This window comes from Eulemur rufifrons, chromosome 14 (genome assembly GCF_041146395.1).
Source record: "Eulemur rufifrons isolate Redbay chromosome 14, OSU_ERuf_1, whole genome shotgun sequence".
NCBI classification, from domain to species: Eukaryota; Metazoa; Chordata; class Mammalia; order Primates; family Lemuridae; genus Eulemur; species Eulemur rufifrons.
The window spans coordinates 15676750-15811767 of NC_090996.1; the positions used below are offsets into that span (position 1 = coordinate 15676750).

At 52.1% G+C, this 135018-nt stretch overlaps 3 protein-coding genes across 5 annotated transcripts; all 3 read right to left on the minus strand.

Moving 5' to 3' along the window:
- Positions 1-19694: 19694 nt before the first annotated feature.
- CHST12 (carbohydrate sulfotransferase 12) lies at positions 19695-40342 on the minus strand. 3 transcript variants are annotated; one of them, XM_069485841.1, is made up of 2 exons: positions 40314-40342; positions 19695-21150 (listed from the first exon to the last, which is right to left on the minus strand). In XM_069485841.1, the coding sequence occupies exon 2, from the start codon at positions 21076-21078 to the stop codon at positions 19852-19854; it is 1227 nt and encodes a 408-aa protein (XP_069341942.1). In that variant the 5' UTR covers positions 21079-21150; positions 40314-40342; the 3' UTR covers positions 19695-19851. The 3 variants fall into 3 exon arrangements, with proteins under 3 accessions (XP_069341942.1, XP_069341941.1, XP_069341943.1); XM_069485840.1 differs by lacking the exon at positions 40314-40342 and adding an exon at positions 35452-35674; XM_069485842.1 differs by lacking the exon at positions 40314-40342 and adding an exon at positions 28327-28372.
- Positions 40343-46476: 6134 nt separating this feature from the next.
- Positions 46477-96253, minus strand: KIF19 (kinesin family member 19). The gene is made up of 22 exons (XM_069485678.1): positions 96125-96253; positions 95137-95208; positions 94584-94664; positions 91174-91284; positions 89710-89797; positions 88732-88868; positions 88369-88494; positions 87078-87272; positions 85105-85257; positions 84396-84518; positions 81975-82131; positions 77725-77902; positions 76311-76491; positions 73699-73969; positions 70300-70421; positions 64922-65046; positions 63192-63300; positions 61233-61622; positions 59710-59860; positions 54097-54204; positions 50978-51074; positions 46477-46498 (listed from the first exon to the last, which is right to left on the minus strand). Exons 1-22 carry the CDS (start codon positions 96251-96253, stop codon positions 46477-46479), a joined length of 3126 nt encoding a protein of 1041 aa, XP_069341779.1.
- A 1590-nt stretch (positions 96254-97843) lies between these two features.
- On the minus strand, positions 97844-121428 carry EIF3B (eukaryotic translation initiation factor 3 subunit B). Its single transcript, XM_069486643.1, has 19 exons — positions 120839-121428; positions 115301-115493; positions 113476-113595; positions 113087-113144; positions 112488-112616; positions 112053-112210; positions 109310-109441; positions 109162-109228; positions 108691-108737; positions 106744-106954; positions 106052-106124; positions 104867-104989; positions 102962-103040; positions 101944-102082; positions 100378-100503; positions 99765-99842; positions 99205-99313; positions 98934-99051; positions 97844-98351 (listed from the first exon to the last, which is right to left on the minus strand). Exons 1-18 carry the CDS (start codon positions 121341-121343, stop codon positions 98948-98950), a joined length of 2451 nt encoding a protein of 816 aa, XP_069342744.1. The 5' UTR covers positions 121344-121428; the 3' UTR covers positions 97844-98351; positions 98934-98947.
- Positions 121429-135018: the final 13590 nt, after the last annotated feature.

The following is a 135018-nucleotide window of genomic DNA, read 5'->3' on the forward strand; positions in this document are numbered from 1 at the left end:
TAGTTTGGTGGTTCCGGCTCAGGACTTCTCATGAGGTTGCGGCCACGTGTCGGGCACAGCTGCCTCATCTGAAGGCTCGACTGGAGCCGGAGGGTCCCCTTCCAGGGTGGCCCCCTCATGAGCCTGGCAAGCTGGTGCTGGCTACTGGGGGTGTCTCAGGTTCTTGCCAAGCAGACCTCTCCTTAGGGCCACCTGAGTATCCTCACAACGCGGCTGCCGGCCTCCTGGGGGGAGAATGGTCCCAGAGACAGCAGGGAGGAGGTTTAATGTCTTTCACGAGGTGGTCTCAGAAAGATACTCCATCACTTCCAGCATATTCTATTCATTGGAAGTGAGTCGCTAAGAAGGGCCTACACTTAAGGAGAGGGAAATCAAACTCACCCGTTGGAGGGAAGAGGTATTAAATAGTTTGAGGACATATTTAAAAACCATCAGATGGGGCGGGGGGACAGGGGACAAAAAAAATTAATTAATTAAAAATAAAACCCACCAGAAGCCCCAGCCCATCTCCAGCCCCCGTGTCAGCAGGGGCCCCAGGGGTTAAACAGGGCGGAAACCTACTGAGCACAGCGCTAAGTCCCCGGGCTCAGGTCCCCGAGCAAAGAGGGAGACAGTCGGCGTGTGGAGCGCACCGCTGGGCGCAGGAGAGGCGCCCTGGCCACGTGTCTGGGGTCAAGTTGCTGAGGGTGACTGTGGGGAGAGGGGGTGATGCCTGAGCTGGGGGCCGCTGGAAAGGTGGGGGTCTGTAGGTGGAAGGACAGCTGGGGTCAGGATACTGGACAGAATGACCTGGAAGGCGGAGGTCAAGGTTCACAGGGTGGGGTGCTTCTGATAGGGACCGCAGAGGGGCTGCCATCGTTGGCAGTGACAAGGCGTAGGGTTGACCCGGGAGCAGGCAGCCACGGGCGCTGTGGCCAGGGCCGCCCTGCCCAGGTCCATGTCACATCCCGCAGCTTCTCTTCCAGACAGGAACCCACCCAGAAAGGAGCCTGGAGGGCCAGTTCCGAGTGTCCCCGGGTGCAGTGAGCCCCAGCCCCTCTGTCCTCCTCTGAGGGCCCCAGCCCTGCGTTACACAGCTGTAGCGGGTCTTTGATGCTCTGTGGGTATTGATGACAGGTGTCGAGGTCTCATCTGCTCCGAGCAGCCTCCGTCCCTGGCTGGCTGTGGGTTTTTCCTCTTCATCGTCCCTGTTGGAGGCTGTCCTGGGGTCTGGGCTAGGAGGCTGCCGGCAGCTCCGAGCACAAGGTGAGGTTTGAGGACTGAGCCGGTCCAGGGCCCCTGCCCTCCTGGGGCCTGGAGCCAGGGAGGGGTCGGGCCTGACCAGCTCTCAGACGCCTCCTGCTTCCAGCCGCACTTGGCCCTGTACCTTCTCCGGCCCCGGACAGACCCCGGAGCACGAGTCAGGCTGATCTTCCTCCCCCCGGCTGCTGCCACGTTCCCCCCAACTCTCCCGGCTCTGCGGACGGACACCCACAAGACACTCCTTGACTGGAACTCGTGGCCCCCCAGGGCGCTGGGAAGGGGCCTTTGTTCCCAACAAACGACTCTCTGCTCCACCAAAGGGCTCTCCCTTGGGGGCTTCCAGCTGCCTGCTCCATGGGGCGTGAAAATGGGATTGGGGGGTCAGAGGCACAGGCAGAGCTGGTGACACGTGGGAAGAGGCGCCAGTGTCCTTCCCTTGGGGCCACCACGGCCACAAGGGGGCCTGTGTGTGCTGGGGGTTGTGCAGGACCATGTGTCCTGCGTTTGCATCCACCTGCCTCGGGGATGACCCCCACCCTGGGGGACAGGTCGAAGGGATGGACCTTTGGAGCCTGGGGGAGCCCAAGCCACTCATGTCCTGGAGTCCCCCGAAAGGGGCCCAGAGCAGTGGCCCCACCAGCAAGTAAGTGATGGAGCCGGGTGAACTCTGGCCTGGGTGAGGGAGCCCAGGCCTGCGGGGCTGCGGAGACGGGACGCCTCCTCCAGGATGGCGCTTGGCTGGAGGACTGCTCCGGTGGCATCGTGCTCTGGAGCTGTGGGGCGCAGGGGGGCGTTGCCATGACGATGGAGAAGTGAGGGCAGCAGAGGCCTGCGTGACTGGGTCCCAGCCCCACCGTGGGGCCCCCAGACCACCGAGTGCCCTCCTGCTCCAGCCATCCAGGGGCCTGAGCAGCCACTTCCTGTGCCCGGGGATGGCCCGTCGGGAGCCTGGCTTGTAGGACGGGGCACCCCCACACCGACAGAGGTGGCCGCTCAGAGGACCGGGCAGGTGGCTTCAGGACTGCGTGCTGGCCCCGAGTGGTCTCAGGGCTCTCGGACCCATCAGGGCCATCAAATTGCCCAGCCCACATGCCTTGACCAGCCACCCCCTGCCCCGCGTGCAGCCACACTTAGAAGTGGCCGCGGCAGGCGCGCTCCTGAGCCGAGGCTGCCCCCTGGTGGAGCTGATCAGCACCGCTGGTCCCTCCGAGACCGAGATTCGCCCAATGGCCCTGCTCACACCCTCTGTGTGCAGGCCGGTCCCAGAAGGCCCCGAAAGCCCCCTGCCCGGACAGAGAACTGAGACCCGGGAGCAGACACTGGGCAATGGAGTCACAAGTTGAAATGACAATGTTTTGGAGGTATTGGGTCAAATATATTAAAATTAATTTCACTTTTTGCTTTTTATTTTTTATTTTTTTTGAGGCAGTGTCTTGTTCTGTTGCCCAGACTGGAGTGCAGTGGTGTCATCATAACTCACTGCAGCCTTGAACTCCTGGCCTCAAGCGATCCGCCTGCCTCAGCCTCCTAAGTGGCTGGGACCACAGGTGCACACCACCATGCCCGGCTAAGTTTTTAAAACTTTTTTTTTTGCAGAGGCGGGAGTCTCACTATGTTGTTCAGGCTGGTCTCGAACTCCCGGCCTCAAGTGATCTCCCGTCGTGGGCTCCCAAGGTGCTGGGTTTACAGTCGTGAGCCACCAGCCCAGCCTAGGAAATTTTAAATAAACCAGCAGCTGAGGGCTGTTGGGAAAATTCAGCAAGTGGCACCTGGAGATCTGTGACCCCTGATCTGTGGCAGCCCTTTCTGTCATTATTAACACAAAGTGCCTGCTAAAAGGAGAAATGTCCTTGAAACTTTGTGTTTTATCTGAGAAATTCATAGTAATTTTGCAATCTATTCTGTGACCTGTCTGTGCTTATTTTCATGATTTTTTTTTTCTTTTTCACAAAGCTTGGAGCAAAGTCACCAGGTGAGGACGGTGGGCCACCTTTAACCCGCGGGCCAGCGTGCCTCTGCGCACCCGGGCGCAGGGCTGGACTCGTTCCTGGGGGAGCAGGAGGGCCTGGTGTCGGCCTCCTGCCTGGGCTTCCACAGCTAGTGTGGGGGCCCACCTGTGTCCAGCTGGCCCTGCTGGCCTGCTCCAGCCCCATGTGACAACTCTCTATGGCTGCATCATTCCCCGGGGGGCCCAGAGCATGGCGTGACTTTCCTCAGGCAACGGCAATTAACTGATGGAGCATGAACTCGGGCCAGGTGAGTTCTGGAACTACCCAGCGGCAGGCGAGGGTTAGACAAGCCACAGGTGGTCCTTCTATAACGCAGAGGAGGTTGCAGTAGGCAGGGATTGGGGGAATTGGGAGAGAAGCCAGGGGAGGCTTCTCGGAGGAGGTGGAGCCAAGGATCACGAGATCCTCTTTCTGCCCCCAGTAGCTTGGCAGGTTTAGCAGTGGCCAAACCACGCCCAGTTCTGTTGCTCAGACTCAAGAGCGGATGCCAGTCGGGAGGGGAGTTTGGCCACGTTGGAGGTCAAGCCATTCCCAGCCGACAAGACCTGTCCCCCTGTCTTCTGGAGGAGTTTGAGCCACAGTCCCTCCAAGCAACGGGCCTGCCCTCTGCCATCCTGCTGGGTATTTGGGTGACACCATCATTGGGCTTGGGGGTCTGCTCCCATGAGACCACAGAGCCGCTGGGGGATGAGCCAGGGCTACAGGACCCCTGGACTCCAGGTCAGTGCTCGTTGCCCAAACTCACTGAGTGGACGCTCTGTGTCGCCACACAGGGGAAGCGCAGAAGCCAGGCCTGGCGACGACAGCCCTGAGACGTGCCAGACCCCAGCAGCGGGGACACAGGCCTGCTCAGATGAAGCTCTCCCATGGCACCCGAGCTGCCTCCTGCCCGCTGAGCTCGTGCCACAGTGCAGAGGTGGCCCCTGAGAGGGGAGCCCGAGAGCCGACTGCAGGAACCCAGAGGGTGAGCCTCCTGTCCCAGCCCCGAGTGATTGTGCTGCTGGCCCTGCCGGGGCCTGGGGTGCAGGCCCAGGCTGGGGGAAGTTGGGGGGATGCTCCTTCCCCAGCCCTGGAGGCCTGGCCACTGGGCTTAGTGCCTAGGACCTGGTGGGAGTTTCCTATGTCGATGGGCAGCTGGGCCAGGGCGGGAGGGTGGATGGCACAGCCTGCTCTGGACGAGGGCTGGGGCCCTGGGCGGGCACCCGTGACCTGCTGCCAGGATGGGCTGTGGGACAGGAGCAGCCAAAGGCTGGGACCCTGGGTGTGTGTGAGTGCGCAGGGGCAGGGCGCTGGACACCGCAGGAGCGGTCTCAGCCTGTGCCTCATCTGCGGAGGAGTTAGACTGGACAATCTCAGCCCATCCTGCACCTGGAGATTGTTGCTGAGGGGCTGAGGGGATTAGAGGGCTCCAGAAGGAGCCGCGTGAGAGAGCAAAGCGAGGTGTGGGGCAGAACAGAGCAGCAGCGCGGCTGCACCAGCACCAGGGCCTCAAGCCGTCCTGGGAGCCCCTGCGGCGCCTCCACACCTGTGGAGTCAGGTTTTGGGTTTGAGGGGAGGCAGGTAGGGTGACAGACAGGCTGTGTGAGGGGCCAGAGCCATGTGGAGAGTGGCCCTGCTGACCCAGTCGCTGCACCCAGCCCTGAAGAATCTTCTGGCTCCTTCCAGGAGGAGCTGGGAACCTGGATTGTTATAGGAAACATCCTGACTTTTGCAACGTAATGAAAACCAAGCAAAACCCATCTGTGGCCCAAGCCTGACCTGGGTCGTCTGCACTGGGCCGGCCTCACGGAGCACCGCAGGGCGGGGCAGCCCATGCTCAGCACTGATGCCCCGAGTGCAGGGAGGGGACAGAGACCAAAACCCCGCTCTCTCCAGCGGCTTCCACGGGGAGCCTGGCCCCAGGACCCGCACAGGACACCCAGCCCACCCTGTGGCTGAGCCTCGAGGGCTGGTCTCCGGGAGGGAGGCCCCTCCCAGGGTTGGGGAGACAGGTAGGATCTCTGGCTCTTCTCGGGACGGGGCTCCCTGTTTGGTGCTGTTTCGAGCAGTTGCTCCACCTGGGAGGAAGGATAAGGCGGGCGCTCCATGTTGCTGTTGCCCCAGGTTTAACCCTATCCCGGGTGACTGCTCCACCTGGGGAAGGAGGGGCTGCTTCATCCATCCGGGAACTCCCCAGCCCAGGCCTGATAGATTTGGAAAATGACCTAGCCGTGTAACCTGCATTGCGGTTCACCTCCCCAGGTGGCCTTCCTTAGAGGGAGCTCGTGTATGCAGTTGCCATTTTGAGGACACCTGTTGATCATTTGATAACAAGAGCCCGCCTCCAGGCTGGGCTAATAAAAGGAAAGAATCTGAGAGGAAAGGAAGTGAGCGAGTTGGTTTGTCTCTCCTCACTCTTGGCAACGGACCATCTTATCCTACGGTAAAGAGCTGCTTGTGGGGAGCTGTTCCTGCCTGGATGACCCCGTCGTCTTGGCCTTGCTGGTGATTTTTCCAAGAAAGGAGTCAGAGGACGGGATTATAGTCGACACTGTACTCGACACTCTGGTGTGTCTGGTCATTCTGTGGCCAAGAGCACACGAGAGCCGCGGGCAGACTCCCGCCCTCACACCTGTGGTGCCGAAACCAGGGGTTCTGACTCCAGGAAGAAGAGGAGGCAAGTCTGGCCGGCCTTGCAGACCTGAGGACACGGAAGGAGGAGGAGAGAGCGGAGGGTCCGAGGTCCACGTCCTGCTTCCCCTGCCTGGGCTGGGAGCGCTCAGCCTTCCAGATCCCACGGGGCAGCTCCAGCAACTCAGCGGAGGGCCGGGGACCACTGCGGGTCTCCTGCCCCATCTTGCCCAGCACAGGCTCTAGCAGTGGTCGGCGGCTGCCAGCACGTGGTGGCCAAGGCCACACTGGACACCACCGACCCACACAGAGCACCACAGCAGGGCCAGCTGGGGCCAGAGGCCACCACTTGCACCCAAGGGCCCTTGCCCAGTCACTGTGCAGTCACCAGCCCCCACCTCTGGGGACAGCATCTTGGAGAGGCCCACGGAGGAGGTACTGGGCACGCACTGGGGGAAACAGAGGCAGCCTGCAGGGACATGGCAGGCCCGGAGCGGCCGCAGCCCCCGAGGGTGAGTGTGAGCTTGGTGTTTTCCTGTCCCCAGAGGGCTGGGGTGGGAGGAAATTCAAGTCAGTTACTGGAAACGAAGAAGCCATGTGTTCACTGTGTGTCTGGGTGGTCTCGTGTCCATCCATGACCACACAACAGAGCATCTCCCGTGTCAGCGGGGCCTGGAGGTGCCTGTTCAGAGACCCCCCCCAACCCCAGCCCTCCCAAGCGTCCCTCCGAAGCAGCTGTGTGAGCCGCCAAATCACGGGAAAGCCAGGGAGAGGCTTCTCCAGGCTTCTGTAGGGCAGCGACCCAGGGTCCCCTCTGCACACTGAGGGGCCTGCATGGAGGGGGCTGGAGGTGGGATTGGGAAGCTGCCCCTCTCCCCACCTTGGCCCCTCACTCCCTGAACGCAGGGACAGCCTGGGCACCAGCATTCTGCCTGGCAGTCCTAGCCTGTCTGCACTTTGGTTTGGTCCTGGGCTATGGCGTTGGCCGACCTGCCTGCCTTCAGGCCCAGGTGGGCACCATGAATGAGTGAAGCCGGCCAGGTGGCTCCAATGACCGCAGAAAGATCGTGAACTGGAGGATGCCTACTCAGCCCCCGGCGCCCACACCCCATTCCCTGGGAAAGCACCGCGCCAGCCCCAGCGTTTGCCGCTGCATTGGGCCTCCCTGGGGCCCAGTCGGCTGCTCTGGTGACATCAGAGGTCCTTGCAGCTCAGCGGGACAGCACCCCAGGGCCCGGCGGGGAGCAAGGGTAAAGGGCTTGGCAGTGCCCCTGGGAGCCCGGGAGGCAGCTCCCCTGCCCTGTGCCAGGCTCTGCACCCGCAGCACCCAGACTGCCCGGAACCTCCCCGGGGACCATCTGGAGCCCACTGGCCGGAAGCCTCAGAGGACTCAGAAGAAGTCGGCGTTTCTGGGCTCTCCCTGCAGGGTAACCCAAGGCTTCTGTCCTACCGAGACCTGGCACCTACACCACGTTGCCAGGCCGGGCCGTCCCAACGCCACCTAGGACGGATCTGCCGAGCAGACTTGCTGGAGCATCGGCAGTGAGTACCTGGGACTGTTCAAGCCCCCACGGGGACACGGGACATGAGGGCCTGCAGCCATGGACCCACTGCCTCCCTGGGTTGATCTTACACTGGGACTTCTGACTATGTCCTTGAGCTCTGTCCCTGGGGGGATTACTGTGTCACCGTGTTAGAAAGGACATCTCTCAGGCGCCCGGGACAGCAGAGCTCAGGGGCTGCAGTCACTGTCACTGTCGTGGCAGATGAGGAACTGGAAGCCGGAGCCAGGTATGCCCAGGCCCCTGTGTGCTGCCCAGGCGTGTGGGCCCCGGGGGACAGGCCGTGGCTCACGGGCCCACTTTAGGCAAGGCCTTCTTGGCTGTCCAGGTGGGGCCTCTTACTCGGCTGTGAGGGACTGATGCCTGGGCCATGCCCCGGCCGGTGAGGGTTTCCTGAGAGCCCGGGTTTTTCCTTTCCTCCCTTCGCTCTGCCTCTCTGCTAATCTGGCCAGCACTCTGTGACATGCTCGCGCCCCCAGGACACGCGGCTGGCTGTCAGCTATTTGTCCTTTCTGCTGCCTGAGGCTGGGCTGCACCCTCCCTCCCAGCCTGGTCCATCCTGCTGCTGATTCGCCCGCTGGCCGGGCCAGGACGCCAGACACCCAGGACCCTTTGCTCACAGCGTCGTGCCCTTGGACCTGAGGCCAGCGAGCATCTATCAGCGAGCAGGACGCCTGTGAAAGTAGTGACCTTGGTTGCTCCGAGATGCTGGAAGACCTGCACTTCCAGCCGCCCAACCCCACCCCACCCCCCAGGAGGCCCCGGAGCTCCTGAAAGGAGAGACCATCACGCCCAAAGCCCACGTCTACTCTCCCGCCATCACTGTCTGGCAAGTGGCTGCCAGGGCGGTGCCTCGCTCGGGAGGCATCGTGTGCTCTGGCCTTGGGGGCCTGCGATCCTCCCGTCTCTTCATACCGTCCCCATCCGCGATGTGAGGACGGCCTTCAGTGCTGCCGCAGGCTGGGGCTTCTCGGGCCACGTGCAGAGCTGCTCCTGGTGGATCTCAACTACTTAAAAACTAAACTTGATTGGCTGCAAACCTGTATCAAGATAAGCTTTTGTCTTTGTTCCTATTTCTTTCTTTCTTTTTTTTTTTTTTTTTTTTGAGACAGAGTCTCACTCTGTTGCCCAGGCTACAGTGAGTGCTGTGGCGTCAGCCTAGCTCACAGCAACCTCAAACTCCTGGGCTTAAGCGATCCTCCTGCCTCAGCCTCCCGAGTAGCTAGCGATCCTCCTGCCTCAGCCTCCCGAGTAGCTGGGACTACAGGCATGCGCCACCATGCCAGGCTAATTTTTCTACATATTTTTAGTTGTCCAGCTATTCTTTCTATTTTTTCAGTAAAGACGGGATCTCGCTCTTGCTCAGGCTGGTCTTGAACTCCTGAGCTCAAATGATCTGCCCACCTCGGCCTCCCGGAGTGCTAGGATTACAGGCATAAGCCACCGTGCCTCGCTTGTTCCTATTTCTTTGTAAAGAATTAGAGATGTAGAAGAAAACATATTCTCAGGATGGATTTTTATTAATAGAAAATAGTTACTAACAACCCCACAAAAACAAAAACAGACCCACGCAGGGCCTGTGCAGGGACGGCAGGGCAAGGGCACGGGTCCCCAGGGTCGGAGGCCTCACAGCCAGCAGTGCCCTGACGAGTGCCCTCGAAGGTCTGGGCCAGCAGCCTAGGATCCGAACACCTGGGTTCTCAGCAGCAGTGGGGCCTTTGCAGATCACTGAAGCCTGGGCCTCAGTTTCCCCTTCTGGAAAATGGGGCCAGTAATCCGTTCAGTTCCTTCTGTCTCAGCCCATGACTTTAAAAGGACCTTCCGCAAGACCCCCAAGTTCCCACTGATGTGAGTCTTCCTCCCCCGTGAAGTCCTGTCTCGTCCCCTGTCGGCTTTCTCCCTGGAGCTGATGCCCATGGGCAGGGTCCCCGGCACCCAGGTGTGCAGCTGAGGGGCCCACAGGAAAGGAATAGTAGCTGCCTCACAAGCAGACGGGCACCCTTCTCCGGCACAGCTCTGGGGGGCCGCTAGAGGAGAGTCCCACAGGAACTGGGCTCTGGAGTCGCAAACACGTTTGCTTGGAGCCAGACCTGAGCCAGGGCGAGCCCTGCCCAGCCTCCCAGGGCAGATGGCCCTGCTTCCTGGGTCCCCTCACCGGGACACCCTACCCTGCCGCCTTCCCGATGCACCGCCGGGACTCTGGACTCTGGGAGATATTTCTGGAACGTTTTAGAACCAAAACATTTTCCAACCAAACTTTTTAGAAGCCCAGACCACTTTCAAAGCCAGCCTATTTTGAAACCCGACACTTCCAATCCCGCTCTGCGAATCTGTGCCTTGAAGTTTTGAAACCAAAATATTCTGGAAACCTAGAAGCAAGATGCTTTGGGAGAAAACCAATTGGAATGGCAAAACTGCTTCATCCAGATTGTGTTTTTAAGCCTCTGATTTTTTTGTAAACCGCTTTGAAGTAAAAGGCGGTTTCATCAAAGCCGAGTTTCCACTAGAATTTTCCTGGGAAGAAAATCAGCTGATGGAAACACGTTCACAGAAGCAGCGGCCTGGCCCGTGAGGACACGTATCAGACTGGGGGCGTGTGGGCTCTCTGCTTCACGGCTCCCCTCACACTCTGCGCCCCGAGATCTCCCCCCACACAGGTCCTGGAGTGTCTGCGCAGGAGACCCCCGTCCTGGACCCGTTTCCCGCTGGATTCCAGGAGGGCTCGTCTGGCCTCGGTGCTGGCTGAGGGGCCGTAGGGCGAAGGTGGGGGCCCAGGAACAAGGTGGGGACAGCGCAGAGGTTCCTACTTTGAAATCCTTCCCCCACCGCCCGGGTTTGTTTTGATCTCTCCTTTCTCACTGTCGCCCCCGCCAAGGCCCCTCGCACACGGCTGTGTCCTGGGTCTGGGTGGGCGTGTTGTCAACTCCCTCCGCTGTCGCCTTGCTCCTGGGGCAGACACAGCGGAACCGTGGGGCAGGCGGACGCTCCGGGCCAGGCAGGCCGGTGGGTGCGGTTTGCAGTTCACCACGCCGGGTGCTGAAGGACACGGCTTTTCTGGTCGGTTTTCATCTGCTTTGCGTTTTCATAGCAAGGACAGAAACACTTGCTCCTCTCCGACCGGTGCCTCGTCTCCTCTGAGAGCACAGTGACCCCTGTGCTGCCAGAGACCTCGAGGTGCCGGGAGCTCCCCGTCCAGTGTCACCCAGGATGGGTGCCCGGAGTGGCTCTTCCCCGGCCAGGACATGGAGGTGCCACTTTCTCTGGAGGAGACACACAGTCCATGGCTCATGGGGTGAGAGATGAGGCCACGTGTGGACCCTGTAGACGCTGCCCTGGCGTGGGATCTAAGAATGGCATCTTGCTCACCACACCACACGCCTGTCCACTGGGGCCGGGATGATGTGGCGGCGTCTGACCTCAGCCCAGGGGTGGGAGTGAAGCACTGCACAGGTGTGAAGGTTTAAGGACTCAAGCTCAGTTGTGGAGCCCCCACTGCCTGCTACGTTGACGTGTCACTCGAGGTGAGTATTTGGGCAATAAAAAGAAATTTCACGGCCGGGTGCGGTGGCTCACGCCTGTCATCCTAGCACTCTGGGAGGCTGAGGCGGGTGGATCATATGAGCTTAGGAGTTCGAGACCAGCCTGAGCAAGAGCAAGACCCTGTCTCTACTAAAAAATAGAGAGAAATTAGCTGGATAACTAAAAAAAATATATATACCAAAAAAAAAAATTAGCTGGGCATGGTGGCACATGCCTGTAGTCCCAGCTGCTCGGGAGGCTGAGGCAGGAGGATCGTTTGAGCCCAGGAGTGTGAGGTTGCTGTGAGCTGACACACATCACTCTAGCCTGGGCAACAGAGTGAGACTCTGTCTCAAAAAAAAAAAAAAAAGAACTTTCACAAAATTAAAGATAAATTAGCATCCGAGCCAGCAATTGCGCGCCTAGGTCTATACCCAAAAGAATCGGAAGCAGGGACTCGGGTATTTGCACGCCTGTGTTCACAGCAGCTTTATTCACGACAGCAGCCCAGGTGCCCATCGATGGGTGAACGGCTAAGCGAGATGTGATCCATGTGTGCAACGGAATGTCACTCAGCCTTACTGGGGAGGGAAATTCTGACACCTGCTACAACACGGATGAGCCTTGAGGATGTTATGCTGAGTGAAATCAGCCAGTCACCAAAGGTCAAATCCTGTATGAGGCTACTTACGCAAGGTCCCCAGGGCAGTCAGACCCATAGAGACAGTAGAATGGCGGGTGCCAGGGGCTGGCAGGGGCAGAGTGGAGATTCAGGGTTAGTGTTTAATGGGGACAGAGTTTCAGTCTGGGAGGACGAATGATTTCTGGAGATGGACGGTGGTGAGGGTGGTTGTACAACAACGTAAATGTGCTTAATGCTGAACTGTGTACCTAAAAGTGGTTAAGATGGGAAATTTTATGTGTATTTTATCATAATTTTTAAAAGAATTAACACCAATTGAAACCACCACCACCTCCCTGATACATCCAAGGAAATGTATTAATGCTTACAAGGCCAACGTTTTCCTCATGAGAAACTCATTTTCCTAAGCAGGATGTCCAGCCATCCAGTGACAAAACACGTGGCCGGGTGTCGTGGTTCACACCTGTGACCCCAGCACTCTAGGAGGCTGAGGTGGGAGGATCACTTAGGACTCTGAGACCAGCCTGAGCAAGAGCGAGATCCTGTTTCTACCAAAAACAAAGGAAACTTAACCAGGTATGGTGGCACAAGTCTATAGTCCCAGCTACTTGGGAGGCTGAGGTTGCAGTAGATCGAGCCGTGATGACCACTGCACTCCAGCCTGAGCAAAAGAGCAAGACCCTGTCTCAAAACAAACCAACCACGATGGTTTTATTCTTATTATTTTACTGGGTAAAAAAAGCATTTTCAAGGTTCCTGATCCAATTAGCCTAAAAGGTGGATGCCAGCCCAGGGACAGAGGACTGGAGGACAGAAGTCACTGCTGGCTGGTCCTGCTCCCTGGACATGGCTCCCTGGGTCTTGTGGCAGGAAGGTGGCAGCTGTCCTGCCCTGTGTCTGGGTGGCCCAGATGCTGGCCCCACGTCCTGTGCCAAATAAGGCTCCACACGCTCTGTCCCTCTCATCTGGCCTCCCTCGAGCCCTGTGGGAATTCTCCGGATGATCCCGGCTGGCCTCTGCCACCTGCGGTCGAGGCACTCAAGGAGCAGTGGCCGCCACCCTCTGAACCTCTCGAAACATCACAGGCAGAACATTGCCCGGAGCCCGGAGAGGCTCGTTGCGTCTCTGCTAAGCAAAGGCCGATATTTGGATGGTGCTTGGAGAAGGAAAAGGGATAATGCCTGACTTTTTGTTCCCAAGGATTTCCAAGTGCATTTAGATGCACATGAGGTGGCCATTTCACACGGCTGTCGAGATGACGGCACAAGAAATGTTGTCACCTCCACAACCCCAAGACAAACTCGGAGTAAGACGCAAAAGTGTGTCACAATCTCCGGGCCTCTGTTCAAATAGCTCATTCTATCAGGTGCATGTGAGCGGGACGTTCTTCTGGGCTCTGAGTGTGGGAACCTTTCTGTTAGTGTGAAGACGTGCTCCCGTCACAGAGAGGAGGTAAGTGTGGGTATAAAACGTCAGTTCACAAACCAGCTCGTGGGCGACTCCGGGAGTGGTTGGCTTGACCGCCCCGGCCTGGGCTGCCTCCTTCCCCGCCTGAGAACACCTCCTTCTCCCCAAAGTCCTGCACGGTGCAACTCGCACCTGAGCCCCATCCCCAAAGTACCAAGACACTCATGGATTCTCTAGCTCTGAGTTCGGGTCCAACACTGAGCTAGAACTTTCAAACCCTCCCTCCAGACACACACTCGCAGGCAGCTTCCTGCTGGCTTCAAACCCCAGGACTGCGAATGAGCGTGGAAGGAAACGAGACGGGCTGTGTCCACTTGTCACTGTGAAAGTCAACAGATCCCGGTCAGATGAGTGTGACGGAGCCGTCACGGTGAACAAATGCTCTCCAGATGGCACCGGGACAGCCAGGGGGGGTCGCTCCAGGCAGGCCTGAGATGGGACGTTTGGCACGGATCGGGGGCACCCAGGACAAATGTGGGGGTGAGTTCACACCAGGCGTTGCTTCCCCATTAGCTTCCCTCCCGAGGGTGCTGGAAGAAATTCCTACACAGAAACAATCCCATGTTCTCCAGTTCGTTTCTCTGCTGGTTTGAACTGCTTCCCAGTAGAGGGTCTCTGCCCGTATCTGGGTCTTGGCAGAGTAAGAAAACATGTTAACACCTTACAATGCTGATAAGTCACTGGTGCCCACGTGAATGATAACCGACACCCTCCAAGGTCGAGAGCTTCTCTCTTCACCAGTGGAGCATCTTTGACCTCGATTATCAAACGCCAGTGTGTTAATAAGTTCAGATCCTGTGTGTGAAATGCTAGAAATCCAAGTATTCGCTGAAGCAAGAGGGAATTCACTGGTCTCCACACCTGGAAAGCGCAGGTGGACCTGGCGTCACCCGGCCCCACCTCCTCCAGCAGCTGGGCTTTTGCAGGAGGGGCAGAGCTAGTCACAGCAGCTAGACCTCCGTCCTCCAGCCTGGCAAACCCTGCCCAGAGATTCCCCGCAAAGAGCCCTGGGTCCCAGAGGGCCAGGCTGGGACAGACCCCCACCGGTGTCAACCACAGGAGCCACCACTCAGGTACGTCCACCCTCAGGCCCGTGGGCTATGCGGGAGGGAGGGTGGGCGGGACAGGCGGCCCGTGGACAGGAGGAAAGTGTGCAGATGAAGGAACAAAACGTCTGCTCCGAGTCGTGCAGAAGCGCCCCTTCGGGAGAGACATTGGAACGTTTTTAGGTTGATTGCGTCTGTGCCATCCGAGTTTCACCTTTCCCCGTTCTTAGGTGCCCGAGTGTGGCTGAGCAGAGAGGCGAGGTGGCTTGTAAACACGTGAGCAAGGGTTACCCCTGGGCGACCGGCCTGGGGACAGCCCCAGCCTGGATGTCGCATCCCGGGGGATCTGCAGTCCCCGTGACATTTGGGAGCTTGTTATTCTTCAGGGTGGGGCCACCAATGAGAACAGACCGTCCCAAGCTCTCTGCCAAGGGTGTCACACCCGTGTGGGTGAGGACACAGAGGCAAGAGAGCCCCACCAGGAAACCGGGCTTCCTTTCAGAGACGCTTCAGGGGCAGGCTCTGGGGACATCGGTGTGTCCCCAAAGTCCTGCCACAGGGAAATACTTGGTGCCACACCGAACAAACAGGGCTGGCACTGCTGGTCCAGAACGAGGTCCCCACACAGTGCAGTCCAGCCAGGGCCAGGCCACCCTGCGCTCACGCTCCATCCCCGCCGGAGCCCTCACAGCCTCCTGCCTGGGTGCCGGAGACGGAGACGGGGCAGGGGGACAGGTGCAGCCAGCCGGCCCCTGGTGTGCGCAGTCGTCCCTCCTGGAGGGTCTGCAGGCAGGGGACCCGGAACACAGCAGTCCCCACTGCCGCTGGGAGAAGGGAACGTGTCAAAAGCGAATACAGGCAGGGATAAGAGGTGTTATCATTACCGCCCTGAGACAGGGAAAACAGACTCCCCAGGGGAACAGGAGCTGCCACCAGATGCCGCGCAGCGTGGTGCTTAGACAGTGCCAAGGTCAGAGGGAACGCGCACCAAGCCCCCGTCACCACAGGGAACATATGGGGAGAAGGACAGAGCCTTTCTGGCTCACGGGCTGGAACGAGGTTCAGATGGCGTCATTCATTCAGAGTCACCAAGCACCCACTGCGGCCAACACGGCTCCAGGCGCCAGACAAATGGGAAGGAGACCCGTGACTGTCACACGTCAGCCAAGCAGGAGGCATCGCTGTCTGGGTGAGTGTGGGCCCCACGGGTCAGCCCACGGGAACCGCAGCCCTGTGGCCCAGGCTGGGCTGTGTGCTCCACCGGGTCAGGCAGGTCAGACGGCCACGCTCTCACACCTGTGCCTTCCCTGTTTCCAAAGTGCTCTCCTGCCCGGCTTACGGTCCCCTCTGAGCCTCTGAGTGGCAGAGCTGGGCTAAGCCCCAGCTCTGTGCACAGACACACCCTGACCTCACTGGGAAGAGAGAGTGAAATCCTAACCTTGGCCTCTATCGAGACACAGGGACGAAGACAAACTCAAAATTCTTCAAACAGTTGAAATAAACGTTCCAGGAAAACGGTGAAAGCAACACAGTAGAACTCCACCTGAATACTCGTTAGAAGCTGGAAGTGCAGACATTGATCAGTGCGTGAAAACGCAGGAGAGGCTCTGTTATAAGAGAAATGAGGACATGACACACCCCCGCCGGTCAGGCCTGTGTTAAATTCCCGGCTGAGGTGGGAAACGCAGCTCCTGAAGGCGGGAGGCGAGGCCAGGAGCAGCCCCAGCCCCCCGCACGGGGTCCCTTCCCCAGTGTGACCAAGCAGGTGCCCTTGTGGCTACGATCACACAAGAGGGAGGACTGTGTGCCACGACCCAGCTCTTGGACCACGGCATGAACATGTGGACATGCTGGAGGACAGAGGTAAAGAACTTTAAGTTTGTGGGATTATTTTGGCTAAATTTTCTGATTGTGTGATATCAAATTTTAAAAAATGTTTCTTTTAGCAGAAAAGAAAACGGCCAGATTTGTCTACAAGATATGACACTCTGGGTCTAGGAAGTGGCACTGAATCGGAGGAGGCGAGTTCTGCTCTCGGCACCACCCCCCGCCCTGGCCCAGGAGTTCTCTGCGGCTCGTCCTGGGTCCTGCCTCGGCCGGGCTGGGGACTCTGGGTGGGTGTGTCAGTGTGGCTGGTACCTGCTTCAAGGAACCCCCCATTTCCCCACAAGCCCCCTGACACTCAGGAAAACTGACCTACGATGGAACCACACCAAGAACGAGGAACGGAGGGACAGGAGACGAGCGACCCAGCAAGTTCTGACACTTGTCTCCACGTCCCCGAATGAACGAGTTCCAGGACGGGGGACCTCAACAGAGGCCACGGCAGGCGGCTGAACAGGTATTTCAGAATTGTCACATTGTATACTTTAAACATTATGGTTTGTTTTGAATAATATTGGTTACTCAAAACATTAACCCGTGATTGAAATTCACAAGGTATTTAAATACATGGTAAAAGAGATTTGAAACTGAACCAAATATAATGATGTTTTCCCAGAACATTGCTCTCAACTCGCCCTAAAGCTCTGTTCGCAATACTAAGGTCCCAGTAAGGTCTGATTAAGCACATTCTGCAGGTGTCCCCACACTGACTCGGTTTATAAACTGTGACCCAGCCAGCAATCCCACTCCTAGGTATGTACCCCAAGACGCTGAAAGCAAGGACTCGCAGACGTTTGCACACTGTGTTCAAAGCAGCATTCGCCACAACAGCCAGAGCAGGAAGCAACCCCAGTGTCTAAATGCCTGATAGATGGATAAACAAAATGTGGTCCATCCACATGGTGGAATATTATCCAGCCTTGAAAAGGAAGTTCTGACGCACAGATGGATCTTGAGGACAAGGTGTCCAGTGAAATAGGCCAGTCACAGAAGGACTGATACCGTATGATTCCACTTACACGAGGACCTGGAGTAGGCGGATTTGCAGAGACAGAAAACAGGACAGTGGGGGCCGGGGGCTGGGGGCAGGGAGTGTTTAACGGGGACAGAGTGTCGGTTTGAGAGGATGAGAAAGTTCTGGAGACGGATGGTGGTGATGGCTGCACAACAGTGGGAATGTGCTTAATGCCCCTGAACTGTGCACTTAAGAACAGTTATGGCCGGGCGCAGTGGCTCACGCCTGGAATCCTGGGAGACGGAGCAAGACCCCATCTTCAAAAAAAGTTATGATAGTAAATTATATGTGATGTATATTTTATCACAATAAAAAAATATTGGAGGGAAAAAAGTTACCAGGTCAGAAGAAAAGTCATTGTTACACTCTCCGGACATTTTCCTGCTTCTACTTTTCTCACAGGGAAGGGCAACCCTGGGGACACAGGTGGCACCTGCCCTGCAAGGGCCTCTGATGCAAGCACTCGGCTGACTTTCACCGCCAGAACGTCATCTCGAGGGTGAGATACTTCTGGATGGCTCCAGCCCGGCTCCTCGGACCAAAATGAGACAAAGGGAAAAAGTAGCTTCTCTCCCCGTTGCTTTCATGGGCCCCTGGCTCTGCCAAGCCACCAGGGCTTGAGTTCCAGGGTGACCTGGGGCTTTACCTGCCTCCTCCTTCACCTACCCAAGCCCTGGCCACTCGGGTGTGGCCCTTGCCTCTGGGCCCTCCCTGCTGCCCCACTCCATGCAGACACCAGACTGACCTTCCCAAAGCACCCGTGGCTCGCTGCTGCCTGCTAAGCAAAATCTCAGCTCCAGGCCTGCTGGTCGGGGAGACTCTGCGGACTCCACCTCTCTGTTGTCCCCTGGCAGGGGCCATGGCCAGTCCCCGTCCCCGAGGTGGGGGGGTGGTTGAGTGCACAGGCTCTGGAGTCGGACCTAGACTCAACTCCTTGCTCCGCCTCACGTCTCTATCCCGTGTCCTCACTAGAGAAAAGGATGCTAATGCCACAGGTCTCAGAGTGGAGAGGAGATGCCAACAGGAAACACAGTTGTCATCTGCCTTTGCCAAACATACCCAGGTTCTGCTGACCTCACGCGCTCTACCTCGACTGTCTAAGCTGTGCTCCCCTGCGGGTCCAGCTCAAAGCCCACCTTTGCCAGGAGCTCCTCACTCCTCTGAACACCGTCTTGAGGGTGTTCGACCCCAAGACAGAGGTTTCCTGCCCTGTCTTACAACCTGAGACCATGCATTCTTCTGGGGCACAGCCACCTTGTTGAGGTGGTGACAGGAAGCAGCCCACGCAATGCAGCATCCCTGGCACCAGAGACAACTGCTGAACACAAAGGGGTCCCAAGCAGATGTCGATGTGACAATGGCTCTTCAGAAATTTAAAGACTGGACTCCTCAAGTTTGAGTATCTTTGCTTCTAGCTATTTAAAAGAAAGGGGAATTTCAAAAAGGAAGGTGGTGGCCAGGCACGGTGGCACATGTCTATAATCCCAGCACTCTGGGAGGCTGGCTGAGCCCAGGGGTTCCAGACCAGCGTGGGCAACACAGCCAGATCCTGGCTCTACTAAAAATAGAAAAACTAGTCAGGTGTGGTGGCCCCTGTAGTCCCAGCTACTCGGGAGGTTGAGGCAGAAGGATCGTTTGAGCCCAGGAGTTTGAGGCTGCTGTGAGCCGTGATGATGCCACTGTACTCCAGCCTGGGTGACAGAGCGAGATTGTGTTTTTTTTTTTTTTTTTTTTTTTAAAGGAAGGTGGGCTGTTCTGACACGGTGGAGGCCCCAGTCTGATGATCACCCAGAGGCCACAGGCCCCACCTGGAGCTGGGAAATGCAGATGCCCCACCCAGGAGACGCAGGGTGAGGATGCCCTGACCGAGCGCTGCGAGCCCTGCCAGCCGTTCAGGGACCAGGCAGCAGTGAGCAGACACTGCAGACAAGGACGATGAGGTCAAGCACGAGGCCTGATAGCACGGGATAATTGCCACTGTCTTGTTAATTATGGGTCAAAAGCTGGGACTACGAAGGAGCTTGAACCAGGTATTTAAAGAGCCTCCTTTGGCGCTTCCCGCACTAGCATGACACTGGCACCAAGTGAGGGCTCACTAAACCCGAGAACTTAAGGTCAGCTGTGTCCCAGGGGCAAGAACACTGAGCTAACCCAGCCCGCCAGCCCAGGACAGTCACAGCGGAGCCTCTCCTCAGTGATGCTGGATGTCATTGTCCAATGCACCCCGGTGACAAACACCAATCTGCAGCATTCCTGCCAACTGCAGATCCTCACGGCCACAACCCAAACAAGACCGTACCAGGGGCAGCTGGAGTTAGACATCCTGCTTCCATCGCTCCAACTGCAAGTACGGCTCATCTCGGACTTAATCTCACACAGGGAGCCCTGAACATCTAATGACGTTACCTTTTCAAATACATCGCCTGTTAAAAGAACTTTTAATTTTGAAGGATTCGTCTGCTACCCTTGTGTGTAAGGGAAAAAAAAAAAAAGGTCGGACCTGCTTTCAAATTTAGGCTCCTGCCTTCACTGAAAGATAACCGTGAACCCCCTTTCTTTAAGGGGTTCCTGGCCCAGACCCTCCCTGGCGGTGTCACACAACCAGAATGACCACGTGAGCAGAGACAGGGCCGTGGGGACACTTTACTCCAGAGATTCCTCCCACGTTTCATATTAAATATCTGAAATATATTAATTTTAAAAAAATATCAACACAGTACTCAATAGAGGCAGTGGAGTAAATAAGACGTCCAGGTCGCAAAATTGTAGGTCATGTAAAAAACTGGAGTGTGGGGGACCGTGATGCACAGCGGACTCTGCGGGCGACAAGCTGGGGGACAGAGGCCGCCCGCGCTCAGTCTCGGAGGAGGTTTTCGGGCTTGGGGTAGCCGAAGAGAACGAAGTCGGCCTCGTAGAGTTTGTACAGCTGCTGCCGCCAGGCCAGGGGGATCTTGGCGAACCAGTCCTCCTCCCAGCTGCTGGCGGTCCTGTTCCGGTAGCTCGGGGGGAAGCGCAGGCGCCCGTCCACCCTGAGCAGCCGCAGCAGCTGCGCCGCGTCCTCGTCCAGCGTCTCCAGCTTGCCCACGAAGTCGTAGTCGATCTGGCACGGGTGGCAGAGGCGGTACACCTGCCGCCAGTGCTCGTTGAAGGGCGCCAGGCGCTCGGTGCGCGGGTCCAGCAGGTACTGGATGAAGTTGGCGAAGGACACGCGGAGGCCGGCGCCGAAGGCCTCGCCCACCGAGCTGGGCGGGCTGCTGAGGTTGGCGTACAGCCGCAGCATGGGCATGGCGAACCTGCGGTAGAACTCCTCGTTCTCCAGCTCGAACTTGCTGCGGAAGGCCGAGATGAGGCGCACGAAGGGGTCGCGCACGAACAGGAACTTGGTGTACTTCTTCAGCTTGATCTTCATGAGGTGGCGCGAGAACCTGCCGTAGCGGCGCCAGAACTTGTTGAAGGTCAGGTGCGTGCTGGAGTTGTGCACGTGCTCGCGCGGGATGTCCAGCGGGTCGCGGTAGGGCGCGCCGCGGTCCAGCAGGCTCTCGCTCAGCACGATCATCACGCGCTTCCAGTTGGTGCAGGCCACCTTGGGCACGTAGCAGTAGATGACGCCGTGCCGGTCGTCCACGATGAGGTGGTTCAGCTCGTAGTTGGGGATGTCGTCGAAGGAGCGCTCCTTGGTGGGGAAGGCCAGGCTGGCATTGGCGCAGGAGGCCCGCAGCACGCGCCTGCGCTCCGCCTGCTGCCGGCCCTGGTCCAGGCTCTGCCGGGCGCCGTGCGGGGACCAGTCGTAGCCCCGCACGCTCTCCTCCAGGTGGCTCTGCGCCGGCCTGCTGGGTGCCGCGGGCGGCAGCTCCGTTTTCCTCCCGGAAAGGTCGCCAGGCTTCCCGGAGCCGAGCAGCTTGTCTAGAAACTCCTCCGCGTCCTGGTCCTCACCCTGCCCGGGGGTGGGGTGCGGCCTGGAGAAGGACGTGTGCAGGTAGAAGTGGGCGGTGCCCACGTTGTCCCAGTACACGATGATGAGCAGGATCATGAGGACCGAGCCCAGCACCAGCCACAGCCGGAAGAGCCGCGGCCTGGCCATGCTGCCCGGCCGGGCCCTCGGGGGTCGCTCACTGCAGCTTCCTGGAGAGACGGGACATTGCGCTGGAGGAACCTGGAGGGGCGACAATAGACTGAATTACAGACTGAGACCAGCGAGCCTCTCCTCTCTGACTCCTGCTTTCTGATCCCTCGGGGACTTGGAGGGCCTCGGGACAGGTACTTTCTGGCGCCCTGGACCCCTCCCCGATTAGCCAGCTGCTGCCCTCCCCCTGCCAGGCACCTGATTAGTGGCTCCGCCCCTTGGTCCAAAGCCTGAGTGACCAAGAGGGGAGCGAGCCCCTGTCAGCACGCTGAAAGGGAGGGGGCAGTGTGACAGAGGAGTGCAGACACTGGTGAAGAGGAGCGATGGAGAAATTAACAAGGAGGCTAAAATTCAAGGTTATGGAGACACTGAAGACGGCCCTCCCCTGCCACCTTCTGGGGTAGACAGAGACCAGACAGACACACGAGAGATGGGCCCTGCCTCTGGCTACGATGCAGGTGCACGGTGACCGAGACCGCAGCACCGTCCTGCCTCATCTGTGCCCTCCATGTGGAAAGGGCGGAATGCACGAGGTAAGTGGGCACTGGGGGTCTGCCTGGCCGCTGGGGTGGCCCATGTGAACACCCTCCAGGCTCCAAGGGCCCATCAGCACCCCTTCAGGGGACACACAACAGCAGCAGTGCCTTGACTGAGGACAGGGACGGCCACCTGATCCCCAACAAGAGAAGGGGGCAGGAGAGCAGGGAGGGAGGGTTCTGGGGGACAGCTCCTGACAGCCCGCAGGGCCCCAGGCTATAGCAGGGTGGGCCAGCAGGCCAGGCCCGCTCGGGGGGCCAGGGTGGAGAAGTGCAGGCCAGGTGACGGCAGACGTGTAGCCATTTACAACTGTGATAAAGGCTGTGGACCATCGCGTGGACGCTGGTGATGCAGACCATGCCTGGCCTGGCCCCGCTCAGCAAACACTGAGCACAGTTCTGTCCCAGGGGCTTCACTGAGTGCCGGGGGACATCTTGGGAAACAAGACGTTGTCTCTGGCCAGTTGTGCAGATGGAGAAAGCTGACAGAGTTGTGGGAAGGCCGGCTCAGAGGTGAGTAGTGCCCTAGCTGGCTTCACTCCCCGTCCCCCAAGATGGAGCGGCCCACTCCTCTCTCCTACAACTCAAAACTCTCGTGTAACACAACATACTTCAGGAAGACCCTGGAAGGTGAAAAGAAGACTGCAGGCAGGCCAGGGACCTGGGGGCTCGAGCAGTGACAAGGGGTGAGCTCCCTGGGTTGTCTCCCATGTGTACAGGACAGGGCTGCAGAAGCCTCTGACCCCAAACCATCCATAGGCACAGACAAAACATCTCCTAGAAGCACCTGCTCCCTTGCCAAAGGGCAGGGGCCATGTAGTAAAAATCTGACTTGCCCAAAGAGGTGTCTGGCCCTGGCCCTCGGTTTCTGGGAGGTGATCTCTAAGCCCTCGAGTGCCCTGCCTGATCAGAGTGTCTGTTTTCCTGGGGGCTTTGGGCCATGCAGTATCATCAGCTCAACTTCCAGAGGGCCAGGGGCGGATGTCAGCCGTGTGCAGAGTCAGTGTGTCCACGTGGTGGAGCCCCAGCAGGGACTCTGAACACTGAGGCTCAGGGGAGATCCCCTGGTGGCAACGCGCCCTTGGCTGACTTTAACCTGTCTCCCTTCCCTGTAATAAACCATAACCATGAATGTAACAGCTTTCTTTGAGTTAGCTTTGTGCCTTCTGATGAATCACCAAACCCGAGGGTGGTCTTGGGATGCCTGCACTTGCTATTAGTGTCACAGTGAGAGGTCTTAGAAGTTATTCCCTAACTTCTCAGTGACCTAACAGAAAGATCTTTTTAGCATCACCTGCTCTACTTAAGCCAAACACTAATGGAAAAACTGTACCCCACAGTTTGATCAGGGACACCCTGGAAGCTGATCTTCCATACCACCCCTTGCCCCACAAAAGCAGGTGGCACACTCCTGTTCCCCTACCAGGCACCGGCTGGTGCTGGCAGGGCTGAGGAGGGAGCTGACCTCCCAGTCTCTGCCCATGGAAGCAGAAGGTGCTCTGACTGTCCCCCCCAGGGCAGTGTCAGTGGGGCCCCAGGGGGAGCTAAGCCTTGACCCACCTGGCATCCACCAGGCAGAAGGAGGTGACATGAGGCAGGACAGTCCACACTCCGATTCCCCCTGCCCCCTCAGGGCCCAGTGGGGACCTGAACTCCACTCTGCCCCCACCTGGCATGCTGGGGTGGAGCGAGGCATTAGAGGTGGGGCCAGCTGGCACTCTTCTTCCTCTCCCTTCCCGATGTTGACGGAAACATTTGTCACGCAGACATTAATCAAAAGAAAGCCAAGTGTGGCTATACCAATACCAGATGAAGTAAACTTCAGAAAGAAAAAAAAATTACTAGAGACAAAAGGGGACTAATCATAAAGGAAAAAATTTCAATCTACCAGGAAGACATAATAATCCTAAATGTGTATGCACCAAACAACAGAGCCTCAAAATACATAAAGCAAAAATTGACAGCTAAAGGATAAATAGACAAATCCACCATTATAGCCGGAGACTTCAATAGTTCATTGAAGTCTTGATAATTGACAGAACCACTAGACGGAAACCCCACAAGGACACAGAACGCAACACTAGCAACCAACAGGGTCTAACTGATGCATGCAGAGCACTCCTCCAAACAACAGAATACACATCTCGTCCCAAGCACTCACAAAACACTCACCATGGTAGATCAAACCTCAACAAACGTTAAAGAAATGAAATCACAGTTTTTTAGCCATAAAGGAATAAAACTAGAAATTGACAACAGGACAATCTCTAAACACTTGGAAATTAAACGACATACTTCTCAATAATCTCAAAGGAAATTTTCAATATACATAGAACTGAATGACAATGTAACATATCAAAACACAAGGGATTAGGCTAACGCAGTGCCGAGAGCAGGCGAAAACAGGAGAGATCTTAATAATCTAAGATCTTATTTCAAGAAACCAGAAAGAGAAGAGCAGGATAAACCAAAAGCAAGCAGAAGGAAGAAAATAATAGCAGAAATCGATGAAATTAAAAACAGGTGGGTGACAGAAAATCAACGAAACAAAAAGCAAACTCATAGGGGAAAAAAATCAAGGAAATTGGTAAATCTCTAGAAAGACTGACAAAGATAGAAAAAGAAGACACAAATCACCTTTATCAGGAACAAAATGGGATAGTATTATAGATCCTGTGGCCATTAAAGGATAAGGGACGACTATGAACAGCTTCATGTTCACAAATTTAGCAACTTTGATGAAATGGACCAATTCCTTGACAACCACAGACTACCAAGAAGCATAATCCTGTACTCATTAAAGAAACTGAATTTGTAATTTAAAATCTCCTAAAAAAGAAATCTCCATGGTTTCACTGAAGAATTCTATCAAACATTTAAAGAATAACAACATTGATTTTATACACTCTTTTACAAAAAAAGAGAAGAGGGAACACTTCCAACTCATTACCCAAACCAGACAAAACAGTAGGAAAAAAGAGAAAGCTACAGGCCAGTATCACTCCTGAAACTACATGCAAAAATCCTCCAAATATTAGTTAACCAAATCCAGCAATGTATAAAAAGAATTACATCATGACCAAGTGGGATTTATTCTGGGTGAGTAAGGATGCTTCAGCATTCAAAAATCAACCATGCAATCGACCACATCAAGAGGCCAAAGAATCAACTCATACAGAGAGGGCATGTGACAAAACCCAACATCCATTCATTATAAAAACTCTCAGCAAACTAGGAGAACTTCCTCAACTTGATAAATAGCACCTACAAAAACCTACAGCTAACCCAACACCATACTGAATGGTGAAACAGTGAATCTTTGAACACTAAGACCAGGAACAAGCAAGGACCCCCACAACCCGCCATTGATCAGTGGACACTTGCTCATCCTACCGCTCTCAAGCCTCTCCCGACTGGGTCAAATCCCCAGGTGTGCACGCTCTTTGGTCCCATCTGTAATCACACACTCGCTCTCCCTCACACAGCCCCAGGAGGGCGGGCTCTGTCAGGCTCTGCTCACCACGTTCCAGGCACACGGCAGGGGTACGGTAGATGTCAGCTGAATGAGAGGCACAGAAGCTCTGCGTCACAGCAGCCTTGCTCTAGAGGGACCCTCATGACCACGTCCCTCACGCTCCACAGCAGGTCCTTTTCTGGTATGTGCCTGGGTCATTGTTCCTGCCTTGGCTTCTTGCTAAGGACACTGGATCTTTTACAGAAATGAGTTCCTGCCTGAAATGTTTGTGCCCATCCTAGCTGCCTCTTCTGCCAGCGCCTCCTGTCAGCTCCCTTCTGCCTGCATAGGCTCTGAGGCCCATCCTGGACGGGACAATCTTCAGGTCCCCTGCTGGCCTCCCCCCTCCCCCCCACAGCTTGCCACTGTCTTCTGCTAGACCCTCCCCCAAATGCTCTAGTCCCCCAACCACTGGCACATCTGGCCCACCCTGCCACCAACTGAGTCAGGTTCTCCCAGAATCTGGATTCAGAAAGATGCACAGCCTAGAAAGATGAAAATAAAGTTGAAAATAAAGGATGGAAATTTAAACTGGGATAAAGGTTAAGTTCTCCACCTAAAAAAAAGAGATCAATTATCCAGGATGGGAGAAGACCTCCAAATTTGACACAAGGCAAAAAGGAATGAGGTTGGAGAGAAAGAGAATGCAGTGCTATTTTGCATTCATACACACCAGCCTGAAGACTCATTCCTGCCACACCTGGCCCACGTGTGGGCCCTTATGGGACTTGCCACTGGTGCTCATGGCAGCCCTATGACCTCGGCCAAGCACAGAAACAATGGTGGCCATGGTGCATGGGTCCCCAGAGGTGCTCAGCTCCTCCAGTGGTCTCTCTTCCCTACATTTCTGAGCGGGACCATCTTACAGCCCTGTTTAGCAGATGGTGGAGAAAAGATAAACAGACATTTCCATGTTTGGTGGGTAGGACCAGATAGCCTAGGATTTCTGGAGAAGCCCGCCAACCTGGACCCCTACCTCTGACACTCACCCCCCTGCACTCCAGTCATGTGCACACCTGTCCAGCCCACCTGCTGAGGCTGAGTGGGGCCCTGACTGGTCAGGGTCCTAGAGTCCCCTCCAGCTCCTCCACAGGCACCCACCCCCACACCCCCCATGGGAGGGGAGAGCTGCGGGAGCTGGGGATGTTCGGGATGGGGAAGATTTCTGTTGGGGCCTCAGATATCTGAAGGGCTGTCACAGAGAACAGGGAGCAAGCCACCCTGTGCAGCCTCAGAAGACAGCACTCAGAGACCGAGGTTAGGCCAGTGAAAGAATAAATACACTAATGGCTTTAAGTGGCCAAAACCCAGAATGAGACCTCTGTCCCCGAGGGCATCCAGGCACGGACGGACCACCCTTGGGCTTCTAGGGGAGAGTCTTCCACTAGAGCACCCTCTCGGATTCTCCCAGCGCGAGCTTCTCAAAGCTTGTATTTCTCAAATGCATTCAACTATATTCCAAAGGCAGCTGTATCTGGCACTTAGCAGATTTTCATTAAATGAACCTGCAAGTTCGTGATGCTGACACGTGGACGCCCTCTCTACGCCACTCTACAGCTCCTGTGCACTGTTAATCCAGTTAACGGAGAAAGTATTAAACAATACAGTGAAAAGGTCAGCACAGAGGGTGGTGGGCTTCTCTGTGAAAGGTGCTGACATGGTGCTCAGGGAAAGGAGCGTCCTCTGCCCACCGCCACCTTCGCTGGGTGTTTCTGGGCACCCGGCGCACGCAGCACGCCCAACCGAGGCACAGAGCAGCCTGGCACCCGGCAGACCCCCAACCCGGAGCGTCACACACAGTTAACATGTGCACTAAGTATGATAGGTGATGCCCCCACTACAGAAATCATGCAAAGCCATGAGGTTCAGAGGGGAGACCTGCTTTGTCTGTTTCCCGCACAGCTGTGCTGGCAGTTGGCCCTCCGTAGCGTGGGTGTGAGCGAATGAGAACGTGCAACACTGTAACAGCTTTTAATACCCTCTCAATGGTTAGAAGCATACGATTTTGCAGCCTATTTTTAAAATTAGATCATAAGTATCCATGTTAAGTTCTCAAGACCATCCCTCTCAGTGATGTGTAACAATGAACAGTTTCTTGAGATGAAGATAAAACCACATCAAACAAACCAACCAAAAAAAAAAAAAAAAAAAAGAAGTTTGCCAAAGGCTGAGAAAGTACCAAAAGGGAAAAGTAACCGAAACTGTCAAAGGACTTGGGAGGTAAGTTTCCGATTTTAAGGTCATGGCAGAGTGCAGATTATGGGGGTTCAGAGTCACATCGTGGCCACAGGCACAGGCCACAGACCAGGGACCCTGCCCCCACCCATGCATTTCGTGTGCCAAGAACCAGATCAGGGGATTACTGAGCCGACAACCTCGGTCCCTTGCTCATTTTTCAGCCGAGAAGTGTCACATGCACACTAACAAATGCCAGTGACCACATCATTCTACAAAACCTAGGACTTTCTACTGATAATTTAGCAAGACGCCAGTTTAATTACAAAGAAAATATTTTAGGATAATAACAATATGTAAATAATATCTTTTTAATAGCAGCCACCATTCACTGAGCTCCTACTATGTGTCATGCACCTAGACGAGCACTTTACATATGTACATTGCTTTGTGTGCTCTACCTGGCTCTCAAGGAGGGCGACATTATCTCCTTTTACAGCTGAGGAAACTGAGGCACTGAGGTGCAAAATGGGCATCTCACTCCAAAAGTTCAAGCCTGACACACTCCCTTGACTTCCTTGAACAGCTTCACTGAGGTCTAACCGCAGTACCTACAAAATGCTGCACATACGTGTAGTGTACCCCTTGATACATGTGACATATGTATGCACCCATGAAGCCAGCCCCACCCCAAGATGGCCACGTCTTGTCACCCCCAAACATCCACTCGTGCCTCTTATAATCTTTCTAACCCCGCCAAGCAATCACTGATCTGTTTTGTCACTATAAATTAGTTTACATTTCTAGAATTTTTATAAATAGAATCATACATTATCTCCTTTTGTTCCTATCTTCTTTAACTCAGCGTAATTATTTTGAGATTCATCCATGTGGCTGTGTGTGTCAACAGTTCCTTCCTTTCCAGTGCTGAGTGGTACCCATTATAAAAAGTATTTGTAGGCGGGGTGCGGTGGCTCATACCTGTAATCCCAGCACTGTGGGAGGCCGAGGTGGGAGGATCACTTGAGGTCAGGAGTTCGAGACCAGCCTGAGCAAGGGTGAGACCCCGTCTCTACTAAAAAATAGAAAGAAATTAGCTGGACAAATAAAAATATATAGAAAAAAAAAATTAGCCAGGCATGGTGGTGCAAGCCTGTAGTCCCAGCTACTTGGGAGGCTGAGGCAGGGCGATCACTTGAGCCCAGGAGTTTGAGGTTGCTGTGAGCTAAACTGACGCCACGGCACTCTAGCCTGGGCAACAGAGTGAGACTCTTTCTAAAAAAAAAATGCAAAATAAATGACAGTGTATTAAAAAAAAAAAAAAAAGGCATTCAATATGCTACAGAATTGTAACAGCGGACTAAGCTTAGAGCCTGTGTTGAAGCCACAGCTCACCCTCACGCTCATAACCTTCCGCAAAAGACTGCCAGATTGACTTTACCTGCAATTTGTTTATTAAACAAATATTAAATTTTTGAAAATGCCTAATGTGTGGGAGGTGCAGGAAAACAAGATAGAACTTGTTTCCTACAGGAAATAAGGTATGAAAACAAGTCCTGACGATTCCTTCAGAATGGCCAGACTCCCATGTGCCTGGTCATTCAGCTCTGCTCCTGGCCTTGTCACGCCCCGGTGCGTTCACAACCAGGTGTGCTTCAGGTACGGCCCCTTCCAGGCCTTTTCAGGTCGAGGTGATGAACCCATAAATTCTTGCTGCTAAGGCAGCATTTACCTATGAGTCTGAGAAGCCGTGGTTCATTTTTAGCATGGAGGGCAGGCCTCTGAGTCTCCACGTCTCACCCCGAGAGAGCCACACGCAGCAGCTACAGAAACACGCCAGGCCGAGGACAAGAGGCTGCTGTGACAGCAGCCTCAGACAGGAAAGGTGGAAACACGCACAGGTCACAGTTCTCAGAACTGCAAGGACAAGAGAGAAGAGAGAAAGACCACCAGGGAGCATTGCCAACAGCAGGTATCACTTTCCAAAAGGCAGTTCGGACGCACAGGAACTGCTGGCCCAGGGATGCAACCGTCACTGCTTCCTGGGGACGAGAGAGGCTCTCGGGGAGCCTGACCAGAACAGCCGTGCTGAGACAAAGTCACCACCCACCCGCTTCAAACACACATCAGGGACAACACTGACCTCATAAAGTCATTTGTCATTCAAAAAAAATAAGGACGTTATTTCCCAATGTAAATCTCCCACTATTTCAAAAAAGCAGTCAACAAAAAGGCTGGGTATTCTGAGGCAGCAGAACATGCAGGGGCGTCTCGGATGGACAGGTCCACGGCTGGCCCGCTGCACCGCACCACGCGCTCCTGTCCCCGCAAGAGAACTGCAGAGCAGAGGCTCACCCAGAGGCTCGTCCGCCAGGAAACCTAGGAGGGAGCACTGCTCTGCAAGGGCTGTGTCAATGCCCTCGTAAACGCCACCGAGAATTACTGGGTTAGGTTTACACCCAGACGCTGTGGTTAGGCAGATGGAGCTGTTTCTCCCTTGGGGTGGGGCTATTAAATATTTCCCTTCTCGCACACAACATGCAGGGCATGATGCCAAGGGCGGACACAGCAGCCCATGCCAGCTGCCCACTTGAGGCTGCTCGTCCACGTGAGCCTTCACACTAATCGCAGGCCAAGAGCTGGGAAGGAAAGGGCAGCTGGCAGGGGACGGCTGTGGTCATGGCCCACTCCCATGCAGTTGCGTGTCACTCTGGGACATCCACACGAGCACCCTGCTAGATCCTCCATGTTAGGACCTGCACAATGGCGTTTTCCATATTTTTATAGTAGAACTAACATCTATAGTACAAAATGATCAAGTATTGATAATATGTGGTTAATTTTATGTGTCCACTTGACTAGGCCACAGGGTGCCCAGATATTTGGGTAAACACTACCCTGAGTGTGTCTGTGAGGGTGTTTCTGGGTGAGACTAACCTTCGAGTCGATAGACTGGAAAGCAGACTGCCCTCCCCAGCATGGGTGAGCCTCGTCCAACCCACCGAAGGCCTGAGCAGATCGGAGGTGGAGGAGGAAAGAATCGGCCCTGCCTGTCTTCGAGCTACGACATCCGTCTCCTTCTGTCTTTGGTCCAGACTCGGACTGGAACTGTTCCATTTCCCGGGGCTGGACCTCTCGGCCTCCTCACTTGCGTGAGCCGATTCCTTACAATCTTCCCATGTGTACATATATGTTAACACATATAAACACACACACATACATCCTACTGGTTGTTCCCTTGGAGAGCCCTCATACAGATATTCGCTTTGTCATTTGGACTGGGGGTACCATGTGTGTGCACACATGTGTATGCACACGTGTGTTTACTGCATATTACAGATGGAAGTGATCAAACCGGTGAGAATGGGACAGTTAAGTGTTAACATGGGAACAAGCGTCCTTGGCCAAATGCAGAGAATTTCAGCCGCGTCCAACACAGGTATTCCAGCGCGAGGGCCGGAGACTGGTTTTTTCCCCACACAGATACCCGGTTGTTCCAGCACCATGTGTGGAAAAGACCATTCCTTCCCGATGGAGTCACTTTGGCACCCCTGCTTGTTCTTTTCTTTTTTTCAAGTCAGGTTTGCTGAGGTAGGATTTACACACAGTACAGCTCATTCTTTTTAAGTGCACAGTTTGATGCGTTTTGGCAAATGTACGCTACGGTTAAGATAAAGAACGTTTCCATCCTTTCCAAAAGTCCTCTCACCCCCATCCCAACACCCAGCTCCAGGCAACCACCAGTCTGTTTTCGGTCCTGCAGTTCTGCCTTTTCTAGAACGTCCCACAAGGGGAATCACTCAGTGTGCAGGCCTCTGTGCACGGCTTTTCTCACTTGGCATCACGCTTTGAGGCGCATCCAGGTTGCTGCTTGTATCAGCAGCAAGTTCCTTTTTCTACTGCTGAGAATGTCACTGTATGATATGCCACCGTTTGTCTGCCCATTTCCCAACTGATGGACTTTGGGGTTATTTCCTTTTTTCCTCTATTATGAATAAAGCTGCTATGAACTTTTTTGCCTACAGGCCAGACCTTGTTTTTAGGCTGAGACTTTGAAAAAGTCAGAAAAGATAGTATAAAAAAAAAATATGAAATGGATTTTTCAGCTCCTGGAACATTGTACAAGATCCAGAAAAGCTTATGTTTTATACCAATGTGTAGGATCTATTTAAAGACCAATCAGACTGGCCATTAAAACATCATGTACAAATCTTATCACTGATTATTATTAAAATTAAAGGCTCTACATTGAAAGCTACCAAACACTGCAGAGAAACTGAAGTTCTAAAAAAATGAAGAGTGATATCAAGTTCATGGATTAGTAGCCTCAATATCAAGATGTTTCTACTCCCCAAAGTGATCTCTAGAAACACAGCAATCCCAATCGAAATCCCAGCAGGCTTTTCTGTTGAAATTGACAAATTAATTTTTAAATTTATTGGGAGTTGCAAAGGACCTAGAATGGCCAAAACAGCTTGAAAAAGAAGAACAGAATTGAAGAAGTCTGAGTGGCTCATTTCGAGATTAATTATATAGTTGAAAAGTAAAAAAAAAAAAAAAAAGGAAAATATTGCAGACAGGTGTAAGGACAGACATACCACACGGACAAGTGGAACAGAACAAGGTCCAGAAAGAGACCCACACGTGTGTGGCTAATTTATTTTCAACAGAGGTACCAGTGCAATCCAACAAGGAAAGAACAGTCTTTTCAACCCGTGGTGCTGGAATAACCAGACGTCTGGGGGAGAATGAACCGCAGCCCCTACATCTCGCACCACACACAAAATTTAACTCACGATGGAGCACCGCCCTCCACATAAAAGCTACAACTCTAAACCTTTCAGAGGAAACCAGAAGAAAATCTCCATACTTTGGGGAAGGCAAGGATTTATCAGGATACCAAAAGCACGAACCATAAGATAAAAATTTGGTAAACTGGACTTTATCAAAATGTAAAACTTAGGCTCTTCAGGTTTTACCATGAAGAAAACTAAAAGGCAGACATAAACTGGGAGACAATATTCTCAATACATATATCTAACAAAGGATTGATATCCAGAATATATAAAGAACTCTCACAACTAAAAAATCAGAAAACAACCCAATTAAAAAAATGAGAACAGCCACTTCACAAAAGATGTACAAATAGTCAAAAAGCACACAGGAAAGGGCTTATCATCGTCAGGCATCAGGCAAATGTAAATTAAAACGAGATTCCCACCCTACAGCTTGGGAATGGCTAAAATGAAAAATACTGACAAGAGCAAGTGCTGGCGGGGTTGCAGGAGCGCAGGGGCCATGAAGGTGGAAAACGGTATCCCCACCATGGAAACAGCCTGGTAGTTTCTAATAAAGTTAAACATATTTACAATACGGCCTGCAATTCCATTTCTAACTAACTGTCCAAGAGAAATGAAGACATGTCCCCACAAAGATTTAAACAAGAATATTCTTTGCAGCTTTATTCCAAATAGCTACAAAGTGAAAACAACCCCAGTGTCCATCAGCAAGCGAGTGTATAAACAAACTGGTGTACTCACTCAATAGGAAACTACTCAGCAACAAAAAAGAACGAACTACTGATTCATGCAACCTGCGTGAATCTTGCAGGTCATATGCGGATCGAAAGAAGCAGGACGCAAGAATGGCTGTTGTGCGATGCCATTTATCGGAGCCCAACAGGGGCAAAAAACAGTGGCAGACGTCACAGGCTTCAGAGGAGCATAAGGAAGCGCTGGGTGACAGAAATGTCCTGTCACGCTGACTGCAGTGGTAGTCACACAGGTGAACACGTGTGTTCACTCTCACTGAACTGTATACTTAAAGGGGGCGCATTTTATGGCATGTAAATTATACCTCGATACATTTGATTTAAATTTTTAAAGAATGTAGTGGTCTTATCAAGTGGATCTCCAGAAGCTAAAACTTTTCTCTTCAACATGGATGAGACAGCCCGCTGTCACCAGTTTCCACGAAGCCGGAGAACAAGCCCAGCGCAGAGTTCTGCACAGGCGTGTGGGCTGGAGGAAGCAGGAGGCACTGAGAAGGGGCCCGGCCTCTGCCGAGTGGCCCGGGCCAAGTCACCTTACGTCTGAGTTTCAGTTCTTCATCTACAGCACGAGAACAATCTACAGCATGAGGCCTTTCTGCTAACCAGAGCTAATGAGTACAAAAATGAGAAAACACCAGCTAAGTGTTTTAGAAAATAATAGGGCACTTTATTTAGGATATACCACTGGCCTTATTCATCCTCAGACCCTCAAATATTTGTGTTACACGAACGTGTCATTTTTATTACTTCTCATGCTTTCTACCAAGAGCCAGTGAGCAGTAGTTGAAAAGGACTATATGTTTGCAAATGATCTTATAACGACAACTCTGGCAAACATGTTTTTAAAACTGCCGTTCTAAGGGCTTTGCATATATTAGTTTGTTTAATCTTCACACTAATTGTGATGAAATTGGGGAAAATAGTTATACAACTTGCCCAAGTCTATGCAGCTAGCTGGCATCTGAACTCAGGCATCTCGTCAGATTTTTCTTTTTTCTTTTTTTAGACAGACAGGGTCTCTCTCTATCACCAAAGCTAGAATGCAGTGGTGAGATCATAGTTTACCATAACCTTGAACTTGTGGGCTCAAGCGATCCTCCCAGGTATCTGGAATGAAAGGCACAAGCCACCACCCCCAACTAATTTTTTTTATTTTTTGTAGAGACAGGGTCTCACTATGTTGCCCAGGCTGATCTCAAACTCCTGGCCTCAAGTGATCCTCCTGCCTCAGCCTCCCAAGTGCTGTGATTACAGGCACAAGCCCAGCCTGTAATCCCAGCCATAGACATTCAGATTATTACTACCTTTATTTTTGAGAGAATTAGCTTCTTCGTGTCCAAATATCCAAGCTCTTGGGCATTAAATCAAGTGACATGACCATCATTAAGAAGTCCAAGAATGTTTCAAGTTTTATTTATTTATGCTACTGGCAAAAAGACCAGAAACCACCTATTTCTTTTCCAGCTTTACAAACACTATATAAGGCAAATAATTCACTGCAGTTCCCATCGCTGTAGTCAACAAAAATTTGGAAAGTTTCTGGTGTCAACATTTGCTCTCTGCACGCCCTGGGCTGCCAAGCCCTGCAATTTACAGTGTGGTGCTGCAGTAAAACCCCCATTGTAAGATAGATTTTCACTTGGTACCATGACGACTATGGTTTATTTGCTTACAAAATTACTCCATTTGTGCTCAGTTAACCCTGCAAACTAAATCTGACAGTATTATCCAAATAAAAATATGCAATAAGTGGTCACATTGATGAGAACAGAACATTGATATAAAGTCACAGGAGACCCAAATGAAAACTGAGCCCAAACTTGCCTTTAAAGTAAAGTAACTCCCCCACAGAGCTGGGCCCAGGGCTCAGAGGCCACCAAGCTTCCCCATCGCTAAGCCTTGGGTCGGCACCTCACAACTAGACAGGACATCAGTGCATGTGGACCAGTCCAATATCCCCAAACTAGGTTCCCAGTTCTCAGAAGACACGCATCATGTCTAAGACAGCTTCTGCATGCCTTGCAGTACTCAAATATTTGTATGATATTTATCTCTAGAATCCAAAAAATAACGCATTTATAAAAAGCCAATTCAAAGAAATTACCTCAACAATAATTAAGATTATTGTTAATAACAATACTAGGATGGGTGCAATGGCTCAGGCCTATAATCCTAGCATTCTGGGAGGCCAAGGCAGGAGGATCGCTTGAGGTCAGGAGTTTGAGACCAGCCTAAGCAAGAGTGAGACCCCCGTCTCTACTAAAAATAGAAAAATTAGCAGGGTGTTGTGTTGTGCACCAGTAGTCCCAGCTCCTCAGGAGACTGAAGCAAGAGGATCGCTCGAGCCCAGGAGTTTGAGGATACCGTGAGCTAGGATGATACCACGGCACTCTACTCAGGGCAATGGAGTGAGACTCGGTTTGAAAAAAAAAAAAAAAAAAACAATAAATTTCACATGATCACTTTAAGAACCTGCCTAGGGCTTTACATGTAAAATATCCCCAGGCTCTGACCCCTCCCAGCCCCACCCACAGCCTAGGCCACCTGAGCCTCACCTGCATTAGCTCAGCAGCCTTGGAACCCGCCTCCCTGCTTCCGCTCTGGTGCCCACACAATCCATTTCCAATCCGTAGCTGTGAAAGTCAGGTCATGTCGCATCTCTGCTCAAAGTCTTCCAATCACTGGAGTCCAGTGGCTTCCCATCCACACCGGTCTCATGTCCCACCACAGCCCCCTCACTGACCCACCCCAGCCTCGATGGTCTCCTTGCCATTCGCCAACACCCGAGCAGGCTCCCGCTGCCTGGCCTCTGTGTTGCTGTCCCTTTGCTGGACCCGTATCCCAGGAATCCCTGGGCAGTCCCACACTGCCTCCCCATCTCCACCCAAAGCTCAGAGGAAGCAAGTCCTGCCCCCGCCACCCCCACCCCACAGCGCCAAATCCCTGCCAAGTGACCACAGCTCCAGAGACAGGATACAGAGAACAATGGCAATAACAAGCAGGAAATCGCTGCTAAGGATGGCCGTGCACAGAACAGCAGCCGAGGCCTCTCCACCAGAGCAGGAAGCTTGTCTGAGACTGTTTTTAGTCACATCAACAATATCCACATCCACTATTCACATCAACACATCCACTAAAGGACGGAATCATTCTTGGACACAGCGGTGTCTGCCCCTCTTCCCCAGCCCCACCTCCACCCTTCTAGCTGATTCTCTGGGCGTTTGCCTCCCACCTATAAATAACGGGCCTCCGGAGCTGGACCTTGGCTGTTCAGTTTGGGGCATCACCGACTGACTTCCCACGGTGGCAGGAGAAAGCGTAGCTCTCTCCTCCCCGGGACCCTGGACGCAGCCTCGCCGTCTCCCCCACACCACCTCCACCCAGGCATATCATAATTCCAATTAGAGCAGCCGCCGGTGTTTACATAAACTATTATCATTGTGGAGAGGCTATTCACAGCTGAGCCTTGTAGTACACTATAATTATTTTTCTTTTCCTGCACAACGGTTTATTTTCCCTGGAACTAATAACAGTCTTGTGTTTTCATTTGCTTTGTTTAGTACTTATCACTAATCCAGCCCCAACTCTGCCAACTGTCTAAATCTCCTCTCCAGATGTTCCGAGCATCAGGTGTCCTGTTAATTTCATCTTCTTCCAAAAAATCTCTTCGAGGAGCCTCTGACCAGCTCAGCTCAGGACATGTTTGCTCTCCATGTGGGTGCCTGGCTGGCATCCTGCCTCTCCAGCAGGTCCTTGTCACCCCCCACCTCTGAGGAAAGTCCTCTGGCTTCCACACATCTCTTCCCCCCTCTCTCTCTCTAGACCTACCGCCCCACCAGACAGACTTCGTCTGCAGCCACTGCGTCCCAGCAGGGAGAGGAAAACCTGGGGAGTGCATCTGACGATGTCTTTACCCTCCTTTGCCTGAGTGTAGAGTTCAAGGTTGGAAGTATTTCCCTTCAGAATTTCAAAAGCAAGGCTCTCCTATCTTCTGGTGTCCCATGTTCCTGTGGGGTCTGAAGCCCTGCTGCTGCGTGACCTGTGATCTGTTTTTTTCTTCTCTGTAGGCTACCACACTCTTCTCCGTCCCGGGGTTCTGAAACGTCACAGCAGCGTGTCTTGGAGAGGGACGCAGGTAACTCTCCCCATCCAAAGTCTCATTATCCAAATTCTGGAGCTGACAGCTTAACACACACTTTCATATAAATCCCTTGCTCCCCAAATTCTCACTAGTCTCCATCTGAAACTCAGCCTCCCCCACTGTCCAAACTTGCTGCCCAGACTTTTAATATCCAAACTGGGAAGTGGAGACACCAGGACAGTGACAGACACCCACATTTTCATCCACAGTGCTGACCACTGGGTGGGCCCCTTCTACTCAGAACATCTGGGTTCTAAGAAATCACTTTGTGGAGATTTCATCCTATTTTCTCTATTCTTTCTTGCTGAAACTCTTATTGTTCAGCTGTCAACCTCCTGCTCTGACCTTTTTTTCTTTTCTCTCTCATATTGCACTTCTTTGCTTTTCTGTTGGACTTTCTCAGAGTGCCTCAACTTTAACTTTCACCCACCAACTGAGCTTTTTAACTTCTGCTATTGTATTTTTTATATCCAAATATTCTCTTTTTGGATCTTTGAGTATTCCTTTCCTTTTTAGGGCTTCCTGTTCTTGTCTCTCGTATGCAATATTTCCTGTTCTCTCCACGTGCGTATCGATGGCAGTCTGTGGTCCAGTCTTCTTGCTGCACGCTCGCTGCCTGCAGGTGTGTGTTATGGTCTCCATCTTCCACGCCCGAGGTTTTCGTCAGGTGTTCTTGGTTATCTGTTCGAATCTAAGGGAGGGGGATTAAGAAAACTTGGATGCTTCCAACGCTGGGAGGGGTTGTTAATGACCAGCTTAATTAGCAAGTGATCCAGCTGGGCCTTCGAACTGGTGATTCCCTGATGTCATTACTTTTAGGTCTTTTCACCTGGGCCACTGAGGTTCCCCAAAGCTCAGACTCAGGCATCATTCTGCCCAGAGGGAAAAGCCCCAGGTGGTCGTGTTCTGGGAGCCAAGTGGGCTCTGTCTGCGTCATCCTCTTGTGTTCTGTGTAGCAGGAAACCCCCTCGCCCTAAACACAGCTGTGCCTGGGGTGCTTACTATTCTTCTCTGAAATACTGTTAAAGGTTCTAGACAGTTATAGAAACCACCACCTTGGCTAGCGGCAGGAAGTATTGAGTTAGACAGCGGATTATCTTCAGGCACATCTGTGAGCCAGCAACTGAACCACCAGCCCCAACTGCAGCCGCAGGGCCACCAAGCAGGTGTGAAACTAAAACTCATTTCTGAAGAGAAAGAAACAATTTCAAAACCAAAACTAAAGATGTAAATTTTTAAAAAATGATAAACGAGCTGCATGTGTTTCAGTACTATCAATAAGCGGTCTCTGTTCCGCCAATTCTCTAGAAGAGAACCACCCACCAGCCTCGACAGCCCTGCGGTAAAGACAACTGTGTCCCCGGTTGGCCAGACGACGGCTCCTCTTCCACCCTCTGTGCCCCACCCTGCGACTCTGGGGATTCCCTCCTCGAACACGGTAAGTCCTCTTCCCTACCAGACCACACCACATCCAGGATGCCCACGTATTCTACAGGCCTAAGACCCACGTGCGTTTTTGCCCTTCCCCTCTCCCACCGGCTCTAGCACCCTTCATTGCCGGCAGCAGCACCAGGCTCTGCACCCAGGCAAGCAATTTCAGCTGCCTTAGCCTCGCCCTCACCACAGCCCACAGATCGCCCCACCCAGCGCGTGCTGCGCATCTTCCAGCTCCACTCCCTCCGCCCCACTCCCTCCGCCCCTGGATTGGACCCACACCCCCACGAGGCTGCCCAGCTCCGTCTCCAACTCCCCAGACCCTAAATCCATCTTTCCCATTCTCATTAGCATTACCTTTCTGAAACACAGACCTAACTGCATCCCACCCCAAAACCCCGACTGCTCATTACCAAAGCTCAAACTCCTGGCACAGCATTCAAGGCTAGAAACCGACCTTTCTAGCCTCGGCTTCCACCCCGGTCCTCGAACCCCATCCCACCACGCACACAGCGACTCACCGTTCCCCAAACACCCCATTCGCTTCCACATCCCTGCACACCCTGTGGTCTCCACCCAGAATGTTCTCCCCGAACTTCGCTCATCCTTCAAGACCAAATTCACGTGTCCTCTCCACTGCGGAAAACTTCCCGAACTCCAAGAAATAAGCTCAGCTGCTCCCTCTTTCTTCACACTTTGTAAACTCCTTCAGTCCCGACCACACTGTGTTACAGCTCCCCCGACAAGGAGCTCCCAGGGTAAGGCCCGTGGTATCGGCAGCATCTAGCCCAACCTGGCATCTCGCCTATGATTAGCGGTTCAGTAATGTTCGCTCAGCTGATGAAGCAGGCACACACTGAGTGTCAATGAACCGTTCCCGCTGGCCTGAAAACATCAGCCCCAGCCCCAGGGAAATCATCATATGGCAATTTCCTAATGACCCGTTTTCTCCCCTTTTTCTCTCAGACACCGGCCCTGACTCACATTCCCAACACCAACTGTTTACAGAGGAGGGTTAAACTGTGCTCCCGTGTGGGGGCAGGTAAGGGACCAGCTGAGCTGTCCCCAGCCTCCCACAGCCCGGAGCCGCACTGTGGGGCGCAGGGGGTCAGAGAGGCACCGTCCCCTCCGCCTGCAACTCACATTTTCGGTCACCCGGGTCTTCCGAGCCGACAGCACCGAATTATACAGTAAATAATTTAATAATTGTGGAAACACTACGGCTCGTTGTGCTCCGCGCCAGACGGAACCTCGCCCGAGCCAAGGGTTTGCCGCTGATGCCTCGGCGGCCCCGAGCCGAGGAGAAGATATAAGTCCTCCTGTCAACGGGCTGAATGCTGGGCTTCCGCTCGCTCCAGACGCAGAGCTGGTCTCTCTGGAGCCAGAGGGCACTGAGGCGACACCCCTGCGCGAGCCGCCGGGTGCGCCGTCTGCGCGTCACAGCTGAGGCCGGCGGGGCGCAAGTTAAGTGACGGGAGGATGCCGGGAGCGTGCGGTCCCGGGCCCGAGACCCCCGCCCCGCCCCGCGCCGCGCGTCGGAAGCAAGTGGTGGGGACCGACTGCCCCTCGGGCACTGTGGCATCTCTGCCGACTCCCCCCCGACCCCAGCACCCGGACAGCACAGAGAGGGCGCGCGCGGGCCAAGGTCACACAGCCAGCCCGCCCCACCGCCCGGGCCGGGCCTGCAGGACCGCCCCCGCCCCCCGCCGCCGGGACCCCCGCCCTCGCCCCCGCGGGACCCCCGACCCCACCCCGACCCCTGCGGGACACCGCCCCGGGACCGAGCGCGCCGGGAGGGAGCCCGCGTCCCGCACCCCCACCTCGGCCGCCCAGCGCCCTCACCTCGGCCGGTCCGCGCCCCGCGCCTCTCGCCCGCCGCCGCCCGCGCCCCGCGGACCCTCCCGACACCGCCCCGCCGGCCCCGGCCCCGCCCCCGGCGCCCGGCCCCGCCTCCCGCTCCTCTTCTCGCGAGAAGTCGCGGCCGCCGGAGGGGCCGCGGAGGCCGAGGGGCTCCCGCCCTCAGCGCGCCTGCGCTCTCCCCGCCGTGCCGGCCTTGCCAGCCAGTGCCATGTGGCGCTATTTACGACCAGGGTCGGCCCCGCCCCTCCCGCCGGGCCCCGCCCCTCCGCGGCAGCCAATCCGTGGCGTGGGCTCCGCCCGGGCGGGGCGCGCCGGGGGCTCTCAGGGGCGCGCACTGTCCCGTCGGCCGAGTCGGAGCGCGGCTTAGCGGAGAACTACGATCCTGATAAGCATCCTTTATGGGGCGCCTGCTGTCTACCAGACCCATTCGCGCCCCCGACTCACTGGGAGAGGATTGTGATGCTCGCCTGCTGGGGCTCGGGACCCGCTGTGTGACCTTGGGCAAGTGACTTAACCTCTCTGAGCTTGTCTCCAAATCCATCAGATAATGACACTTCGTCACAGGGGTTTGTCCAGACGCAGAGGAGATCGCACGTGCAAAGCACTCAAGATGCCTGGTGCTCACTGAGCATGCAGTAATTGCTCTTGGCATCAGTGATTGTTTAAAAATTGTGGTAAAATATATTAATACATAAATAAAATTTACCATCTTCACCGCGTTTACTCGGATGGTTTAGTGGCATAAAGTACACTCACGTTGGTGTGCAACCGTCACTACCACCCATCCCCAGAACTCAGTCAACGATATTTTTATGTGATGCCTTCTGCTGCCCGCCTGGGGCTGCCTTCTCTTCATTCATTGCTCAGCTGTCGGTCCCCAAGGAGTCCCACCTGCAGGGCCCTGGAAACGTGGCGTGAAGGAGACAGCTATCCCCTTCCCAGCTAATCACCTCAAAACAGTGATGTCTTTCCACAGCCTCCATTTCTCTGATTCCCTCTCTCTCCACTCCCTGGAAAGAGGTTTCCTCTGCAGACAGATGCTGGGATGGCCAGGACAGGAGCATGCAGGGAGATTATGCCATTTTATTAATAGGATTCAAAATGCACAGATCTATCAGCTGTGTTGTTTGCATGTGTGTGTTAGTTTGCTATGTTTGCTGTAACAAAGTGCCAGACTGGGTGTCTTAAACAATAGAAATTTACTCTTTCACAGTTCAGGAGGCCAGAGGTCTGAAATCAATGTGTGGGCAGGGTGGGCTCCGTCAGAGGCTGTGAGGGAAGAATCTGTCCGGGTCTTCTTGGCTGACAGATGGCCGTCGTCTCCCTGTCTCTTCATGTCACCTTCCCCTCTATGCATATGTCTCTGTGTCCAAATTTCCTCTTTGTGTAAGGACTTGAGTCATACTGGGTTAGGGTCCACCCTAATGACCTCATTTTAATTTCATTATTTCTGTAAAGGCCCCGTCTCCAAATAAGGTCACATTCTGAAGTGTTGGGGTTTAGGATTCAACCCAGAAGAAGATGGATCAAAGATTAGCTAATAAGCCATTTTTACGTGTTATTTCCTATTACATATCTACTAGAATGGTTAAAATTAATTTTAAAAGCTGAAGATACCAAATGTTGGTGGGGGTGCAGAGGAACTGCAACTCCTGACCTCACTGGTGGGGGTGCAAAATGGCACAGCCACTTTGCAAAACAGTTTGGCAGTTTCTTGCAAACACACACCTACCAGACAACCTAGCAAATCAACTCCTAGGTATGTACCTAAAAGAAATGAAACTTATATTCCCACAAAAACTGTATGTGAATGTTTTAAGGGCTGTGTTTATAATTACCCCAAACTAGAAATAACCCCCAAATCCTGCAACTGCTAAATGAATGAACAAACTATCGTACATCTATACAATAGAATACCACTCAACAATAAAAACAAACTGTCGGTATGTGCAACAACATAGAGGAACCTCAAATGCATTATGCCCAATAAAAAAAGCCAGTCTCAAAATGTTACACACTATGCAAGTCCATTTGGACCGATGTTCTGGAAAGAGCAAACCATAGGGGCAGGGGCTTTTGAGGGACTGGGATTGGGGAGGGGTGACTACGAAGGAGGATGGGAAGATTTTAGGGGCGGTGGTGCTGTTCTATGCCTTGATTGTGGTGGGGGTGGTGTCACGTAGCTGTATGAGTTTGTCAAAACCCATAAAGCTGTGCACTCAAAAGTGTAAATTTGATCACATGTAAATTACACCTCCATTAAAAAAATCTTTTAAGATGTCATTTCCCACAGCTGCAATTTTGCAAATGACTAAGGAGTGGTGCATAAGGAAGATGAGATGAAATCATGTCCTGGGAGGGCTTGCTTCCGAGGGGCTCAATGAATGTTTGCACTAGGCCAACAATTCCCCAACTGTCCCCTGAAATGGTGACCTCCAGATAAAAGGGTTTCCTGATCAAATCAGAATGGGACACAAAAAATAAAATTTAAAACGTTCCATGACAGCCAGGCTTCTCAGACTCTGCCAGAATAGAGCACGTTGTGAATTTTTAAGTTTCTCCCCGAGTTCCCCAGGCCTGGCACCTGGAAGGGCTGGTAAAGGTTTGTTTGAATTAAACGGAGATTCGGGTGCCCAGAAGCCAGAACCTCAAACCAGCAAAAGCCTTCTTGGGAATTTGAACAAAGCTCCCAGGGCCACTGGTGAGTGTCAGGTCGGTGGGACTCAGTGGACGGGACGCAGAGCTGTGACAAAGACCACTCCTCACTGCGGGAAGGAGAAACAGGGAGCAGCTGCAGAATGGGAACTGTTTGGAATCAGAGGCGATAACTGGGCAGCACCGTAAATGTGCTGAACTCCACTGGATTGCTCACTGAAAATAGTCACTTTCATGTTACATCAATTTTGACGCTTACACTCTGGCACATGCAAGTTTATTTTTAGTTACCCCCTCTGAAGTAGCGGCATTTATCTCCTCCTTTACAGAGGAAGCAGGGCTCAGAGAGGCTGAGCAAGGCCAGAGACAGCCGTAGAAGCGAGAGACAGGACCTGGATCCGAACCTGGGGCTCCTGGGGCAGAGCTGCACTGCCATCTGGCGACGTCCTTGGCCAGGAAAGCACCCCCTAGGAAGGGTCTGTCAGCGTCAGCTCTACCCGGAGATACCCCACCATCGGGACTTTTGGCTCTGCTTCTAGCCTCCGAGCTCCTTTGAGCTGGTGGTCCGCAGCTGGTGGTCCTTCCTCGTGGCAGCTTTGCTGGCCGAGACCCACTTTCAAGGGGCCCCTGTGCAAAGACTGCCACCTCCCCAGGGCTGACCACAGCTTGGCTCAGTCCCTGCACTTTAGTTTGGGGTTTTTCGATGTCCCTACCAGCGACAACTATTTCTGGTTTCATAACCATCGTTGCAACAGAGGAAAAATAGAAATAGCTGTGGCTTGGGCAAGAGATCAGCCCGGGAACATCAGCTGCCACTAAGAGAGGCCACCAGGAAGTTCTGGTGACTTCTGGGCCCCAGATCGGTATAAGCATCAATAGGATAAGAAAAGGCGTGTAAATTGAAAATCCAACAGAGCTTCTTTGCAGATGATGTGAAAATGCGAGAGCCCGGGGCCTATGAGCCCCCCGACTCCTCACGAGCCCCTTCCCCCCACCCTAATCCCGAGCCCCACCGCACTCTGGTGTTTCTGCGTCCAAGGTCTCGCAGGCAACGTGGGTACCAGGGAGCGGCAGGAACCCGGGCCTGGGTGCTGAGGCCTCTACACAGCAGCTGTGCAGGGCATCCAACCTCTCAGTTTCCTTATTTGCACAAGCTTGAAGTATTAATAACCCCTCCCCCGTGTGGCACGTGAGACAGATGATGTGTGCAGTGCTGGCACCTGCCAGGGTTCCCGCCAGGAGCGGGGCCAGTGGCCCCAGTGGAGAGGAGGGTGTCAGGCTTGTGCAGGGCTAAGAAGGGGACCGATCTGATAGACATTTGAGAGAGGACGGGAGAGACAGGGCGTGTGGGGATGGGCTGGTGGAGAGAGGGGCGAGGTTGGAGGTGGTGGCCCAGTTGTGGGTGGGCAGTCACGTGGATGACAATAGCACCATGAGAGACAGGAAACCCCAGAGCGCAGTCTGGGGAGCACATGTTATGACCTTGGTGTTGTACGTGCTGGGTCAGACATACAGTGGGTGTTTGTGACTTGAACCCAGGGGAAAGGGGGTTTATATATACACACTGGAGTCACAGCTGTGCCAGCTGAAGTGACGTGTGTGGGTGCCGTCACCCCAGGGGGCCACCAAACCCAATCTTTGCACCTGGCCACATACCCCAGTCCTGCCAGGCCCTCTCCTCCTCCTGCTTTACCCTCCCGGTGGCTGGAATGGCCAGCAGAGGCCAATGCTGCGAAACCACATGTCACTCTGGGTCCTGGAGGGGCCAAAGTAGGGAAGACCTTGGTCCTGGCATGAGGAGCTTTGCAGCATTGGTGGATTGAAAACCAGCCCACCCATTCCACTTGCTAAGGGCCACCACAGGGGTGTGGACAGGAGACCTTGGGGACCCTTGCGGAAGAAGCCACTGTGCATTGTAGCCAAGTCCTAACGATAGATGAATTGCAGTGGACAGAATGTCTGTATCTCCCTCAAGTTCATATGTTGGAATCCTGCCCCTCAAGGTGATGGTGTTAGGAGGTGGGGCCTTTGGGAGGTGGTTAGGTCATGAGAGCGCAGCACTGGTGAGCAGGATTCGTGCCCTTATAAAAGGGACCCAGGGAGCTCTCTTGCCCTCTTTCTACCATGTGGGAGTAGAAGTCGGCAGTCTGCAAGCCAGCAGAGAGCCCGGCCATGCTGGCACCCTGACCCGTGATCTTGTGGGAAGTAGATGTCTGTTGTTTACAAACCACCCAGCCTAAGGGACTTTGTTATGTGGCCCGAATGGACGGGGACACATCTATGCAGACCCATCAGAAAGCAGCCAGCGTGGGGCTTGCACCTCCAGCCACCTGGGTGGAATCAGAGTGACCCCTTCTCAGGAATAAGCCTGGGAGAGAGTTAAACCTCCTGCCACCTGATACTCATGTCACCAATATGCCACTCAGCATGGGGGTCTCACCCCCGATCTCGCCCCCCGCCAAGTGGGAGACTCACGCCCCACCCAGGTGGCCCCGGGGCCACCCAGACTTCATGCCTCTCCTCTCCAGGGAAGTCCCACGCACTCTCCCACCGTTTCCCACAGGGCTTTTCTTCCTTGCCCATCTGCCCCTGTGTCACACTCTCGAATCTGCTCCCACAGGTCCCTCGACACTCGCAATGAAGCCTCGGAACAGCCACAATAACAAAGCCTGGGACATTTCCAGCAGAGTGACCTCGTTTGCACATGGCACCCACATGGGCTGACTTTAGCCTCTGTCTCACGAGGTGTTGCCATGCCGGGAACAGGGTGGACACTGCAGGTAGCAGGGCAGGGCAGAAGCTTCGCATGTGCCTGTCACCTCACCAGCCCCCAGTAAGGACTTGCTGGTTTCTCTTAAAGGTGCTGGAACACCCACACCTGTGCCAGGAGTCCTTCTCTGGGACCTTCCCGAGTCTAGCTCAGGGGTTCTCATGTTTACTGCAGGCCTGTAAACGGCTGACCTTTCAAACAAAAGGAAGTCTGCATTGTATGTATGATTTAGGAAACTTTCAGGGACAATATTGAGCTTACCTGATTTTTGCCTTACGTGTAACACAAGCATAGACCGCAACTCTGCCACATACAGAGCTCGAGTCAACCCTCGTCCCATCTACTCACCTTTAGCATAACCCTCCAAGGGAGGCTGGGGTACCACTACCCCCATTTCACAGATGGGCAAACTGAGGCCCAGAATCCACATCAAGATAGACAAGTGGGGCCCCAATGCAGCAGCCGGGGTCCCAGCCCCCATAGACAGAATGAAACAGCCAGATGGAGGAAGTGACCCACTCTTGCGCTGGCCGAGAGAGGAGAAGGCTCTGGCGGGCGGTTGAAGACATTTTGATGCCACTAATTTGGTCAAAAGAACAGACAGATCCCGACTATGTGCATTCTCAGTCCAGGTTTTCCACGTACAGGTGCGGAGAAGACAAGTTTGCCACTTGTGATTCAACTTGACCTCTCAGTGTACCAGGAAATTGCAATCGCCGTTCACCACTGGGGCCCAGCAGACCTGTTTCAAAAAACAGATATTCGAAATCATTTTACCAATAGTTTACAGAAACATGACTAAAGGGATCGTAGAAAACAACTTTATTAGACATTTTAATAAGAATTTAAACATTTCTTTGTGTACATTAGAAAACCGAAAACCAAATAACACATTCATGCAACTGATTACACGTCGCCTCTGCAGCGAACCCGGCTCACAGTCGGTTGCTCTCGGCAAACGTGCTCAATACAAGCACCCACAGGTCGCCTTTTTCTATCCTTCTTGTCTCCCCACGTTATGGGGTGAATTGTGTCCTCCACCCGCATCTGAAAATTCATATGTTGAAGTCCTGAACCTCAGAGCCTCAGGATGTGACCGTGTTTGGAAATAGGGTCATTGTAGATTTAAGTAGTTAAGGGGGAAGCCAGGCTGGAGGTGGGGGGGGGGCTGATTTAGTACCTGCTTTGGACAGAGGCTGGGACAGATCCTTCCTGAGCACCTTCGGAGGGAGCACGGCCCTGCCGATACCTCGATCCCAGACTCTCGGCCTCCAGAACCCTGCGACAATCAGTCTCTGTTGTTCTAAGCCACCCAGTCTGTGGTCGTCTTCTAGCATCGCCGTAGGACACCGACACGGACACAAAGAGCATCCCCCTTCTTCCTGCTCTCTGAGACCAGCAGCAAGAGGACACTGCCATGGGGAGGATGGGGGTCTCTTCCCAGTCCCGCGTCTGTCCCTTGAGTTCTTTCCTAGCTGCACGCGGAGTCATGTTCTCATGAACTTACGACATTGTCAGCAGAGCTTCTCCCGCGCAGGGAAACCCCTGCCGCGCTGGTGTCCACCGAGTGGGATGCAGCCGTGGCCGTCTGCGACAAGCAGCAGGTCTGGCTCCCTCGCCAGCGTGGCCCCGTCCTCCAGGCTTGCTGCAAGAATCTCCAGCTGTCTTTGCAGGGTTTTCATCTACCGACGGCTGAGAAGCACCAAGCTGAGAACAGGGACCATGTAGTTGTTCTCAGGATGGTAAGAAATAATCTCTGAATCTTCATGAATCCAGATGATGTGCTACTGACTCATCTTCCTTTTCCACTTGGGAAAACACGTGGACATTCCACCTGATTCTTCCCGATGGTGAGCTTCCTGCTGAGCAGGGTCCCAGGCCAATTCTAAGGACGTGGGGAAAAAGAAAGTCACAGGGAATATCTCTGCCCAAAGTGTCCAGTTCTGTGTCATTTCCTGCACACAGCTTGGCCTCTCAGAGTGCACACAAAGCTCTCGGCAAAAAGGCCCTCAGGGGGCACCAGGCCACCTCCCCCAGAGCAGGGGGTCCTGCTCAAAGACCTCCTGCCTCAGCCCGGACTCCCCCAAAGCAGACCCTGGGATGTGGGTGCAGGAGCTCACTGGGAAAGCACAGCAAGGAAGGGGGAGTGAGGCAGGTGAGAGTGAAAGGCAGTGTGGGCGTCGTTACGGAGCAGGGGACCTGGGGCCTTGAGAAGCTGTGGGTCACCCCTCGGAATTGTCCCACCAGAGCTCCCAAAACTAGGCTGTTTATTTAGCTACTGGCTCCTGACCCTCCGAGGTGACGGTTGACCCTGGGGACACAGAGCTCTGGCTCCTCAGGGTTCCCCGATGCTGCAGGAGAAAGGTCTCAGGAGCCAGCCAGAGCCGAGGCCCCCCCCCCCCGGGCCACTGCCAACTTGTAAGGAGCCGCACCTGCACCCACAGGTGCGCACAGACAGGGCCGAGGTGGGTGGGGCCTCAGCAGCAGCCCCCAGACCTCCACCCACCTAGTCCGGTCCTCCCAGCCCACCTGCTGAGCAGGCCTGTCCTCCCCCGGGACACAGAGGCCTCACGCAGACTGCATCAGTTTCCTATTGCTGCGGCAACAACCACAAACTGGGTGACTGAAAACAACAGCAATGTGTTCCCTCACAGTTCTGGGGACCAGAAGTCCAAAATCCAGGTGTCGGCAGGGCCACGCTTCCCCCGAAGGCTCTAAGGGAGGATCCTTCCTGACCCTTCCAGCTCTGGTGGCCCCAGACGCTCCTTGTCTTGGGGAACACTCCAGTCTCCGCCTCCATCCTCACGTGGGCTCCTCTTCTGTGTCCCTGTGTCCTCTCTTCTTGTGAGGACACTTGTTGGATTGGGGCCCACCCTAAATCCAGGATGATCTCATCTCGAGAGCCTTAACTAGTCACACTGCAAACACCCTGTCTCCAAACCAGGTGTGTTTCTGAGGTTCTGACGCATGTGGGTCTGGAGGGAGCAGGGGCCGCAGTCCAGCCGTCGCATAGACACAGACTCACTGGGGGTGCGTGGGGAGGGGCCCGCCGGGTCCAGCAGAGCAGCACTTCTGCTCTTGCCTCCTTCTGCCACCTGGAGCAGCCACTGCCCAGGCAGAGCTGGGGCGACCCACACCCAGTGCCAAGACGGACAGCAACCTTGTCTGCATCACCCCAGGCCACCCGCTGTGTTCCAAGTGCCGTACACCCATCAGTCCACTCAGTCAGCCTGGAACCCTGTGGGGGAAAGGAGGTTACGTCCCTGCAGGAGCCCAAGATGGCTTTCCAGCCCTCCAGCTTGCGGACAGCTTGGCTTCTTGGCCTCCAGAATCATGTGACCCAATTCTCACCATCAACCTCCTCTTATGTGTCTATATCCATGTGTGCGCCATTGGTTCTGTCTCTGGATAACCGCACCTAACACGAGGGCAAGGCAAAGAAACCCAGGGGACCCCGGGTCCCTGCTGACCCCGTGGAGTGGCCTCGTGCCCCCTCCAGACTTCTCAGCACACGAGGGAAAAACAAGCCCTGTTGTGCTGGGGCCTCTGTTGTCGGGGATTTTCTGTTATCGGCAGCCAAACTCGGCCCCAAGAGATGTGAGGGAGGCCGTGTGCCCCACAGCTCGGACACCCCAAAGCACTTCCCTGTCACTTTGTCCTGGTACTGCCTGGACTACTATGGAGTTAGTTTTTTTTCTTTAAAGAAACTCACTTGTTAAGTTTATCCTCATTTGAAATATATTATCGATGAACCCGAGTGCCTGAAGGTTTCGTTATATATTTTTTCTAATACACATTACAATAAATGTATAGTTCTTAAAATTAAAAAGGTTTGTCCATGAACTTCCTGAAGTCCTCTCGCACCCCAGCTAAGGGGGCTCTTAGAGTCAGGGTCGGGGGCTTCAGCTCAGAGATCGGGGGCCAGGTGGGAAAACTGAAGTCGTCACGTCCCCCGCCGGTGTCCCCAGGTGAGGGGGTTGGGCAGTGGCGGTGCCCCCAGCAGATGTGCAGCACAGCAGGACCCCCGGATACGCGAGACCCCCCTGCTCACCGCCACCGGCTCCTCAAGAAGATCCGGAAAGGACGACACAGCTTGGAGGAAGCCCTTGGCCCATCTTCCTCGACAGCAGGTGTTCCAACAGGGGGCCGGGCGGCTCCTACACTTATGGGGCGCCGCCACGTGCGGCACACACGGGGCAGAGGGCCGGCTTCCCACTCGGGACAAGAGACCACAAGCCCCCTGCCTCTCACATCCCACAGAGCTCGCTCTGTTCCCGCCGCGGTCCTGCCACAATCCCAGCCCAGGGTGGCCGTCCCGACACAGAAGAGAGGGTCTCTGCCGCCAGGGAGGTGGCTGTGACCCCCACGGCACCAGACAAGGGCCCCCTGAGAGCCAGGGATGGGTCCTTGGTTAAAAACTAAGCAAGCGCCAAAGACGCCGGCAGATGAGGCAACTCTCCGTCTCGCCACGCGGTGGCGCCAGAGCTCTTCCGCGGGTTTATTCCCTCTTGATGAAAAATGACAGAAACGTGTGACCCTAGTAAGCTTAGAGCCTTGCCTTATGGGGTCCCAGGTCCCGTGGCTTTTTGTACCGTTTCATGTACCTTGACAATTCTACCTGGTTTCCGACAGTGAGCAACTTGTCCTTTCTGCATGGCTGGGGTGTTGGGCAAACATTAGAACGTGTTAGCGGAATGAGAGAAGCTTCTAGGCTTTCCCTAACCCTCGCCTACCCAGGAGCCTGTGTGCACGTGGGGAGGGGACCAGTGTCACTCTGCAGGCTTGTGAGGACAGGGGACAAATTCTTCCCCAGCTTCTGCCTGCCGCCGCTCGGGTAGCCCCTGTGGCTTCTGCAGCCTGAGCCCAGACGGTGGGTGGTGGCCCGTGGCCCGCCCCGCAAGAACCTTCTCCCACAGCAGAAGCGGGATGTGGAGTGGTCCCAGGAAAAGCATCTGCAGTTGGGACTGACCCCAGGAGAAGCCGAGGCTTCCCCATGAGGGGTCCTTGGGAAGGGCCCCGACACCACGGGCCGCCCTTTTCCCGAAGCTCAGGCAGCCTCTGGTCTGGCACGAGGGCAGTGGGAAGCCGGGCCGGGGAGGCTGCGCCCCGAGTGGCCCTGGCGAGGCCTCGGCTCTCGGATCCAGCTTCAGGGCAAAGAGGCCCCGTGCAGGGAGAGGGTGCTCCGGCCTCCCCGCGGCCACTGTCTCTGCCGCCCTCCTACTTGGGTCTTCTTGGCCTCTTGGCGCTGCCGCCCTGGGGCTTGCGGGGGTGGCCAGGCAGCAGTGGACTGTGGCCATGGCCTCCACTGTCTGTGGACCCTGGAGGGGGTGGGGAGACGTCAGTCTGTGGTCACGGCAGACGCAAATGAAGCCAGCACCCCAGCGGGGGGCCCTGCCCCGTGTGGATTCCCCATCCTGGCCTGAACCACTTGCCACATGCAGTTCAACACCCACCAGGGCCTGCCCTCTGCCAGGCCTGCCCATGCCTGGGCCACCATCTGGGCCCCTCTGGGACGTCACCTCCTGGACCTGGGCCTTGAGTCTGACTGGCCCCTCCTGCACTGGTAACACCAGGCCTAGCCCCAGGACCCTCCCAAAGCCACTTCCGCGTGAGGTGGGCACGGCCAGCAGCTCCAGCCAGGTGTGACTAGGATGAGAATCTGTGGGACATTTCCCGCAGCTGTGCGCTGTTGTCTCTCACTCAGCACGCTCTGGTCCGAGAGCTTCCAGCACCAAGGTTGTGGCTAAGAACACCTGTGAAACCCTTTCTTCTCGAATCCTTAAAAGAATGGCATAAGACTGAGAAGCTCTTAACCTTTTCTGAGTTGGTAACGTGGGAACGGTTAGAAGTACAGCAGCAGGCACTGAAGTCAGACAGAAGGAGGAACCTCCTGCAGGGCCCGGCCCTCCCTGATGGTCTTTGAGCCTGTGGTTGGCACATACCCACCCTTCCCAGATGGCTTGACTGTGAGTTGGCTCAGAAGGTGAGAAAACGGTGCCAATGATGCCAGAGGGTGTTTCCTACCCCTAGAAAGGGCTCCAGGCCACACCTGCCCTGGGGGTTGGAGTGAGGGTGACCTCAATGTGGAGGCTGACGTGACTTAAGCAATGGCTGGGGTACCCAGCAGACCTCGGCAGCTTTCTGGGTTCCAGACAGGGAACCAGAAGAAGGAAAGCGGGGAGAAGAGGATGAAGCAGAGGGGAATGGGCCCCCCACAGACAATGTTGTGTTTTGTTTTTTAAGGTTAATGCCCAGGACGGGCAAGGTCATGCTGGTGACTGTGCAAGATGGGTACACCTTTTCCGGGAGGTAGTTTGGCCAGAAGTTCTTTTCAATTAAACAAAGCAAACTGGGGCCAAGCATGGTGGCTCATGCCTGTAATCCCAGCACTTTGGGAGGCCAAGCCGAGAGAGGATCAGTTAAACCAGGAGTTTGAGACCAGCCTCAGTAATATAAGGAGACCTGGTCTCCCTATAAAATACAATAATTAGCCAGGCACAGTGGGTCACGTCTGTGACCCCAGCACTTTGGGAAGCTGATGCCAAAGGATCGCTTGAGCCCAGGAATTTGAGATCAGCCTGGGCAACATAGCAAGACCCCCTCTGTACAAAAAATAAAAAAATAGGCTGGATGTGGTGGTGGCACCTGTAAGCCCAGGCCCAGCTACCGGGGAGGCCAAAGCAGGAGGATCACTTGAGCCCAGGAGGCCAAGGCTGTAGTGAGCTATGATTGTGCCACTGCACTCCAGCCTGGGCAATAGAGTGAGACCCTGTCTCTAAAAACAACCAACTTGTTTTTGTATGAAAGAGCCGGAGTGGCATAGTCTGGGTAGTGTTCCGGAGCTGAGCTGTCCGGTCCAGCAGCCACTGGCACAAGTGGCTACTGAGGACTTGAAACACAGAGCTGAGACGTGCCGGACGTGGGAGATACAGGCCACCTTCAGAGCACTTAGTACCAAACTAAGGAATGTAAAATTTTTCATTAAAAGCTTTTACATTGATTACCTATTGAGTTAAATAACATACATTATTAATTTTGCCTGTTTCTTATCTAAAATGTAGCTATTGGAACATTTGAAATGACATATGTGGCTCACATTACATTTCTATTGGAAAGTGCTGTTCTGGATTATAAATTGAGTGTATTATTTGTACATGTTTAAAGTTACATAACAACATAATAGCAGTTTTGGGGGGGTTTTTTTGACACAGAGTCTCACTCTGTTGCCCTGGCTAGAATGCAGTGGCAACATCATAGCTCACAGTAACCTTGAACTCCTGGGCTCAAGCCATCCTCCTGCCTCAGCCTCCCGAGTAGCTGGGACTACAGGTGCGCACCACCATGCCTGGCTAATTTTTCTATTTTCAGTGGAGATGGGGGAGGTCTTGCTGTTTGTTGCTCAGGCTGGTCTCGAACTCCTGATCTCAAGCAATCCTCCTGCCTCGGCCTCCCAGAGTGATGGGATTACAGGTGTGAGCCACCGCACCTGGCCATAATAACAGTTCTTTAAAGACCCAGATGGATGTAGAACTGGGTGGATATCCCCACGTGGCACACAGGAGAGGGCTCACCTGGGCACTCCACCTGCCCACCAGGGCCTGCCTGTCCCAGGTATCCCCCCACCTGCAGATGTCTGGCTCCACCTCACTGGGACCAAGCCCTGAGCTCCCTTCTCCCCTGTCCTGAGCCCACACTCCTGCTACTGCCCTCCACCCTCAGACCCCTGTGCCCGGCAGGGGCCCTGCGCCCCCCACACCTGCCTTGGGGCTCCCCCTCCATTCCCACATGCACCACGGGTCCTGCCGGCCTGACCTGCAGGCCACCCCCTGGCTCATGCCTGCCCTGCCCTGCCCTGCCCCTCCTGCTGGCCCTCTGCCTGCTCCCAGCCTGGTCTGGGGCTCTGGGACCTGACAGCTCATTTGAATCGGGGGCAAAATATTTGAGGGGCAAGTGAAGTTTTATATTAGGGCTGCTGAGAGAGGTTTTGCTGAGACCAGAGCAGCTGGGGAAGCAGCCAGATCCCAACCGCCTCATCTCCCATGGGCAGAACGACATGGGCCTTGGAGACAAATCAGCCCAAGTTCGAGCCCTGGCTCCCCCCTCACTGCTGAGTGACCTTGGGCCAGTCATCTCTTCTGTGAGCACCAGGGTCCTGCACAAACGAGCATCATTATAGCGTCTGCACAGAGTGGGGAGCTCTCCGTGCGTGGCAGAGCCTGGGGTGCACGTGTCCTGCCACCACTCCCCGACTTCTCCCCTGGAGGTCGGCATGAGCACCCCAGAAGCCAGCAGGGTGGGAGCTACAGGGCCACATGGGGTTGGGAGGAGATGGGCACTGACCTCGGATGTCCCGGGGCAGGAGGGGTGCCCTGCTGGGGCTCACGCTGCTCTGCCACACGGCGCTGGGGAAGGTGAAGCTCACTTCAGGCACGTGGAGTGTGTTCTCATCTAAGCAGTGAGACCAGAAACAAGAGAATGTTATTATTTTTAGGGATCTCCCAGTGACTCCTAGGAATAAAAGTAAATCATGGATAACAGATACAACATATTAAGCACCTACTGCATGCCAGGCTCTCAAGTAACCTCATCTGTGCTCTCCATGGCCTGGGAGGGGACTATTTTTATGTGAACTACTGTCCTTTTGTCCTTTCCCGACACGTCCTCCAACCCCCAGCTTTTGGTTTCTTTTCCCCTCTCAAGCAGCAACTGTGCCCTTCTTTCTTCCACTCCTCCTGGCTCCCAGCCGCCCATTGCCTGGCTCTTAGCAGGAGCTCATGAAATTTTGCTGGGCTGGGCACAGTGGCTCACGCCTGTAATTCTAGCACTCTGGGAGGCCAAGGCGGGAGGACGCTCAAGGTTAGGAGTTCGAGACCAGCCTGAGCAAGAGCGAGACCCCCGTCTCTACTAAAAATAGAAAGAAATTATTTGGACAGCTAAAAATATATAGAAAAATTAGCCAGGCACGGTGGCACATGCCTGTAGTCCCAGTGACTCGGGAGGCTGAGGCAGGAGGATGGCCTGAGCCCAGGAGTTTGAGGTTGCTGTGGGCTAGGCTGACACTATGGCACTCTAGCCCGGGCAACAGAGTGAGACTCTGTCTCAAAAAAAAAGAAATATTTATATTAAAAAAAAAGAAATTTTGCTGGATGCATTAGTGAATGAACAGGGAGAGGAGAAGTCTGGACTCTAGTCCCACATCTGTGCTGATTCCATCTGACCCTGCACACATCACTTCCTCTCTCTGAGCCTCAGTTTTCTTCTCTTTCAAACGAGAAGGCTTCAGACATTGGCAAGTGTTGGCAAGGGTGTGGGAGGGTAGGATGGTGCCAGCCGCCGTGGAAGTCAGTTTGGCAGTTTTGCAAAAACGTGAACACAGAATGACCACGGGACCCAGTGATTCCACTCTTAGATATATTCCCCTAGAGAACTGAAAACAAGGGTTTAAACAAAAACCTGTGCATGAATATTCGTGGCAGCATTATTCACAATAACAACACGAATGTCCATCAATTCACGAATGAATAAACAAAATGCGGGATCGTCACACAATAGCATATTAATCAGCCCAAAAAGGAGTGAAATACGATCTGCGCTACAGCCTGGATGAACTTGAACACGTTGTGCTGAGTGAACGAGGCCAGACACAAAAGGCCACGTAGCGTGCGATTCCATCCACACGGAACGGCCAGAATAGGCAACCCACAGAGACCAAAGGGGACTGTGGCTGCCAGGGGCTGGGGGAGGCGGCAATGAGCAGTTACTGCTTAGTGGTATGGGGTTTCTTTGGATGACAAAAATGTTCTGGAACTAGATAGCGGTGGTGGATGCATAGCATTGCAAATGTACTTAATGCCACTGCGTTGAATGCTTTAAAATAGTGAATTTTGTTATGTGCAGTTTACTTAGTTTTCTTTAAATGAGAGGGTTGGCTTTGAAAGACTCCAGGGCCAGCAGACTCGGTCTGCAGAAGGCCGGCCAGGAAACGCACAAGAGGGAGGGCGGCCGAGACGCAGTTCTTGGCAGTGAGCGGCGACTGAACCCCTGGCCTCAGCCATGGGGAGCCCACGCGTTCACCCACCCACCCGTTCACCTGCTAGTTAGTGGGCGTCCGCTATGTGTCAGGGGCTGCTCTGAGCCCCGGGCACGTGGGGGGAGCAATGAACAAGCCGCCCCTGCACCGGCAGAGCCTACCTGCTGGTGGGGCAGAAAGACAAAGGGCCAGGACGTAAGTTCAGCACGTGGCACCTGCCACGGGATATGTGCCACGGTCGCAGTTCAAGACAGCACAGCCAGGGAGGACCCCGCTGGGAAGAGCCACAGCCCGGTTGGCCTCTGAAGAGGGAGGGGGAGTCACTGCCACTGGATCGTCCCCTTGTAAAAGAAGCCGGACTTTTGCACTTTATGTGCAATCTGACTTTCCACGTTATTTTGAGACGGGGCACTGGCCAACCCGATGGCAGGAGCTGCCGGTTTGCACCCTCTGTGTCGGGTTTGACGATCCCAAACTGCTCTGGATGTGAAGTGGCTCCTCGTCAGAGAGAAGAGTTCTTCATTTCCAGGAATCCGACCACTTTTTGGAAAGGTTTTAGAACGTGTTCCACGCTCTCCGAGTGCACCGGGTGGGTAGGGTTAGGGAAAGCCCGTCTCCCACGCGGCTCTAGGACAGGCATGAGAACAAAGCGTAAGGAACACACGTGGGGGCTCGGGCATCACAGGCCTGGGCTGCCCCAGGCAGGGACATGTGCGGTGCTGGGCAAGTTCCACTCACTTCTCTGTGCCTTGTTGAGCATTCTGTACAATGGGCACCTATTTGATTGGGCTGCTGTGGACAATGAAGCAGGCGACATGTGTGCGCCTTCCTGGGGCTCGATGGCCTGCTAAGAGCTGGCTCGCCCAGGGCCGTGGACCTTGACGGCACGTGCAGATGGGATATACACGGGGCATGAACGTAGGCCCGGCAACACCACTGCCCTGACCTGCGAAGGAGCGATCAGATCGGAACCCGTCCCTCAGCGACCCCCGGGCCTCTGCAAACGTGGTCGGTGCAAGATCCTCAGCTCCTGGGAAGGTTTCGGCACAGACCCGCACGGAGCAAGGCCCGAGAGGGGCTACATGGTCCACCCCGGCCACCTTTATGCCTTTGCTGTGTACCTGCGAAACACGGACGGGTCGTTTCTCCAAGCAGAGGCAGCCAGGCAGAGCAGGAGGGGCCCTGAGGCTGCTGCTGGCCACGTGGCCGCTGCAGGGTGACCCTGGCATGTCACTTCCACTCTGGGCCACAGTTCGCCCCTCTGAACCAGCTGGGCTACAGATCTTGAAGGACCATCTGGGTCCAATATGCTCTGACTTTTCCATCTCGGAAACCACAGCTGAAGAGCTGAGAGCCTCTGCCCCCCCCAGGGACTCTCTGTCGAGGCCGTCGGGGAAGGGGCCCGGCCCTTTCATGAAGAGCCTGCAAAGAACTCAGCCTCCCTCCACGGGCCGGAAGCTCAGCCGGGTCCCCAGGAGGAAACGTGCCCCTTTCTTGCCAACTGAGAGAGCCAGTTACAGACCACACGCTTCCATTGGAAAAAGCCTGGCTTCTTTCGTATGTGGACTGGGCGTTAGATGCCATGAGGGAATTTTTCTTCACTCTTCTAACAGTGGCATGGAAACCTCTGTCATCAGTTAGAGAGAGCTCTTGAAATATTTATGGATGCAATGACACGATCGGGGAGGGGGCGTTTCTTGAAACATTTCTGGGAAATCAAACACACAGAAATATGTAGAGACAGATGAAAGGAGCCTGGCAGGAGACCAATCATGGCCCAGGCTGGGCGATGGGTACATGGGAGGCTGTTACACTATGCTCTCAACTTCTGGGTATGTTTAGAAACTTCATAATAAGATGCTGAGAAAAGAAAGTTTGTTTTTAGTCATATGTATAGATACATCCCAACAGGCTTATCTCCAAGGAAACATGAACGTCACCCTGTCTGTAGTGATGGGGCCGTGGAGGGGGTGGCCCAGGGACTTTAACCTTCTGGGCTTAGCAAGAACACGCGTGTGTCTACTTAGCGCCTGCTGTGGCCATGCCTGCCAGGCCCACCGTGCGTGATTTCACTGGCATCTCTGGGTCCCCGGCCCCCAGCCAGGTGCTGTCATCAACACCTCCACCGAGCGAGGGAACGGGAGCTGGCATGCGACCGTGCAACCTGCCACCAGTGAGGAAGAGAAGTGTTGGGTGCCAACCCCGGCACCCAGGCACCCCCTTCAAAGTTCCCATTCCTGACCATTCCACGCTCTCTGCGACTTTTTATTGTTTTGTGAGCATGTAACCAAAAACAAACAGACAAATAAAAAACCCATAAAAGCTTTTGAAAGCAGAAAATCCCATAAGCAAAGAGAATATTTTAAGTGTTTTTTAAAAGTGTTTCAACTTTTTTTTTTTTTTTTGAGACAGAGTCTCACTCTGTTGCCCAGGCTAGAGTGAGTGCCGTGGCGTCAGCCTAGCTCACAGCAACCTCAAACTCCTGAGCTCAAGCGATCCTCCTGTCTCAGCCTCCCGAGTAGCTGGGACTACAGGCATGCACCACCATGCCCGGCTAATTTTTTCTATATATATATTTTTAGCTGTCCATATAATTTCTTTCTATTTTTAGTAGAGGTGGGGTCTCGCTCTTGCTCAGGCTGGTCTTGAACTCCTGAGCTCAAACGATCCGCCCACCTCAGCCTCCCAGAGTGCTAGGATTACAGGCGTGAGCCACCACGCCCGGCCTCAACTTTTTATAATAAAAAAAGTTATTGCAGACTTACTTTGTTCCTGTCATTTACAGTAACCAAGAGTGGAGAAATCACAGATACATCTGAACTTTGTCATCCAGATCAAAGATTTCTGAAAAGTCTTTGAAACCGTGTATGTGAATCAGGTTGTGCCACGGTACACGCCCACCAGCAAGGCAGAACTTGGGTGCACACGCCACTCCCACTGTCCTCGAAGTGGGTGTCAGTAACCCCTAAGACATGCTTCCCCTTGGGCCCACCAAGAACATATCCTAATAAAACAAGAAAATGAAAGGACACATGGAGCTCTGGTTCAGGGGTAGGGGCCTAGAACTACCCCCTGGCTTCAAATCCCAACTCAGCCACTCCTAGCTGTGTGACCTTGGGCAAGTTCCTTAACCTCTCTGTGCCTCGGCTTATGCATCTGTGAAATGGGGATAACAACCATTCCTTACCTCGTAGAACTGTTGTGAGGACAAACAGATTGACACCCATACAGTACCCAGAGGGTGCCTGGCACATAGTAAGTGCTCAGTAACCGTGAGCTGCTACTGTGTAGCCCACAAGACAGGCTGGTGCTCTGGGCTATCCATGGTGAGAACTAGCTTGCTTGTCTATTTTTTCCAGCGGCAGTTGGTGGGCCCCCTTTGAGGGGCACTGACACCCACGGAGCTGCTTGTACAATAGTGACAAGTAGGAAACACACTGATGTCCTGCGATGGGGTCGCGTGCGGCCACCCACATCACTGTCCCTCCACAGCGAGGAAGTCACCTCATTTCTGGAGGGTGGGGTTTACAGGTGTTTTTTAATTTATAATTTCAATCTATGTTGCAAAAATGTTCACAATGTACATATCTTTTTGCGATAACCACCGGCACAGGAGGCAGGCTCAGATCCACCTGGGACAAGCCAGCGGCCCAGGGGTGCGGCCTGCAGGAGGGCGGCCTCCTGTGCGGGTTTTAACCGTCGTTTTAGCTCTACTGGGATGGCGGGCAGGCCAGACGCAAAACTGGACACCCTGTAAATGATTCTTCCCATGAAGCCAGTGGCCTTGGCTTCCCCACTGTCGTGAGAAACCCTGAAACTCACTCACCCCAGGGGCTGACAACTGGGAACAGCCCAGACGGCCACCCTTGCTCAGGACGGGCAGAGAAAACCCAACATCCCATTTTCTTTCTTTGATCCTGTACCTGCGTGGGAACCGAGGCTGGGTTTTATCTTGGAGGCCACAGGGACGGCAGGGAGGAAGCTCTTCCCCGACACCGCTGACAGGTGAAGGAGCGCCGGGGGAGGCTGGCTGTCGGCCACACGCTCCATGGGGGACGGAAGTGGCTCCCGTGCCTGCGGGGGAAGAATCGCACAGCAGGGCAGGGCGTGAGGACTAGGTGCAAAGATATGACACCTCAATTCCTTGTGAGCTGAAGTCACGCGCTGATTAGACACCTCCTGTGTGCCAAGTGCTACGGGCACGTGGACGTGGACGTTGTGGTGGGCAGACTCGCGCTCACCTTCTCCTTCAACCCCCAGTGAGTGAACGAATGAGTGGATGAACGGTGTGCGCCTGGCTGTTGTCCGCCTTCCCTTTGCCCTTATCAACCCCCCCCCACACCGTGGAGGGAGTTCTCACCTAAACCAGCGTGATGGGTAATTGTGAATGGGCCTGAATGGGCCACGGGGTACCCAGATATATTTGGTCAAACATAATCCTGGGTGTTCCCATGAGGGTGTTCTGGATGAGTTCAACAAGTAAATTCATCCAAACTGAGTACAGCAGGCAGCCCGCCCTAGTATGGGTGGGCCTGGCCCAATCAGGTGAAGGCCTGCATAGAACGAAGGTGGACCCCCCCCAGGAAAAGAATGCGCCCCGCCCCACGGCCTCCAGCTGGGATGACGGCTCTTTCCTGCCCTCACACTCGAGCTGAAACACCTGCTGGTCCTGGGTCTCACGCCTGCTGCGAGTGCCATGGTACTTAGCACCCAACAACTCAGCTCGCACACGTGGTATTTAACTGACACGTTTTGGAACAAAGTAATGGACCTTTTTTTAAGTTAAAATACAAATACTGTGCAGGCACATTAAAATTTATGAAATCATCTTTAAAAAATAAACAGATCACAGAACTGTATTTCTGGCCGGGCTCAGTGGCTCACACCTGTCATCTTAGCACTCTGGGAGGCCGAGGTGGGAGGATTGCTCGAGGTCAAGAGTTCGAGACCAGCCTGAGCAAAAGCAAGACCCCGTCTCTACTAAAAATAGAAAGAAACTATATGGACAAGTAAAAACATATATAGAAAAAAATTAGCCGGGCATGGTGGCACATGTCTGTAGTCCCAGCTATTCGGGAGGCTGAGGCAGGAGGATCACTTGAGCCCAGGAGCTGGAGGCTGCAGTGAGCTGTGATGACTCCACTGCACTCTAGCCCGGTGACAGAGGAAGACTCTGCCTCAAACAAAATAAAACAAAACAAAAAATTGTATTTCTACCAGGATTACAACTACATGAAATACGTACACATGTGGCTTACGGTTAAGCAAGAGCTTGAGAAATGTCATGCAGGAGGGAAGGCACAGCATGGGGCCCTGTTAAGTCCAGGCCTCCTGTGTCCACTGTGAATTTGTGCAAATTCCTGACGGTCCCTCCCTGTCCTCTAACTCCAGCTTCCCCAGCTGCTCCGGGACCAGGCCAGGAGCACCCACGCCAGGGCCCACTCACCAGCTGCCCGCTCCAGGGGAGGGAGGGCGACCGCTTCTTCCTGGTCTTCCTCTCCACGGAGCGGTCCCTGCACGGGCCAGCATGGGACCGCCTCCTGTCTGCTGGGCTGGGGTCCGGGGTGGTGCTGGGCTTCAGGTCCCCAGAGTCCGGAGCCACCTCCTCCAGGGGGTGGCGGGAGGAGCGGCCACTGCTGCCCTCCCGGTCCTGCGCCTTGGAGCGCCGGGTGGCCGCAATGAGGGCGATGCTCTTGGTGCCCACGGCCATCTCCTGGAGGGCCTGAGCGCTGAGGGCTGGGCTACCGGCTTCCCCTGCCAGCCTCGGGGTGCTCAGCTCTGGGCCAGCGGGGTACAGCTTGGAGACCAGGCTCTTCAGGCTCAGGGGGCTCAGCTTCTGCAGGAAATCAGCACCGCAGGACGGTCAGATGCCACCAGGCTGTCACCATTGCCCCAGCCTGGGCCCCCAGACACAGGCCTGGAGACAATGGCTCCAGGCAAGCAGTTTATGGGCAGAGCAAGACTGGCCGGGGTGGAACAGGGCAAGGAGGGGAGTGTAGAGCCGGTTCCTGCCCTGGCAGGGGTGCGTAACCTCATGGGGGTGGCGGGGAGAGCGCAGCACTTGGCCTCCACAGGGGCACAGGGGTCTCCCGAGGCTCCCGTGGGGCAGGGGCATCCTCAGAACAGTGACTCGATGCTGGAGGCTGGATGGGTCCAGCACCTGCTCACTTATACTATCATTGGCAGTAACCAGTAGTAATAGCGTCTTAATAATAGTTCACATGAAGGGAGCAAAATCACTAACTTGTGAATATTCACAGCTTCCTCCGTCCCCCCAAGCCCACCCATCTGCCAGGGAGGTTCTTGCATGTGGTTTCCTGCCACCTGCTCCTTCCCACCCCAGGAAGGGACAACTTCCTACTGATCTGTACAACAAAGGGACAGACAGAAACAGAGAGAGGAGGCGGAGAGGCCGTTTGGGCTCAGAAATGTGAGTCAGGGCGACCTGGGATGGGAGTTGTTGAGTGTCTGGGCCGAGTGGCCCTTTGATTTCTTCAAGAGAAACACGGGGAAAGGAACAGGACTTTTCCTTTGGGTTGCTGGACCATTTTTCCTTGAATTTGGCACCATGTTAAGCCTCCTGGATTCATCATTTACAGGTGAGGAAATGGAGGCTCAGAGACAGGAAGTAACTTGCCCAAGGTCACACAGCTAGCAAGGGATGGGGGATCTGACCCAGGTCTGGCTGATTCCTGAGCCCAACCTCTCGGCAATCAGACTGTACTGAGCCCCCAAGGCGCCCACACCCCAGAGCCAGTGTGAGGCCGTAGGAGCCCGGAAAGTACTTTTCATTCATTCATTGAATCCCCCCAGGTGCCTGAGAGGTGGACGTGATCCCCGCAAAGCCAGCGCAAGCTTGGCGTGCCAAGGCCCAGATGGATTATGCCCATTCCCCATCCTGGGTTTATGGTGGGCCCTAACCCTAATGACTGCTGTCCTCACAGACGGGGGCAGGGCACAGAGAGGCACAGACATGGCCATGTGACGACCGACGCAGAGACTGGAGCCACGCAGCCACAAGCCACGGAACCCCTGGGGCCACGAGAAGCTGGACACAGGAAGGTCCTTCCCTGGAGCCCCCAGAGGGGGTGTGGCCCTGCCCACACTCAGTCTTGGACTTTCAGCCTCCAGAGTGTTCGAGAATGAATCTCTGTTGTTCAAGATGCCCAGACTGTGGTACTTTTTGTGGCAGCCCCAGGAGGCCGACATGGTGACCAAAACACTCAACTTGGTGCCAGGCTCAGGCTCTCTACCATTGTGATGGTTGTTTAAGCAGAGTCCTCCTTCCGGAAGCTTCTCTCCTGCTCTCCCTTGGCCAGTGTGGCTCTGACGGGGACACAATGACCCTGCTGGGGAAGGGGAAGCTCTCCAGAGCCCAGGGCTCCAGTCAGTGCCACACACCAACCTCGTGACCGGGTGGAGTTAGCAGGATGCGCACGGATGGCGGAGGGAGAAGAGAATCTTGCTTTCCTGGTTTCTTCGATGATGTGGCTTTCGATGACTTGTACCCATCACTGTGGACGAGACACAGAGGCGTCAGCAGAGCCCACTGCCAGGTCCCCGCGTCCTTCCTCTAAGCCGGGGCGAGCCTGAGCCTGAGCCGCTGGCCACTGCTCCAGCCACACAGACTGCAGCCCACGTATCAGGTGAGGGCCAGTGGCCTCTGTCACGCTTCTGCGATTTGGGGCCACACTGGGCTAATTCACACTGGTCACCTTCCATGGGCCAGACCCTGACCTGGAGCCAGGTGTGCAGGGTCTTAGCAGACACGGCCCCTGCCCTCCCACACTGCCTCTGAGTGAGGAAGCCAGAGGACACGTGGACACAGCTGCAAGTCGTGACATTTGTGCAGAAAATGGGAGGAAAAGGCAGAGCAGTCTCCAACAGGCTGCGGAGAGACCTGGGAAGCGGGGACAATAAGGACTAAATCTGGCCTTTGTCCCCAGTCCCTGGCGCAGACCCCCAAGGTCTCTGCTATGCTGATGGTGACTCCTGTGGCCCTGGACAGCTGCAGAAGGGGCTGTCACAAGAAGGACCAAGCCTGTGACTAGAGGGTGGGAACCTTGGGCCAGCTGACCTCTCCAGGGAGGGGATGAGGGCTGGAGATTGAGTTCTGTCACCTGGCCAATGACATAATCAACCACATCCACGTAATGAAGCACAAAAAAATGTCTGGACACCAAGGCGTGGAGCACCTTCCCTATTGGTAAACACAGTGATGTTCTGCGAGGCTGAAAGGCCCTGACCCCCCCGGGGTGACGGCCTGGCCGTTCGAACCTTAGCTGGAGACACGGCTCCCTCGTGCCGCCTTGGACATGGAGCCACCACTGTGCCTCGCAGCTTGGAGGCAGTTCAGCCTGCTGTCTGGCCACAGTCCGGGCTGCTGCTGCAGGTGTCGCTCTGACAGAGGCCAGGCGGAAGCCTGACTCCTCCGTGGGCCGGAGGTCGGAGGCCCCGGCTCACTCCGTGGACCTGCAGGCAGCCCCGTGTCTGAGCCCCTTTTTCTCAGCGTGGGGCTGACACCTGCTCACACCCTGACCTCAAACCTCCCGCCTCCAGAACTGCGAGACAAAAGCGTCTGCTTTTTAAGCCCCGGTGTGTGGCATTTGCTATGGCAGCCCGAGCCGGGACAGTGGCCCAAACTGGCAAACTATTAACTAGTAAAGCTAGGTTCTGAGTCTGCCGGTGTTCCATGTACTGGTGTAAGTTTTATTATATTAGCAAATACCAAAATAAAAGCGAAAGAGAGACAGAGAGAGAGGAGGGGGGGATAGGCTTTGAGGTAGGAATAAGTAACAAATACGGGACAAAAATTTTTGAATTTAGAGATTTTGTACAAATCTTGAAAAAGATACACATGGAACAGAAAGGGCATCCCTGGCACCAACTCCCCGGCCTCGTGGCTGGTCCCTGCAGTGAGCGTCTCCTGGGACATGTTTATTGCTCCTCAGCCCTGCAAGGACGGGGATGTCGGTTGCCTTTTGCAAAGAGGACACAGGCTCTGAGCTACGCCTGGGCCCTGTGTGTTGGCTGAGCGTCCCGGGGTTCGGGTTCACGTCCGCCGCCAGCCCCCCAACTCCAGGCCCCCAGCTCTGGGAGGCAGGGCCAGGGAGGGAGGGGAGGAAGCCCACCCACCTGTCTCTCTCCAGGAGCATCCGAGGCAGCTCAAACTGGGCGCCCCAAGGGAGGTCCTTCCTGTCATCCCGCTGGTCTTGGCTGGACTCCTCCGGTGGGGGAGATATATTCAGAACAGAGCCGTCCTGGGACCAGACAGAGGAGCAGAGTGAGGCCAGCAAGGACATGGGAAGCTGCCATCAAGCAGGTGGTCCCTGAAGGGTCACAGGAAGTTCAGCTCCCTTCCTGCCACCACAGCTCGAAGGGCACCCCCGGCTCCTTCCCTGCGCCCCACCATGGAGACAGAAAGCAGAAAGGAGGACCCCCGGGGACCTGGCACAGCCTTGACCTTGAGCAAAACTGGCGCACCAGGGAGACTCTCAGCGTCAGAGCACCCCAAAAGCCTGCAGGTCCTCGAAAGTTTAAATGAAGAACTGTCCGTGACTGAGCAATTCCACTGCGGGTGCGCACCCCATCCCGCAGGCCTCGAAAGCGGGTCTCACAGGGACACCCGCACACCGTGTTCACGGCAGCGTCACTCGCAGCAGCCAGAGGTGGGGACAACCCAGCGTCCACAAACAAAACGGGGCCCGTCCGTGCGAGGGAATATTACTCAGCCCTAAAACGGGTGGAAACCCTGACACCTGCTACAACGCGGACGGACCTTGAGGACGTTCTACTGCATGAAATCAGCCGGTCACAAGAAGACAAATCCTGTGCGACGCCACTTACCTGAGGTCCCCAGAGAGACAGAAAGTAGGGCGGCGGGTGCTGGGGCTGGGGGAGGGGGAAGCGGGTGGGCGTTTAACGGGGACAGAGTTGCAGTTTGGGACGAGGACAGGATTCTGAGGGTGCGAGGTCTGTGGACGGATGGCGGTGAAGGCTGCACGGCAACGTGAACGTGAACTCTGTGACAGCGGCTAAAATGGGAAGTTTTGTCTCACATCTACTTTAGCCCACACATACCAAAAGCAAAGTGGAAAAGAAAATCCTGTGGGTGCAGCTGGCAGCTCAGCAGTGGGTGACACCAGGCCTGGCCAGACCAGGGACTCTAGGGGCTGTCCCATGATGTGGCACCCTTCAAACACACAGTCTTTAAATACGTGTTCAAGGAGCTGAGCTCCTTGGAAAGCAGAGGGAGGAGGAGGAGGAGGACTCTAGTTGGGGTGCCACCCCACAGGCCCAAGCGACTCCCCTCCGCCCCAAACCCGCACAGGCCACTCGCAGGCCTCAGCTCTCCTATCTCCCAGGGCCTGCTGCCACCTTCTGGTGGAGCATCCAGGTGCAACTTCCAGCTGCTGTGACCCAAGAGAGGCTCCTTCCCAGCACTGGGCAGGTCTGCTCGCCCCTCGAGCCTGAGCCCCCGGCGGCAGGCTGTCCAGCTGGCCGGCCGTGACCGCGCTCCGGCCAGAGGTCAGACACACTGAGTAGGCCAAGGCTCCGTGCGGATGATAGGGCCGCTGGGAAGGACCTTTCTGAGCACTCGCCTGTGTCCGGCAAGCGGGGAGGGGACGGAGGGGGAGGGCTGCCTCTGAGACAGACCACAGGAGCTCCCTCTGCCGGTGGTCCCAGGAAACGCGGTGCAGGGGGTGAGACGTGGAGGGAAGGTCGCTGACGACGTGGCGAGTCAGCAACAGCTGTGAGCCCCGGGGCCACGTGGAGCCCACCTCGTGGCCGTCTCAATGGAGAGGCGGGGAGTCGGGGCGTCTCCCCCCACCCATTACCGTCAGCCACAGGTTGGGGGCTGCCGTGAGTTGGGGGTAACTCCCGGCTCCTCTGTGCTGCCCCATGGAAGCCAAGAGGACTCGCAGCTGGAGCCAAGTGAGGCACTTTCGAGAGGGAATTTACAGGAGGCCAGAGAGGCTACACCGTGGCTGCACCGTGGCTGCCCCGGCGACAGCCGACAAGATCCGCTCGGGATGAGAGTTCCCCAGGGACAGGGACCTGCAGGAGGCGGGGAGAACGGTGAGCGCCAGAGTTCCACAGGCGCGGGCCCAGGACGCAGGGCTTGGGGAGCACCAGTGGCTTCCCATAGTGAGGGCTTAGGGCTTCTGCAAGGGGTGACAGAAGCCTTCAAGAAGTGGTATGTGTGAGCACCCTGGATGGGGCAGGTTTGGAAGGGGACCCAGGAGGACCTGGGTTTGGAGACCTGAGACATGTGATTTCTACTTGAGGACAAAAAACGCATTATTCACAGTGAAAGATGTTTGAGTTCCATCTAGGGCACAGTGCACCTGTGATCCGAGCACTCTGGGAGGCTGAGGCCAGAGGGTCTCTTGAGCCCAGGAGTTTGAGGTTGCAGCGAGCTATGATGATGCCACTGCACTCTAGCCTGGGTGACAGAGTAAGACCCTGTCTCAAAAAAAAAAAAAAAGATGAAGTCAATCATGAAGAGGCAGATGCTAACACCTGGGCATCTAGACACCGAGTTCTCAGCGCACCTACTGCACTGACAAAGATTAAAAAGTTTAACCCTGGAGAGGCAGGCAGGGGTGGGGATACGGCACATGGCGATGGGTAGGTGGCAACGTCGGTGAGAATTCTAAAGAGATTCTCCTGCACCCAGCACATCTACTCATGGGAGTTCGTGCTAAAGATGTACAGGTTTGGGTAGCCACTGGGTTGCAGGCAGGACCCGCCGATGGGTGCTAAAACGCATGCACAACACAATGAGGAGACACAGGATGTGTGCAAAGTCTCAGTGTGTTTCCCCACAAGCCACTCATCACAAAAGGAAAACAGTGCAGTGGAGAAGCCTGGCAGATGCCACCTCGTCCAAGGGGTCAAGGTTAACATCACCCACAAAAGGACAAGTCCACATTGTGCACCGCTGGACGAGCACTGAGGACGCAGCTCGCCTCTGTGTTCTTGCCAAAAACACGTGACCTCAACCTAACCATGAGAAAACATCAGACAAACCCTAAACAAGGAACATTCTACAAAGTAACCGGCCCACGCTCTTCAAGTGCTAAAGTCGTGGGAGGTAAAGGACTGAGGCACCTGCCCAGGTTAGAAGAGATCGAGGAGCTACAACAACTACATGAAACATAAGTCCTGAATTGTGTTATGGACCAGAAAAGGACATTTGTGAGGGGAAAAACACATTATAACAAAAGATACTCCAATCACCCCATCACTCAGGAATTACAAGGGTTTGGGGCGAGGATGTGGAGTGACGGGAACTCTCGTTCACTGCTGGTGGGAGTGCAAAACAGCACAGCCCTCTCAGAGGACAGCTTGGCAGTTTTTTACAGAACTATACATACTCCTATCCTACAATCCAGCCATTGCTCCCTGGCATTTACCCAAAAGAGCTGAAAATTTATGTCCACACAGAAACCTGCACATGCACATTTATAGCGGCTTTATTCGTAGCCAAATCTCAGAGCAACGGCGATGTCCTCCCGCAGGCGAGTGGACACGCTGTGGTACGTGCAGACAACAGGATGCTATTCTGCGCTAAAAACAGAGCTATCAAGCCGTGGAAAGATGCAGAGGAGCCTTAGATGCATTCTACTAAGTGAAAGAAGCTGGTCTAGAATAGCCACGTGCTGCAGGATTCTAACCTCATCACACTCTGGAAAAGGCTCAACTGTGCAGACCGTACAAGGACCAGTGGTCATCGGGGGATCAGGGGAGAGGGATGAACAGGGGGCACAGAGGATTCTTAGGGCAGAGGAACAGCTCTATTTGGTAACATCATGGTAGACACATGACCTTATACGTTTGTCTAAACCCACAGAGTGATACCACACCGAGAGTGAACCGTAAGGTGAATGACGGACCTGGGGTGACACGATGTGTCCCTGCAGGTCCATCCCTACAACAAACGCTCTGCTCTGCTGGGAGATGCTGATAATGGGGAGGCCGTGCTGTGTGGGGGCTGGGGGTCCATGGAAACCCTGTGCTTTCCACTCAATTGTGCTGTGAACCTTAAACTGCTTCAAAAATAAATTCTACTAAAAAACAGAACAAAATGCAAAACCCAAAACAAGACATGTCTGATGTAGGGTCCTCCAACTCTGTCCCGGCCGCCCTGTCTTTTTGTGTCCTGACCGAGAGCCACAGACAGCCTCGACCACCCCGTGACCTCACCAGAAGGCTTGAGCCTAAACCTGGCCCTGAGCATTCCCAGGCACTGGAGGTATCCAGGTTGTCACCCAGAACACTGAAAGACACTGTCCCTGGCCCCGAGCACATTCCTCAAACCCTGGCATAAACGCCCTGCCCCGACCCTTACTTTGGACACACCTGGGAGTGCCTTGGTCTCTCGCTGTCCCCGGCTGCAGCCTCTGTTGCTTCCCCTGATGAATGCTTGGCCGATCACCCGGCACCGAGTGTCTCTGCCTTTGGCATCCCAACCAGCCCCACCTGGGGACAGTTTGGAGCACTCCCTGGTGGGGACTCCCTTGCGGCCGCTTTTGGGGTGACTCCAGCTGGGGCTTGGGGTTTGGTGGGACAGAACATACAGGATGATGGGAAGGGTGAGCATGGTGGTGACACTTTGCAAGCAGGGGACAGATGGGCAAGTGCCAGCAGACCCGCCTCGCATAGCCGCCAGGGCACAGACCCACCACGGAGCCTGGTACTTCTGTTCCAGGGTGGGGGAAGTGGCCTTAGCTGTAGGCAGACCCCTGTCCCCTCCCTCACACCGTACTTCTGGGCAATGGCGCCCACCCAGGCTGAAGTCTGGAAGTTTCGTCTCCGTGCTCCCAAGGGGTGAACAGAGGGTCCGTGGCTGGGGGACACCAGGCCTGGCCCAGGGCGCACAGGGTTAGGTGACGGCAGCGTTCACACACAGCCCATGCGGAGGCCCCTCGTGGCGCTCTTGCCCTAGTGAGCTCCCAGCTGGGCACCACAGCCCACCGCCCAGAGAGCCTGACCAGCCCCAGAGGAGAGCCCTATAACGACATCTTGCTGAGGTTCCCCAGAAGACACCTGTCCAGGCCACCAAGACAACAAGGCCCCCGACTCAGGGAGCTCAGGCTGCCTCTCCGGCGACGTTCTGTCTTCCATGAGGAGCCCCTGACCATAACCACGGATCACAGCATTGTGGAGGCAGAGAGCAAACCCTCCCTGCCACCCGTGAGCAGCACCCGGGCCACCAGACGCTCCCAGGTGTGTCTACCTGCACCAAGCCTCCCAGCCAGCCTTGGCCTTCAGGGCCCTGGCGGGGCTCGCCATGTCCCTAAGCCCACCCGCATCCCCCACTGGGCACAGCTGTCCTCCACCTCGGTGTTCTGGCTCAAGGCAGCTGGCAGCTACTGTTTCTACGTTTCCTCTTCTGCTTCAGGCCCGGTGCAGAGCAAAGCCCCTCAAGGGCCGGCCCTAAGCAGGGTGGGATGGCACCGCCAGCCTGAGCCCAGGGCGCGGAGCTGCGGGTGGCAGGTCGGACTCACCCGGAGGGAGCTGGCCATGAGCGAGTGCAGCAGCAGCAGGCGGTTGAGCGTGCCCTCGCCCAGCTCCCGGGCGTACAGGTGGTACCGCTTGTCCAGCGCCTCTGGCACCGAGATGCCACCATCTGCAGGGGCCAGCAGAGAGCAGAGGTTAGAGCAGGGCCGGGGGTGCAGCTCCACCACCACCAAATCCACGCAACATCCGTCATCTGTTCAAAGACAGGGTCACTCTGTGGGCTGATCAAAGGCCAATACTCCGAACTGATAGAACAGGCTTTTGTGGAGAGTGGGGTTTCTACAGGTTCATTGTCTTTTTTCTGTTGTGTTCACGTATTGCCTTTTAATCATAAAATAATGTTGCTAACAATTCTAAAGTATAAATAAAATTTGAGTGAAACAACCACTCCTAGGAGTATACCCCAAAGAACTGCAAACAGGTGTCAATCAAAAACTTACACAGAATGTTCTTAGCATTGTTCACAGGAGCCAAAGACTGGAAACACGCCAGATGCCCATGAACCAAGCAATGGATAAACAAACGTGGTCTAGCCACACTGTGGAATATCACACTGTCGTGAAGGAGTCAAGTTCTGACACATCACGGCATTGACATGGAGGAAATTCAAAAACATTCTGATGAGCAAAGAAGCCCAAAGGTTGTATGTTGCATGACTCCATTTACATGAAATGTCCAGAACAGGCACATCCGTGGGCAGAGAGCAGACTGGTGGCTGCCGGGGCCGGGGCAGGGGTTCGAGGTGTCTTTATGGACTAGGGGAGGTGTTTTAGATCTCAGCAGAGGTGATGGCCGCACAACACTGTGAATGTACTAAATGCCACTGAGTTGTCCACTTTGAATTGCTTCAAATGGCACATTTTATGTTATGTAGTTCTTACCACAGTAAAAAACGTTAAAGTAGAAAATTTAAAGATGGCATAATTTCAGCTCTGGTAAAATTTGACTACTTATAGGCTGGGACTAGAGAGGGGTTGGGTTATAAGTAACCTGTTTTCTTTTCCAAAACATTGCTTAATGTTATTATAATTTTTTAAAAATAAAGTGTCTTTTTTTCATTATAAAGGAAATTATGAATACCTCCTCCCCAAAGGAGAACTCAGTATTCAGGCTAAATAAGTGCTGACTATAAAAATATAATGATGATGATGATGATACTTGAACACAACAAGCCCTTTCTGCCCCAGAATGCTACACACACAGAGACACATGTGTATGCACACATGCACACACATGCACACACATGTGCACATGCATGCACACACATATACACATGCATGCACACGCACACACCGGCACACATGTACACGTGCACATATGCACACACATGCACACACATACTTATACACATACATGTGCACACATGCACACAATGCACGTGTACGCAGTGGCACACATGTACACATGCACATATGCACACACATGCATGTGCACACAATGCACACACACATGCACGTGTACACACTGGCACACATGTGCACATGCACACGCACACATGCAGACCAAGGCCTCAGGCTGTTCTCTCCTCCCGAGCAGCAGCCTCTCCATCCTTCAGGTCTCGGCTCAAATGTCATTTCTTCCCAGAACCCGCTCTGACCACCACTCCTCGGACAAGGCCAGGCCGGGCCCCCTGCTGCTCTCATAACTCTGCTTCCTGTCCAGCTGCCATTCCAGGGCAAAACTACACAGTTCTTTATGTGACTGGCTATTTAGTGTCCATTTGCCCAAGAGACTGTCAGCTCCAGGGGACAGCGCCTGCCCAGCTTGGTGACGGCTGCATATCCAGCACCCTGTCCAAGGCCTGGCATTCAGAAAAGGTCTGCGGAACTGAAGAATGAACGAATGGACTGATGAGAAGCAGGTGTGGATTCCCTTCCCCCTCCCGCTGCATCCAGGTGCTCAAGTTCAGAGGAAACAACGGCCACCGAGGAGGAGACAAAGTGCTGGGCACGAAGGACAAATCCCAACTCCTTCATGCCACACCCTGGCGCTTCTGTGAGGTATTAGCTTTTACAGAGACATAGAAAAGTCACAGAAACCAAAGAAAGGCGCCCGTGTAACTGCTTCACACTCGTGGTGACTCCGTGTGTGTGTGTGTGTGTGTGTGTGTGTGTGTAGAAGCACATCACGGTGGCCCCCAACCCCCCCGACCCTGCACAACCCCCAGGAAAGCATGTGCTTCCCCCAGAAGTTTCCTGCTGCTGACATCAGCAACCCCAGCTCGAGGTGGCCTTCCTGCTGTCACAGGAGCAGCTGTGGCATCGCCAGTGAATGGAGAGCACACAGGACATCCCAAGGGAATGCAGCGGGGGCGGGGTGGGGGGGCAGGTTGTTCTCTCACTGCGGAGGATGTTAACTTGAATAAGTCTATAGATCAGTATTGTCAGGTTGATATCCTGGGGTCATGTAAGAAAATGTCCTTGTTTTTAGAAAATATACCCTAGGCCGGGCGTGGTGGTTCATGCCTGTAATCCTAGCGCTCTGGGAGGCCGAGGCGGGCGGATCGTTTGAGCTCAGGAGTTTTCGAGACCAGCCTGAGCAAGACTGAGACCCCGTCCCTACTAAAAATAGAAAGAAATTATATGGACAACCAAAAATATATATAGAAAAAATCACCCGGGCATGGTGGCGCATGCCTGTAGTCCCAGCTACTCGGGAGGCTGAGACAGGAGGATCGCTTGAGCTCAGGAGTTTGAGGTTGCTGTGAGCTAGGCTGACGCCACGGCACTCACTCTAGCCTGGGCAACAGAGTGAGACTCTGTCTCAAAAAAAAAAAAAAAAAAAAAAAAAAAAATGCTCGAGGAGAGAGAGAGACAGAGAGAGAGAGGAGAGGGAAATATTACTGATTGGGAATCCACAGGAACTTTTTGTGCTAACACTACTCTTGCAACTTTTCTGTAAGTCTGAAATTATATCAAAATAAAAAGCTGAAAAAGAAAAGAAAATACGGGGCAGGAGCTCTGAGAGAATGAGGAGGGAGAGGAAGAGGTGTGGCCGGTGTGGCCAGGGCTGCCCGCTCCACAGGCTTGGAGACGGGGCGTGGCGGGGCGGGGAGGGGGCTGCAGGAACATGGGACACACAGACAATGTCCACATTCACCAATAGGGACAGTCAGAAAGTGATGAGGTGCATTTCATCGCACTCTCATAAAACAACTTCTAGGGTCACAAGCGAGTGAAATGCAGAGGCAAGCCTGGTGGGTGGGTACGGCAGGCTCCTGTTAGTGTAAGAATAACCCGCTTGCACACTTGCACCTCGCACGCTGCGCCCAGGGAAGGATGGTGGGGGATCAGCAGCAGGGGCAGGGCCAGGGTCGGGGTGGAAGGAGATGGTGTCTGTGCTATGCAGTTTGGACTGTCCCCGCCCGGCCACGGGGCTGGCCTCACCCTGGATCAGCTGCCGCTGCTCGCGGATGACCTGCTCGCACAGCAGCCGGTGCTGGTGGTAGCGCTGGATCACGAAGTCCTTCTGGCACAGCAGGTTCTTGCGGCACAGGTTGCTGGCCTGCAGCGCCGTGTTCTCCACCTCCAGCTCGTGGGCCCTGCACAGCAGCCGCAGCACCTCCCGCTGGTCCTCGCTGGTCACCTGCCTGGGCAGCAGCTTCTCCATCTGAGAGGCCTTCTGCTTGGCGGTGGCCAGGCGCCGCTCCAGCCCCGCCTGACGGAGAAGCCGAGAGTTTGGGGAAGGTGAGAGGGGGCTCCGCAGCCCACACCTGCTCTCTCCCGCCGGCCGGGTCTGCAAACGGCAGCAGGAAAACGGGCGGCGACCCGCTCTGAGGACGTGCTGCCCTCGCCTGTACTGACCACGTCTTGTCTTTTCTCAGTTCTGAGGCTTTGACACGGGCGGCGGGGGGGGGCTGCCCCTCCCAGGCCGAGCCAACTCCTAGATACAAGCAACTAAGGCCACCAGCTCAGCCATGGCCCACGGACACGCTGTTCACATGCAAACCAACTAACCCAGCGCCCAGGCCCCAGCTGGCCCTCTCCAGGCGCTCACACTCCGCCCTAATCACCCAGGGCCAGGCCTGGGCCCCAGCGACCTCCGAAATTACTCAAACCAGCCAATCCTAAACCTGCGTCCCCCGCCCTGTCTATTCCTTCCCATGGGAATCGCAATAAAGCTCTTGGACAACTTTTCCAGAGCATTCTCGGAAAGAGCACGCTATGTCCCCTACACTACAGACCTCTCGTCTAGAACCGAGGGCCTGGTCCTCAACCATGTGGAGCGTGACACGCAGCATGGAGCCCTGAGGCCCTGTTCCCCGCCGCGGGCCAGGGGAGCTCACCACCTCCTGGGTCCCCGAAGGCCATGAAGCTCACCATCACGTGGGACATGGCTGGGCCCCTCGAGATCCACCTGTGAGCTGTGACCACACTCTGTACAATCAGTCAGGGTTCTCCAGAGAAACCACCGCCAGGGGAGAGACACACAGATGCAGGCGTGCTTACGTGTGCACGTGTGTGTGTGTGTGTGTGTGTGTACACTCAAAGCCGGCTGACCGCAGATGTTAACCACACCTACAAAACACCTTCACAGCAACAGCTGGGTTGGTGTGTGATTGAACCACCGGGCCCTGTGCCCAGTCCACAGCAAAGCAACCATCAGAGCGTGTCACTCAATCTCGGCCACGGCAGGCACACAAGCCCCCCTGCCAGCCCCCATCGCGGGCCCCAGGTCAGAAGACAGCACCCAGTGCCGCCAGGAGGATCGGTCTGGCCACCTTCATCTTCCTCTGGGGCTGATGGGGACCCCTTTGGGAGGAGGGGCTCAGCTCCCCTGGGGGATCCTCCTCTCCTCCCGCAAGTCACTGCTCCCCAGCCCTCCGCCCCTCCGCGGCCTCCCCGGCACCCGTGCCCACGGCCGTTTTGAGGCCACAGCACTGAACCGTGGACGGTTGCATGTGTCTCTCCCACGTGATCCTGAGCCGAAGGCACAGCGTGTGTCCTTCATCTTTGTGTATCCAGGGCCGAGCACTGAGCTGGACATTGAAAGCACGGACTTGTTTTGATTAATTGTTAACTAATTAATTAGTTAACGGACACTTCGTTTGCATGCTACATGACATATTGATATCTACATTTAGCTCCTGAAGGTCATACTCTCTTGTGGATGCACTTTACTGGTTTGAGCAAAAGGCAGTTTTCTCATTTTTAAAGGTCAGAGGACTTTTGAAGTGAAATTGCGTCGTCTCCAAATTGCTGAGGCAGATGTAATAACGTTGAGAGGTTTCTGGTTTGGCTGCATAGCTTTTAAGTGAAATAAATGCCGCCTGCTTTTAACGACATGACATCAACAGATGCTTCTTGCGCTTGCCTGAAAATACACCTGCAAACATTTAACTAATGGGCTGAAACAGTACCCAGCTTTCTGGTATTTCCCCCAAAGTGTCTATCACGTGCCAGCTCTGTAATTTTTCTGAAGTGAGACTATTAGATAAGTAGCTATTACATAAATAGCTCATAAAAATAGCTAGCACTTCTTGGAAAACAAAAATGTGCAAAGACTTCCTTCTCCAGAGAGGAACCGCGAGTGTGGGCTTCCTTCTGCCCGAGGCCAGACTTAGCAGAGAGCTGAGCAAGAAGCGATGGAGGTCACTTTGTAAACTGAGGCACTCTCGCTACACAGGTGCTACTGCAGCGGGCTCGCGGGGAAGCAGGAGGCCTTGCCCTTCCAGACGCCACCAGAGAACACGGCAGGCAGAGGCCTCCGTGGACACCACAGCACCACTCACGCCCCATTGCCACGGTCACCGACCCCCGCAGCCCCCTGGCATTGGTGCCACCCCAGGCGAAGGGGCATGGGCCAAGCTCTGCTCCTCCCGCCGCTGGGGATCTGAGATAATTTACCTAACCTCTCTGAGCTTCAGTTTTCTCATCCATAAAACGGTTGGGATCAGTCCTACTGCGTGGGGTGAGCTCATGGGCACCAAGGACCCACAGCTCAGCGGTCAGTGACCCGTCACTACTGCCTGACTGTGAACGCTCGGCCCACTCCCCACCTTGAGGGCTGCAGTTTTCCGCTGCTCGGCTAACAGCAGGTTGACCTCCTCTCTGGCCAGAGCCACTTCGTGTGGCTCCGAGGACTCGTCCCTGTCCCAGTCGGTGTCCAGCGGATCCTCTCCCTTCTCCGGCTCTCCCCTGGCCATGGGGCCGTGGTGGGGGGTCTTTTCCCTCTCCCAGCTGTGGGGGAGAAATACAGAGGGTCAGGGTGCAGGCCACGCCGGGCTGGGTGTCCTGGCACCCCCGGTCCCTGAGCCCCTCCTGGCCCCGGCTGACCTACGCACAGGCGTGGGCATGACAGCAGAGCTGAACTGGGTCTGCTCTATGATCTCTTATATGTACATATAAATATTTTTAAAGCCATGACCAAAGACCAGAAGGAAATACAAGGATTGGGAAATATTTGCAGCAGGATCAGAGCGAACAAGTGTGGGGCTCTGCAGCCCCCCAGCCTCCGATCCTAGAACACCCCTGGCCACTGGGTGACCTTGGCGTCTCCTATGTAAATGCACCCCCTCTGGGCCTCGGTTTCCTCAGCTGTAAGGCCGGATGACAACTGCCCGTACACCGGGGCTCTCCGAGGATTGGCTGCCCTGACTGCGGCCCTGGCAAGAGGGTCCCCAAGGGGTGTGTGGAAGGAGGCCCGAAGCAGTGAGAGCAGGCTGACGTCCAGCTGGAAGCGATGAGACGTGAGCATCTCCTATCACTGAGCCTCCCTCTAGCGTCAGGGCTGCGCTGTTTGTGCCATTGTCTTAAGAGAAGCAGGAAGGAAGGAGGAAGCAAAGAGGGAGGAGAAATGTGGGGAGAACCAGGAACAGAAGTGCGGGAAGGAAATAGACATGAACTCGGCACTGGGTTTCAGGGTGCCCATGAGTACGGGGGGCTTGTGTCCCTGTCGTCCCAGTGCAACTGTCAGGAGCACCCCCTTTCACCCCAAACACGTCCCGAGGTGGATAAGTCACATGGTCAGTCTCCATCTGTGGTCACTCTGTCCTCGGCAGGTAGGAATAGGAAGTAAATGCACCACGGAGAAAGAGCCCCGGCCTGGGGATGGGCAAACCCACGTGTCCTGTCCTGTAAATGGGGCTGATCCAGCTGACCTGCCAGGGCTGCCTGTGGACATCAGACTGTGAGAGAGAGGTTGAAGGGATCTGGAAGCTTCCCTGACCTGGCCCAGCCTAACTACAGGGGCGGGAGCATAGGGGAGGCGTGCGGTCAGAGACCTGCCTGGGAAGAGAGAGTGTCATTGGCCATCGTCCCCCTGGGGGACCTGCAGGCGGCAGAGGATGGCTGGACAGCAGCAGAAAGCAGGAGCTCCTGCCAGTGGCCGTGTCTGCTCCTCAGGGCCCCCCTGCCCTGTTGGGACAGACAGTGCTGGGGTCCGGGTGGTGCCCAGCGGGCAGGCACACTCACTCCGCAATGGTCAGCAGGTGGCGGGACACGTCGACGTGCAGCTCGATGTTGGTGTTCTCGAGCTCCACCAGGCTGCGCCGCATCTCCATCTGCTCCTTGAAGGCCGCGATGAGCTGGGCCCGGATCTTGTTCATCTGCAGGCGGCTGTCCTCCTCTGTGTCGTGTGGGGGCATTGTGACTGCAGGCAGGAAAGCAGCCCGCTACAGCAGGAGCAGTGCCACCTAAGCCAGGGCTGAACTGCATGCTCGCTCACAAAATGGGTTCTGGCCCATGGAGGAGCTCAACACACACGTGGTGGATGGGAGGGTGGATGAGAAAATGGGTGGATGGATGTATGGATGGATGGATGATGGATGAGAGGGTGAATGTGGGTGGATGGGTAGATAAATGGGTGGATGGATGACTGGATAATGGATGAATGGCTGGGTGGGTGAATTGGCTGGGTGGGTGGGTGGATGGGTAGATGGGTGAATGGATGGGTAAGTAGATGGGAGAATGGGTGGATGGATGTGTGAATGGATGATGGATACATGAGTGGATGGATGGATGGATGGATGATGGATGAGAGGGTGAATGTGGGTGGATGGGTAGATAAATGGGTGGATGGATGACTGGATAATGGATGAATGGCTGGGTGGGTGGGTGGATGGGTAGATGGGTGAATGGATGGGTAAGTAGATGGGAGAATGGGTGGATGGATGTGTGAATGGATGATGGATACGTGAGTGGATGGATGGATGGATGGGTGGGTAGATGGGTAAAAGGATGGTTGAACTGGTGGATAAATGAATGGATGATTTAGAGGAATTTAAACCTTCCCTTTGCCTGGTTTGGGATCAGGCTACCTGCATTTGAGTTTCAGGAACCCAAAGAGGGGTGAGGCTGGGCTAACCAAGTGAGCGCAGACCTCACTTTCTCAGAGAACTCTGCCAGACCCTCACTCTGGGTCCATTTGCCACCTGCCCTCTCCTTCACAGCGCTCTGTGTATCTATACTTAGGTAACATTTTGGGATAAATGTTTCATATCTGTCATTCCTGCTAGAGTGTGAGCTCCACAGAGCAAAACCATTCTTGTCTTCTGGTTTCCTGTTCGCTGTGGCCCTGCACGTCCTGCAGGCCACCCCCTACGACACGCTGTCTCTCCTCAGGCACCAGCCATATGGGCCCACCTGCTGTTCCCAGAGCTCACCAAGCCCATCAGCCCCAGGGCCTTTGCACGTGTCTGTCACAAGGCTCTGAACCCAGATCTGTGGATGTTACCATGCTGCCTCCTCAGAGAGGCCCTTCCACAGCAAGCAGCTATGAGACGCCCCTTCTGCCCTCCCTGACCCGCCTCCTGCCCAGCACTGTCTTGGGATCCCTGCATCCTGGTTTGCTGTCTCCCTCCCATGGGACTGTGTCTTTGTGGGGGCTGGGCCACCTAGGACCTATTCCCCTGCCTCTGGCAGGGAGAACCGCACCTGCTACTGGGAGGTGCTCAGTGAATGTGAGCTGCGTGAATACAGAAAGGAGCATGATGCTGATTCCCAACTGTGCGTGTAAGTAAGCACAGGTACACGTTTATGTGTGCATGTGTGATGTGCATCTATGTGTGAATGTGTGTATTTGTGCACACATATTTTGTGTGTATGTGTATGTATGTACATGTACACATTTATGTGTGAATGTGTTTGCATGTGCATACATATTTGTGCATGTATGTTTGTGTGTATGTGTGTACATGTATGTATTTATGTGTTTGTGCACATATGTGTGTGTGCATCATGTGTGTGTGTGTGTGTTTAAAAGGCTGGAAGGAAATAACTAAATGCTGACAGTGGCTATCTCCAAGCTGTGGGATTACAAATTAGTTCTGTCTTCTTCTCTGTATACTTGGCAGTATTCTCCAAGTTTTGAATGATAAACACATATTACAACTACAATCAGGAAACATTTTGAAACAAGACCCATTTACACAGGTAGGGAAGACACTTTTGTTATAAAAATTCAAATTATACATCAAGAGTTAAAAGCTGTCCTGACCACCTGATCACTCAGGCAGGTAACCGCCACCCCCCTGTGTGCCCTTGTAAATCTTTTTCTGCCTGGTTTTGTACGTGCATATGCATCCAGAGAGATACACGGGGCTTTTCTATACATGGCATCAGACCAGAGCTATTACTTTTCCACTTGCTTTTCTCACCCAGTGATGTGTCTCGGAGGCCCTCTGCCTGCACAGTGGACCCCCCTCATTCTGGGTAATGGCTGTAGAGCGCAGGGGTGCACCCCAGTCTGCTAATCCCATCCCCCTAGATGGCACTTTGGGCCATTCTGGTCGCAAGCCTCCTGGGGCACATGGGTGCCTTTGGAGGAGCGAATTGCTTGGGCACATTAAGTTTTAACAGATGCTGTTCAATTGCCCTCAAAGGAGACATACTAACTTACACTCCCAACATTAAGGGGTTTTTGAGGTTTTTTGTTTGTTTGTTTTAGAAACAGGGTCTTGCCACATTGCCTAGGCTAGAGCTCAGTGTCTCTCAGGCAGATCAGAGCTCACTACAGCCTCGAATTCCTGGCCTCAAGTGATCCCTGTGGCTCAGCCTCCTGAGCAGCTGGGACCACAGGCACGTGCCACAGAGCCCTCAATAATAGTGTTTAAGGGCACCATTTACATGCTTAATTTCATATAATTTTTTTAGCGTGTTCTGCTCTATTCTGGCAATTGTATATAATTTTATTATCCATTTAATAAACATTTCCTATTACCTGACATTTTAATTTTAGCTAGTCTAATAAGTGCAAATCATTTCAATCTGCATCTCTGTTCCTGAATGCATTTGAGGATCTTTTCATATGTTTATCGGCCTCTAGGAATTCTTCTGCGAATCACCTATTCATTGCCTTGCCTCTTTTAAACATTGGGCTGTTTGCTCTTTCTTATTGATTTTTTAGAAGTCCTTTATAAATTATGGTAAAACTTATCTTAACAGACCAAAACACGGGTAGGCATGTGTGTGTGTACACATGTCTGCTTGGTTTGGCTTTGTTACAGGTCTACTTAAGAGTGCCTTTGTAACTCACTGATGAATTTCATAATTTGTGGTGAAACTGTGGGAGGCTTTGAGACCTGGGAAGGAGGCCTAAATAAAACTGACTCGCAGGGGAAGGGGAGTGGGAGAAATCATTTAGTGGGTAAGGAGTTCTGCTTTGGAGAGCTGGAAATGTTCCGGAGCTGGGTAGAGGTGGCGGCTGCACAGCAGAGTCAACGTCTAAATGCCACGCAATTGTTCACCTTCAAATGGTTCATTTTATGCTACAAGTTTCATCTCAATAATTTTTTTTTTTTGACAGAGTCTCACTCTGTAGCTGGGCTGGAGTGCAGTGGTATCATCATAGCTCACTCAGCCTCAAACTCCTGGGCTCAAGATCCTCCCACCTCAGGCTCCTAAAGTGCTAGGATTACAGGCATGAACCACTGTGCCCCACACTCAGTAAATTTTTAAAAAGGCATTAGGGGCCGGGTGTGGTGGCTCACGCCTGTAATCCTAGCACTCTGGGAGGCCGAGGTGGGCGGATCGTTTGAGCTCAGGAGTTCGAGACCAGTCTGAGCAAGAGCGAGACCCCACCTCTACTAAAAATAGAAAGAAATTATATGGACAGCTAAAAATACATATAGAAAAAATTAGCCGGGCATGGTGGCTCATGCCTGTAGTCCCAGCTGCTCGGGAGGCTGAGACAGGAGGATCGCTTGAGCCCAGGAGTTTGAGGTTGCTGTGAGCTAGGCTGACGCCACGGCACTCACTCTAGCCTGGGCAACAGAGTGAGACTCTGTCTCAAAAAAAAAAAAAAAAAAAAAAAGGCATTAGGAATGCTGGGGACCCTGTACTGTCTCTGCAACTCTTTTATAAATCTAAAATTATTCCAAAATAGAAAGATTATATTTTAAAAAGTTGATCTGGGAGGAAGAAAAAGCAAATAGGAAGGTAAAAAGAAAAGAAGAAAGGCAGAAAAAGACAGTGAAAATGTAGAAAAAAGCAGAGAAAATAATCCAGTCCCGACATTTTACAGGCGAGGGATTAAAGCCAGGGCAGGGACACACATCAGGCAGTAGCCACACTGGAACTCAAGCCCGCGGCAGGGTCGCTGAAGCTCAGAGCGACCGACTGCACACCAAGCGTGCGGCAGGGAGGAGCGACCGGGCCAGGACGGTGGCCACAGAGCCCTGGGGAGGGACGACAAGGCCTGTGTGAGTCACCAGACCCGCACTCACCCCTGCCTGGTGTGTCCTGGACGCTGGGGCCGCTTTTCTTCTCCTTCTCCTGCTTCTCGAGTTTCGATTTGAGGTGCTCGATCTCTCTGCGCAGGCGGGAGATGACATCGGTGTACTGCGCGATGCGGTACGAGACGTTCAGCAGGTTGCGCTTGACCTAGTGGAGCAGCACACGCGGCCAAGGTCACACCCGGTGGGGAGGGCCCCACGGAGGATGGCAGTAATACGCCAACATGCTTTGTTACAAAAACCCACATCAATGCTTCTCAGCCTTAAAAAGGACGGAAACTCTACAACAGGGACTGACCCTGAGGACATGGTGCTCAGTGAAAGAAGCCAGTCACGAAAGCACAAATCCTGTGTGATTCCACTTCTACAGGGTCCCCAGCGTTAAACCCACAGAGACGGAAAGTAGAACGGTGGGTCCCAGCGCTGGGGAGGGGGTGGGGACAGGGTTCAGTGTGGGAAGATGTGAATGGTGGTGATGGCCGCACGACAGTGTGACTGTGCCTAACACCGCTGCCCTGTGCACTTAGGAATAGTTAGGATGGTAATTTTTATGTTATGTATATTTGACCACAATAAAAACTTTCAGGCCAGGTGCGGTGGCTCATGCCTGTAATCCTAGCACTCTGGGAGGCCGAGGTGGGAGGATCGCTCAAAGTCAGGAGTTTGAGACCAGCCTGAACAAGAGCGAGACCCCATCTCTACTAAAAATAGAAAGAAATTATATGGACAACTAAAAATATATACAGAAAAAATTAGCCGGGCATGGTGGTGCATGCCTGTAGTCCCAGCTACTCGGGAGGCTGAGGCAGGAGGATCGCTTGAGCCCAGGGGTTTGAGGTTGCTGTGAGCTAAGGCTGATGCCACGGCAGTCTAGCCTGGGCAACAGAGTGAGACTCTGTCTCAAAAAAAAAAAAAAAAAAATTCAAATAATCCATCAGGAGTTAAAAAAGAAAAACACCTCCCACTAGCAACCGCTGCTATCATTTGGACGTGTGCCCTTCCAGATCTTGTCTGTGCAGTTTGGCACATACAGTCATCCCTCGGTATCCCCAGGAGACTGGCTCGCCGACACCCCACAGATACCACAATCCACGGGTGCCCAAGTCCCTGATATAAAACGGCGCAGTATTTGTGTACAACCTACGCGCATCCTCCCATATACTTCTATCCGTCTCTAGATTGCTTATACTATCTAATACAATGCAAATGCTATGTAAATGGTTGTTATACTGTATTGTATATTTTCTATTGTTGTACTGATTTTTTTAAAATATCTTTGATCTGAGGTCAGCTGAATATATGGCTGGGGGACCTGCAAACGTGGAAGGCGACTGTGTGTGTGTGTGTGTGTGTGGAGAGACATATGTGGGCTGTTTCATGTGTCACGTGTTGGCTTTGAGTGTTTTTACAAATGGCACCAGACGGGAGATATTAATATTCTTTCACTTGCTTTTCTCTCCCAATGACACATCGTGGAGACTGTAACAGCTGCACAGTGTTCCGCGGGAGGGTGCACCCTGGTCTGCTAATCCCGTCCCCTCAGATGGGCACTTTGGGGTGTTCACACGTCTCCTGGGGCACGTGGCACATACGCCTGGCACGTGGACATGTACACATCCAAAACCCCAGGATCTGTGAATGGGATCTTATTTGGAAAAAGGGTCTCTGCAGATGTAAGTAAGTTAAGGACCTCGAAATGAGATCGCTCTGGATCAGGTGGGCCCTAAATCCAATGCCAGGTGTCCCCAGGTGAGAAGCGAAGGGAGCAGCAGGGAGAAGAGGGGAGCCCAGTGAAGACAGAGAGGAGACTGGAGTGTGGTAGCCACAAGCTAAGGACGACAGAAGCCACCTAAAGTGGGAAGAGACCCCGGAGGATCCTGCTCTAGAAGCTCCGGAAGGAGCGCAGCCCTGCTGACACCTTCGTCTCAGACTTCCGGCCTGTCACAGAATAATTTTCTGTTGTTTTGGCCGGGCACGGTTGCTCACCTCTGTGATCCTAGCTTTCTGGGAGGCCGAGGTGGGAGGATCGCTGCAGCTCAGGGGTTCAACACCAGCCTGAGCATAATGAGACCCCGTCTCTCTACCCTCAAAATAAGAAATATAAAAAAAGACCAAAAAAAAAAAAAAAAAGACACAAAACCATAAAACCCAGCCAGCGTTGTATGCACCTGTAGTCCCAGCTACCTGGGAGGCTGAGGCAGAAGGATGGCTCACGGCCCAGGACCTGGAGGTTGCGGTGACTATAATCACTGCCCTCTACCCAGGGACACCGAGTGACACTCTGTCTCAACGACAACAACAAAATTTTCTGTTAAGTCACCCAGTTGTACTGCCTTGTTACTGCAGCCAGAGGAAACTAATGAGTGAGTGAGCGTTGGCTACTGCGTGACCCCGAGTGACCGTGCGGCTCACCCGTGTCTTGATGTTCTTGGCCCTGTAGGCGTAGAGCAGGGTGGTCCGCGACTCCTCGAAGCAGGTACTGGCTGGGCTGATGTGCGCGATCATCACGGTGCGGCTGTTCCCTCCCAGGGCGTCCTGCGCAGGTGGAAGCACCAAGTTGACTGATGGGAGCCACGTGGCCCCCGCCTGCCCAGGTTGGCTGGCCCTCCCCCAGCCGTCGCTGGGATTGCTGGGAAGGGCAGCTGGTGCCAGGGATCAAAGGGCCAGTCCTCAGGGAGGCAACCCTCAGACAAAGTGGGACCCGTTCCAGGCAGAGCCCATGACTTCGGCTCTGATGGGAGCAGATCAGACCAAGAGGGACAAGTTTCCAGGGACACTTATTTATTGCTGTGCCTGTGTTTATCCGTACCCCACCTTGCTGTAGAATGAGGTGAGAGCATCCAGCTCAGCATAAAGGGGGATTTTCTCATAGTCAGAGCCATCCATAATTGAACAGGCAGGCATGGGTAGGCAGTGAGCTCCCCATCACCAGGGATATGCAAGTACAGACTGGACCATACTCAGAGGCATAAAGGGGGGAGTCAGGCAGTGACTAGAGATGGCTTCTGCAGTGTTTTCTGGGCTTAAGGGGTTCCTGGAAGGGCCCTTAGAGCCAGGCCTGGGCCTCTCTCCTGGCTGGTGTCTCCTAGAAGATGCAGGGTTGGCCACCACAGCCACCTACCTTCAGCAGGCGTGTGAGTTTGCTGTCTCGGAAGTTGACATACTGCGTCCGGCCACCACCCTTCTCGCTGAGTGCGGTGATGCAGTTGCCCAGAGCCAGCAGGGAGCGGTTGATGTGTGCCCCCTCCTTCATCCTCTTGCCTCGGTTTTGGGTCTGCGCGGGGAGAGGCCAGGCTGGGGGGTCTAGTCCTTCCACCTGCCCTCCCCCCGCCCCCGTTCCCAGGGAGGGGACTGAGGCCACAGCGGGAGGTGACCCCATCCCCTGGGGTCCTGGGGGCTGGTGCTCTGGGGGGCAGTGCCACGCAGCCATAGAGGGGGTCAGAGCTACGAACGATTCCAGGAAGGTGCTCACCATTAGAGGCAGCAAAAGCAGATTCCAGCAAAGTCTATGCTAAACCACCCCAGTTTTATAATAAAAATAAAAGAGGGTGTGTTTTATCTGGGAAGGACCCCCACAACTTTCTCACCCCCACTCCTGACCCACCCAGTGTCCCTTCCTCTCAGGATCTGTGAGTGACAAACTGTCTCTTCCATGGCAGTTGTTACCTAATCTCTTGGCCTCGCTGCACCTAAGTTTTCTATGGATGCTCTAGGTTCTAGAACAGTCTGGCGCTGGTCAGCAGCTGAGCACTGGGGAGGGCCCAGGCACGGGACAGCGAGTGGACAGATGGGTGAAACCAATCAATGGCCTTCCAGACCCCAAAGATACAAAGCGGAGATCAAATATCAGCTGAGAAAGGCTCAGTTTGGGGCCAGCCTTCCCGGGGTTCAAAGCTCGATCCACCATTAGGATCTTTGTGCACAGAGAGTCACATCACCCTCATTTCACAGCCCAGGTGTCATAAAACAGGCATGGGCCGGGCACAGTGGCTCACGCCTGTAATCCTAGCACTCTGGGAGGCCAAGGCAGGAGGATCACTGGAGGTCAGGAGTTCAAGACCAGCCTGAGCAAGAGTGAGACCCCCGTCTCTACTAAAAATAGAAAAAATAAGCCGGGCGTGGTGGCACATGCCTGTAGTGCCAACTACTTGGGAGGTTGAAGCAGGAGGATCGCTTGAGCCCAGAAGTTTGAGCTTGCTGTGAGCTATACTGTACTCTAGCCAGGGTGACAGACCGAGACTGACTCAGGAAAATCAATCAATCAATCAATCAGGCACGATGACGCCACCTTGCTCTGCGTCAGGGAGGTTATGTGTCTATGAATGCTGAGTGCCTGGTGCATCAGAGGGGTGTAAAGATGTCACTTGTGGACATCATTTATTCCAACACCACCTTTATCATGTCCCTTCTATGTCCCCGGCCCTGGGCTGGGTTCCTCCCTCAAGGAACACTCAGACCACGGGGGCAACAGGTGGTGAGCTCCACGCCCCCTCCCGGCGACAGGTGCAGCAAAGGGCAGGTGGGCTGGGGCTTGGGGAGGGGGCCAGGGCTGGCCCCCCAGCAGCGCCCATGAGTGGGGCATGCAGCTGTGCCACTGCGCCACAGTGCACTGGGCACCATCCTCCCAACAGCCGTGCTCTGCACAGTCCCCCGACCCGAAACGCTCTTCCTGGCACTCCCCAAGCTCACAATGACCTTTTCAGGCTCCGCCCTGAGACCCACTGCCACCCACCCTCTTCTGGGCTCCCACCACGTCTGTGCAGACCCTGAATCTCAAAGCACATGCCCCCTGCCTTGCTGAATTATCTGCTCACGTCTGTCTCCCCAGAGGGCCCTGAGCTCTGGGGTGAGGCTGGGTGTTGTTCACCTGCGTGTCTAGTGCCACAGATGAGCCCTCCATCCACATACAACGCTTTGAGAATTCACTCAACAAGCATGGAGTCCGTGCCTCCCGTGGGCCAGGGCTGCTCTAGCTGCCGAAGACGCGGTTGGAAGAGGACGGACAAGGTCCTGCTCAAGCCTCAAGGGCCGCCAGACACAGCGTCATTATCGTGAAGTTGGAAAGGGCGGGAGGCATGTCAGAGGGACAGGCACCTGGGACGCCCGCTCCGAGCCCGCCAGGTCCACCATGAAGAGCCTCCCCACGTGCACCTCCTCCACCAGGTCTGCTCTGCGGCTCTGCCGACGCACGGTGACTTGCAGCACGGCGTGGGAACGGGACGATGTCTTGTTGGTGGCCGTGGGCTCCTGCGTGCGTTGACGGTTGCCTTTGGTGAGGAGCTGCATGATCTGAGAAGAGAGGCAGGAGCGGGCGGGCAGTCAGGGCCTCCTGAGTGGCCACACGTGCTGTCCACAAACACCAGGCAGGAGGAGAGCCGCGGGGGGCCCAGGGCTGCCTGTGGCAGAACCTCGGCAGGTGGAAGCAGCTTCAGGTTTGCAGCACGAAGGGATCAATTCATCGAGTCGACGCATCGAGCAGGAACGGCAGCTGCCTGACACGCACACTGCCCCTCCTGCCTGCACCCCAGCAGACACCAGCGGTCCCCCGTCTCTTCCCCACAGAGCCCCGGGGGGCAGCCGGGACCCTTTTCAGTACAGAACCCCAGGCTGCTGCGTCAATTTGCTGGCGTGGGTGGGGGGCCCAAATCCATTGGCCGTGCAAGCAGCTGTGGAAATCAAGCCAATGAGCCTCTGCTGAGCACCTACTGTGTACCGTACTCATGCGAGGACTACAGTGCTGGTATGGAGAGAAGACTGCTGCAGTGGCTGTTATTAAACAATAGACAAGAAGGCTGCCCCTCCCCAAGCCCACCAGAGATGCTGGTAAGGTCATGTGGGTTGTGGCACCAGCATGGCCGGAGCCCATGGTCATCAAGGCTGAGGACGAGGAGTCCACAATGGTCCTGGGGCAGCGAGGAGCCACGGGTGTCCTGTGAGCGGCAGGAGGGCTACCCTGAGGGCAGTGTCGAGCATGCTGGCATAGGGACCAGAGGTGGGCAGAAAAGACAGACGGCCTGGAAATGTTCAGTGTGCCCTTGCTGCCCTTGCTAAGGGAGTGGCCACTCGTACCAGGCATGGGAAGTGGATTTCAGACCGGAGCCAACTCCGCTGGTGGGGCTGCCTGGCGGGCTGAGTTGAAAGGACCCCAGGCCTGCATCTGGGGGCAGAGGGAAGAGTGTGTAATCCCTCCATGATGTCTGCCCTGAGCACAGAGCAGGGGGCCAGGGACATGGGTGCAGGCATTTGCATTCCCTTAGATCAAGTCCATGCGTGGAAGAAACTTTGGAGCTGCAGGTCTGTCTCTGCTCAGTGAACTTGAACAAGGACTGCGTGTTTATCTGTGGCTGCTCGGCCACGTCTCCCTCCGTGGGCCCCTGTGACTCACCTCCTGGGCGTTCGAGGTGGACACCTCCGTGATGCCGGCAATCTGGATGCTGCCCCGAGAGTCCTCCCTCAGTTCCAGGAACCCCGAGGCCGGGTTCAGGAGGTCCCGGATCACTTCGTTATAAATCTAGGGTGGAACAGAGAGGTCAGCACAAGGCAGCTTTGGCGCAAAAGACCTGCAAGGACTGACACACGCTCGGGGCTTTGAGAAATGTCAACTCTGAGGGCTGAGGCTTTCCGCAAGGCCACCTGGCACGTGGGGGACAAGATATGGTGCTGAGGACCTCGCACACAGTTGCATCTGATCTGGCATAGAAATGCCCGTTTTGCAGACAAGGCAACCGAGGCTGATGGGCAGGCTCACCTCAAGGTACGACATGGACACGCTGCAGTCCGTGTTGTCCCGGGTCTCCTCGATGGCCTGGAAGAGGTCGGTGAGTGTCTGCAGGTAGATGCCGGGCTCCGCGTCCACGCCCAGCATGGTGTGTGTCTTCCCCGCACCTGCGAGAGGAGCAGAGACACCTGCTTGGGGGGGCTCCGCACGCGGGCTCAGATGCCGCCACCTGGGAGCCTGGCCACTGAAGGGCCCACGTGGCAGCTGCTCACACCCGCTGCTCTGACACACTCATTTTCCATTTTGTAAACAAATTTTTAAAAGCTTTCTGAACAGTCTCTACTCTGTGGTAGAAAATCTGGGTGCAGGGGAAACTGGAAGGCTATAAGCAAAAATGCAGACAGCATCAGAGTAGGCAAACTACCTTTTCTCCGAACTCTTTTTGGATATTTGTGCTGTTTTTATAAAAAGAGAATTAACATATTCCACTTTTTAAGGAGGTGCCTCACTTTCCTCCTTGCTTCTTGGCCCCACGTTGGCGAAGACCAGAGAACTCTTTCCTTCACCGGAGCCTGGCATGCAGTAGGTGCTCACTAACATTGGGTGAATGAAACAGATGAACAAGCTGTGACTTTGGGCAAGGTGCTCCTCAGGGCCTCAGTTTCCCCATCTGCACAGAGATTGGGTTAGGGCCGGGCCCCTCCGGCTCTGACCCTCTGTGACTCTAGTTTTCAGGGACGAGAGAGGTGGCTTAGCTTTGCAAACCTGTGTCAAGCCCAACTTGGAATTACAGGAAAGAAATCCCTGGGTTCTCTGGGGCAGCAAGACGTAGGCTTGGGCTGGATTCCAGAGTCATTCCTAACAGCTGCGTGACCCTGGGGATCCATCTACCTGTCTTCCTGGCTGCCCGTGGACACACGGAGCCCAGCACACAGTAGGTGCTCTGTGTGCTAAGGAGAGTCCTGCCACCAGCCCCATGTATTCCCGGGACACTGGTCTCGATGGTACCTGAGGGGCCGTAGGCAAACACCGTCGCATTGTATCCAGAAATGACGCCTTCTACCAAGTGCTGGATGGTGGCGCAGTACACGTCTTCCTGTGGACAGAGAAGACAGGCACGTGGACAGCCCTGCCAGAGCTGGGGACCCGGCAGTTAGGAGAGGACAGGTATGTGGTGTCTGTGTAGGTTCCAATCCCTCTGGCCACGTGCAGGGGACACCCAGGAGCGGGAAGTCTAGAAAGGGCATGGGCATTGGACATCCCTGGATCCCCAACCCTGTCCTGCAGGTGTGCGGCTTTGGGTCTCAACTGCTCTGAGCCTCCCAGTGTGCCTTCAAGGGAGGGCTGAAGGAGAAGGTGTGTGACATCATGTGACACCCCACCCCGAGGCCTGACACGTGCTGGATACTGAGCACACCTGAGGCTTCCCGGGGCTGCTTCAAGAACTGAGAGAAACCAAACAAACGCAAAGGACGGGGAGACGGCAGCGGGCCTGGGAGTCGGGGAAGAGCAGCGGGACTCCTCTCTGTGGGACAAATCTCTGAGCCCTGCCTGTCATCTCATCCGAGTGTCCCAGCAGCCCTGGCTGGTCACACAGCCCGCCGGGGGAGAGGCAGCTTCTGACCCCTGGCGGGACAGTACAAAGCCAGCACTGCTCCCGCTGGCTTTGCACGTGCACAGTCTGGGTCTGAATCCTGGCTCTTCAACCACAAGCTGTGTGACCTCGGGCAGGGCGTCGGCCTCCTTGGCCTCGGTTGCCTCGTGTGTAAAATGAGGAGACTGTTTCCCTGCATGTTCTAGGGTTGCCGTGAGGGCCGCAAAGCAACGTGCATCAGGCCCTCGAGCACAGCGCTTGCCTGTAGCAGCTGCTCAGTAAATGACAGTGATCGAGTCCCTTCCACTTGCAACGCCGGGACAGCCTGGACAGTAAAAGGCGCCTGTTTGCTCAAACAGAAGCTGAACTGCCATTGGCCAGCGACTGTTCTGAGTCCTGCATCGGGGGTACATTCCTGATGCCAATGGGCAGCCCTGTGTTCTAACACCAGCTCTGACCTCACGTGTGACCTCCGAAGCCTCAGGTGCTTCCTCTGGGAGGTGGGGACAATGATGCCTCCGCCCAGGGCCCGCCCTCCTCTGTTCTCACCGGAGCTGGCTCGTCCCTCTTCAGAGACACCTGCTGGCCACCCTGTGGCCACCAGCAGAGGCTCATGAGTCCCACGGCGGCTCTCACTGCAGTGCGCACTGACAAACGCGCTTGTCCCTCCACCTGCTGTGGTCTGTGCCTTGCTGGGACGTGAGCGCAGGGCGGGCCCTGTTCCACCCCCACTCCGCAGGATGAAGGGGTGAGTGAGCGGACCCCCCGCCCGGGCCAGCACCTGGAGGCCACTGTGTGGAGACTGCCTGGCCACCAAGTCCTCCCAAGAGGGCCCAGGCCGATGGGAGGCCGAGCGGGCGGGAGGGGCGGGTGAGTACCTGGGATGCGTGCTCGTCAAAAACGGTGTCGAAGATAAAGGCCCGCTCCCGGGACCGGTGTGTGCGCAGTGTGTCCTCCGGGTCCTCACTGGGGTCCATGAGCACCACCATCTTGGGGCAACAAGTGGGCAGGGGAGCGGCTGGTCAGAGCTGGGTGGGGTCTTCGCCCCACAGGCCTGGAGGCCTGGCACCTGCCCTCCACCACATCCAGGGCCTTGGTCCCAGCCCAGGAAGGGCTGCAGGCCTCTGTGCTCCAGCCAGGGGGGACCTTGGGGGACGCCATGCACCCCACCCCTGGCACCCTCTCCCAGAGCAGGGCAGGCAGCTCCCCCGGCCTGCAGGGCTGTGCAGCTGGCACCCTCACTCACACAACAGACACTGACTCGCCAAACCACCACCGAGGATGGCAGCCCAGCACCATGGCCACCAGCCCGCTTGGGCGCTGTGGCTGAGTGGGCAACCACTGCCAGGGCCACAGAGTCTGCAACCCGCCCTGGGCACCACAGTGACAAACCCCTTGAAGAAGTGACAGGCCGAGGGACAGGAGAGGCTCTGTAAATGGTGCAGCACCGAGCTGCCGCCTGGCTCCGTGCTCAGGGTCTCCCCACGAGACCCTATTTCCACTCCTCGACCTGCTTTCATGAGCTGCCCACACAGGGACCCTGCCACACTCTCCCGCCCACTCGTGGTTTCTCTGACAGCTTCGGTTGCCCCCAGGGCCATCCTCATCTCACATAAATATTTATGAAGCAAAGTGTATTAGGGTCTCTAGGGACAGAGAGGTTCAAGGGAGCATTTCCCAGGGAATTGGAGGTGACAGGGGCAATTAGAAACCAGACTAGGACTGGCGCAATGGCTCATGCCTGTCATCCCAGCACTCTGGGAGGCTCAGGCAGGAGGATCACTTGAGCCCAGGAGTTTGAGGCTACAGTGAGCTATGATGACACCACTGCACTCTAGCCCAGGTGACAAGAGAGAGACTCTGTCTCAAAAAAAAAAAAAAAAAAAAAAAGAAAAGAGACCAGACATATCCTTGGCTGGTTACTCTGGCAAGGAGCTCCCTGGCTGGGTGGATCTGGGGGTCTAGGCAGCTGGTGGGGGGCACACCAGGGTGAGACCACAAGTCCCACCATCCGGCACCCAGCTGCTCCAGGTTCTGGCCAGCACTTTCCGGGATGTCTGCGAACTCCCTTTCCTTTGTGCCTCTCTCCTCCCAAAGACAGAGAGGGCCTAAAGGACAGGAGGATGTGGGCAGCCATTTCCATGCAGTCCCCGCTGCCAGGCCAGGACAGGGGTAAGAGAACAGGCTCCAGAGCCCCGCAGCCTGGTTTCCTGTCCTGGCTCCACGGCTCACCGGCGGGGAGGCTCGGGCAAGTTGCTTCCCCTCTTTGGGCCTCAGTCTTCCCATCTGTGAAGTGGAGTAATAGAACCCACCGCAGCAGCGGCTGGAGGAGCAAATGCTACGCCGTGCACAGAGCTGAGCCCTGCGCGTGCAAAAAACACCAGCTGCGTTGGATCCTGGACCAAAAAAATTTTTTTCTATTGTTACAAAGAACATTATTAAGAAAAAGCAGCAAAATCTGGACACATCTGTAGACCAGATAATATCGGATCAATAGGAATTTGCTGACTTTGATCGCTGTGCTGAGGTCACCAACTAGAATGTTCTTGTTTTCAAGACAGGCACTGAGACGTGTGGGTGTGGGAGGCACTGTGCCCACAACGTACTCAAGTGGCCCGGAGAGAGGCGTTTGCACACACGGGGAGAGAGAGGAGGACGCGAATGTGGCCAAACATTGATGTTTGGGAAATCTGGGTGCAGGAAATACGGGAGTGCTTTCTAGGGTTTTGCAACTTTTCCATCAGTCTGAGGTTACTTCAAAATAAAAAGTTAGAAGAAAATATGAACATGCTACAACATGGATGAAACTCGAAAGCATCATGCTAAGTGAAAGAAGCCAGGCACAAAAGGCACGTGGCGCACGTTCCGTGAGCATGAAATGTCCAGCACAGGTGAGTGGAGGCAGAGGGTGGACAGTGGGGGCCGCGTGGTGGGGGAAGGGACGCTGATGGGCGTGGGGTCCCCTTCCAGGTGACGAAAGGTTTTGCAACTAGGTAGAGGTGGGGGCTGCACAGCCCCGTGAATGGACTAAATGCCACTGAATCAATTGTTCACTTTAAAATGGTGAATTCTGTGATGTGAATTGCAGCTCAATTTTTAAAAAACATGAGTGGTGTCTTTCGTACAGCGCACAGCAAGGTGGTCTTTGGGGCCCTGGGATGGTTCCTGAGATGTCCCTGCCCACATGCCCAGAGGGGACACCAGATGGAGATGCGGCGAGAGGGTCGGGGGCACCCATACCCGCACACCCTTGCCCCGCACACACCCACCGAGTCATTTGAACGCTCTCTTCTGCTGAGCACGTTTACGATTCCCGCCTTCCTCAAGGTTTCAAAAGGGCTGCGGTGCCGGCAGAGCTAAAGCTCCAACCTGCTCAATTTCGGTTCCCAAGACGCCCAGTTTCCTGCGCTGCTTTCAGGGTTCAGTTCCCAGCACAATCCCTTCCCTCATGAAATCCACAAGTGTCCTGTTTCCCTAACATGGCTCAATCCCCAAAGCCAGGGAATTTCACAATTGTCTAGTCTCACTGGCTTCATTCTCTATGAACTCAGCACTAACCCAGCCCACCTCTTGCCAGCTGCCCGATCCCCCCAAAGACGACTGCACACCTCAGACATTCAATTCACTGCATCCTCCTGCAGGCGTCACCCCCAAGCCTCCTGACCTGCCAGATCGGGACTGGGTACCCCCAGCCCAGTGGGCAGCTGTTGGCCAGGGGTCTCCCTCTACAAACATACTGGGTCCTTTGCCCCAAACAGCAAATGTGCTCCCAGGAGCCACAGTTCATTCCTCTCTCATGGTGAACGGGGAAAACCCAGCCACTTGACAAAATTTAGTTTTACCCCAAATTGGATATTTATTCTTGCAAGTGACAACCAAGAGCACGAACATCTATCTCTAAATGGTGTCAAGAGCTCGGCTTCTAAGCCCGTTTCTAAGCAGCAGCAGTGTGTGAGTGCCCTACCCCACCGTGCAGCGGGGTCACCTAGACCCCGGCTGCTAACCCACCTCCCTCCTCTCCTGCCCACCCCTGCCTGGGCCCGAGTCTGCCACCCTCTGACTTCTCCCCCTCCTGGGCTCTCATCAGAGGCCTTGATTTTCCCCATGGCCCTGAACTCCCCGAGAGTCATCGGCCCCCAGCCCTGACTCAAAGGTGAGCTCCCTGCGACAGCCCGTGGGATAGCGCCCAGCTGCGTCAGCACTGGGTGTTAACACCCGTTGAGTGACAGTGGTAACAGGGAATTGTGCACCGTGGGGCGGGACGTGCCCTCTGTGCCCCCTGCCTCACCTGGGCCCCCACTTTGTGGGCGATGACGGTGGCTCCTTCCTCCAGCTCTGCGTCACTGAGCGGGCGGATTCGAAGCGCTACCTATGGACAAGTCACTTGAGCAGCTGTGTTCCCAGGGCCCTCTGAGGCTGCTTTCTTCTTCCTCCAACCCGAGGCCTCCAGCCCTCCCTCCTCCCCTCACCCTCCACCAGGGGTCTTTCTGCCCTCAGGGTGTCCCTCCAGCTCCCCCCAGCTCGGGTCTGACTTCTTAACAGAGCAAGTCCTTGACCTCAGCTCACCCAACTGTCAATGGGCCCGGACTGTCCCTGGGTACAAGCCGAGGAGCACAGTTCCCACAGTCCCACTTGGGCCTGGCCAGGCCTGAGCAGCCTGGGGAGGGCGGGAGGAGGAAGGAGGGGAGGTGCCGGCTGGGCCCCAGGGAGGGAAAGTGGGAAACAGAGGGGGGCCCTGGCATGGGATGGGAAACAGACCCAAGCTGAGGGGGTGCCACAGACAGGCAGCAGTGTCAGGCACAGCAGCCGGTGGTGTCGGGGGCCATGAGGAGGGCACTCACCATGAGCTGCTGGTCCCTGGGCTCCAGCTCCCTCAAAGCTGGGCTGCCCCTGGCTGGGGAGGGTCCAGTGGCCTGGTGGGAGGCCATGGGGTAGCAGGGGGACACGAGCTCACCGCTATCCTGGCAGAGACTGTTCCACGCTTAGCCCCGCCCTGCCCAGGTGACATCAGCTGGGTCTCCAGGGAGCCTTGGGCCCCAGGCAGCAGGGCAGCCCTCCTGATCGCGTGCACGGGGACAGCGCCAGGCACCGGGCACAGCCCATGTGTTCACCTAATGCCATGGCAACCAGGGCTTCTACACACCTCACCTGGTCTACAGGTGAGCCCACCTGAGACCTGCCCTGACAGCAGACGGAGGAACCGAATCTCTTCTTTGAAGGGCGGGGTCCCTCCCCGACCTGGAGCCTAGGAATGGCAGCCGCAGGAAAGGCCTCAGCAGTCACCCTCTACAGGGGCCCCTCACGCAGAGCAGGCCAGGGTGGCCATGGAAGTTTCCCACTAAAGGGACAGATGCCAACAGCTAAAGCTTCATGCAACCACTTCAGCTGCAAATGCCTTTTCCCAAAGATGACATCTTAGAGCAACCTTGCTATGACTGTTTCTGATGTATTAGGACGCGACTGACTTGCAGCCCCTTTTCCTACCGTGCTGCGCCCAAGGCCTGGCTCTGAGTAACTACCAGGCGTATTTACTGCTTACATGCTGTTCTCAACTTTTCCACTGCAGCCCCTGGGGAAGTCACTGCGCTGTGAACTCGAACAGCCAAGGGAAACTACCTGCCAGGTACAGCTAACCACAGTGTAAGACGATACAGCCTCAACCCTATTAAAAGCCAGGGTTGCTTCCACACTTCGGCAGAAATCGTACAAAGCTAGACCCATGGCATTCAAACCCGAGAAGTCCCCCTTCATGATTCTAACTACAGAGCTGAAAGGGCCCCAGAGGCCCATTCCCACAGGGCAGAGGTTTGGTGCCTTGCTTGTGGTCACCATGAGCTCTCCAGTCTGCTGGTCCAAGAGCGACTGTCTTTTTCTCAAGCCAAACACGTGGCAGTTTGTGCGAGGCCAGAGCACGTGTTCGGTCACACTTGTCTTCTCTTCCTCGGTGTCCAGGTCCATGCCGGGCTCCAGGCAGGCCCTGCCATGTGAACGGGACAAGGGGTGGGAGTACCCTTCCCACACCCGACCTCCTCCTGTGGGAGGAACGTGCTGGGCAGTAAGCTCTATGGGCTCCAACACTCTATTTTTCAAGACAGTCTTACTCTTGTTGCCTGGGCTAGTGCTGTGGCATCAGCCTAGCTCACAGCAACCTCAAACTCCTGAGTTCAAGCAATGCTCCTGCCCCAGCCTCCTGAGTAGCTGGGACTATAGGCGCACAACACCATGCCCGGCTAATTTTTTTTTCTACTTTTAGTAGAGACGGGGTCTTGCTCTTGCTCAGGCTGGTCTCGAACTCCTGAGCTCAAGTGATCCTCCTGCCTCAGCCTCCCAATACTCTTATCCTGACTGCCTCTGGCCTTCTGGAGATACCAACAAGACAAGGCCTGCCGTGGGGGCCCCAGCCCACCCCAACACCCCCTGAGCCTGAGAGCACCAGGGACACCAACACCCAGGAATGCCCTCGTCAAAGGGCCAGCCCTGGGAAATCCGCGTCTACGTAGGAGAGAAAACAAGCACAGGTGTTCCCAAAATTCTTTATTTACAAATTTCGTGAAACAATTACAACTAGTAAGTTTAAAAATGTGGAAAGTTAATTTTTTAAAAGCTCTGTTAAGAATCTATTAATATGATAGTTCTTACTTCCCTGAAATTAGAAAAGCTGTTTCTCGGCACACCAGGTTAAAGAACGTGAGTAAACAAGAAATGTGCGCTAACGGGCACAGGATGAGCCTAACGGTAGGATGGTAACAACTACAGAACTTTAGAAAGATCACAGATTAGAGAAAGGTAAGGCTCACAAGAAAGGAAAAGCACCAAGTGCCTTCCCCACACCTGGGGAAACTGAGGCAACCAGAGGCCTTGGTGAGAGCGAAGCTGTGGCAGCCTCAAGACTCCAGAGGGTCCCCAGGGCATCTTGCCTTTGTCCTGTCCCTGTGAACTACAGCTTCTCCCGCAGTCTCGAACGCTGTCGTGGGTCTGAGTCCCCTGGCTGTGGACCGAGTGTGCTGCCCGCACAGCTGTGCTATTAAACTCAAGTGTGGGTTCTATGAGCAAGAGAGACAAGACCACACCTCCCAAGGCACCGAGGGGTGGCAGGACATTGCAGACAGGAAGCGACTGAAATCCCATGGGTTTGCTCGCTCCCTACTCAAGAGGGGAAAAGAAAAGTTAAATATTCAGAAGACCACGTGATAATGGCTAAACTGACAATTCTCAATACAACCGTTCCAATTTGTCTAATTCCAAGGAAAAGTCTAAAGGATTCTCATCAGGTAAATGATAAGCTTTTTTCAAAGAAAACAAAAAAGCAGAGGCATAATATTTTAATGTTTTAGACTGGCTGGACTCATGCACAGCCCAGCAGAGGTGTCGGCTCTCTGCACCCTCCCCACTAAGCTGCCTGTGCACGTGACAACGGAATGTGATGGCGCAGGGGGCCAGAGGAGCTCTGGCCCGGCAAGCAGGCCCGCACTGCTGGGAACGGGGCATAGGTACCAAGTTCAAGGTCGCTATCTATGTTCAGAGAGAAGAGAAAGACAGCTTTTTCATACAGGTTTGCTTTTATTTCCATGTTCAACCTGCTGAGAGAACCTGCCACAGCCCGAGTGGCAGGAGGTGCCGTGGCACCTTCCGAGCACGCTGGGACACGAGTGGTACGCTGCTCCCTGCTGGTCTCCAGGACACACCCGGCAGTGGCCACACACCAGACAGCAGGAGTTCCTGAACGGAGACATCGCCCAGCTGTGGACAGGACACCCTGGAAATGCCACTGGCCGCAGGGGCAAAAAGGCGCCCACCATGGTGCTGCAGCAGAGTCTACACAGCAAACACCGGAGGTGCGGATTAAAAACCTCAAACAAGAAAAAAGTGAAAGCAGTGCCTTAAAACCTCCCCCACTGTGGACACCAGGGGTTTAAAGGCACAAAAATGTGTTGAGATGGAAGAATCCCAGGTGCGTTCACAGTCCAGAGCAAGAAGAAAGCACAGGTAAAAATCCAGGAGTCGTGCAGGCTTCCTGCAAGGGGACGGCCTTGTTCCAGCACAGGACACGGCGCCGCTGCAACAAAGGGACCACTGCTTACTCTCTGTCCTGCGACTGAACAGTGACCCACAGTAGGAATGATCATCAGTGGCTTCACGCCCTGGATAAGCAGGTGTGGCAAGCACAAATGACACCATCCTAAGAGGTTGGAAGGGCCCTGTCGCGTCACTGAGGCAGCCCTGGCTGCGCTCTCTGTCTGCCACACCTTGGTTGTCTCAGAACAGACAGTGCCCGGCACTGGGAATCCCAGCTGCTCACGCCAGCCTTCCTCTCTGGTGGACCCGGAACTACTCACTAGCAAAGCCTGGGGACGGCCAGGTGCCAGCTTCCCTCCCCTTCCCACCACTGCAGGGGTCTGACCTGGCCACGGCTCACCCGGAAAGGCGCCACCTCCCACGTGCGAGGACACGCTCTGCTCACGCCCGAGGCCGGACTGCACTTACTCTTCACATTTCACATGAGACTTTACTAACCCTCAGTACCTGGAGTTGGATCTTCACTCACACCTTAAACAAGGTATTTTCTAACTCATGGGGTAGCAGCAGCAGCACAGAAATAGCTGACAGGACATGGACTGCCCCGTTGGGAGACCCTTACCACAGTGCTCCAGGTCACTCCTGGTTCCCCAGAGGAATGATCTCTTCAGTGACAAAGAACTCGATGGTCTCCTCTTCCCAGTCATCCACGTTGCTGTCCAGCTCATCTGTGTCTACCCCTGCAGGGACAGAGAGTGGCTGTCACGCACGGGCTGCAGACCAGCCAAGAGTGGAGCAGGGGACAGCAAGGCCTTCCTGCAGAGGAAGGTGTGCTTAGGCCTGTGGGTGGAGGGGACCGCTCAGTTCTGGATAATTTGAGAACATTTAGTTACCTCCTCTCAATTCTAGACGTTCATTTTTCTGCTCCATATAGAGTTCTTGGGCCATTTTTCGGTATTTTCGGAAATCTTCCATCATGGTTCGCCTTCTCTCTACCAATTCCTAAGTATAAAGTGGGGGGAAGTCACAGAGCTAATATGTAACTCACCACCAAGTTTTTATTTAACCACAGTGAAAACATTTTGCCACGAGTGACCCACACCTAATCAATGGTGTCAGAATGATGTCATTTAGAGAGAGAGACACTCTCGGCCAGGAATGGCAGAATGACCTGTTCATTCTCATTTGTCTTCCTGACACCGCCCCCTGGGACCTCCGCAACTGGAAAGCCCCCGCCAACAAGGCTACGGTCAGGCCCTCAGCCCCTTGCTGCGGGTCTGCCCTGGTGGCAGCAGAACAAGCCGTCGTCCTCAGGGCAGAAGCCAATCTCCTGCCTTCTCCCTGCGCAGACAGCCAGCAGTCCTCACCTCCCAGCCCTGGCGCTGGCCCTTCTTTGCCACGACAGGGTATGTCTGTTGCTACCATTGCTCTAGGTTCTGGGAACAAGGCTCACCTTTGAGGCTTTGGATTGGCTCAAACGATCTTTCTGTTCAAAGATCTTAGAGTATTTCTTCAGATCCTTTTTAATTTGCTGAAACAAAAGACCAGTCACTCAGGATTTAACATTCAAAGCAAGCACCACAAATGCAAACTTCAAAGTTGCCAACATGAAATGACATCCTCAATGATTAATAGAACACAGCTCCCCAGGAGTGCTCAAACACGCTCTTCGCTAAGTTTCTCTTCCCTGAGACTGATTCGCTTTCTTGAGATTTAACTCTCCTCTTAGCTTTGACCTAATACCATCAGCCTATTTCACCATAATTATGTAAATCCCAGACAAGTCTCTTCTAATCCCACCAGGAGTTTCTAACAACCCCTGGCATCTTTTTATCTGCCCCTCCAGGTCATGCAAAACTTCCCAAACAATTTGAAATTTTAAGTTTACTATCCTAAAACTATTCTTTTCCATTTAGTTCTCATTGTTCTTGCATCTCTTCAAAGGGTCCCCCATAAATGTCGGGTTCCTAGTCCCCACTCATTACCACCCTAACAGTAACAGAAAACAACTTTTTCTTTAATGCCACAACCGCTTCCACATCCCGAGCCTGGTGGAGACGCCAGACCTTGATCTGCTCCTGGCTCAGCAGTGTTGGGGGCCGAGGTCTCCAGAGCAGCTGGCAAAAGCGGTCCTTGTTGTTCTTCTGCAGAAGGCGTCCTTGGAAGGTCCACAGCCAATAAGCATTGTCCACCTGGAGGGGAGCAGGGGTCACACTGAGCTGGCCACTCCACCCTACCAAGTGACCCCAGGAGAGAGAGAGAGAAGCCCCGGAGTCTTCACTGTCAACAAACCCAGCATCAACTACTTCATTAGCTAACAGTGTTCTAGGTACTTGGGATACACATTAGTGCACAAAACAAAGATCTCTGCCATCGCTGAGCTCACATTTCAGCAAGAGGAAGACAGTAAACAAAAGACACAAATTACGTAATGATTCAGAGTACAGTGTATGTGTAGTTAAAACAGTGCTAATCAAAGCTCAGGCCTGTTCACTATAGGTCTACAACGAGAAACTTGTGCCAGAAGATAAACTGACCACATCATTCAACACACTGTTTAGTTCAGCTGACTTTTTCACAGCAAGACTTCCTCAATGGAGGAGGCAGTGCTATAATTTACACGCTAACATCTCCTTGTTGAGACCAGAACTTTGGGAGGTGAGTGTATTGAAAACCGAGTGGTTAACAGTTTAAAAGGATTTTTTTAAGAGCATCAAGGTAGCCCTCACTGCAGTAACAACTGAACACGTCTGGACGTAGGCCATGACCAACCTATCCTGATCTGAATGTAAAGATTTCTACTCAAGATACTGTTTGTAGTGATGTTTGGGAAGCTGGTAGTCTTAAAAGTTCATTATCTCATTAAACAGAATTACCCAAATTTTTTGTTGTTGTTGAGACAGGGTTGTGCTCTGTCGCCCAGGCTGGAGTACAGTGCTATGATCGTAGCTCACTGCAGCCTCAAACTCCTGGGCTCCAATGATCCTCCTGCCTCAGCCTCCCAAAGTGCTGGGATTACAGGTGTGACCCACCGCACCCGGCCAGAATTTCCCTCATTTGATTTCATAGGCTCTATTTGCATGAACTGGTTTCAACTATCAATATCTCAATCAATTTTAAAAAAGTCATTAAATACAAAAAGCAGCCCTCAGCTAACTAGACCACAGTTAGGGAAAAACGAGTGTGTGACTGAAGCTAGAAGACACTGTACTGAAGGTAGTCTGTACTCAACAAACTCTGACCCCGAAAGAGCAGACATCTCAACTTTCTGGTTATAGATCTTTGTTGAGACTCTAAAGGAAATGACTCCTCTTCCCAGAAAAGCACCAGCGCACAACATGCTCACCCCTTTTCAGGGGTCTCTGGGCCCCAGGATGGGACCCCCTCCCATGAGTGGATGCTGCTCCTGCACATGGCTCTACCTTTTCTGCAATCCCAGACTCCTACTTCTACCAACAAAGACACAGACGACAAGTCCAAGAGTTAAAAACGGAAATGTTGAGCTTTTTCTGATAAGATTGGGAAGGTAGTCAGTGCCAGGCTTGGTGCTCCTTCCCTGGGGTCCTAAGCACAGCGCAAGCCCAGCACTCCCTGGGTTCATTCCGTGGCCAAGGCTACACACGTCCCTGTACCTTATGGCTCCACCAGGACACAGAAGTGACAACGTAACGCCCAGTAGGGTCCCACTCGACGTCAGAGGCCATATAGTGCTCTGCGATGTTCATGACCGTGCAGTCCGAAGTGTCCACAAACGCTAAGGCACCGTTCATACTGCAGAGACAAACACAACAGTCTTCACAGAGACACACATCTCCCCCGACACCCCACCCCGTGAGAGGTGTGTGCTGTGAGGTCCCGAGGGAGCTGCCTTGTGGTCTCAGGTGTCACCCAACCTCTGCCTCAGCCGCCACTTTGTTAACATGGAAATAATCGTGGCAATAATCTCATAAGGCTGTTGTGAAGATTTATCGAATTGTGATTAAGTGCACATAATGACTATCACGTGTGTCTGCTATTCCTGTTCTTCTTATAGTAAACATTAAGGCGGCTAAGTAACCCACCAAAAATGTACCATCAAGAGTCTACAATGAAGCAGGGGAAATTTAAAAAAGGACATTTTTCTAACTCCAAGGCAGACGCTGTAAGTTTTTTCACGATTCCTACACGTTCTGTTGGAATGGCCACAGAGCAGGGGAGCGAGGGAAGGCCAAGTTTACGTTCTCATCATTTCTACACCACAGTAAGGAAGTCTCACAGCTGTCTAAGTATTTTTCCTGCTAGAAGACATGGGATTGATTGTATATGAGGGTAACTGGATTGCTAGAAAGGTACTTGTTTAATCACAAAGGAATTACAACATGCAGACATGTCTGCTCGGTCACTTAATGAAAGCATTTGTGAGCAATTGTCTTAATCAGCCTGGTCCTGGCCTAAGTCTTGGGAGTATGACGGATACACTAGAGTATGACAATGTCCCACCTATGGACGCTGGGATGATCCTTTCAACTCGGGAATATTCTCCCTTGGGAAGAGTCTCGAGGAAGAGCAATGCTTGACCATTCAGAGTCAAGTGTGAGACTCGGGCTCCAAGACCAGGTCTCCACTGCAGCAGGCAGAGAGCCTCTCACGGCCCAGACGGCAGACACCTACCTCCTCAGACCAGCCAGCACAACAAACTGCCCCTGGGGACTCCAGAAGATGGTGTTTGCTTGCTGCTTATCGAACATTCCTGCAAGAAAGGAAAGTGTCCATGACTTGTCTTTGTAAATGGCTCTACAGTCAAGGTGGAGTCAAGACCGAATGATGTGGCAACGGGTCCACGCAGCCCCTATGGGGAGATCTGAAAACAGACTCCGAAAACAGACTTAGAAAACCCACCAGTAAGTGCACTGTAAGTTATGACCCATACTTACAATAAAAAAGGAAAAAAAGGGGCAGGGGTATTTTTAGAACTGTGATAGTATTTTTTTTTATTTCACAAGGTAATTGGACAAAGAATTCCCTTTATAGTAAATATCCATCCCTGCAGAGACTTGGAGAGGACTGTCAGATACGTGACCCCAGAAGACAAGAGCCACTCTCCTAGTGACAAAAACGTTTTTTTTTTTTTCTTTTTAGCTGTCCATATAATTTCTTTCCAAATTTAGTAGAGACGGGGTCTTGCTCTTGCTCAGGCTGGTCTCTAACTCCTGAGCTCAAACAATCCGCCCGCCTCAGCCTCCCAGAGTGTTAGGATTACAGGCGTGAGTCACCACGCCCGGCCGACAGAAATGTTTTTGTAAGTCGTATGTGCTCATAAGAACTTACATTGTGAAGAGACCCTGGGCAGAGCAACTGGACAGGTGTCTCAGCACTCCCTGTGTTCCAGGGGGTGGGGGTGGGGTCCTTCTCAGCCACAGCAGCTACAAAGCGTGGGGCCGACTGGGAGAGGGGAAGATGTTGGAAGGCAGACTTCCCCCTGGTGGGGGCAGGTTTCCCAAACTTGCCCCATGAAAACCTACGTAAGCACACAGCCCCAGCAGCCAGACTGCAGGATAACCCCAGCGTCCACACAGAACCCGAGGAAAGAAAGGTGTGTTACACAAAATATTCAGAAGGCAGAGGTACTTTTACTACCCATTTTATGACCTATATTATAAACAGGTTACAAGAGTCTGTAACTGCCCATATTTTTATATCAGGGAGTTAATAATGCAACCAATTTTGTGATACAGCCAACTAAGCTCTAGCAAAGTAAAAACTGAATTCTTTACCAAATTATCTTGTGAAAATGTGTTGCTGAGGCACACAAATCCCTCAGGCATTGGGATAGACCACGGCTATGCCGGCCGGGCACCGGTGGCCAGTCCTGTGTGAAGGACCAGCAGTACGTGGAACACGGCATGAGACCACGTGCAGACACCACACAGACAACAACAATGCTTACGAAGCAGCAACAAACATTCGCTCAGTCCCACTGCACTCGCCAGTCCTTGCCACGGGCAGGACACAAGGACAAAAGAGTGAGAACAACGTCCTCAGGGAGCCTGCCTGGGCAAGGAGCAAGGCCAAGCACTGCTGTGAGAAGGGTGAACGTGGCTGGGTTTCAGCACCCACTCACTCCTGGACGCAGGGCGGCCGGGGCAGTACACACCACATGCCACAGCTTGCAGCACGCCCAGCAGGCAGGTCACAGGGACCTGACCCAGACCGAGGGGTGGGAGGTAGGCCCACAAAGAAGTGAACCCGGGGCCCAGAGACAGCAGCTACAACCACAAGAGAAAAGACTTCACTCAAAACAATGGCATAGAATGGCAGTCTTAGAAACACAAAAGTAAATTAAGGGCCCAGTGGGAGGTGGAGGGAGCCCGAGTCCTTTGTGAGGTGAAGCGCTCCCTCAGGAGTCTTCACCATCCTCATCAGCTGTGTCACTTATGCCCAGGGGGGACTTGCTTACACATGAATTCAGGCCTGACCAGGGGTGCTCCTAGGTCAACCCTACAGTTGCTATTGGGCAGTGACCAGGTCCTGCCATCTATGCTGACTTGTTAAAGAGAGAAGGGCCAGATGACTTACTGATGAGCTCGATCTTCCCGTTGTTTTTGACGTGGTAGAAAGACACGGATATCCGCGGAGCCTCTCCATGTAGCACAGCAAACTTACTCCCATTTGGCTCCCAGGCAAAGGCTATGATGGTTTCTATAATCAATAAGACAGTTAGCTCCCTTTCTGGTTGCTTATGAATAAAACATTCCTGGATCAATTAAAATGTTCACTATTTAACCAAAGAAATGCTTCCATAAAATTTTAAATTCATTAAAAAAGACCACAGACCAACCAACAGCAAGAAAAGGCACACGTTACTAGTTTCAAAAGCAGCCTATTCCACTTGCATGAGATGCCACATGTGGAACTCTGTCCTCGGCAGACCAGGACTCTCTGCTTCCTGAGTCAGGCCACAGTGAAGCTATGGCGAGCCCGAGGTCGTGCAGCCTGTGGACACCCCCCTTCCTACACTCAATGTTGCAGCTACAGTAGAATCCTGTGACCTCCTGAAAGGCGGGTCCTCTCTTTCTACCGTGACAGGGTGCCCGGGTCCCACCCTTTCTCCCCTCTGTACATCCCCTTCTCCTTTTCTCCAAGGCAAAACAAAAATCAAAAAGCCTAACAAACAAAAAATAGGCAGAAACACAGCATTGAACAGTTTTCATGAGTCAAAATAACTAGTCGTAAGCAAGTAAAGTGAAACTAGCTTTGTAAAACACAATTAGTGTATTTTTCCATTAAAAAGAAAAATCAATACTGCACACAGTAAGTAACTCGTTCAGAAACAACCAAAACAAATAAACGTATATTCTTAGAAGCTTTAAAAAAAACCTCCATTACACTGACAGCATCTGTTCTATAAGATGAACCACGCTTTTGCTGTGTGCCCCTGAACGTGGAGTGAAAACCTGTTACAAATTGTCTAAGTCTGGAAAATGACTAGACCTCGCTCTTCTGCTATAGATCACAGAGGTGTGAGAGGAAAAGTAGGGCATCTCCAATTAGCAGTTGGAAAAATTAAGCTATTGTTAGAAAGTACAAAGAAAATCCTAAACTTATAAACAGGTTCTGTAATTTAGAGACGTTGTTCATGGTGAGAGCTCAGAGTCTTCACCACGTTGTTCAGGCAATCGATTCAGACTAAAGTTTCGAAAACCAAGTGTAAAACAGCACATAAGGCCCATTCAACTACAAAAGGACTAAAATAAAACTTGCCTTTCATTTCAACCACATCGACAGGTACCTGTTTTTCCCTCATTCGGAAAATTTCAAAATTTGTGACAACACCCTGTTTTAAAAAAAAAAAAAAGGAAAGGGGTGACATTCTGAACATTGAAAGCATGAGAAAAAGGCTTAAATCAAAGGATATGTTAATGAGCACATTCTGAAATTAGCAGTGGTGGCTGTTCAACTTTGTGAATATACAAAAGCCACTAAGCTTTAAAACAGTGAGTTTTATGGTAAAAGGGTAAGAATTATATCTCCATAAAAAAATTTTAATGTAAAGAGAAGAGGAATATTTCCATTAGAAAGAAAACTTAGGCAATTTTTTGATAAGGTAAATATTAAATGATACAATCAAAAAAGTCTGGATGCAGGCAGAACTGTGCAGAGTATGCTTTTTGTGCTTAAAAAGAAAATAATATACTCGTTTACCAACATAGAAGCTGGCTGTATGGAGATTTTACTACATTCCCTTGTGAACTCTAAATGTACATGAATTATCTACTCTAAAGTTTTACTAAAAAAGAAATAAAAGATCCTCACTAAGACTTGTCAGCTATATCAGGTAGGTCTCAACGCACAGATCCGAACCAAAAAAAATCCACTAACATCCTCCGAAAAATATGGTAGCTACTTTAGAGCTAAGGATAAGAAATAACGTATTCCCATTGGCATCTACTTACCTGGGTACCTTTTGGAGTCCTATCTACTTTAACACACAAGTAATCTCCATTTTTTTGCCAGTGAAGCTTGCAGTCCACAACGTTAAACAGATTCCTAACTCGGATCTCTTGTCTGCTAGGGAGCTGCATCAGGGTTACCCTGGCTGGAATATCTTTGTCTTCAGGCACCCAAAAGGCTATTATGTTACCACCAGGAGACCAAGAAAAGTCTCTACAGAACAAAGAAAAATAAAATATTACCCAAAGACTAAGTGATCATAAATTTTAACATCGAAAAGCCAAAGAGAACCAAAAAAACCCTCATTTGCTGAATAAAACCTCAGTACTGGTGCACTGACCACCACTAACGGTAGCAGCAGCTGACGTTACTGAAAGCTCACTCTGCACGGCCCTGTTCTAGGCACTTGATTGTGCAGCTTCGCTTGTCCTCGTCACACCCTGGCACTATTGCACTCATCCTGACAGTGAATAAGTAGATACAAGAGATGTTACCAATCCCACCCACTGTTAAAGAAACTAACATGGACTCCAGCCCAGGCTCCGCAGCCCCACTCTTGACCACCACCGGCTGCTGCAATGAGGCAAGTAAAATAAATGCCAGCATAGTGGATCCAGCTACACGACATCTAAAGATTAGTCAAGGTGCAAAGGTGGGAAAACCACAAATCAAACATTGTAAGAGGAATGGGAAGAATTCGGGCCAAGCCCTCTACCACGTACACTGCTCTACAAGACAGCTGTCCCAACAGTGAGTCCTTTTGTGAGAAATGGCTTTACGTGTGCTACTTTCTCTTTGCTTTGCATTTACTGGGAACCAACATCCTGGTTTTATTTTTAATTATAAGCCATAATTAAGAATAAAAGGAGTAAGAAATGCCAACATTCCTGGACTGCTGGCAGTTCACTGCCACGGTATCGACTATCCTGAGAGTTAGAGATGTGCCCACTCTCCCTTGACAGTGAAAATGAGCTATCATTCACTGAAGACCACCCAAACCCTACCTCACAGACCACAAGTAACAAAGAAACCGTTTAAATAAGTGAAGGCTCCCCAACCTTCTTAAAAGACTGGAAATGCCCCCCTCAACCAGTTTCTAGTCCAAAGATGAGATACAAGAAATGAAGCAAACCCCAGACTCATTCATGTGCCCAGGAAAGGGGAGACCCTGCGAAGGCTGAGGGGCCCACCACCAAGCAGCCTGGTCAGAACAAGCATACACTGCTCATCCCAAATGTTTAACAACTGAGTGCTAAAGAGGGGAGCAAATAAAGAAAACCAACTGCAATGAACAGTGTTTGTGTTTCCCCAAAACTTCATATGCTGAAATTCTAACCCCCAAGATGATGACATTAGGTGAGGCCTCTGGAGGTGATCAGGTTATAAGGGCGCAGCCTCATGAATGAGATTAGTGTCCTGATAAAAGAGGCCCCGGGCCTGGCATGGTGGCCTATGGTACAATCCCAGCACTTTGGTAGGCCAAGGTGGGAAGACTGCTTGAGGCCAGACGTTTGAGACCAGCCTAAGCAACATAGTGGACCCTGCGTCTACAAAAAATAAAAAAAGTTAGCTGAGCGTGGTGGTGCATAACTGCAATTCCAGCTACTGGGAGGCTGAGACAGGACTGCTTAAGCCCAAGAGCCTGAGGCTTGATAGCATCCACTGCACTCCAGCTTTGGTGACAGAGCAAGATCCTGTCTCTCAAAAAAAAAAAAAAAAAAAAAAAGTCCCAGAAAGATCCCTCACCCTTTCCACCAGGGGAGGTTAGAATAAGAAGGTGGTTGTCTATGTGGAAATGGGCTCTTGCCAGACACCAAATCTGAAGGCAACTTGGACCCTGGGGCTCAGGAACTGGGAGAAATAAATTTCTGTTGTTATAAGCCACCCCATCTATGGTGTTTTGTTAAGAAGGCTGAACACAGAGATACTGACTTGGTAAGAACACTCACTTTATTCCAGAGATCTTCAAACTCTTCTTGTCCAAAAGACCCATAGACTGCCAAAAAAAAAAAAAGAGGGTTACAGCTGAATCAAATCATGACAATGTTTCGACAACACATATAATTTTTTTAAAAAGGACACGAGAGTCCAATGTGAATATGTCTAGGGAGCAGTGTAAGCACAGAGCAAACAATCCACCCACAGCCAGGGAACCCAGTGCTGAAGCCCCTTTCATTAACTCCCACCTTGAATTCCCTGTGGCTGCAAGAGTGAGGCAGGTACGACTCAAGAGCACAATTCAGAATATGAGAAATTAAAAAGGCACAGGAAACAGGCCTTTACCGTGCATATATTAAAGCTCTGCCTCCTTTTCACTCTACCATAAATTAAGGAAAAGTACTATATCCTCGAGCAAAATTACTGAAGACTATAAGGAAATGACAAGATAGTGTGTTTTTAGTTAGTTAAAAATCACTTACAGGAGTTTCATAAATGCTAAGGGTATCAAGTGTCATTCTGGCAAAGAATTTACCATCATGGCTCCACCTAAGAAGAAGAAAAAAAGAAGTGCCAGGCTATTTCAATTAAAAAAGAAAAGGCTACAGGTCATTGCACTGGTCTACTTACTTAAAAATAGGCCAGTGGGCTGAGCTTTCACAGTGAAAACCTCTCTTCTTGTGCCCAGTGAGGATGTCCCAGATGATTATGGCTTGAGGGTCATCCTGAGTGTCCATCAGGGGGCTAAAAGTCACCAGGTATCTACAAGAGAAGGGGGAACACATTGTATAGCATCTCCTCCCACGTGAGAAGCACAACTCCATGTGTGCGAGTCTTTGCCCTGCTTTACAGGAAAGGAGGCTGAGCTTCGGCTCAGAAAGCTTCAAGAGGGCACACAGGCACAGGATGCTGCCAGGACAAGCAGTCAGGACTCCTGGAAAAAGCACTTTCTCCAAACACAATTCCCCAAGAATTCTCACCAATGGGCAAGGTCCCAGGAAATCCCACTGGGAAGTTCGGAGAAAACCAGCACTTCCATGGCCCGAAGCACTCCTTCACTCTTGGCATCGGGGTGCTGCCAGGGTCACAATTTTGCCACCAAGATCAGCACACAGAAAGATCAAACAGATCCCAAGCAAAGTCTGCTGAGTGGTCCAGAGGGCAGAACCGTGTGGAATCCTTACTCTACCTTCACCCATGTTTAACAAAGACTAACAAGGTAAAGAGAGCAGATGGTCACACATGACTCAAGTGTAAGTCTGACAAGAAACATCTGTGCCTGGGGGCGCCTCCCAGCAATTGTTTACCCACCTGACTACTGGCCTGTCTAAAGCTATAGCACCTGTTCCCTGAGTTTACACAAAGTGTGACTATCCTAAACCAGACTGCCCTCTCAGAACAATGGAAGGTGAGCGTGTAGAAACAAATACAGTGCCTTCAATGACTGCCTCTTTTCCTAGTGGGCTCTGATGTCCTGATTAGCTAGATTAAAAATGATGGCTTGAGTCACTGCCACCCACAAGGTACTATACTACAGAAACGTTTGACTAAGCGGTAACTGCAAAAGAGATTTTTCATGCTGTAATTTACATAACCAAAGCATTCATTCATCCATCCATTCAAGCATTTCATGTGTCAGGCACTTTGCAAAGCACCAGGGATGCAATAATGAATGACAACCCAGTCTCTGTTCTTGATTGTAAACAGATACATCCTAATTTAATGTGGCAAGTATAGCAATCTAAACAATGTCTATGGGAAAACAGGTGGAACTAATTGCCTGGAGGCTTCACAGAAGATAAAGAAACACATAAAACTTCATACACCTGAACGTTACCTCGGCACTGAGATTGGGCTAAGAGTATAGTGAACCCAATTTTGATATGTTGTTGCTGAAATGAGAAATATCAATTATTCTGTACCAAAAACATGCAAAATGGCTGGGAATTAATGGGTACTCTAAGAATACACTACATAAAAACTATTTATCAAAATTAACAGATATCCGTAAGATAGAACTTACGGTTTACAAGAAACACAAGGATTAAAGGAACTAGTTAAATGATACCTTGAGGAATCAGACAAAACCAGAAGGTGAAACAGTTTACAGAACATCTGGTCCTTCTTAACAAGTCAATATGAAAACAAAAAAGGCTTAAGACACAGCTGCTAAGCACAATGTGTGCCCTTGCCCGGATCCAGGTTTGAACAAAGCAGCTGTGAAACCTGAATATGGGTCAGTATGTTAGAGGTCACTAAGGTTGTAAGTCATGTATGTAGTTAGGCGTGATAAATTATGACTATGCAGGAAGACACCTTTATTTTGCAGTGATGCATACTTTTATAGAGATGTCTATCATTTACCTGAAAATATTTAAAAATTTTTAAAGCAAACATGGCAAAACAAGAAATCATTAATTATAGGTAATTAGCACATGGATTTTACCATAGTAATCCCTTTAACTTCTGTGTGTGTGAGAACATGCGTGTACTAAAAAGTTCAAGAGAAAAACAGGCACAGCATTAGTGTAAGCAGCAGCAGCAGGACAGAGGGGGCACCAAGGAGCCCCACAATAAAGCAAGACCACACAGCAACACGCTGGAGGACAGACAGCAGACACAGGCAGGGCTGAGACTGGAGGTGCTGGAAACCCAGGAAGGTCAGAGGTGAGCCCCAGCAGAGAGAGGGCATCCCATGCAGCGAGGCACACACAGGAAGGGAGCCCTATGCCTTGTGGGGGGGGGGGGGGCAGCGGCGTTCCTCCAAGCTTTTTCCGCACACTCTATCTTCTCACACAAACCTCTGCCACACGGACTAAGACACATGAAAAAAGCATTCATAAGAAAAATTATCTGCCAAACATGTGACCTTGGACTAGATCTAGAACTGATGGATAATAAATACTATACAGGACGTTATTAGATCAAGCAATAAAATTAGAACAGGGTAACACCTCAGATAAAATATTAAATCAATGTTGAATTTCCTTAAGTTGGTGACTGCACTGTGCTTATACTAAGAGAATCCTATTCCTAGGAATATACATTTACCCCTAAAGGGACATGATACTCCAACTCACTCCCAAATGGCTCAGGAAAAAAATTTATGTACATATATTTAGAGAGAGGATGATAAAGCAAATGCAACAAAACGTTAACTGGAGAATCTCAGTAAAAAGTATATAGTATAAGCTTCATTATAGAACCAGCAAAAAAAAAAAAAAACATATACAAGAGTTCTTTGTGCTCCTCTGAAATTTTTCCATTTAGTTTGAAATTACCACAGAAGACAAAGTTTTAAAAAATTATCTGTAGAAAACAGACATGAGGTGAAGAGAATAAAGACTCCGTTTGTATTTTTCCAACAGCTTACCTCTCGCAAGGTGAGAAATCAATGAGCTGAACCCCTTGGTGGCTGAATCTCTGGATTTGCTTGAATTTCTCTCCCCCCCAAAGAGCAATGCCTCTTTGATGAAAGGTAGCTAGGTAGGTGCCCTTAGGAGACCAACGCACATATGTCTCTGTCCATCTCTGCAGAAAAAGATAGTGCCAACCTTAATACAACAACAAAAAGCCAAACAAGACCTCTCCCATAATGCTGTGCCTTAAACTCTTAACTGAAACACCTAAGAAGGCTATTCACTTCTCATGACTTATTTCAAAGCCAGATGAATAAAAGATATTCTCAAATTAATCTCAAAGAAAATGAAACTTCACCTGCTCTTCATCAGTTTCTGATGGAAACAAAGTTCCACTGTGTTAAGAAAATACAGGAGAGGCGAGTCCCCCCACAACAGCAGATACATACCGCTCTTTCTTCAATTGAGACCGGGTCCTTCACATCATTCCAAAATATGGAAGTGCGGTCTCCACTCTCAAAAATCACACTGTATTGATCTCTGCATTCTGCCTCTTCAAGCCAGTAACGTAAATTACCCTTTAAAAAAAAAAAAAGGGACATAGTAAAATTTCATTAATTGTTATCAAAGAAAGTTCATCACTACTATTGCTCTTAAAGATAACAACAAATTCAGTCAACACCTTAACTCCCTTCCAAGAAGTCATAACCAAGTCATCTAGCATTTCTTTGTTTTTTGAGTCAGTTTCACTGTCACCTGGGCTAGTGCCGTGGGATTAGTCAGGCTCACAGCAATCTCAAACTTCTGGGCTCAACTGATGCTCCTGCCTCAGCCTCCTGAGTAGTTAGGACTACAGGCAGGTACCACCATGCTTGGCTAGTTTTTTCTATTTTTAGTACGACGGGGTCTCACTCTTGCTCAGATTGGTCTCAAACTCCTGACCTCAAGCAATCCTCCCGCCTCGGCCTCCCAGAGTGCTAGGATTATAAGTGTGAGCCACCACACCCAGCCCTAACATTTCTTTTGATGCAGATTTTATACAACTCACCAGGTCTTTGAAAGGTTGCTTCTCTGGAATATCCCATTCATCACTAATCGTCATATATCTAGAAGAGAAAAACTAATGAGTAATATATACCTTAATGATTAGATAAGGGGTAACGGTTGGTGGTCCAACCACAGGCAGTGCCACACTGCTCCCTGCCCACCCCAGAAGTGGGAAAAGCATAAGTTTTGATTGGCATAATAACTGGTGAAGGGTGTCCCTGCCAGAAGCGTGCAGCAGAGATGTGACATGGCCCTGCAATGGTCTGCCCAACAAGGATGTGAACAATCTCAACGGCCACCAGCACCTGTTAAGAAGTGCCAAGTCGCCCACTTGCAGGCCAGTCACTCACATGTCAGTATCTGCTTTCTCATGGCCAAGTCTGAACTCACTTGTCAAAATCCGTGAAGAGGTTGACCCGGAACGTGTGCTGCTTATCAAGCTTGTAGCCATCAGCATTTTTCACAGCATCCACGGCATGGGCAGGAGATGCATATTCCAAGAAAATATACCTAAAGTGAAGAAAGGCAATTTGCACAAGTGCAGACTGCATGGTCTTCACACCCAGGACCGATCCACACCAGCAAATGTCTGACTCATCTTGCTGCCACTGCCCGAGGCAGTCAAATTGAGGACAGATCCATAGCCAAGAAAAAAGACAGGGTCTCACTCCTAAGCAAGGAGGAAGTCCTAACTAGAAGACCTGAAGTTTCTAGCTTCCCAATCATAAATTACAGAAATGTTCATCATTTTGATTGCGGTGATGATTTCATGATGTCTGCATATTTCAAAACTTATCAAACTATTTACTTTAAAACCATGCAGGTTTATTATATGCCAGTTATCTCAATAAAGCTGTTAATCTACAAAAAAGTCTAATATTGTATATTATAGGCAAAATTACAAAAGATCTCAGAAGATGTTTTATTGTAACTAAACGTATAACACGAGCAACTGCTGGTCAAAAAAAGGTTACCCTTCAACCTAGTTTCCGAAACAGAAAACATCAGCAGCATTACTTTTATTACATGATTTTTTTCTTTTTTTCTTTTTTTTTTTTAAAAGACAGGGTCTCATTCTGTAGCCCAGGGTGGACTGCAGTGGTGTCTTCACAGCTCACAGCAGCCTCAAACTCTTGGGCTCAAGCCATCCTCCCACCTCAGCCTCCCGAGTAGCTGGGAGAACAGCGTGCACCACCATGCCTAATTTTTTAAATTTTTTGGAGAGATGGGGTCTCCTCTATGTTGCCCAAGCTGGTCTAGATCTCCTAGCCTCAAGAAATCCTCCAGCCTCGGCCCGTCAAAGTGCTGAGATTACAGGTATGAGCTACCATACCTGGCCTTTACATGAAATTTTACTGGAGAAAGTCTGATAAGACTGTAGAACTTTCATATACTAGTGGTAGGAGTATAACTTAGTAACAACTACTGAAGGGCATAATATTTGATGTATGTAGTGGCAGTGAAGATGAGCATTTTATACAACTCAACAATTTCAGTCCTACATATAACAAAGAAACTCTCACACTTGTACACAAGGAGACAGGAGACTGTTCCTCACTGCAAAACACTAAACGTTGATAGGAAAACAAATTATACGAGAATAGAATACAATAGCACTTAAGATGAAAGAATTAAAAACACACTATCAACATGGAAAACCTAATACTGAAACAAAAAAAGTGAGCTGCATACCTTAGGGTACCATTATTTTTAGAAGATGCACTATTAAACAACACTAAGGAAAAAAGAGTTGCTAATTAAGCAGTGACACGATGCTTTCACCTAGATTGTAGGAAGCATCCCCATTTCAGCAATGCAAAGATGTGGGCAAAAAAAAAACCCCACATCAGAATCAAAATTCTACATGCAAAATTTTCCTGTTGTTCTGCCAGATTCCAGAGCTATCAGTGCCTAGTCCCAGGATGTATCTTATGTCGGCTACCATTCTGATGGCAGACTTCAACATCACGTTCTCATCTCTTAGCAGTCAGCGGCCAACTCTGAACCACACTGCGATTTCCTCCTCCCTCCAATGATTTCAGGACCAATCAGGGCTCCTGAGAGCTCCCAGCTGAGCCCCTGAAAAGAAGGGGGCCAAGCTGCCGTGGTAAGGAACGCACTGCATTCAGTGAGCTCCTGCCACATACCACATTGTGCCGTGCCCAACGCCAAGAAAAATACAAATGAGACTTCAGTGAGGGGAGAACATACTCACCCTTTTGTCTTCCCATCTTCTTCAGGATAAAAATCATTTGTGATTTTCCCAAACTTGGAAAAGATCTTGTGGATGACATTTTTGAGTTTCTCAAGCCGGTCAGGTCCCACCTGAGGAACATTGTCCACCACAATCACAGAATCGATTCCATCTGCTTCCTGGGGCCGATCTCTGAGCACATCTCCCAGTAACTCTGCATAAGAGAGAGATCTGTTAAACAACCTTTTGTATCAAGAAAAACATTAATATATTTGCTCAGCACACTGAAAAGTCTCCAAGAAGCAACAAATGAATAAACTAATCTAAATGCTTTCTGTGTGAACAAAGCCCTAGCTTGGGTCACAATTTAAATGTGAAAGAAATGGGAAGACTTCAACTCCTCGCATTCATTCCCTTTGACTGAAAATGTAAACAGTCAAAATATCCACTGACTTCTGGCAATAATGGAAGATTTGAAGAGAATTTAAAAAAAAAACTTTAATAATGGAAAATGCAAATAAAGAAGAAAATCAGAAGAATATCCAATACTAGGTCTTTCAGAGATCTCTAGATTTCAAGAACATCTAAGCAAAATCGCATCCCAATGCCAACTAAAACTTTTTACAGAAGATTTTAACAAACAAGTAAATATTTAAGTGCACAATACATTCATCGAACTTTTGTTTTAGTGAATACAAATTACTAGAACTTATTCAGGGAGGAAAGTATCTTTAGCAAATTGGGATAGAAAATAATAAAGAGGAAAAGAAACATGTCAAAACGACACACTTCTGCCACCCTCCTATTCCCAGGTATTTTCATATTTTTTTCAGGAAGTGAATTAGATGGCCTTTCATAAGCAATTGGGAAAAGAACCAAAGGGTTGGGGGGTACTGCCTGGGGTAAGGCTTCTCCAACCTCTCTCTAGTGCAGACAGCCCAGCACCAAAACAATCCCTTATCCAACGTTCTTTATGTAAAAAAGCTCTTACGGATAAATTAACTGTACTATAGGACAGAGGGAAAAAACAAAGTGTTTTTCCTCCTCTCACGCACTGCTCAACACAACATTTCTGACTCCCGATGTTGCGGAGGGGGGTGTGTCCCTCACACCGAGCAGTTCTCCAGGGAACACCAGCTGGTTGTCCTCTAACTCAGTTCAGACACTGCCTGAAACTGGCATCAGAATCCACAGGTTGAGGGCTCAGTCCCAAAAGAAGGCCCCACTTCGGACATCAGTCGCAAGCAGTAGGTTGTCACCTGTACTTCTGACTGCAGGCTATGAAGTAGGGCTTCACTATCCACTTCTCGAGGTTGTGGAACTCAGGGAAACACTTTATCACATTTGCTCATTTACTACAAGGGATATTACTACAAAGGATACCGATGAAGCGCCAGATGGAAGAGATGTGTAGGGCAAGTGCCCGCCACCCATTCAGTTGTCTGGAAGCCCTGTCCTTCTGGGTTTTTTGCAAGACTTCACTATGTAGCTGTGATTGATTATATCATTGGCCACTGGTATCATCTCAACCTTCAGCCCCTCTCCCTTTTTGATCTTCTAATCACATGGATGGTCCCCCTGGCAAGGAGCCCCCAGCTACCAGTCATCTCCGTAGCCTACAAAAAGACACTAATCACTTTGGAGATTCCAAGGTTTTTAGGAGCTATGTGCCAGAAACCAGGGGCAGAGCCCAAATACATATTTCTTACATCATGACAACCTTGCTGAAGACAACATCAGGGTAAAGACAGGCATTCAAACTAGGAGACTGGAGAACGTACAAGCTCCTGAGTTGATTTTTTTTTTTTTTTAAGAGAAGCGGTCTTGCTATGTTGCCCATGCTGGTCTGGAACTCCTGAGCTCAAGCAATCCTCCTGCCTCAGCCTCCCATTACAGGTGTGAGCCACTACACCTAGCTGAGTTTAATTAGGAGTATTTTTTCTTTCTTGGTGGAACATTTCAACCAATGGTGTCTTTAATTCAATGAAATGCCTCAAGGGCAGCTAGGAGGCATCACATTTATAGACATTAAGTCTGTCAGTGCTCAAGACAGTGCCTGGAACAGTAAGCAATGTATTATTATTTTTTCCATAACTGCACCCAAAATCTCAAAACATATTATACATTTATGCCACTTGCTTTTAAAACCCAAAACTTAAGATTGCCTTATTTGCATAAAATGGTCAGCTGGGATAAGAGAAAGAAAAGGAAAGATCAGTGTAAAAAGGACTAGAAAAAGGAAACACAAGAGCAACAAACATAAAAGGGGCCAGGAAAGCAGACCTGAGGCACTGGTGCTCCAGGCGACTCAATGCCATCTGGGGCTCCCCACCGCAATTTCACATGAGGTTGTCCCAAACCTTGAGACCTTTGCCATAAAGCTCCAGTGCCAATAAAAATACCTAACTACCTGCTGGAGATGGGCATATGGGAGATAAAACCAAGTAACAGATGAAATAAAGCAAACCCCAACTTTCTGACATAAATTCTGTACAAATCCTAAACCCAATTAGTTATCTTGCCTAGGAAGCTGTAAAATTACAAGGCATGGAGTTAGAGCTGGAACTGAAAGACGTCAGTAAATACAGCCAAGATGAGATTACAAGGCAATTTTAAAACAAAAGCTGTAGAATGACTTGCTATACATATATCTATTTGTTCCGGAACCTAATCATCACTCTAGAATTTCAACATGCTAAATGTGACAGATGTCAGAAAATATTCTTCACTACATTTTATTCTCAAAAGTTAAGGTGAGAGCCAGGTGCTGTGCTGCCTGCCTGGGAGCTACTTGGGAGCGTTGCTTGAGCCCAGGAGTTCAAGTCCAGCCTCGGCAATGTAGTGAGACCCTGTCCCTGGAAACAAAACAAAACAAAAAAAAAGTTACGGTGAATTCTCTTTACTTTTGAATGTTTGAAATTCCCCATAATAAAAAGGACTTTCAAAATGGAAAAGAAACTCTAATTTTAAGAGGCAAACCATTTTCTATTAATTCCAACACTTCCAGGAATAGTATTAAAAATGTTACCTTCAAAAATTGCCACTTGAATTTCAAAGATGCTAAAATTGAGACCAAGCAAAGAGGAAAAAAGGGAAAGAGGCAGTCAGACAGATCATAGCAAAGCCAGACATCCTTGCTCCCAAAACTGTAGGCAAATCCTTGGGCTACTTTTCAAGCACAGGTACCATGCAATTAAATGGCCTGGTGAGCCTGCTCTGAATTTACAAGGCTTATAATAAAAAGTTCAGCTTTTATATAAATGGTGGACTCCTTCCCACAAACTCAAAGTGTCTAGTCTTTATGAATGTGCCCACACCTAGGAGGGGAATAAATGAAGTAACCACACCATGAAGAGGCACATCTGAATCACTAGCAGCCCAAGCATAGGGTACTCTTGGCTCATGGATTCCCAGTCAGTCTCCAGGAAATACAGAAGGAAGCAATTCTCAAAAACTAAATAGCAAATATAAAGAAAAAACCTATTTAGTTAAGCCAAAAAAGAAGACATTGAGTGTTAAAATCTTGATCATGAATTTATTTAGCCAAACACCAAAGGCAGTTGAAAGGTTAAAGGATGATTACAAATTAAGATGCTAATCTGTATCAAAGAATAAGGAGGCAAGACAAGAACTCCAGCCAGTCTCTGGAGAGCTAAGACTCAGTCCCTTTTGGAAAGAATGGATACATTGTCTAATGCTCTCCTTCCACGTCACACTCTGACCCTGTAAGACAGCCTTTCTCACAGAACACAAACCCTACCTGAACTACTAACCTCAAAAGCCATGGGGCTGTAAGAAACTGACAGCTTACTGAGTTTTAGTTCCTCAGGACCAGGTGCCTCACCTGTCATTCTGGCTAACACTGCACATCCAGGACCACAGGGCCTCCCAAGGATGCACAGCAGTCACCCAGCCTGGCCAGCCTTCTGCTCATGTTAGCGCCCTCTGACTGCCCCCAATTCTGGAAGTAATTCACATGTTAGAAATCTGTGAATTAGATGGGCTCAAAGAATGCTTTTTTAAAAACTCAGGCAGGGCACAGTGGCTCATGCCTGTAATCCTAGCACTCTGGGAGGCCGAGGTGGGAGGATAGCTTGAGCTCAGGAGTTCGAGACCAGCCTGATTAAGAGTGAGACCCTGTCTCTACTAAAAATAGAAAAATTAGCCGGGCATGGTGGCATTTGCCTGTAGTCCCAGCTACTTGGGAGGCTGAGGCAGGAGGATTGCCTGAGTCCACGAGTTAGAGGCTGCTGAAAGCTAGGGTGACACCACAGGACTCTAGCCCGGGTGACAGAGTGAGACTCTGTCTCAAAAAAAACAAAAACAAAAACAAAACAACAACAAAAAACCTCAACTGCAGAATAAATACCCAAGTCTCAAAATGAGTGTTAAACCAAAATTTCCATTTTAAAATATAAGAAAAATTGGTGTGGCAAAAAGAACACCAGTCTGGGCAGGAGAGTCTGGTGGGAGTTCTCAGCAACCAGCTCCACCTTAAGGGACACACTTCTTCCAGGGTGAGGGGCTTAGACTAGATGCTCCCAAAGTTATCACTAGTTTGTGGTGTCTTTCCTGCTTTTCATGTTAAAAATGTCTTGTCTTACGAAATAAAGTAAAGTAGCAATGGTCACAGTAACTGATAGCCCCTTAAAAATATGTTTAAATTAAAAGTTGACAACTCTATGTTGGTTCCCTAGATTTTCTTGGTGTATCACTGGCTACTTCTGGAACGGTGTTTTTACTTTTCCCACTTTCGTATTAACTTAGTCAAGGTGCAGAGGAATTGGTTAACGGAGAGTTAAAATAGCTAAAAACAAAACAAAAACAAATGAGACCAGCTATCATTAGACATCACTTTAGGAGAATAGCTTTCCCAGGCAGGAAGCAGAAATAATGTGTGCAAATGCAATCAAGGTAGAAACTGAGGCAAAGCAAGCTGTTATCGGCAACAAAAAAAAACTTGAAAAAAATAATCTGCCAACAGAAAAATGGTGGTCTGCCCTACAGGCTTAGAAAAAAAGGAGAACCAAACAGGAATTTGACAGCCTGGCACTGTCCCACTAGAGAAGTCTCTGGAGGCAGACACTTCTGTGGGGCAGGGGGACAAAGTCACCAGGCACTGCTACAACTTGTTCCTCTGATCCAGAACTTTGAGAGGTCTGGCTGGTCAGCGCTGGGGGCATGCAGACCCGCAAACCTGAGGCCTGGCCCTTGTTTTTGCTCTACCCCAACCACAGCGGAGTACACCATCTGCCCAAAGCCGCTCTCCCAAATTTCTGGTTGTGATGCAAATGCAAGTGACTGCTCCCGAGATGAGCTCCATCCTGCCCGTCCCCCATTTTTTTTGGAAATAAAAAGGGAAGTGCCAAAACACCTCTGCTACACTCCGAAACAGCAGGTGTAAAGTGGTGGCCCTTGTCTCGGTGACTTCGAGGAACACACGGACACCCCTGCTAGAACTTAGCCACGAACCGGACACAGCCAGACAACTTGTTAAATCAAGGGAACCTCAGCCACGCTCACGCGCCGCTCGCTGACCCCACCCTGGCCTTCCCTCACCTTCCTCGCTCACGTCGTCCACGAAGTCCTCGGGGTCGCTGAAGGAGGGCTCGTCCGCGTCACCGTTCTCCACCGCCCGAGGCTCGGCCTCAGCGGCGCTGCCCTCGTTCCTGCCCGCCTCCTCGGACGACGCCTGGGCCCGGCCGTCGGCGGACTCGTCCCGGGCCTGCTCCCCCGCGGCCTCTCCATGCGTCAGGACTGGGGACTCGGACTGCGACCCGGGCGGCTCCTCGAAGGAAGGTAGCGAGGACGACTCGGACGGACCCGGAGCTACCTCCGCTGATGTATCCCCCCTGGCCGCCGGCTCGGCCCTCACATCGGGCTCCGGCCCGGCCTCCGCCACCTCTTCCTTCGCGCCCTCGGTCCCTGCCGCCTCCGGAGCGCTGGGCCCGGCGGGCCGCGGCAGCTCCTCCTCCGGCGGCGGCTCGGCGGGAGGCTGCTGCTGGCCGGGCTCGGCCCGCTCCTCGGCCGCCTCGGGCACCGCCACGTTCTCCGCGTCCTGCATGGGCCCAACGAGGCCTCCTAGCAGAGCTCCGCCGCCGCGCTTCCGACTCTCCCAGGCCGCACCGCGCGCCGCGCCGGCTCCAGCCGAGCCATGTGCGTGCGACCGGGGCGGCCGCACCAGGTCTGCGCGGGGGGAGCACCCACGCCCTGGTCCCTCACGACGCGGCTGGAAGAGCTCAGATCCGCAAAACTGCATATACCAGTGATCAAAATGACACTTTTGCGACAAGATAAAGTGCTCAATTCCATTCACCAAAGTTGTTTTCGTCAATCAATAAACTCACTGGGAGCAGCAACTACCCCATTTGTGGTGGGAGATGGTTCCGTCCAATATGGCCGCGGCACCTTCCTCTCCCATCGGGCGATGCGGGGAAGGACTGAACTACTTGCGGCGCGAAGGCACGCACCAGAAATCATCTTGGTGTGCATGAGAACATAATCTAACTCAGAAGCTAATACCACAGAAAAACGTAAGCTCAACAAACGATCGTTTGCGCCACCTCAGCCTTCAACCAGACCCACGGTTTACCTCCCATCGGTAAATCTCCCCCGTACAAGTCGGGTTTTTAGTCTCGTCTACTGACTGGGCAAAAGAACGGACGAGTCCAAAATATAAAAGGAACTCGCGGCGAGCCAGAGGCGGCCAACATCACTAGAAAGACGACCGCCTTCCGCAGCACAAAAATGTACAACAGTCGTTTAAATCACTCAAGCCCAACCCCACCATAGTGGCCGTGACCCTGCCTTTGCCCGCTTACAATGGTCACTATGGTTTAGCCCGCCCGAGAGGGCCGCCCTCCCCGCCCGGAGCGCGCGGGGTCACGTGGGTGGGGCGGGGCCTGGCGGCGCGCGGGCGTCCCCGGGAGAGCCGGACTGCGCCGGGCGGGCGGCGGTCTAGCTGGCGGGAGGGCGTTAGGGATTTGCTTCTGGTTTGTTGCGGGGCTCGATAGCAACCTGAAAAAGAACCGAGGCCCGGGGGTTATTTTGTTACCAGACCAATACAGTAGGTAAATATGTCAAACACATGGGAAAAGATCAGGAAGTAATTCAATTCACACATTGAATTATAGAATCTAGGTGGTGGGTTTGTAGCTATTCATTAGAAAATCCTTCCCGTTTTTCTGTATGTGTGAAAATTTTTATAATAAATTGTTGCCAGGTGCGGTGGATCACACCTGTAATCCTAGCACTTTGGGAGGCTAAGGTGGGAGGATTGCTTGAGGCCATGAGTTGGAGACCAGCCTGGACAACATTGCAAGACTCCGTAGCTACAAAAAGTTTTAAAAATTAGCTGAGGCCCAGCGTGGTGGCTCACGCCTGTAATCCTAACACTGAGAGGCCAAGGCAGGAGGATCACTTGAGGTCAGGAGTTCCAGACCAGCCTGAGGAAGAGTGAGACCCCATCTCTACTAAAACAATAGAAAGAAATTCGCTGAACAACTAAAAATATATAGAGAAAATTAGCCAGGCATGGTGGTGCATGCCTGTAGTCCCAGCTACTCGGGAGGCTGAGTCAGGAGGATCCCTTGAGCCCAGGAGTTTGAGGCTGCAGTGAACTGTGAGGATGCCATGGCACTCTAACCTGGGCAACAAAGTGAGACTTTGTCTCAAAAAAAAAAAAAAAAAAAAAATCAAATTGCATTCAGTAATGCATAAAAGAATTATACACGATGACCAAGTGGGATTTATTCCAGGAGTGCAGCCTGATTCAACATCTGAAAATCAATGTAATTCTCCACATCAGCAGACTAAAGAAAAATCAGATAATCATATCAACAGATGCAGAAAAAGCATTTGACAAACTGCAACATCTATTCATGATGAAAACTCCCAGGAAACTAAGAGTTGAGGAGCACTTCCTCGATGAGATAAAGAACATCTATAAAAAACCTACAGGCCGGGGGCAGTGGCTTACACCTGTAATCCTAGCACTCTGGGAGGCCAGGTGGGAGAATCACTCGAGGTCAGGAGTTCGAGACCAGCCTGAACAAGAGTGAGACGCCATCTCTACTAAAAAATAGAAAGAAATTATCTGGACAACTAAAAATATATAGAAAAAATTAGCCAGGCATGGTAGTGCATGCCTGTAGTCCCAGCTACTTGGGAGGCTGAGGCAGGAGGATTGCTTGAGCCCAGGAGTTTGAGGTTGCTGTGAGCTAGGCTGATGCCACGGCACTCTAGCCCGGGCAACAGAGCAAGACTCTGTCTCCAAAAAAAAAAAAGAAAGAAAGAAAGAAAGAAAGAAAACCTAAAGCTAACACACATAATGGTGAGAAACTAGATGCTATCCCACTAAATCAGGCATGAAGAAGGCTGTCCAGTCTCATTACTCCTTCCAACATTGAACTGGAAGTCCCACCTAATAATAAGACAAGAAAGGGAAATAAATGGTGTTGGGAAGGAAGAAATGAAACTTTGTTCTCAGATAACATGATTGTCTATGTAGAAGATCCCAAACCATCTTGGAACTAATAAGTGATTATAGCAAGGTTGCAGGATACAAGGTTTATATAATATGTCAAAGTCAGTTGCAGTCCTATACTAGCCATAAATATTGGAATTTGAAATTAAAAACGCAGTATCATTTACATTAGCTGAGAGAGAGAAAGTAATAGATATAAATCTAACAAAATACGTACAAGATCTATATGAGGAAAACTGATTAAAGAAATCAGAGATCTAAATAAATTGAGAAATATTGCATGTTCATGGATAGAAGGACTGAATATTGTTAAGATATCAGTTCTTCCCAATATGTTCTTAAGATTCAATGCAATGTCAGTCAAAATCCCAGCAAGTTATTTTGTAGATATCAACAAACTGATAAACTGTATATGGACAGACAAGACAGAATAGCCAACACAATACCAAAGAGGGACAGTCAGAGGGCTGATACTACCTCACTTTAAGACTAACTTTAAAGCTAGAAAAATCAAGACAGTGTGATATTGATCAAAGAACCAATTGATCAAAGAAACAGAATAGAGAACCCAGAAATAGACCCACACAAATATAGTCAACTGATCTTTGACAAGGGACAAAGGCAATTCAATGGAGAAAGGGTAGTCTTTTCCTTTTCATCAAGTGGCATCGGGACAATTGGACATCCTTGTGCAATAAAAATGAATATTTGTGGGTGCAGTGGCACATGTCTGTCATCCCAGCAACTCCAGAGGCTGAGACAAGGAGGATTGCTTGAGCCCAGGAGTTCGTGTTTACAGTGAGCTATGATGACACCACTGCACTATAGACTGGGAGACAGAGTGAGACCTTGTCACAAAAAAAAAAAAAAAAGAAAGAAAAGAAAAGAAAAAATAAACAACCAATTAAAAAGAGGGCAAAAGATACGAATAGATACCCCACCAAAGCTGATACGCAGATAGCAAATACACATATGAAAAAAATGCTCAACATGATATGTCATTAAGAAATTAGTCTGGGTGCAGTGCCTCACACCTGTAATCCCAGCACTTTGGGAGGCTGAGGCGGGAGGATCACTTGAGGTCAAGTGTTCAAGACCAGGCCAGGCAACACAGCAAGATGCCATCTCTATGAAAAAATGTAAAAATTAGCCAGGCGTTGTGGTGCACTTGTAGTCCCAGCTACTGGAGAGGGTGAGACAGAAAGATCACTTGAGCCTGGGGGCGCTTAAAGCTGAAGTGACCTGTGATCACACCACTGCACTTCAGCCTGGGCAACAGAGAGAGATCCTGTCTCAAAAAAAAAGAAAAAAAAGAAAAAAAAAAAAAACAATTCAATGCCACTACACATATATTAGAATGGCTAAAAATTTTTTAAAAAGATCGGGTGCAGTGGCTCATGCCTGTAATCCTAGCACTCTGGGAGGCCAAGGCGGGAGGATCACTTGAGGTCAGGAGTTCGAGACTAGCCTGAGCAAGAGCAAGACCCCGTCTCTACTAAAAATGGGATAATTAGCTGGGGGTGGTGGTGCGTGCCTGTAGTCCCAGCTACTCGGGTGGGTAAGGCAGGAGGATCACTTGAGCCCAGGAGTTTGAGGTTGCTTTGAGCTAGGCTGACACTATGGCATTCTAGCCCCAGTGACAGAGTGAGACTCTGCCTCAAAAACAAACAAACAAAAACAAGAACTGACAAGAAATGCTAACAGATGCACAGCAAGAGGAAGTCATTCATTGCTGATGGAAATGCAAAATGGTACAGCTACTTTGGGAGACAGTTTGGCAATTTCTTACAAAGCTAAGGGTAGTGTTACCATACAATGTAGCAGGGATCAGGGAGGGACAGGTAGAGATAAAAGGTTTTAAAAAGAAAAAAAATAACATACAATGTAGCAATCATGCTCATAGATATTCACCCAATTGAGTTGAAAATGTATATCCACACAAAAACCTGCATGTTAATATTTATAGCAGGTTTATTCATTATCACCAAAAAAACTGGAAGCAACCAAGATATCTTTCCATAGGTGAGTGGATAAACTGTGGTACCAGGATACAACTGAATGTTACCCAGTGATGACAGGAAATGAGCTATCAAGCCATGACAAGACATGGAGGAGTCGTAAATGCACGTTGCTAGGAAAAAGAAGTCACTCTGAAAAAGCTACATACCTTATGATTCCAACCATATGACATTTTGGAAAAAGCAAAATTATAGAGACTGCAAAAGGATCAGTGTTTGCCAGGAGTTTGGGGGTAGGGGAGAAAGGGAGAGATTGAACAGATAAAGCAAAGGATATTTTTTAGGATGGCGAAAGTTTTCTGTATGATGGTGTAATGTTGAAGACATGTCATCCCGGATTTGTCCAAACCTACAGAATTGTATAACAAACACAAAAAGTGAACCTTAGTGTAAACTATGGACTTAGTTCATAATAATAATGTATCTTCCAGTTCTAAGCAGGAATGAAAAAAGAACAAAAAGAAAAAAGAGAAGAAAAAAAGAAAAAGAATAATGTGTCAATATTAGTTTGCTAATTGTAGCAAATGTACCACACTAATGCAAGATGTTAATAATCTTGCATTAAGGGGAGCTGAGGGGAGGGAGGCTTACCGATCTCTGTACATCTGCTCACTGTTTCTATAAATCTAAAATAAATATCTGAGTAATTAAAAACATCTGCTCATCACAAGACATCCTTAAGGCAAGCCTGGGAAAAAATCATCTCAGCATGTTTGACAAAGAACTTGTATCCAGACTATATTAAGGACTTCTACAAATCAGGTTTTCAAAACCTGATTTTAAAAAGTGAGCAAGGCTGGGGCATGGTGGCTCACGCCTGCAACCCCAGCAATTTGGGAGGCTGAGGCAGTTGGATTAAGGTCACTTGAAGCCAGGAGTTTGAGACCAGCCTGGGCAACGCAGCAAGACCCTATCTCTACAAAAAAAAAAAATTTTTTTTTAAATGAGCTGGACATGGTGGCTCCCATTACTGAAAATGATAGTCGAAATTCTTACAGTGGTCTACAAGGCCCGGCGTACTCTGTTTCCCATGACCTCTCTGACCCCTGCCGCAATGCTCCTCCTTGGCCACTGTGATCCAGCCTCCCCTGTCTCCCCACCGTCTCAGACACCCTGTGCATGTTTTCACTTCAAGGCTTTCACACTAGCCAGGGTTGCTCTTCCAGCAGGTGTCCACAGGGACCACCCTCTGTGTTTCTAGGACCTTATTCAAATCTCACATGCATAGCAAGGCCTTCCCTGAATGATCTTATCTGGATGATCTTATCTGTATGAAATCACACATGTGCCACATACATACACGCACAGACCGTGTGTTCTCTTCTCGTGCTTTATTTTTCTCCTTGGTATCTATCACCTTTTAACATGGTATTTTACTTAGTTTGTTTTTGTGGTCTGTCTTTGTTCTTCCCTACCCCTTTTCCCCTCCCTGCCATTCCCAATAGTATGTCTGTTTTTCCTCTCAATTCTGTTGGGTTTTGCTTCACGTATTTTGAAGATCTATTGTTAGGTGCTTACAGATTTAGAATTTCTGGCCGGGCGCGGTGGCTCACGCCTGTAATCCTAGCACTCTGGGAGGCCGAGGTGGGCGGATCGTTTGAGCTCAGGAGTTCGAGACCAGCCTGAGCAAGAGCGAGACCCCACCTCTACTAAAAATAGAAAGAAATTATACGGACAGCTAAAAATATATATAGAAAAAATTAGCCAGGCATGGTGGCGCATGCCTGTAGTCCCAGCTACTCGGGAGGCTGAGGCAGTAGGATCGCTTGAGCCCAGGAGTTTGAGGTTGCTGTGAGCTAGGCTGACACCATGGCACTCACTCTAGCCTGGGCAACAGAGTGAGACTCTGTCTCAAAAAAAAAAAAAAAAAAAAAAAAGAATTTCTATGTCATTCTGGGTGCATGACAATAAATCCACGGTCATCCAAATTGTTTTGCCGTATGTAATGTGTCATTTTTTGATGAATTGATCTGGTTACCTTTATGTAATGTTATCCTTTATCCCTGGTAATCTTCCATGTTTTGAAGTCTAATTTTTCTGATGTTAATATAGCCACTCCAGCTTTCTTTTGATCAGTATTTGCATGGTATATATTTTTCCATCTTTTTACTTCTAATATACCTCTGTCTATATATTTAGAGTATATATTTTGTAGACAGAATATGTCTGAGTCTTGTTTTCTGTTGCTTGTTTTCTATCCAATAGAATAAACTATGTCTTTTAATTGGTATATTTAAATCATTTACATTTACTGTAATCATTGACATGGTTGGGTTAAGTATGATTTTATGATCTGTTTTCTGTTTGTCCTTCTGTTTTTTGTTCTTCCTTTTTTCCTTTCCTGTCTTCTTTTGGCTTATTTGAATATTTAATACTCTGTTTCATCAATTGGCTTTTTGGTTCTACATATATTATTTTTGTATGTATGGTTGCTCTAGAGATTATAACATTCATTACTAATATTTTACAGTTTACTTAAATATTTTACCACTTCATGTAAAATGTAGATGCCTCACAATGATTTAGGTTCCTTTATCATCCTGATTGATGATATATTACCACATGTATTACATCTACATGCATTGATAACCCTGCTAGACAAAGTTGTAATTTTTGCTTTTAACAATCATAGTTATTTTAAAGAACTTAAGATAAAAAAACAGTCTTTCCATATATTCACCATTTCTTCTCCCCCGTCCCCCCCCCACCACTAGATGACCAGGGACCAATCGTTTTTCTCTCTGTCCATTATTTCTACTGCTCTGTTTTCAAGTTTACCGTTTCTTCCCTTTGTCATCTCCACTCTGGCGTTAGTCCCCTCCAGGGAATTTTTTTTTCAATTCCAAAATTTCCATTTGGTCCTTGGAAATTATTTCATCGTGAAGCTTCGTTTAGGCCACTGCTTTGAAGCCTCATGGGCCCACCCACGCCAGGGTTTCCTCAGGGTGGGTACCTATTGATCATGTTTTGAGAATTTGTCAATTTTCCTGATTCTTCGTGTGTTGAATGACTTTAGGTTGTATCCCGGACATTTTGAGTATCATGTTGTTTAAGGTCTGAATCCTGTTAAATTCCTCTGGACATATCAAAATGTTTGGTTTGTGCTAGTCGGCAGCCAACCCGGACGGGCTCAGCTGCAGATGCCGCCTTGCCTGGCAGGGTGGGGATGGGGTGGGGGAACAGTTCCATGGTCAGTTTGGTTTTGGGCCCTGGCCTTGCTGCTTTGGGTCTGGGGCTGTGCATGCAGGAAACCTCGGGAGCCCAGGTCTGCAGATTCCGCTCCCGTGCCAGGGGGTCCTCCCCTCCAGCGCTGTCCCCTTCAGGATTCCCTCCACACTCTCTGGACTTTCCTTGTCCTCTGGGCCAGGAAGCTGGGATTTCCTCAGAGTTGCAGCTGCTCACACACCACCGCATGGTTGTATGGCCAGGGCTGCTTTTGGAGCAAAGCCAGGAGAGAAAAAAGAGGCAGAAAATGGGAATTTCCCCTCCCCCATCTTCAGACCTCAAGGGCACCTTTCTCCAGGTCCTCTGCCCAGGAAGCCAGAGCATCTACGGGAGTTTTAGACTCAAGTGTCTCCACTGTGCAGTTCCGTACCTGGGGCCTGACCCCAGAGCTGCAGAAGGACAGGGAAGCAGCCAGGAAACCCACCCCAGGACGGGAACCTCCTTCAGGTTCTGATGCCTCTCCCCAATCTGCCTCCTTTCATTTGCTTTTCAGAGTCCTCAAGGAATTGCTTTTTGTATTTTGTCCAGAGATTTTAGTTAAAATTGGTGGAAGAGAGAGTCTGTCGTGGGCTTGCTCTGTTTTGGCCAGCACCAAAACCCCCATTAGAATGTGAGCTTCAGCAGAACAGAGACCCATTTGTGTCTGTTTTGTTCACTGCCGGATCCTCAGAACCTAACACAGGGTCTAGCACGTCACAAGCGCTCAGCAAATATGGAATGAATGAAACAGCAGGAGTTCCCAGGGGCTAAGTGATCTGCCCCTGGTCATTCAGCTTGTGACAGGAAGAGCCAGGCTCCTAATCTTTCTGTCCCCAAGGTCAGATTCTTATCCCAAGCTCCACCAAATGTACTAAGAAGGCCATAACCTGATAAATCAAGTTTAATCCCATGGTTAAATAAATATTACCAAAGATGTTAGAGAGGCTTTGTTGACCTCTGGCAGAAAATTCCACTTACAGTAAATCTTCACTTGCTGTTGTCAGTAGGTTCTAGGAAACTGCAACTTTAATCCAAACAACATATTAATACAAGGAAACCAGTTAGACCATAGGCTAATTGATATAAAGAAGAGTTAAGTTCCTACATCATATCATTTCATATCACAAAACATCACCAATAAAATAAAGTCAAAACACTTCTAGTATTAAACATGAAAATAAATGTGAGCTATACATATATTTAAAGAAGATTAATAAAAAGAAGTAAGATAATTATTTACCCATTTATTCCAATTCAGGGATACAAGTGGCGGGAGCCCATCCCGGCAGGTCAGGGCACGAGGCGGGAAGCAGCCCTGCCAGGACACGGTCCCACCACAGGGCTCACTCCGACTAGGACCACGTGGACGGGCCAATGGGCCTAAGGGCACAGCTTTGGGACGTGGGAGAAACCAGAGTACCTGGAAAAAAGCCACACAGACATGGAGAGAACATGCAAACTCCACACAGACAGCAGCCCCGTCTGGGAACCAACTTTTCTTCTCATCAGCGTGAGTGCAAGGGGTGGGCTTGCAAAAATAGCAGGAAAAGACCTAATCCCACAATGTCCCCAGTAACAGTTAAAGAGCAAGAGTTCTCTCACTAACAGACACCCTGCAGGAGTTCTGTTTTGTACAACGTCTGAAAGGAGCCGATTAGAAAAGAGATATAAATCTCTGTCTTTCGGAATTGTTTTCTGAGAGTGCTTTGACAGGGTTCCCGAGTAAACAGCAGAGCAAGGACACAGTCACATCTGCGATAATCCCTTCTCCAGAGAAAGGCAGGAGGGCCAACTCTTGGACTCTGACATCCTCCCAGTACTGTAGGGAATCGTAACACACACACACACACACACACATCCTCCCAGTTTTTTGTTATCTACCTGCCGCCAAGAAGAAAGGAAAGGGCGGATGCAGCGGGTTTCTCGACTGTACCCGCCATTCTGCAACCCCCTTTAAAAAACCCCAATAGCTGGTTTTCGGAGCCAGCACATCCTTCCTTTTCCAACTCCCTGCTGGTCCTCCCCCCCCTCCCCAGGAAAAGTAAATAAACCTCTTCTTTCTACCCTAATCTCTATATGAGAAATCTTTCTCCATCCGCGTCATGAGCACCTACTGTTTTCTACCCTAACAGGACATTGAACGAAACGACATTATTCAAGGACCTGTTGAACTCAAGCCAGCATGAGACCCCATTTCTGCCAACTTCTCTGATTCCTCCTCTAAATGTGGTATTCCACCTGGATGATCCTGAGACTGAAAAACTGCACCCTTTTAAAATGAGCACAATTCCATTTGTAAAAAAAAATTTTTTTTTTTTTAATTTGAGCAGGCCAGGTACAGTGGCTCTTGCCTATAATCCCAGAATTTTGGGAGGCTGAGGTGGGAGGATCACTTGAAGCCAGGAATTCGAGACCAGCCTGGGCAACACAGCCAGACCCCATCTCTACAAACAATTTAAAACTTAGCCGGGCGTGGTGGTGCATTACTGCGGTCCTGGCTACTCAGGAGGCTGAGGTGGGAGCATCACTTGAGCCCAGGAGTTGAAGGCTGCAGTGAGCTGTGATCTCACTACTGCACTCCAGCCTTGTTACTGAAACTTGGCACTTGTCCACGAGGCCGAATCAGAGGAACGAGGACAAGTGGTTTGGGGAGGAGGAAAGAGAAGTTTTATTACTTTGGCAGCAAAGGAGGAAAAATGGCAGAACTTCTTATCTCAAAATCCAAACTTCCTCAACATTGGGCGAAATACAGAGCTTTTAAAGGATGGGTTCTCAGCTTCAGGCAATTGCGGTTCAACTACAGTTGATGTTTCTGATCATCCTGTCTCCACGGAAGACAATCTTGTGACCTCCACCCGGGGCCTCCCTTTACCAGGTCTGGGCGAGGCCATCTCCTGTTACACAAATAAACAAAAGATTTACCCTGCCTCCCCCCACCGACCACTGGCCTGAGGCAGGGAAGCAGGCTGTAGTTCTCAAAAGGGAGTGGAGGATGTTTTAAAGAGACAGAAAATATTTTTGCTGTTTTTTGCCAACCCATTCCCTCTGTTACACCCTGGGTGACAGAGTGAGACCCTGTCTCCGCCAAAGTTTTCTTTTCTTTGAACAGTGATACATACACAGGATACACAATTTAAAAGATTAAAAAGCATTATAACCCAAACTTTCTCTTAGCACCAACTCCCATGTCATCATCCTGGGATCAACCATAGTTACTATAATAGTTTCTTGTGTGTGCTTCTAGAGATATTCTGTACATATTAAGGCGCGCACACACACACACACACATGTATGTACATATAGATATGTTTCATACAAGAGCAGCATGTCACATACACCATAAGGCACCTTGGTTTATTTTTTTTTTTACTTAATTTATCACAAGATCATTCCACGTGGAGCGCACATAGATCTACCTCAGTCTTTTTCCGCCACAATGTGGATTGTGAAAGGTGTTAAATGCAAATTAAAGGTACATGCAAATTAGATGTACTCACTGCGGGGGAACCTTCCATAGGCTGTTGTCAACAGACAAAGGCAAAAACAGTGTTTACTTGACAGAAGAGAAAGGAAAAAAACAGCAGTCTAGGCAGGGTGAGGCTTAGTTTACATATTTTGAGTAAACCAGTTAACTATCTGCACAGTCTTCCCTGGAGCAGACAGACCATCAGAGAAAACAATCTCTTTTGTGGATTCTCCGGAAGCCTCCAGAGTCCAGCCAGAGCACGTGTGACAGGCCTCTCTGCTGAGCTTCCTCCGAGTCCTGAGTCCGCCTTACGCCCGCACCACGCCCTCACCTAAGCGTCTCAGGACGAGCCTCAGTTATTAAGCCCGTGGTGGGCATTGGGTCGTTGCTCATCTTTTACCAAAATGCATATCCTTGTACTTACGTTGATTCACACACTTGTGAACACATTTTATTTGCAGTTTCACCTCCATTTGTCACAAGTAGCCTGACTCACCCCACTGCGTCAGGTGTGTCACGGGGGCTTCCTACCTTCTGAGAGGAGGCCTCCCCCAGGCTCAGGAAGGTGCCACCTGGGTGTCACAAGCAGGCAGGGTGCTCCCTCCTCCTCGCTGGTCTCAGAGCAGCCTCTGACGCCCTGGTGGCCGATGGGTCCCTGAGTCGGCTGTGGCACCCAGATCTTGGCAGTGGTCTAATCAAAGAATGGGGCTTTGATGAAAGGCCACGGCAGCCACCCAGCCAGCTCATGCTACCCACAAAGCCTGTTTCTGATCCTCCATGAGAGAAGGAAAGGCAGAAGCAAGTCCCCACCCACTTGCCCCAGTGACCCTCAGGGAGGCCCGGCTGGCAGGATCTCTCGTGGGGTGGCTTCTGGAGTAGCCTCGGAGCCTCATGTTGGGCTGGAGGGGACTGAGGCCCCAGTGTCTCTCCCCCACCCCTTCCCTACCTCCACCCCCGACTCCCCTGCCTCCCCCCACCCCCATACCCCCTCCAAGCAGGCAGGCTCCAGGTGGTTTGTCAGCATCACACCTGAAGGCCCTTCTTCTTCCAGATAAGGCAGCCCTTCACCCTCCTCCCAGAAATACATAAAATTGAATTTCTTCCTAACCAGAGAGGGGGAATCTTTGTTATCAGATTTATTATGATTTAGAAAAATGAAGAAATGAGACATTTCACATCTAATTCATATTCTTGCATGTGTAAAGTATGGTGCCTTGCACACAGTAAATACTCAGTAACTGTTGGCTGTTATGACTTTTGGCCATACTTGTCCATCTCTACCTGGTCTCAGATGGTTGTAGGGTTTAGGTGATAGACATCCCCTTCCCATCACGGCCCTGGAGGGAACACAGGGGAACACAGACAACGAGATGCCAGGAAAAATGCATGAGATGAACTTATTTTCATGTAAGAAGCTACAGCACATATTTTCACCACCACGTAGCACCCCGTTGCGGACTACATCCCAGTTTCTTTGTGCATTATCTGGTCAGTGGGAATTTGGGTTGTTCCAGTTTTTTGGTATTGCATACAACACTTCTAAGAATGTTCTTACAGGGCAGGTGCAACGGCTCACACCTGCAATCCCAGCATTTTGGGAGGCTGAGGCGGGAGGATTGCTTGAGGCCAGGAGTTTGAGATGATGCCAGATTCTTTCCAAAATAGTTGTGCAGCCAGCTCAGTTTTTTTCTTTTTTTTTCTTTTTCTTTTTTTTTTTTTTGAGAAAGAGTCTCACTCTGTTGCCCAGGCTAGAGTGAGTGCCGTGGTGTCAGCCTAGCTCACAGCAACCTCAAACTCCTGGGCTCAAGCGATCCTACTGCCTCAGCCTCCCGAGTAGCTGGGACTACAGGCATGCGCCACTATGCCCAGCTAATTTTTTCTATATATATATATATATATATATATATATATTTTAGTTGGCCAGATAATTTCTTTCTATTTTTAGTAGAGACGGGGGTCTTGCTCTTGCTCAGGCTGGTCTCGAACTCCTGACCTCAAGCGATCCACCCGCCTCGGCCTCCCAGAGTGCTAGGATTACAGGCGTGATCCACCGCGCCCGGCCTCAGTTTATTTCTGTAGAGACCTCAGAAGAAAGCTTCTACCATCACCGTGCATAAATTTGAAATTCTTATGAGGAGCGATAAGAGGCTGTTGCTCATTCCTGGATGTTTTGGAGTTTAGAGTCCCATGGCTGTCCAGGAAGAGTGACAGCAACTGAGCGACTTACCCAGTGAGTGACCTGGAGTGGATCTTTATGCTTCTGTGTACACAGTTTACTCACCTGTGATGTGGGAAAGAAATCTCTGCTTTGAAGAAATGCAGGAACTACCTGATCTTGGGCTGGATCCTGTCCTGGGGGGAAAAAAACCTCAACATATTATTGAGTCAATTGATGAAACGGACAAAATTAGAATATGAGCAGATCAGACAGAAACATTTTGTCGAAGTCAAGTTTACTGAAGTTGATGACTGCACTAAGTGATGTAAGAGAACATCCCTATTCTTAGGAAATGTACCTGGAAGCATTTAGGGGCAGAGGGCAGGTGGATGCAACTCATTCAAACGT

Excerpts from the sequence above, each read along its gene's own strand:
- KIF19 (XM_069485678.1), bottom strand. The coding sequence starts at position 96,253 with ATGGACCTGGACACCGAGGAAGAGAAGACAAGTGTGACCGAACACGTG. Across the intron at positions 88,495-88,731 it reads TGTCCATGTCGTACCTTGAG|ATTTATAACGAAGTGATCCG; the intron begins GTGAGCCTGCCC and ends GTTCCACCCTAG. Across the intron at positions 63,301-64,921 it reads ATGCTCCTGGAGAGAGACAG|TGATGGGTACAAGTCATCGA; the intron begins GTGGGTGGGCTT and ends TCTCGTCCACAG.
- EIF3B (XM_069486643.1), bottom strand. The coding sequence starts at position 121,343 with ATGCAGGACGCGGAGAACGTGGCGGTGCCCGAGGCGGCCGAGGAGCGG. Across the intron at positions 99,314-99,764 it reads GCCAATCCAAAGCCTCAAAG|GAATTGGTAGAGAGAAGGCG; the intron begins GTGAGCCTTGTT and ends CTTTATACTTAG. Across the intron at positions 99,052-99,204 it reads ACGTCTAGAATTGAGAGGAG|GGGTAGACACAGATGAGCTG; the intron begins GTAACTAAATGT and ends CTGTCCCTGCAG.